Raw genomic sequence first — 143,205 nt, forward strand, 5'->3', positions numbered from 1 at the left:
TTCCAACCAGTGGGCCACCAGGGAAGTCCCTACAACACTTATTTTTAAACATTTTATTGTAGAGAACTTCAAACTTTTTTTTAATTGAATGAATGAACTAAGAGTATCAATTTTGCTAAACTTAATGTCTGATTTTCTTATTCTGTTTACCCACAGATAAGGACCTCTATGAGGGAAGGACTTGTATTTTATGACCCAACCCCTAGGCCTGACACAGATATCCAGAAGGTTTGAGGAATAAATGGACACAGTACATACTTGGTTTCATCTCTCTATTCACGCTCTCCCCCTTCTTTCCTCCTTTCTGGGGAGGGCCTTCCCATCACTGCCTCATTTTTGAGCGTCCAGTGGAGAGGCAGTCACGGGCACTGCTGGCAGGGCTCAGGGCTAAGGCTCACCAGGACACTGTCCTCCGCTGAGACTCGACATGGGCTTTGGGACCACACACACATCCCTGTCTAAATTTTGGATCTTATTTTATGAACACGACAAATGACTGAACATCTCTGAGCTTCAGTTGCCTTATCTGTGAAAACAGAAATTGTTTGCTTTGCAGAGTTATTGTGAGAATGAAGTAAGATACCCAACTGCTTGGCACGTAGTAGGTGTGCAATCAATGCTAGTTTCCTTCCTGTGGGGTTTTATGTTGAATCCAGGGAAATGACTTCACCCTTGGGGAAGAATGGCCGTTATTCATTGTGCAGGTGGAATAGTGACAACAAGGACCTTTGGGAAACATCAGCTTCCCCTGCCTGGCCCAGGAAGCAGATCAGCCTGCCTGTGTTACCCAAGCCCTCTGTATCTGAGCCGGGAGGCCAGGTGGGCGGAGGCAAATGTGCAGGGCAGCGGGGTCTCTGCACGGTGGCCTCCTGTTTGGATTGTCCTTTCTTCCATTCACCTACTCCTTCAGTTGATACTCTATGCTCTCGAGGGGCAAGGTGCTGGGGCTGGCAGTGAACAGGCAGACATGGCCACTGCTCCCGTGGAGCGTGTGGTGTTAGGGGCTGGGTGGAAGGAGAGATAGGTGCATGTTGCAAAGAGGGATAGAGTGAGTGTCAGTTGCTCAGTTGTGTCCGATTCTTTGCAACTCTGTGGACTGTAGCCTGCCAGGCTCCTCTGTTCATGGGGTTCTCCAGGCAAGATTACTGGAGTGGGTTGCCCTTTCCTACTCCAGGGGATCTTCCCAACCCAAGGATCAAAGCTGGGTCTCCTGCACTGAGGCAGATTCTTTACCATCTGAGCCACCAAGAAATAAGGAGTGTGGGCCCTGAGAGGGAACAAAGGAAGATCTAACCTAGTCTGGGGGAGGGGAGAGCTTCCCTGAGGAAGGGACTTGGAAACAGAGACAGAAAGGATGGCTGGGAGTGAACCAGGACAAGTGCGCTCACTCACTCTCCCCATCAGCTTGGGGGACTCCAGGTGGGTACCCCACCCAGAGCTCCCTCTCACAAAGCTCCACCCGAGCCAAGCCCCCCAAACCGCCTAGCCCCGCCCCTGTGGCCCTCATCTCAAGTGGCTGCAGGAACCAGAGGTTCTTTTTCACCAAGGAAGTCTCCCTAAGATGGCAAATGGGAAATGTGTCCATTCAGGGAGCACTTGCCTTCTATTCAAGGATGCGGAGAGAGGACATGTCTTTAAAGAACAGATTCCAAATACTGAGCATCTCAGGCACTTTCTGCCCAGTGTTGGGAAGTCATACATGACTTCCCTCCTTCTCTCTCTCTCTCCATCACTGAACCCTTAACTTCTCCCCGCAAGAGCAACCCACCAGCCCCCGGAGCTTGTCCTTGCTTTGGCACAGCCAGATGCCAGGGCCCTGGGCAGCCCAGGGGATTGGGCAGGGACCTGCAGGTTTTCTGTTGCCAGGCAACATGATCCGGCCCAGCCCAGGGCAAAAAGTAAACTTGACGTCAGCCCAGGGTGGGGCCTGCCAGTGAATGGTCTGTGAGCCTCAAAAGGAAAAGAAGGATCACCAAGAACAGAGCCCAGCTGCTTTCATTTCCTTTTCTTGACAAGATTAGCAGATCAGGGTAACACTGGCACTCCAAGGCACGATCCTGGACACTCTTTGTGGATGGGATGGTAAAGCTGGTCCCAGTCAGACTCCTGCCAGTCATTTAGTCTACATTTCCAACTTGGATAGAGTTGCAGTGGAATAACTGGGATAAATGATGTGGACTTTTTTTTTTTCACTTTTTGTTTATTAAAATTTTTATTTTTAGACAGGAAAATGTATACATGGTAAAAAGTAAAAAAAAAAATCCAGATGGTACAAGAATACACAGTGAGAAGGAGGTCTTTCTGATACTGGGCTCCACAATTTCCCACTCTGAACCAAAATTGCTTTCTTGTGCATGTTTCCAGAGATAATGGGTGTAAACAGCAGTTATGTGTCTGTATAATCCACATTTCTTTAGAAAATGAAAATGGTTATACTACAAGCACATCTTTCCCTTTTTATTGATACGTTAGTGACTGAGCACACATGCAGTATATCTTGGAGACACTTCTCATCCTTGTCACCGCACAGTATTTCTTAAGGATGGACCATAATTTAATAATTTAACTAGTGGGGCTTCCCTAGTGGCTCAGACAGTAAAGAATCTGCCCGAAGTGCAGGAGGCCAGGATTCTGTCCCTGGGTCGGGAAGATCCCCTGGAGAAGGGAATGGCTACCCACTCCAGTATTCCTGCCTGGAGACTTCCATGAACAGAGGAGCCTGGTGGGCTATAGTCTATGGGATCTCAAAGAGTCAGACATAACTGAGCGACTAACAATTTCACTTTTCATGAGGGTTTTAAAGATGTTTGATGCATATAAATGAATCAGCAGAAGTAAGCTCTGGTTTACAACGAGAAGTCCTATAAACCCAGCTAATCAGTGAAACCAGGATTAAAATCCAGATCATCTCAAAGCCATGCTATTTCTGCAAAGATGTTCAAAGACCAACAGCCCTGGAGAGGAGGTCAGTTGTTGGAGAATACCCTCCTCATACCTCCCAGAGAAGATCGGACTTAAAAATACGTGTGAGAAGTAAGGCCCGCTGTTTTTAAAAAAATTGTTAGGATACCAGCCGGATAATTTTATCCTCTATAGCAAATGCTTGCAATGCAGAGTGGAGGGTCCACCCATGGCAGTGTGAAAATGAGCCTGCTCCACCTAAAGATACTCAAATTCAAACACATTATTAACTATGCTGAGCAACATCAGTTTGAGACCTTCATGGTGGCAACAAGATCAAAGCATGCAATACAGAGCAGAAAGAGCAAGCCCTGTGCGCACATGTGGCTGGATCTCTGGTTAGGTGGACAGGACCTCCATCAGAGCCCTGAGGATCTTTTCTGAGACCTAAGTCTTCTTGCAGATCCATTCCGATATGGAACGGAGAGGAAGTAACACTGCTGAAGGCCTTCCCAAAGTGGCAGGGACAGCGGAACGTGGCCTGCAGAGGACCTTTTTGGGGGGACAGAGTTTGTCTTTGTCCCGTGCCCCCTGCAGTGGAAATGAAGAGTCCTAACCATTGGACTACCAAGGAATTCCCAAAACTGCTGTGACTTCTGACAGATTACTTCTTCTTCTTCTTTTTTTTTTTTTTTTTGAGTGTCTATGTTATCCCTTGTCACAAAAGTTTTATCTTCTTCCAAGACATGTTAGAGAGGAGTACTTTAATCTGTGAAGCTGGGGAACCTGGAGAGCAGTAATGTAGACAGAACATCTTTGTTAATATGATTACAAAATATCAAAATGCCTATGACTGGATGAAAAGGTGCATTCAGAGACATCATTCTTAACTCCAAATTCCCTGATATGCTGCTAGAACCAACAACTATTTCTGCCTGAGGGTTAGTATCAAAGTTGCACTGTGAATATGTAAGTCACATCTGCCAGCTCCTTGGGGTTGTACGGAGCCTACAGGTGCTGGGCGGAAGGTCCTGAGCAAGTGTGTACAGGCCCTCCTGCCTTCTCATCTCTGGCCGCCTCTTCCATCCCCAATCCCTCCAGCTCCACGGAGATCAAAGCCGCTCCCTCGACCATACAAAGCCATTGCTGGAAAAGTCACAGTGATGCGGCAGCTCCTTGCTGACTGCGGCTGGGAGTGGTGCCAGGCCAGAGATTTCGGAAGGGAAAGCTTCCAAAGGCTGGATTTAGCCTCTGGAGCAGACGTTGTCTGTGGCTCGCCAGCATTCCGAGAGCTAGACGGGCGGCCGGCATGGATGGGGATTCGGCTAGCTCACAAAACTGTTGAGTAAAGACCTGGAGACTCTGCTCTGAAAGGAGAGGCTGAGGAAGGGTCAGGTGTCAGGGGTTTCCAGGGAAGCCCCGCTCAGAGCCTTAAGAGACTGGCATCGCAGTGACTCATTTCAGACAGGAAGGGCACGGAACAGGCGTTCCCTTGAGTGCCTCCCCAACACCCCGCCCACACGGCACTCCACGGATATCATTCCTTCTTGCAGCTTTACACTCAGCCTCCGCATTTGGAAAAGGGGAACAACTGAATGCCTAAAGTTTGCAAAGGAGTCAGACTCCACAAACCATGGCATAGTTTTGTTTCTTTTTGGCTGTGCTGCGCAAGTGGGATCTTAGTTCCCCGACCAGTGATCGAACCCGCATGCCTATAGTGGAATAGGGGATCACCGCTGGACCACCAAAGAAGTCCCGTAAATCATGGTTTTGTACACAGAACACAGCAGTTCAGACGGAGCTGATCTTGCCCTTTTGAATAGGTGAATGAAGGGCCAGAGAGTTATGCCAACCAGAAGACATCTCTCTCCCCCGGCATGTTCCCATGCCTGAAATCCCATCACTCCCAGTTGGTAGCACTGGGTGGCCGTATCAGGTCAAAGAAGACCCAAAAGGAGAGGCCAGGAGGCCGAAAAAGACACGGTGAAACATACACTTTGCTGACTGCGCAGATCTGCTTAAGGGCAGCTTTGGGACAAAGACACATTATTCCACGTTACACATGACTGAGCAGTTAAACAAAAACAACACAGAACAGATACCAGACTTGGAGTCAGGTACACCACCGTTTGAATCCTGCCTCTGACAATTACTGGCTGGGTGACTTTGAGTCTGTTACTTGACTTCTCTGAGCTCCCCGCCCCCCGCTTTCCCATTTCTAAAGCAGGGAATTGATTCCTACCTCACAGGTTTGCCATGTGACTCCTGCCTCACATATTTGCCATGAACGTGAACATGCCCTTTTACTGAGACCCTGAGCACAGGGTAATTTATCAGTAATTTATCAGTAGTGGTGGTCCGGAACATCGGTGGCACCATCGTGGACGGGATGTTCCATTTGCCTAGTAGATTCTCTGCTGTGATTGCTCTTCTCAGCCCAAATCCCCTGCTTGTTCTTGGGCGGTTCTTTCCAAAGCTGTGATGACCTTCCATGCAAAGCTGTTGAGAGGCTGTTAGAATTTAACTCAAGTTTTCCAAAGGTATTTGCATTTTGAGGCCAATTTCCCTTTGCCATGGTTTTTTGTTTTTTCCCCCCACTTATGTTTGGCCTTGGGGAGAAGGTTTTCGTCTCTGAAGTTAATCTTTGTCTGGAAGAATTTCTTATCACCAAGGAAGATCTAGGCCTGCCCCCTTCAACCCCCCGCATACACACATTTGCAAAGGAGGGCAGGATAGAGGAGGAAGAGGTGGAGAAAAATTGGAGTCAAGTTAGGAAAAGAAATGATGTGAAAGCAGCAGGTAGAGAAGGTGCAGGCAGCTAGAGGGCAGAGGAAGAGGGCCTTGAACCTGGAGGGTCTCTCCCTGAGTAACTGTGGGAGCCAGCAGTCCCTGTGAAAAGGCTTTCTCCCAGCGCCTCCTGTCCCCACCAGAGCAGCCTGCCTCCATGGAGCTTTGCAGGGGCTGCCTGCCTGTAGATTCTAAAATCAACTCCTTGTATGCCCCCAGAGTCTTCTAGCTCTCTCTCTCTCTCACTCTTTTTCCCCCAACTGTAGCACGGGGCATGCCGGATCTTAATTCCCTGACCAGGGATCGAACCCACGCCCCCTGTAGAGGAAGTGCACAATCTTAACCCCTTGCCCACCAGGGAAGTCCCTAGCTCTCCTTTCCACAGGCCTTCCTGCTGCCTTTGAGAGGCCCGTGGGTTCTCCCGGTAACCACTCTCTCCCTAAGCCCCGTTTCCCACACTGCTTATCGCCACCAGTGGAAGGTAGGGTTCCTGGGTGTGCAGCCTGGGGGTTATAACAGGTCCTATGCTCAGAAAGAGCATTAAATCTGCTTTGATGTAATGCTCTTTTTCTGTCTCCATCTTGAAACTTCTACTAATTTAATCTTTGAAATGAATCAGTGTTTTGTAAGTGAAGGCCAGTGACTCGATGGAGCGCACATGAGACAAGACGCCAGGTGGGCAGGCAACGGGAACACAAGGCAATAGGCAATAGGCTTAGTGGTCCTGCAGGGATACGCGTGCCTGGCAAAGTCTGGGGCGCCCCTGGGCCACACCGGGGCCTTGAGGCCCCACACTGGGGCCAGGTTCTGGGCCCATACTGGCGGCAATGACCGTGCTGCCGGCAGGAGCCGCAGGAGGCGGGGGGCTCACAGGAAGGCAGCACCGGATCCACCCCGGAGGCCTGCTTCTGCCCCTGGGGCCCATCCTTGCAGTGTCTGGACAACTCTGGGATCTGAGCTCCCAGAAAAGAATTGCTGGCCTTCAGGCAGTAAATTTTGTCAATAAATTATTACAAAATAAGAGCATATATATAGATATTAGAATTATTAGAATTCTTCAGGGAGTTTAGACTCTTCAAGAACTACTACAAAATTGCAAAGCAAATATTCACAGGCTTGCAAAGAAAAATTAGATTCAACCTGAATTTTTTCACTCAATGGAAAAGAACACTATATTCATATGAAGCTTGGATTAAACCAATTGTTAACAAGCAAGGTAACTTCAAAATTAACTTTTCTTGTCATTTAAGATGCAATGAAAGAATGCATAAATAGGTGTTTTAAATTACATGCCAAAAATGCCACTTTCAGTTTCTTATATGACCTCAAGATACAGAAAAAGTCAGAGGAAACATTAAAGAGGCATGGTGTAAATTTACATTTAAAATCAAATTCAAACTTACATGAAACCGATTTGTATGAAGAATTAAATCTGCCTAGAAAGATTGTTCCATGGGAATCATCAGGTCTAAATGTACCAAATTTATATTTTGAAGTAATTTATCAAAAATGTATTCACAGGCCATGAAATATTCTTAACATCTTCAGTAACAGCTGCATTAGCAGAAAACTCCTTCTCAAATAAAAAATTATTGAAAATATTTGCTATCTTACATTTGCCAAGAACAACTAACTTCACTCTCCATTATACTGACTGAAATTAAAGTTGCTAAAATTATAAATTTTGGTGACCTAATAAATGAACTTGCAGATGAACAAGCCAGAAAATTCTTATGATCAATCAAGATCTTACATTAATGAATTATTATTATATGTTGCATTATATCTAGACAGCATATTAAAAAGCAGAGACATTACTTTGCCAACAAAGGTCTGTCTAGTCAAGGCTATGGTTTTTCCAGTAGTCATGTATGGATGTGAGAGTTGGACTATAAGGAAAGCTGAGCACCAAAGAATTGATGGTTTTGAACTGTGGTGTTGGAGAAGACTCTTGAGAGTCCCTTGGACTGCAAGGAGATCCAACCAGTCCATCGTAAAGGAGATCAGTCCTGAGTGTTCATTGGAAGGACTGATGTTGAAGCTGAAACTCCAATATTTTGGCCACCTGATGCAAAGAACTGACTCATTGGAAAGGACCCTGATGCTGGTAAAGATTGAAGGCAGGAGGAGAAGGGGACGACAGAGGATGAGATGGCTGGATGGCATCACCAACTCAATGGACATGAGTTTGGGTAAACTCTGGGAGTTGGTGATGGACAGGGAGGCCTGGCGTGCTGCAGTCCATGGGGTCGCAAAAAGTCAGACATGACTGAGCAACTGAACGGAACTGAACTGATTGCATTATATAAAATATGACACCAAAAATACTTTTTTACAATTTGTGAGTTTATTTGTTACTTATGTATCTTTATTACCTCTGATAGATTCCATAAGTAATAAAAATATTTGTAAAGGCAAAACTTTTACATTCTAGTACCTTTAGTGGCATGTTTTTCTTGCTTTTTGAACAGGGGCTCCCACATTTTCATTTTGTACTGGGCCCTACAAATTATGCAGTCTTCCCTGCTCAGTACCTTGAAGGCTCTCTAAATTTCAGCAAAGCCCATAGACATATAAACTCCACATTTTAAGAGTTTCTCCAGACTCCAGAGCAGAGGTTCTAAACCAAGAGTGATTTTGTCCCTCCCTCAGGGACGTGTGGCAGTATCTGGAGACACTTTTTTTATCATCACAACTGGGGGAGTGTGGGCTTCCCAGGTGGTGTTAGTGATAAAGAAGTCACCTGCCAGTGCAGGAGACGCAGGTTCGATCCCTGGGTCGGGAAGATCCCCTGGAGGAGGGCATGGCAACCCACTCCAGTATTCTTGCCTGGAGAAACCCATGGACAGAGGGGCCTGGCAGGCTACAATCCATAAGGTCACAAAGAGTTGGACATCCCTGAAGCAACTTAGCGCAGAACACTAGGGGCCTGCTATCAGCAACTGGTGAGTATAGGCCAAGGATGCTGCAATATCCTACAATGTACAGGACCGCTCCCACAGCAAAGAATTATCTGGTCCACAATACCAAGAGTGGGGCAGTTGAGAAACTCCTATATGGGGTCTCCAAGTGTGATTCTGGACCAGCAGAAGAGCATCCCTGGTGGGTTTGAAATGCAACTCTCAGGCTCCACCCCAGACCTGCTAAGTCAGGATCTGCAGTTTTAACAAGCTACCCAGGTGATCTGTGTGCACAGAAAAGTTTGAGAAGCACTGAGCTAGGGGATGTGAATGGTGTATTTTAGACATGTGAGAGGGGCTGAGAAGCTGTCTCTGAACCCTTCAGTCATGCCAGATTAGACCAGCCCTGCAGGGACTCCAAGGACTATGCTGTTCCTGCCGCTTTCTTCTTGCTTATTGTTCATCTCCTGAGCCCCGCGTCCCCAGATGTGTGGTAGACAGTCCCAGGTGCAAGGACCCTGGTCAGTGTCTGACAGCACCTCAGCCCTGGCACTCACTCTGATTTTGAACTCTCTCAAGTCAAGCAAGTATGCAGAGAAAGACAGTAGGCTGGTCTCAGACCTGGGGACTTCCAAGTTCTGGCCTGGCTTCCGACTTGTCCCAGGCCACCCTCTGTTGCAGTGGCCCAAGGACTCTGCCACATGCCTCCATGTCCTAGGACTGGTCCTCAGGAACGCCCCTGCTTCAGAGCACAGCCGCTAAACACACCGTTTCCTTCTCCAGTGAAATGTCCTTTTTCTTTTTCTTTCTCTCTCTCTTTTTGTCTAACTTTTATAGTTAATGATTTATTTTGGGCTGTGCTGGGTCTTCATTGCTGCATATGGGCTTTCTCTAGCAGCAGTGAATAGGGGCTACTCCACGTGGCGATGTTTGGGCTTCTCTAGTTTGTGGAGCACAGGCTCTAGACTTGAGGGCTTCAGTAATTGTGGTGCAAGGGCTCAGCTGCTTCATGGCATGTGGGATCTTCCCAGACCAGGAATAGAACCTGGGTCCTCCTGCATTGGCAGGCAGATTCTTAGCCACTGGACCGCCAGGGAAATCCCTGTCCTTTCCCTCTTTATTTGCCCCCCAACAAGCATTCAAGGTGGCTTCCCAGGTGGTTCAGTGGTAAAGCATCTGCCTGCCAATGCAGGAGATGCAGGAGACGTGGGTTCGATCCCCGGGTCTGAAAGATCCTCTGGAGAAGGAAATGGCAACCCACTCCAGTATTCTTGCCTGGAAAATTCCACAAAGGAGCCTGGCAGGTTACAGTTTGTGGGATCGCAAAGAGTCAGACATGACTAAGCATGCCTGCAACGAGCGTTCAAGACTCACTCACCTGCTTATCCTGGAGACTTTTCATTTTCCTTAGGGTTCCCATAGCTACCAGCAGACAGATCTATGACAGTGGTCCCAAGCTTCAGGGTCCTCGAGACAGGGAAAGTAAATGAAGGCCAGGTAGAGACTGTGGCACATGCAGAGTTCTCAGCCAGGCACACAAAGGCAGGCCCAGTGGGTACAAAGCTTTGGATTTTAGAAGAGAAGCAAAAAGTCTTGCTTTTTATGCAAAATCTCCTTTTCAAATACTAGTAACCAAATTAAAAAATTAAAACAAACCGAAGCGGACCACACTCCTCTACAGGAGGCTAGCATCGCCGATAGACAATTTGCTAGTCTATGTGAACACTTATCTTGTGTTGTCATTATCTGTGGACATCTTTGTCTTCCCACTCAGCCTGGTAGCAACTTGAGGATGAGGCCTGAAACAAGTTGTCTTTAACATATGGTTGGTGAGTAAATGAATGAATGAATGAATGAAAGCTGCTGCTACTTCCTATAAATCGTGGTTATCTGATGGGTTTAAAACCATGGTTCATTATGGGCAGTGTCACCTCCTAGCAGTTGTTTGGACAACTGTGAGGGTATTTTTGGTTGTTATAAGGATTAACAGTACCTTTGGCATTTAATGGGTGGGGGTAGTCAGACTGATATGGATGGATATATGGATGAGAGAGCTGAACCATAAAGAAAGCTGAGTGCCAAAGTATTGATGCTTTCTAACTCTGGTGTTGAAGACTCTTGAGAGTCTCTTGGACTGCAAGGAGATCAAACCAGTCCATCCTAAAGGAGATCAGTCCTGAATATTCATTGGAAGGACTGATGCTGAAGCTGAAACTCCAATACTTTGGCCTCCTGATGCGAAGGACTGACTCATTGGAAAAGACCCAGATGCTGGGAAAGATTGAAGGCAGGAGGAGAAGGGGACGACAGAGGATGACATGGCTGGATGGTATCACCGATTAGATGGACATGAGTTTAAGCAAGCTCCAGAAGATGGTGAAGGACAGGGAAGCCTGGTGTGCTGCAACTCCTTGGGGTCATAAAGAGTCGGACACGACTGAGCGACTGAACAGGAAGTCAAAATGATAAAAATAATATTAAGCACTTATTTTTTTCTCACTGTGTGCCAGGCTTTCTTCCAAGCACTTTATTGAAAGGAACTTATTTGATCTTTACAATAATCTTACAAGGTAGATACTGCCATCATATACCCATTTCAGAGTTGGCAAGGTGGGTGAGGGGATGCTAGTAGGTCAGCAACGGACAGAGCAGCCTTGCATAGTAAGAAATTACAGTTTGTGGTATGCTCCATTGGATGCTTATGCAGGGGGAAAAAAAAAACCTGTTTATAACCATCAGAAATACAACAATCACATAAATGAAGAAAGTTTTATTTTTACTAACTGCTGAAAAGAATTCACCATTTCATAAAAATCAACAGGCAGCAACATTGCTCAAGGCATTTGAGTCTCTAAACCCATATACCTACATCCATCTGTGTTTATAGTTACCAAAGTTATGATGATTCTAGATGCAAGCATTGGATTGATAGATTTTTTTTTTATTAGTAAACTTTGTATTGAACAACTACGAACTTCAAAGAAGTGAATGAATCATAAGTATATACCTTATGAGCTTTTGCAAAATGAACACTTGTGTAACCGGGACTCAGATCAAGAAACAGAACGTTCTTAGCACCCCGTAAGTCCCTTCTAGTCACAATGCACCCTAAAGGTAACTAGCTACCATCCTGACTTCTAACACCTTACATTCATTTTGCCTATATATCTTTGAACTTTATATAAATTAAATCATGTAGTATGTGCTTCTTTAGTGTCTGGCTTCTTTCAGTTAAAATTGTGAGATTCAGCCACATGGTTGTGTGAACTGGAAGTCTGTTCATTCTTGTCATTGTGTAATATTCCTTTGATGGACACACCACATGGCTCTATCCCTTCTGCTATAGGTGGACTTTTGAGTTGTTTCCAGTTTTGAGCTATTGCAAATAATGATACTGTGAATATTCTTTTGATAGCTGTCTTTTGGTAACATATGTATGCATTTAATTTCTGCAAGTATGTGTGTAGGCAGTTTATGGTACCTGTGATTTTCATCTCATAGCAGTTAAGTTGTTATTGTTCAGTCACTAAGTCTTGTCCCACTCTTTGCAACACCATGGACTGCAGCACACCAGGCTCCCCTGTCCTTCACTATCTCCCGGAGTTTGCTGAAACTCATGTCTATTGAGTCGGTGATGCCATCCAGCCATCTCATCCTCTGTCGTCCCCTTCTCCTGCCTTCAGTCTTTCCCAGCATCAGGGTCTTTTCCAGTGAGTTGGCTCTTTGCACCAGGTGGCCAAAGCATTAGCAGTAAGAGGGTGTTACTCACTATCCAAAGGAGGTATAGGTTTGAGGGGGCAGTCGAGACTCTCTGGTTTGAAGCAGAGGCTCTGTCCACGGTCCATTTGCTGTCCCACAGAGATTGTCCCTGTTGTCCTGTGCTTCCTGCTAGGGAGTGCCGTGGCTGAGCTCCAAGGAGGGAGTTTTGAGAATCTTGCCGTAAGACTAAAGGGCCGGGACTTCCCTGGCAGTCCAGTGGTTAGGACTTTGTGCTCCCAATGCAGGGGGCATGGGTTTGGTCCCTTCTGGGAAAGCAAGATGCTGCATGCTACACTCCCCACCAAAATTAAATCAATTAGGAAAAAAAAAAAAGACTGAAGGGCAGCGACCTGCATTCTCACTTCCACCACTAGAGGTCAGGCATTCACAAGGGACAGGGACTGGCCGCCCCTCTTCCATTCAACCTTCCTCTCAGGTTCCTATCCCTTCTTCCCTGGTAATTGGGGATCCAACTCTGCCAGGGGAATTTAAACAAGATCTTCGGAGTGCACCTCAGAGGAGGCAATGAGCCCAACACACTTTGGGGGCATCAAATCTTTTTCACCCAACCTTCCCCGTAAAATGGAGACTCTGGGGGGTCTGGCTGTCTCTTAGGGGTGACCCACATGTTCTCTGTCCTCATTCACTCACTGTCTTTAATGGGGAGTGTATCCAACCCTGGGCCATCTCTCTGCTGGATTAACTGTTCCTACATGGTGACTTCTATACACACACACATGCTGGTAATGTTTACCAACTTGTTCTGGGAGTTGGGGGGTAATTTGTAGTGTTTACTAATTTCTGTGCTCTAAATACTTTCACCATGTCTGATTTCAGTTATTAATGAGATGTCACTGAACCTGGAATTGGGAAGAGATGCTAAATAGCATATTCGTCATCATGCATATGTGCTCAGACATGTCTGACTTTTCGTGACCCCATGTACTGTAGCCCACCAGGCTTCTCTGTCCATGAGATTCTCCAGGCAAGAATACTGGAGTAGGTTGCCATTTCCTCCTCCAGGGGATCTTACTGACCCAGAGATCGAATCCCTGACTCCTGCAGCTCTTGCATTGCAGGCTGATTCTTGACCTGCAGAGCCATTGGGGAAGCCCAAATAGCATAATATGATATAGTGTTTCCAACATACATGCATAATAGATGTAAATAAATTTGAAAGCATAGATAAGAGTACAATGTAGTAAAATTAGGAAGTGATATGTTTTGAGTGTGTATTAGTTTAAAAGTTTTAATTGTTTTAGTGTAGTGTAAATGCCATTATTTACTATTGAGGTATAGCTGATGTACAATATTATATGTTTCAGGTGTACAACAAAGTGATTCATAATTTGTGAAGATTATATTTCGTTTATAGTTATTACAAAATGTTGGCTATATTCCTTGTGCTCGACAAAATATCCTTGTGGCTTATTTATTTTATACATAGTGGTTTGTACCTCTAAACTCTTATCTTGCCACTTCTCCCTTTCCTCTCCCCAGGGGTAACCACTAGTTTGTTTTCCGTATCTGTGAATATGTTTTTGTTGTATTTACTAGATTGTTTTATTTTTTAGATTCCATGGAGGAGGGCATGGCAACCCACTCCAGTATTCTTGCCTGGAGAATCCCCATGGACAGAGGAGCAGGGTGGGCTACAGTCCATGGGGTTGCAAAGAGTCAGACACAACTGAGCAACTGAGCACACACATGCATAAGTGATGTGCAGTCCTTGTCTGTCTCTGACTTACTTCACTAAACATAATACCCTCGGGGTCTATTCGCGGTGTTGCAAAAGGAAAAATTTTGGAAAAAAAAATTTCATTCTTTTTAATGGCTGACTATTCCATGGTACATACCATGGTATATATATACTATGTGGTACATATACACCACATCTTCTTTATCCATTTATCTGTTTATAGACATTTAGGTTGCTTCCATATCTTGGCAACTATAAATACTGCTATTATGAACATTGGAGTGCATTTATCTTTTTAGCGTTTTCACTTTTTTTTTTTTCCCCAGAAAAATACACAGGAGTGGAATTGATGGGTCATATAATAGTTCTATTTTTAGTATTTTGAGAAACCACCTTACTGTTTTCCATAGCAGCTGTACCAATTTACATTCTCCCTAACTTATAATTTATTTCACTTTACATATATAATTTAATTTTTGATAAAGACTGCATTTAACAACTGGCTCACAGAAATCTTGGGAATTTTAGTTGGTTCTTGAGAGACAGATGAATAGGCTCCAGCACAACACTGCAGGTAAAAGGCTCTGGTCTCCCTAGAGAAAATAACTGCAAATGAAACAACTGACAAAGGATTCATCTCCAAAATACACACGCAGTTCATGCATCTCAATATCAAAAAAACCAAACAACCTGATCAAAAAACGGGTGGAAGACCTAAACAGACATATCTCCAAAAAGGACACACAGGTGGCCAACACACACACAAAAAGATGCTCAACATCCCTCATTATTAGAGACATGCAAATCTAAATGACAATTAGGTATCACCTCACACAGGTCAGAATGGCCACCATCAAAAAATCTACAAACAATAAATGCTGGAGAGGCTGTGGAGAAAAGGGAACCCTCTTGAACTGTTGGTGGGAATGTAAATGGATATAGCCACTATGCAGAATAGTATGGAGATTCCTTAAAAAACTAGGAATACAACTACCTTATGACCCAGCAATCTCACTACTGGGCCTATACCCTGAGAAAACTAAATCTGAAAAAGACACATGTACCCCAGTGTTCATTGCAGCACTATTTACAATAGCTAGGGCGTGGAAGCAACCTAGATGGCCAACAGATGAATTGATAAAGAAGTTGTCGTGCATGTATACAATGGAATATTACTCAGCCATAAAAAGGAACACATATGAGTCAGTTCTAGTGAGGTGGATAAACCTAGAACCTGTCATACAGAGTGAAGTAAGTCAGAAAGAGAAAAACAAATATTGTACATTAACACATATATATGGAATCTAGAAAAATGGAATAGAGATGCAGACATGGAGAACAGACTTGTGGGCACGGCAGCCAGGGGAGGGAGCGGGATAAAATGAGACAATGGGTAAGAAAGTTCTTTAAAAAAATATCAAGACATATGTAAAGACCATTTGAATCATTATTTGCTTTTTATTGGGGACAGGAGAAGCGATATGATTTAGCTGAAAAAGTGTGACTTTGGGAACAAACAAGAATGAATTCTGGTTTGGCAATGCTATGTAGTTTTTGATGTCACAAAAATCTTTCAGAGACTGTTTCCTCATGTGTAAAACGGTGTTGACAATACTTAAATTGAGGGTATTGTCAAAATTAGTGGTTACATGTATAAAGTTCCTACCAAGTACCTGGCACACAGTAGGTGCACAATAAATAGTAGGTCTCATTCCTTGTCATACCTTTTCTTCTAAGGTACAAGCATCTTTTAATTTTGTGGCTGTGGTCACTGTCCACAGTGATTTTGGAGCCCAAGAAAATAAAATCTGCCACTATTTCCATTTTTCCCCATCTATTTGCCACAAAGTGATGGGACCGGATGCCATGATCTTCGTTTTTTGAATGTGGAGTTTTAAGGCAGCTTTTTCACTCTCCTCTTTCACCTTCATCAAGAGGCTCTGAGTTCTTTTTCACTTTCTACCAGTAGGGTGGCATCATCTGCATATCTGAAGTTGTAGATATTTCTCCTGGCATTTCTCATGATGTACTCTGCCTACAAGTTAAATAAGCAGGGTGACAATATACAGCCTTGATGTACTCTTTTCCCAATTTGGAACCATTCCATTGTTCCATGTCTCGTTCTAACTGTTGCTTCTGACTTGCATACAGGTTTCTTAGTTCAGTTCAGTTCAGTTGCTCAGTCGTGTCCGACTCTTTGAAAACTCATGTCCATTGAGTTGGCGATACCATCCAGCCATCTCATCCTCTGTCGACCCCTTTTCCTCCTGCCTTCAATCTTTACCAGCATCAGGATCTTTTCAAATGAATCAGTTTGCATCAGGTGGCCAAAGTACTAGAGTTTCAGCTTCAACATCAGTCCTTCGAATGAATATTCAGGACTGATCTCCTTGCAGTCCAAGGGACTCTCAAGAGTCTTCTCCAACACCACAGTTCAAAACCATCAATTCTTTGCTGTTCAGCTTTCTTTATAGTCCAACTCTCACATCCATACACGACTACTGGAAAAACTATAGCTTTGACTAGACGGACCTTTGTTGGCAAAGTAATGCCTCTGCTTTTTAATATACTATCTAGGTTGGTCATAACTTTTCTTCCAAGGAGCAAGGGTCTTTACATCTCTTGGCTGCAGTCACCATCTGCAGTGATTTTGGAGCCCCCCAAATTAAAGTCTGTCACTGTTTCCCCATCTATTTGCCATGAAGTGATGGGACCGGATGCCATGATCTTAGTTTTCTGAATGTTGAGTTTTAAGCCACCTTTTTCACTTTCCTCTTTCACTTTCATCAAGAGGCTCTTTAGTTCTTCCTTGCTTAGTGGTGTCATCTGCATATCTGAGGTTATTGATATTTCTCCTGGCAATCTTGATTCCAGCTTGTGCTTCATCCACCCCAGTGTTTCTCATGATGTACTCTGCATATAAGTTAAATAAGCAGGGTGACAATATACAGCCTTAATGTACTCCTTTCCTTGTTTGGAACTAGTCTGTTGTTTCATGTCCAGTTCTAATTGTTGCTTCCTGACCTGCATACAGATTTCTCAAGAGGCAGGTCAGGTCATCTGGTATTCCCATCTCTTTAAGAATTTTCCACAGTTTGTTGTGGTCCACACAGTCAAAGGCTTTGGCATAGTCAATAAAGCAGAAGTAGATGTTTTTCTGGAACTCTCTTGCTTTTTCGATGATCCAACAGATGCTGGCAATTTGATCTCTGGTTCCTCTGCCTTTTCTAACAGGTTTTTCAGGAGGCAGGTAAGGTGGTCCAGAATTTCCATCTCTTTAAGAATTTTCCAGTTTGTTAGAGGAGGAAATTGAGTAGGGAGGGAGGGTGTCCACCTTCTGCAGTGAGTCTGGATCTATAAAATGTTAAAAAACAAAATTCAACCCAATAACTTTAAAGATCTAATTGACTTTACTCAGTGGTTCAGGAATCAGGGAGAATCCCATCTAGCAACTATAAGGGCATTCAAAGGGGCTTTACAAATTGGAAGGTTTTTTACAGGAAAAAGGGTGGGGCAAGGGACCTATTGTTAAAAGAAAACAAAGGCGGGGAGGGAAGAAGTGCCAAGGGTTTTATTATGTAGATTGTTTCTTCTTCTCTTGGGGAATGGAGAAGGTCCCTGTGACAGATTCTGTGACAGCTCCTCATTGGTGCTAACCAGAAAATTCCAAACTCGTTAAGATTACATTTATGGTGAAGATTGAAACTGCAATTGGGCTTGGTATTAAATCTAGCTTTGGAATCATGGGCTTTAGCACAAGTGACACCATTTTGGGCCTGTGGGTTTTTCTCTTTAACAGAACTCAGGGAGGAAAGAAGGCAGAACAAGGGCAGGCTAATGGAAAAGGGAGCAGCAGCGGTAAAGCAGGGCCCAGAATGGGAGGGTTTCCTTGCTGCTGCTGCTGCTAAGTCACCTCAGTCGTGTCCGACTCTGTGCAACCCCACAGACGGCAGCCCATCAGGCTCCCCCGTCCCTGGGATTCTCCAGGCAAGAGTACTGGAGTGGGTTGCCATTTTCTTCTCCAATGCATGAAAGTGAAAAGTGAAAGTCACTCAGTCGTGTCCCACTCTTCGAGACCCCATGGACTGCAGCCTACCAGGCTCCTCCGTCCATGGGATTTTCCAGGCAAGAGTACTGGAGTGGGGTGTCATTGCCTTCTCCAGGGTTTCCTTGGGATAGGTGTGTATGCTTGGTGGTGGACATTCTGCTTGCTTTGTTTGAACTATCTCAAAAATTTGACTTGTTAATTCACAGCACTTTTCTAGAGAAGCTAGTACAATTGGGCTAGGTGAGAGGCCCTGAGAGGAGAGCCTGCCTGACCCAAGCTGCAGCAGAGGCTCTGGGTCCAAACCCAGACTCTGGCACTGCCTATCAAGTAGGAACGCCTCAACATTAATTGAGCACCTCTGAGACAAGTATTATTCAAGACCCTGGGGCGCAAAGATATAAAATCAAACTTTTTGTCATTAAGGGGTTATTCTCTGGTGGCGCAGTGGTAAAGAATCTGCCTGTGGATAGAGGAGATGCCATTCCATCCCAGGGTTGGGAAGATCTCCTGGAGAAGGAAATGGCAACCCACTTCAGTATTCTTGCCTGGGAAATCCCATGGACAGAGGAACCTGGTGGGCTGCAGTGCATGGGGTTGCAAGAGTGGGACACGACTTAGCTACTAAAACAACAATAAAGCCCTGTAAACACAAGCAGAGGACTTATCTCCTATGACCACAGGGGGACCACCTATATAGAGAGAGATGCTATAACTATAAAGTACTCAAACTGCTTGCATACTGTTATGTTGGAAAATAGCCCTGGGAGACAAAGCTCAGGCTGGGAAATAAAGCCAGGAGTGCGGCGGGGTTCTAGACTCGACTCTGCCAGCCCTCACGCTGAACTTCAGTTTTCTGAACTTTTGAGATCCGTTGCGTGCTTTTAGAATGCCTTTTAGGAAAGCCTGTTAAAATAGATCTTTAACTGGCTTAAAGACTCCAGTCGTAGCCTTTTTGAATCCGAATGGCTGAACTAGGGACCCTAAATCTGCATTTTTACACCACTACCCCCGGGACAATCTGACATTGGTAGGCTTCGCAACAACAAAAACAGCAGCTTAGCGACGGGCCTGAAAGAGGGATTCCTAAGTCCTAAGCTAAGGCAGCAGGAACGAAAGCGCCTAGTCGACCGGAGAGCAAACCAATCCTTTGCAAATAACAGTACTCCAAAAAACCAAATCATAGCCGAATAATACAAATAATAATACAAACAATAAGAGCAGAAGAACTGGAGAAGCTAAGCGCAAAGCCGTCGCAGTCAGTCTGTAACACCTTCTCCCAGTCTATTCCAGCGGAGTCGGCGTGACGGCCCCTTTAAGAACTTCCTTTCTTCCTCCGTCTCGTCTGCCGCGGGGCGTGCGGGCCGGCCGGCGGCGCGTGCGTGCTGGCAGCCGTCTACCGGCCGGGCCTTTTCCCCAACGGGACGATCGCGGCGGCGCGACGCCGGCGCTCGTTACGTGCGCGCGCGTGGCCCCGCCCCTCGCCCGCCCCTTCCCCTCCCCCCTCCGCGGGCCTCCCCCGCCCGCGCCGTACAGCTGGCCCAGTGACGCGAGCACTGCCGCCGCTGCCACTGCTGCCGCCGCCGTGGTGTTCCATTCTCCTCAGCCGGCGACAGCCTCGTCCCCCTGCCACCGGCATCCTCCTCACGCAGCGCCGGCCAGACGACGGCACGCGCGCGGGGGCTGGCTTAGACCCGAGAGGGCTGCGGGCGCGCGCGGGCGGCGGAGCGGATCCCAGAGCCGCGGAAGCTGCGAGCGCCCCCATCCCGGAGGTCGCCGCGCCGTTCCCCCGGTGAGTTGTCACCGCGGCCGGGGGAGCGGCGGCGGGGCCGGGCATTGTGTCACTGGAGCGCCCGACCGGGCCGGCTGTCAGGGACGCGGGGCGGGCGCGCGCCGCCCAGGAGGGGGACGGCTTGGGGACCCCGGGCGGCCGCCCCGAGTCGGCTGCTGTCAGCGCTTCCTGCCCCGGCGCCCCGGGGTGTCACCCAGACTCCCCGGGCGGCGAGCCCCGGTACTTGGCATGGGCCGGGAGGGCTGCTGGGGTGGGCTGTGTGCCGAGGCCGGGAGGAGCCCCGACCGGCAGGCTTACGGCCGGGAGCTTGGTGGCCGGGACCGGGGCGCGATGCCCAGGGGCCTCGCCGGCCGTGCGGGGTCGCGCTCCCGACCGGAGTTCAGGGTGGAGACCTCACTTTGCAGGTCGCAGGAGAGGAGGTAGGCAGAGGCTTTCTTTCCTTTATTACTTGTTAGCCGTTTTCGCGTTAGGGCCAACGAAAGCGGCGGGTCCCGAGCTGGGGCAGGGTCGGCTTAGCGATGGTGGACCTCGCAGGACAACCTTGGAGCCCAGGTGTGCAAGGAGCTTTCTGGAGCTCCCGCGCCTCTGGTCTTTAACCTCAAAAACTTCATTATTATCCGGGCTGAGACGCACCGAAACCACTTCCTGTTTGTGTATGTACACTTTTTTTTTTTTTTAATTTCTGGTTTTTAGAAACTCCAAATATTGGTGTTGGTCTGATCCTCCCACAGGGTTGTGACTGTGGAGGCAGCTGAAGCGGGAAGAGTTACATCGTAAGGGAGGTCAGGAGAAGGAGGTGGTTTGGCGCACCGTGAGACCCAGGAGAAAAGCAGCATCGAAAACAAATCTTTAGTTGGTTCGAGGGAAGTTCAGCAAGGAGGCCTGATACTGCTGTTCCCATAGAATGTCCTCAGGTGGCAGGTACTTCCTCAGGCTATTTCTCAGATCACTTGCATCCTTATCTCTTTCTCCGGGGTACACATTGATGGTATGTTTGCACAACATTCGCTTGTTCATACATTCTTTCTTTTCTTTAGTTTCACGAAAGTATTTGTGATGTAGAATATATGTCAGGCACTGTGTGCTAGGTATTCGGGTTTCTGCAGTGAATAAGACAGAACCCAGCCATTCCTTACAGAGTTCACAGTATTTAAATCAACTTATTTTGGATTATGTTGTTAATTTTCATTGGTGGCCATTGCTGCTTAAGGAAGTTCTGCCCACTGTGTTAATAGGAGACAGTACTGGTACAAGGCCTGATAAATAGAAATCCCTGTCCACAGAGTGGCTTTTTGGATACTGTAGTAGAAGTGTTCTGTGAAACCAAACCTCACCTACAGCTAGATGGGTCAGGTCCCTGATCAGAGTAAGACATCCCAGGGCTCCCCCGTGGCGGCGGCCGCCACCACCAGCCTGCAGTGCTTAAACCCTCAGAGCAAACCCATTGTCAGATGGCAGAGTTCAACTTATTTTTTTGAGGCCTACCTGCTCAAAGGTCAGAATTTGGGCAGATAGAAATGAGAAGAAGAAAGGTAGAATGAGCCATTACAGATGCAGGCTGGCAGACGATGAGCCCTCAGCACTTTGTCTGGTCTCCTGGCAGGTCTCCATCGTGTGCTGGTTGAACTTGTGCTCGCATGTAATGGTCTCTTCATGGGGGATTTCCTCCCTTGTGATGGCCAGGGCAGCAATCTCTGTAGCTCCCCCCCCAACCCCCCCATAACACACACTTATGCACCCTCCAAAGGGAATTATTCACCTGACTTAAAAGTAAGAACGTATTTCAAGTTTATTGCTATTCAGTGTTATGCGTTTCCATCCTCCAGGAAAAAAATTTATCTTATGTTTTAAATCTTTCCTTGTTCTCTTTTTCCACATTCTTAACTCTTCTGATAACCAGATAACTACTGGTATCTGTCTGTGGCTCGGAGAATTATAGTACTGTGTCTTTGAAAAAAATTCGTGAGTCATGTAATCTCCCTCATTTCTGTACCAAAACAATGGAAGTGGGGAGATTGCCTTTAGCAGAGCCTTTTGCAGACCGAGAAGGAGGGCCAGAGAGCAGATGGGCTTGTCTTCCCCTCTAGTTCCCTGTTTACCAAGGGGCGATTCACGGAGAGGGACATGATGCCTGTGTCTAGGCCTGACTTGCCCACTTGGAGGCATGAATGTCTGCAGACCCAGCATGCCCAGTTGTGTAATTGCCATGCAGGAAGCACTTTACTGAGCTCCTGAACTGACATGTGATCTCCTAGTGAAAGCTGACAAGCAGGATTCCTTTTCCCTCTTCCATCCGCCTGGACAGTAGGGAAGTCTTGTCTAGGGGGTATTCCCTCAGGCAGTAGGAGAAACATGAGAAGGGACTAGGAGAGGGAGAAGCCCAGTGCCTTTTTTGTTAACTTCCAAGGCAGTTGTTACTGTGGTGCAGACTTGAGTGCAAACTTGCTTCTTGGGTTAAGAGTAAGCATTGGGACAAATGCTTGTATGTTAATAGAGACTCTTTTTCCTGGCTGAGATGGCTTCAGGCTAGGGTCCACCCACATATCTATCTGACCATGGTGAGGCTTCACTTAATGGAGTGAGTTTTTAAAAAATTAATATTCTTAAGTTACATTGCCACATTGCAAGAAACTTGAAACTAGAGCAGTGAGAAATAAGGCCCGTAAATATGCTGGTGTTGTTTCCTTATTGGTTGGAATGAAGGATGCAATTCAAGACTGGGGCTGGGGGTATGTGATGGGTGTTGGAAGCTGCTAACAGCTATGGATCTGAGACCAAAGAAGCAGTCCCAGGACAGCATGGGGATGACCATTCTTGAGCATCAAGACATGTTCGCTCCTGCCCTGGCTAGGATTCACGGCAGCAGCCGTTGTGCCCATAGTTGGCTGTGAGTTCTGGTGTCTCTTTCTAAAATCTTTATCTGAAAGAGTAGACGTGCTGCGGAAGGAGGCACCTCATGCAAGGGCTAGGTTTTAGCAGCAGAGCCTGTGGGTACCTATGGAGGTTTCCCTTTTCTTGTGCTCACCTGTGTCTGTGATGCTGTCCTTTTTTTTTCCCTCTTAGTTCCTTGGCCTAGAAACCGGCAGGATTCCTCTATTTGCTCTCTCGTCTTCTGGTTCACACCCGAGTGCGGAAGTCCCACTCCTTCGGTAGACCTTGCAGTGGTGCTGAGCTGGGTCACTGCAGCTGTGGAAGGCCACCTGTGCTGCCGTCAGGGCCAGGGGGTGACTGAGTCTCTGAAGGCACTGGCACAGCAGGAGCAGGAAATGCAGCGACCGTGGTGAAAACTAGGTGGGTTTCACGGACTCTGCTGTTGCCTGTGATGTATTCTGCCTCCCTGACTCCTCCATCTCAAAAGAGGAAAATAGCCACCCTTGAAACATCAGAAGCTGCGTGCCAAGAATTCATGCAGTCCTCCAGAAACAGGATATTATTGAAGCATTTTTCTCAAGCAGAAACAGATGTAGTTCCCTGCTAGTGTCGCCAGTGTTAGTGGATCCTTGTAAAATTACCTGCAGCAGAGTGCCCTTAAGTGTACTCCCCGCCCCCACGCATATACAAGTATTATTATTATTTTTTTTTTATTATTTTTGGCAGAGCCTCATTGCTTAATCTGGGGAAAGCTAGGCTTGGATTCCTGATGAAAGTTAGCCTGGGTTTGTAGACGCAGAGGTGGTGACTGACAGTTCCTTATTACTCAAGAGGATCTTCTGTGGTGAAAAATTAGATGACTCAGGATTCTCTTCTCCTGTAGTTGGTGATTGAACACAGAACCTCAGCGAAGAGACACGAATAGGGGTTTTTTCCCCGTTTCCCCTTTCTTTCTGTCCTTTTTTTGTTATGGAACACTTCACGAATTTGCATGTCATCCTTGTGCAGGGGCCATGCTAATCTTCTCTGTATCGTTTCAGTTTTAGTGTATGTGTTGCCGAAGCACTCTTTCTGTCCGTTTTTAAGAAGGGGAAAGTCTAATCTTGCTAAATCCAGCCTCCTGCCAGCAATGACTTGCCTTCATTCACAGAAGTTGAAGAACAGAGCGTAAATTGCCCTATGTGTAAACTCTCCTTGCTGAAATTTTGGCTAGACTAGGCTAATGATGCGAAGAACTGACTCATTGGAAAAGACCCTGATGCTGGGAAAGATTGAAGGCAGGAGGAGAAGGGGCTGACAGAGGATGAAATGGTTCGATGGCATCACTGACTCAATGGACATGTGTTTGAGTAAGCTCTGGGAGTTGGTGATCGACAGGGAATCCTGGCATGCTGCAGTCCATGGAGTCGCAAAGAGTCAGACAAGACTGAGCGACTGGACTGAACTGAGGCCAATGAAACTTGCTTCTGGGAATGGGAAAGAAGGAGTGTTCATCCCTTTCTTCCTTCTTTGGGTTATTCTTAGTTGATCTCAGTAAACTAAGTTGATGGGAGTTTAAAAAAGAGAACTTGAAAAAGAGAACAAGGTGGTTTTGCTTATTTTGCATTTTCGGTTGTAGTCAAGACAAACTGAGGGGAGAGGGGAGACAGGTTTTTTTTTTTTTAATTGTTAATATGCTGGGACAAGATTACAGAAAACTTAGAAAATAGAGGAGGGGAACCACTGTGATTCTACCATCCTAACACAAACATCATTTCCATGTATTCTGTGGTAGTAATGTACATTCAATTTTCTATTTCTTTTTATCATCTAACATTACAGCATAAACATTTTCCTGTAATGACACATAACTTTTATAATTATTTTTAGTGGTTTTATAAAATTCTGTTAACTATCAGCTGTGATTTAAATACCCTTTCTTATATATCTAGATTATTTCTAAGTTGGCTCAAGGAGACTTTTTGGAGGGTGATTTTATTTTGTCATGACATTTTTTAAAAACAACTTAATTGACACATAATTTATATATCATAAAGATCATCCATTTCAAATGTAAAAGCAGTGGATTGTACTATATTTAGCATTGTCCAGTGATCACCATAATCTAGTCTAATTTTAGAACATTTTCATCACCTCCCAAAGCAACTCCGTTAATAATCACTCCCTATTTCTCTACATTTCCTCTAGTTCAGGGGTACCGCTAGTCCACGCTCTGTCTATAGTTTACGTATTAGGACATTTCATTTGAATAGAATCATATATTATGCAGTCTTTAATGATTGCCTTGTTTAATTTAGCATAATGTTGCTGAGGCTTATACATGCTGTAACATATGTCACTACTTCATTCTGCTTTATTGCTGAATAATCTGTTGTATAGATATACCATATTTTGTTTATCCATTCATTAGCGGATGAACATTTGGGTTGGTTCTTTGTTTTGGTGATTATGAACAGTGCTGCTATGAACTCATGGTTTTTGTGCAGGCATACATTTTTTCATTTTTCAGGGAGTTATTTTAAAAGCTGCATCCATTTTTTTATTTCGGATTTAATGTTCTACTTGGTTATGTTGTTTGTTTGGGTGAGAACAGTATAGTGAGATCTCTTGTCATAAGATGTTGAAGGTATTGCCCTGAATTAAGAAGAGGTGCCCTATCTCTCTGTCTATATCATATATTTAAGAAGTTTGAACTCTCCAGTAGCATTGTTTCCAGATCTTTGGTGTAGAACTTTAAACAGTAATGAGAGCTGATAGATGCAATAGTGCCCAAATTTAGTGCACATGTACTTTAAAAAAAAGTGGGGGTGGGGGGGAGCGAGAGGGGGTGGTTTAGCATGAAGCCTCCCAGTTCTAAATCGCATCATCATGTCTTTTGGAGACAGAGTTATCATGAACCCCACAGAGCCTTCCTTATCAATGTAATTTATAGTTCTCAAAAGGTTTTCCTCTCTGTATGAAAAATTGTGTGCAAAGGTTCTGTGCACTTGCTTGAGGCTGCTGCTGGGCTGGGGAGTGGCGTGCGTACTGAGGAGAAAGCCAGCCAGTGGTAAGGGAGGGTGAGGGGCTATGTAAACACAAGTCTAGAAAAAATTTCTTTAGAACAGCTCTTACAGGCAGACCTTAGTTGCACCCAAGGTTTAAAATATAGATCATGCCAGACACAAAGAGGAACAGATGGTGCTGCTGGGAGTGTCATTTCCTCTGCAGAATCTACCCCTGGGTGGTTTTGCATCATAGCAGCCTCAGTACTGAAATAGTGCCATGCCTACTTTCGCCCTTGTCCTAATTGGAACTCCTAGTATTTGTGATCAGTAGCTGGTCTTGCTTCTCCTGATCCTAGGTTCCTACCAGAATGTCTTGAAAGTGTGCATGTATAGGCCACCTAAGGATCAGAGAGTCCAGATAGTTCTACCTCAGAAATATGTGGGACACAGGGCACATGCCCTTTGTCCACAAGCCAGACAAAAACTGGGAAGTTGAGTTATTTTCCCTTGTACCTGTTTCAGTTTCCTGTACCTGTAGCTAAGTTCCAGGACCAGTTCTTCCAGAAAGTTCGTGTGTGTGTGTGTGTGTGTGTGTGTGTGTAAATGTGTATGGGTGCAGCCATAACTTCCCAGCCACTGTTTACTGCCAAAAGTTTTAGATTTGGAGTGGGCTTTGGCTCAGATGGTAAAGAATCTGCCTGCAATACGGGGGACTTGGGTTCAATCCCTGGGTTGGGAAGATTCCCTGGAGAAGGGAATGGCAATTCCCCACTCCAGTATTCTTGCCTGAGAAATCCCATGGAGGAGCCTAATGGGCTACAATCCATGGAGTCACTGAGCAACTGACACTTTCACTTTCACTACGTGTTAATTTAAATTCTGTTCCTAAGTACTAGGAGTCTCAAAAGAGTGAGGAGACAGTATCCAGATGTTACTTGCACAGCACGCCAGGCATGTGACAGAGAGAGCTCGTGAAATGCCGGAGTCGCAAGGATGGGACTTGAGGATGGTCTCATTTCACCACCTCACTTTATAGAAGAGAAAAATGGGATATGGTTGCTCAGAGCTCATTTCCTTGAGTGGTGACAGGGCCAGGGCAGAAGCCAGGGCTCCAGATTCCTAGTCTGGTGCATTTTCTGTCCCAGTGTGATCAGCTTCTCTTCTCTGGGCCTCTTCCAGGAAAGCAGGCTGGAGCCCAAAAGGGTGTGTGGTTCATATCGTTAGGAACAAACTCATATCCCTCTGTGATTGAGGTTTTTGAATCTTTAATAGTGAAATTACAAAAGGGAATGAGCCTCTAAATTCTTCTGAAGAACTTCTCCGAAGTTCTCTTTTTCTTCTGAAGAACTGTTCTTAAAATGGGAGTTGTTGTGTTTAACCTGGCCTGCTTACCTCTTCTATCTTTGTACTGTGCTTCCTTACAATTTAGAAATCACTCCCTGACTCCAGGCTGATGGGATGTGTTTTCTGAGTCATTTTTTCCTTCTGGTCTCACTCACCCAGGTGGGACGGTGGCAGGTGCTGGTGGCATCCTGGATGTAGGAGGACTGCCCTGTATTTGAGAACATGCTGTCTGGGAGAGCTGACCGCCTCTTCCCTCCCACCCTGTTAGCAAACCGAAACCCTTTGCAACTGTGGTTCTGGTTTCCTTGGGTTTATTTTATGTGGGTCAGCCACCCATCCACATGCAGTGTGAACACAGGTCTCTAACTGTGTCTTTAAGCAGCGAGGAAGGAAACAGACTTCTTGGGTTGAATTGTCACATATACTATCTTTCTACAGATAGCCAGTGAGCAGTTTTGTGTTCAGTGGGTGCTGTTCTTTCAGTTGGCATGCTGGGTGCATTTCTAGAGGGTTAGCACACAGTGTGTTGGCGAGTCTACACCTTTATTAATCCTTGATTCTCATCCACCCCCAGGTAGAACCTGTGCCATGGGAAGGCCATCTACCTCCTTGTTTCGGTCCTGTGGGGGATTTTGCTTGTTACACAGCAGGATGGCAAGAAAAACAGGCTCTGGGTTTCATAAGATTTCATTGGTCCATCTTAGTTTTCCCTTTACATGCACCCTCAAGTCCTAATCATTTGTGAGCTGAAAATCTGGTTGGGCTGTGACGTCAGACTGGTGGGAGGTGGGCAGAGGGTTGCTACAGAAACCAAGAGGAAGGAAGTAAGTTAGGTCATTTGTGTGGCAGGTACTTAGTGAATGCCTGTTGTTGTTCAGGCATTGTGAACAAAGAACAAAATGGACACAGCACTTGCCCTCATGAGGTTAACAGTTCGGAGGAATACCCATGGGTTATTTAATGTGAGAGTAGTGCTGGAGGAATCTGTTGTGTAAAGCAGGCGTTTAGCTTGGCTACTCAAAAGGAGTGGCTCTGGCTTTTTCAGGGACATTTGTGCTCCAAACCTACAATCACCTTGGAAAGGAGGAGGGCTTGCAGCATTCTCTTGGAGAATTCTACCTGGCCTCCCTAGCAAGAGGGCAAATTGCCTTTCTCCACAGAGTAAGCTCGGTCTAGGAGTTTGGAGTTTGGACTCTCATTTTCTGACTTTACTTGAGTGCTGCACAGCCTGTGGGATCTTAGTTCCCTGGCCAGGGATCGAACCTGTGCCTCCTGAAATGGAAGTATGGAATCTTAATCACTGGGCTGCCAGGGAAGTCCCAATCAGTTTTTAATGTGTGAATGTTTTCTGACCCTGAAGTATCTAAGTATCTTCCCTTCACACACACACCTACCCCCCACCCCTTTTAGTTTAGAGAGAAAAGCCTGTGTGAGAAATTGGGAGGGAAATAGGATCAGTGGTGTGAATTCCTTAGGGAATCTTTTATTCTCCATTTCCTTTAAGTCTCAGTTTTAAATAATGTTAATTTGCAGTTTCTCTTCCTGTTAGGGGACTTTCCTGGTAGCTCAGCTTGTAAAGAATCCTCCTGCAATGCAGGAGACCCTGGTTCGATCCCTGGGTTGGAAAGATCCTCTGGAGAAGGGAATGGCTACTCACTCCAGTATTCTGGCCTGGAGAATTCCATGGACTACAGTCTACGGGGTCAGAAAGAGTTGGACACGACTGAGTGACTTTCACTTTCACTTCCTGTTATATCAGCTTTATAACCTGCCAGGGGTGGTAAAGGACCCAGTACACTACTGGCACAGATAAGGGTCCCAATATGCACACTTCCCGTGTAGGCTCAGGTTCTTGGCTAAGATTGTAATTTCCCCAAGGTCAGTGATTGTCTCTTTCACTTCTTTATACTCAACTCCTGGATTAACTGGTTGATAAGAATTGAGCAGATGTAGAGGCTTAAAGTGGAGAAGGCAATGGCACCCCACTCCAGTACTCTTGCCTGGAAAATCCCATGGACAAAGGAGCCTGGTAGACTGCAGTCCATGGAGTCGCTAAGAGTCGGACATGACTGAGCGACTTCACTTTCATTTTTCACTTTCATGCATTGGAGAAGGAAATGGCAGCCCACTCCAGTATTCTTGCCTGGAGAATCCCAGGGACAGGGGAGCCTGGTGGGCTGCTCTCTATGGGGTCGCACAGAGTTGGACACAACTGAAGTGACTTAGCAGCAGCAGCAGCAGAGGCTTAAAGTAAAAAGGGTGAGAGGGCTAGGTAACTTTGAGGCCATGAGCCTTGATGACAAGGAATATAAGAATGGCATTATTGATGAAATTCTAAAAAGAAACATTTTGAGGGAGGCCTGGCTTGAGTGGAAAACAAATATAAACAGGGTGATAAGAAGCTGTTAACGTTCACCAAGTTCATTCTGACTGGTGGCTGGAAAAGAAGAGAGCTCAGGAACCATGGAGGGGGAGAGAGGAAGGGAAGGAAAGAGGATATTGATTGTTGTCCAGAATGTTTCAGTGAGGCCAGTCAGAAACAAATTACCCTTATGAATTTTGATCCTAGACCAGAGAATTTCCCCTTCTAATTTTCAGGTGCAGGTCTTTGTTTCTGGAAAACTGTCATTCTTTTAAAAGCCTCAAGAGGTATCAGTCACACCCTTAATCCAATTTACACGTGTGCCTATCTACTTGTTTGACCTTTTTTACAGATACATGGCATCCGCTGGGAATCTGGCTGCAGGCAAGGAAGTGGTTAACACAGGATGACTTGTTTTCTGTTTGTTCTCCCAAACCAAGCTCTTCTGGGTGCATGCTCAGTCACGTCTACCTCTTTGCAACCCCGTGGACTGTAGCCCTCCAGGCTCCTCTGTCCGTGGGATTCTCCAGGCAAGAATACTGGAGTGAGTTGCCATTTCCTCCCCCAGAGGATCTTCCCAACCCAGGGATTGAACCTGTGTCTCCTGCTTTGCAGGAGGATTCTTTACCACTGAGCCACCAGGGAAACCTGAGCTCTTCTGGGTTGGTACTTTTATTCTTGGAATTGTAAAATAGAACTGTGTGGGTCATTTGCTTTGAAGACCTGAGTGTGGTTTGAAAAATCACATCTTTGAAAGAATGGCTGCTGTCTGCAAAATGCTGACTGCTTTTCTTGGGATGTATGTGAGACAGTGTATGAACAGATTTCACAGGCTTTAGTGTTGGTAAAACTTTCTGTGGATGGTAACAAGTAGATGTTTTTCAAGCAGTGCATGGGAACTCATTTATTAATTGGACAAGTATTGAATGCTCTTTCCCATGTAATCATCTCCCCACAGGATCTTTGCAGCGCAGTGTAACAGAGGTTTTGAATCCTTCGTCAGTATTCTGGTTAGTCTTTTCCCCTCGTAGATTTCAAACCCCTGGAGGAGAGAAGGGCTGGTTTAAGTTGCTTCCTCATTTACTTAGGCAGGTTGAGTCTTCATATTAATAGCAATAAAGATCTGTTTACTTTATGGAGTATGTAAGGAATCAGATAATTACTGTGAGGAAAATTTCAGTCCCATTTTACAAATGGGACAGCCAAGGCCTTTGATGACCAGTGGGCATTTAGAATCCACTGTGTTGGTAAATAGGGGTGCTGAATCAGCTGGGGCTGAGGCTGAATCAAACATTGGTATCCTGGGAAACAGGAAAACTCCTGAAATTGCAGGCTTGCTAAACTTTAACTTGTGCATGGAGAATGTAGCAACCCCTTTCCTCATCCCTACGCCTGTGTCAGCGTGGCTGCTCTCAAGATCAGTATGTCAGTATGTTTTTGTGTATCAGTAGGACAGAGATGTGAAAGTATGCCTAATTCAAAAGGGGACATTGCATCTCCTAAGGACAAAGCATTGCTGTATAATCTGAGAAGATTTTACTTTTATTTTTTCAGAGGAGCGGGAAGGCCACAGGGGCGACACCCTGGTATTTAGAAACCTGAGCAGTTTTGGGGTTCATAGAGGGTCCGTTTGGGGATGAGCCAGAGCAGAAATTCCAAGTTCCTAGGACTCTGTGCGGGGATCTTTCGGGCTCTGCAGTGTTACCCTGTATCCGCGTTGTTGCAGTCCTGCTCTTTCTGCAGGTGTGTTCTGACCGGGACACCAGCTGTGGGTCCAGAGCCCCCCTGAGACGCCTCCCACTCGTAAGGGGTCCTGAAGAGTGTCCTTTCCTGCTGAGTGGGGATCCAGGGTCTCCTGCAGGCCTGGCCTGACCTCCTCTTCTCTTCCGCATTGTCCTGCCTCTCTTGCTTTCAGAGGCAGAAGATGAGCCTGTGTGGACAGTAACAGGCTGGAGGGGAAGGTCCTGCCTCAGCCAGGACACCTGAGGTTTGAAAAACACCAAGCCGCACTAATGTTGCTGGGGCAGGGCGTGCTGAGACCACGCTGTCTGGTTTTTCCATTTGGTCAGGAAAGTGGAGGCGTGAGACTGGCTGCGGGCCAGGCAAAGTTTCCCCCTTTCCTATGGCAAATGAAAATGGTCGATTGTTCGGGGGAGTGGGTATGAGTGGGAGGTGGCGGGGCAGGCCTTGCACTCACACTGGCCCTGCTCAGCCACTTCCCAGCTTCATGACCTCGAGCAGGTTTAACCTCTTAGACTCTGAGTTTTTTCACTTGTGAAGTGGAAGTGATAATGTTACCGCTACCTGTCTCTGGTAGCCACCAGAATATTAATAATTACCTGGGGTGGGGAGTTCTGGGGTGATAAAGGGTAACAGGAAACTATAACTTCTTTTTTTTTAACTTATTTTTTAAAAATTGGAGGATAATTGCTTTACAATGGTTAACTCTTTTTTTTTTAACTCTAACTTCTTAAACTTGCTTTTTGTTTGATTTGAATTTTCACTATTGGCATGCATAACTTAAATGATTTAAATAATGTTAAAAAGTAACCCCTCCTAGGATTGTCACAAAAATCAAATAGAATGGGATAGTTAAAACACTCGGTATGGTGTGTGACAATTAAAAGATAACTCATGGCAGTTTACTTGGGGAAAGAAGTGATGTTAAGTAGTAGCTGACCCTTGCTTTTTGTAGGGTTAGGTTTTCTGTCTGGCTTATGTACTTTGGGTGAGTCTTTTTGTTAAGCCCCAGTTTGTCAACTGAAAATGGGGTTAAAGTCAATATCTACTACATACAGGGGTTTGGAGGAGACATGCAAAGCAGCTAGCCCAGTGCCCGGCTCGTAGTCAGCACTCAGTAATTATTGCCTGTTAGCCTGTTATCCTCTCAGTCACCCTGGAAGTGAGAGAGTGATGTCCACCTGAAAGCTTCAGAATGTGAGGCACAGAGTGTAGTTTAGGACAGGGGTCCTGTCTTAAGGTCAAGTGCTGAGTTAGCAGTAGAAATGGTGATACCGATGCTCTTGTGGCCTGTTGGCCCCTTTTGCAAACCAGAGAGGTCTCACCAGCAGGCAGGTGGGAAGTACCAGCCAGGGCCGTGGATGAGAAACACACCACTGGCCTGGACATTGGGGGTTACTGAGGGTCAGTTTGTCCGGGAAGGTGAGAGGCTGGTTTTGGACCACTTCCTTTCTCCACTCTCCAAGGCAGATGGACTGCATCCAGACTGACAGAGAGGAGGGGCTCATTTCCTCTTGCTTTTGTTTCACATCCTCTTGGCTTGTCTCGCGGGGGACTCCTGAACACTACCCTTGTAGTGGGTTCAGTTTTCTCCGCTCCTTCAGTCTAGCCTTCTCTGCTCTCCTGCCCTGCTGCTAGTCCGCGCCGACAGCCTCCCAGGCCTCCTCCTTGTGTCCTGGAAGGCCAGCGCAAGGCCTCTCAGCTTCTCTCCCCACACCCCTTAGGGGCTGCTGGTGACACTCCCCACCTGCTCCTCAGCTAGCTGCCCGTCTGTGCGGCTGACTGGGTGAGCTGAAGCCAGACTTGGTGGGAAATCAGTCTTGAGCTTCCTGTTCTGTGTATTCACACTTTGAGAGGGAAAATAAAAAGACCCTGAGTGATTTCTGCTCAGTCTTGTTTTCCGAGAGTGAGAGGTTCTAGTCTCCAAACCCACTTGTGGGGTCAGAGCTGACTTTGCCCTGGCTTCTCACCTTGCGTTTGTACAGTACACTTCTCACCCTCCCCTTTTCGGTTCTCTTTTTACATCTCAAGCGTTACCACGTTTGCCTTGCTCCTTTCTTCATAGGGGTCACGAAGTCCTTACCCAGAATTGGTGAAAGGTGTAGACACTGCAGTGTTTGCAGTTTTAGCAGCTCAGGTTTGCCTGGTGTACTGGAAGGAAGCATGTGCACACTTGTGCGGAGTCTTGCACTTGATAGTTTTTATCCTGTTACCCTGTGTTTGAATACACCCTTTTCCATTTGCGTTTGATGGTGACTGGTGAGCCTTGTAGTCCATTTTTCCTTGGAGTGTATCCTTGCTGTGGGTGTTGAGTTCACATTTTATGCTTAATTTCCCATCAGGATCTGAACAGTGGGCCTGCTGTGGCGCTACCACCAGCCCAGTCATTGCACCTCGAGCCAAGTATGCCCTGACTCCCAGGCTGCTTTCTTTTCCTTATTTATGGCTGCCTGAAGGCCTCATGAAGCGCATCAAAGTGTTTCTTTTTGGCTTGGCGAAAGGAAGACACTTGGAGGACCTTAAAGGTCTTGTGGAGGGGACCCTCTTACTCTTAGCTAATCACAAGTTAAGACTCTTGAGTGAATAAGCGGCCCTTCCACCCACTTTGTAAAAGTCCCTCTGAAACTCAAGTACTTCTGGCTGTTTGTCATGTTGCTGTAGTATTTATCTGGTTTTTGAAGACAGACTTGCTTAAATTAATCCTGGTTGTAAGGGTGGTGCCTGGAAGTCTTGGAGGAGAAACTTAGGGAAGAATCAAACTCTGGGTTTATTTCAGGCCTAATCAGGAGCTGGCAGCAGTGGCTTTGGGGCTCCGGGAAGGGGGGAATGGCACCCTGCCTTGGAGCTGTCATCTAGGATGCCACCTTTTGGGAACCAGACTGTAGACAGTTCCTGGCCCGTGTGAAGTTGTGCCTGGGCCTTATCAGAAGTGAACCAGATGGTGTTTCTAGCAAAACTGGCAGATGTTCTTGCTGTCAAAATTAATTTGAAAGTTTTACATGTAAATGTGGAATTATGGGAATTTTTCTTTTGGGGTTTTAGTTGTGTGTGGAAGTGCTACCCTTACTTTAACAAGGCCTTTATTTATCTCCTGCCTCTGGCCAGAAGTGACTCCCAACTCCATGTCCTCCCATCCCCTCTGGTTACTTTCCTTCCCAGATGGGTCCTTTGTGGTGGGGAGATAGAGGGTGACCAGGCCTCTCTTGAGTGTAATTTGAAGGTTGCTGATGGGACCGGCTGCCCAGACTGTGTCTCCTCTACAGGTGACATCAGTGACTAAAACGATCGTCATTTGAGTCACTCCTTTGAGTTGAGACCTTTGGATGTAGCAAGTATGATACCTAGAAAGAGTGACTGTATATCAGAGTCACAGAGCCCAGGAGAGAGGGAAGAAGAGAAATCCTGTGAGGACTGGGACAAGGCAGGAAGTCCCGAACGCACGCCCCGTGCCAGGCCCTGTGCTGGGTGCTGTTCCTAGGGGGGCCTGTATCCACTTTACATATCAGAAGATGAAGCTCTGAAAAAGTTAAGTACTGGGTTTCCCTGGTGGCTCAGTGGTGAAGAATCCACCTGCCAATGCAGGAGACACGGGTTCGATCCCTGATCTGGGAAGATCCCACCATGTGCCGTGGAGCAACTAAGCCCGTGCGCAGCAGCTGTTGAGCCCACGAGCCCTTAGAGCCCGTGCTCTGCAACAGGAGAATCCCACGCACCACAATTAGAGAGTAGCCCCTGCTCACCGCAACTAGAGGAAGCCCACGCAGCAGTGAAGACTCCGGCACAGTACCCCCCTCCCCAAGAAAGTAGTGTAAGTAACTGTGTGTACCTTGAACCAAGGTTAAAATGATTCCAAAGTCTTTGTTGTTTTCATGGCAGATAAAAATATCTGATGAAGGAGCTGGGGTGGAGGATGAGGTGGTGAGGGAGACAGGGGGAGCCTGGAGAGACCAGAGTGCTTGGGGGAGCTGCGGTGGAGGTGTTCTGGGGAGTGGATGACCCTGGGTGAAGGATGTGGAAAGGAGAGGCTGGTGAGCAAAAATCATCCGAGCTGGAAAAGAGGGAAAAAGAGTTTTTGGTATCGCTTTGGAGGGGTTGACCATTGGCCGATGGGCAGCTCTAACCTGAAGGACTCGTCTCGGAGTCTGTCTGGGGTCTGGAGAATCAGAGAGCCTTTGTCTTCAGGTTGGTGGCAGTTGGGCCCGGCAGGAAGCCTTTTAATCCCTGGTATTTATAGACTGGCCTGTACTTTACTCTAAAGCAACTCCATTTCGGTTACTGAAGGCAGCGTTACCTTGCCTTTGAAGTGCCACATTTATGGGTCCCCCGTTTGGCCCAGCGGGAGGTGCTGGGTAATGCTGCGTCATGTCCTGATTCCCGGCTGCCTCAGAGGTTGTGCAGGGACAGTTCTGCCTTTTCCCTGAGTGACCTCTGGCTGCCCCCGCTCCTGCAGCTGCTGCTTTTCCTCTGGGGGTGAGGGGGGAGTCAGGACTGGGGAGGTCAGCACTCTTGTCTCTGTCTTCAGCGTAGCCGGGAATTCCCTAAAACAGTGATTCTGATTTGTTCCCCAGCTCCTTGCCATAAGCCTGGGGTTGCTTGGTTTATAGCACGGGCAGCCCTTGCCGTAAACCCTCAGTCCAGCCCAGCCTTGATTTATTGACACCTGCTGGCGTGAGTGTGGGGAGTGTCAACCAAAGATGACGGAGACGGGTCTCTGACCCAGTGCCTGGAACCGATGAACACACAGCTCTCGAGTAAAGATCAGGTCGGTTCCTCTTCCTTATAGCAGGATGTGTCCGTAAACCTTCAGTCCTGTCTATCGTAAATGATTATTGTGAGGGCTGATTGTAGCAATAATGAATTAAGACTGCTTCAGAAGTATAAAACTCTAGATTCACGCAAAACCTTGTTAATATTACAAGGTGGAGTCTTAATAAAAGATGACATGTCTTGAGTGCCTTCTGGGTACTAGGCACTGATGATCTAAGTGACTTACATAGTTTATATAATCTTCACAGCAGCTTCAAAATAGGTTGCTTATATTATACCTGTTTTACAGTTATGAGAATTGATGCCAAAAGAGGATAAAAAACACCTTTCTAGGATGAATGACTGGTAAGTAGCAGTAGAAGCAGACACTCTGAAGTCTTGGCTGCATTGTGTGACCTTTCTGAAAACCCCAAGGAATCATAATGGGGGTGGGTCTCCCTCCTCAAAGGGAGGCGGCAGCCAGGACTTACCCTCAGAGACCAGAAAGGATCAGGGGAAGGTCAGCCCGGTGCCCAGAAGAGCATTAGCATTTCTGTACAACCTTAATCACATTACCGAAAGCAGTCCTGAACTTGGAGCCATCTTTCTTGGATAGTAATGCAATTGACATAGATAATTTAAGCCAAAGAGGAAGGGCAAACTTGGTGAGCTCACATATGTGGATGGACACCTATTAACTCTAAAACATTGAGAGGCAAAACCTTACAGCAAGTGCATCTTTCTTCAGTTTACAAATGAGTGCCAAGACCCAGGCAACATGCCCTGTGTTGGGACTTTAAAAAAAACACACGTTAAAAAATTTTTTTTTCTCCTGTCAGCCTTTTTGTGTTGAAGTTTCTATGAAGGATATCTGAATTTGGCTATTAATATGCAATGTATCAAGTACAGAACAGACTTTTGAACTCTGTGGGAGAAGGTGAGGGTGGGATGTTTCAAAAGAACAGCATGTATATTATCTGTGGTGAAACAGACCACCAGCCCAGGTGGGAGGCATGAGTCAAGTGCTCGGGCCTGGTGGGCTGGGAAGACCCAGAGGGGTCGGGTGGAGAGGGAGGTGGGATGGGGGACCGGGATGGGGAATACGTGTAACTCTATGGCTGATTCACATCAATGTATGACAAAACCCACTGAAAAATAAAAAAAAATTAAAAAAAAATATGCAATGTATCCATCTTTGGCAGTTACTTTTCAAAGGAATCAGGCTCATTTTAGGGGGCAGCTTCTAGCCAGGTTATTTCAATTATGGAAGGTGTGGGGCAGATGGCTTCCTCAGATGCAGGTCTGTAAAGAAAAGAGAGCTTTGGGAATTAAAGTCGCTGAATTCCTGCTTCCCTTCACTCCATTCTGCCAGCAGCATTCTTCACATGGAGCGCCTGTGACTGAAGGTGATGTGTCTCATTGCAGTTCAGGGGAATTAGCCATCAACATCTAATGACCTAGTTCTCAGTTTCTGCAGTGGTTTCAGAACGTTTCCTAGAATACCCCCAAAGCATGTTTCTCAAAGTGTGCTTAGTCAGCTGATCCACCTCTACCTGAGGAATTCTTACCTAGAATCAGTCTGCAAGTTAAAACACTTTGCTCTGCTGAGGTTCTGAAGTAGAGCTGGGAAGCCAAGTCCAAGTCCACTCAAGAGGGTGTAGAGCTGCAAGCTGCAGTGTGAACAATATTCCAAACTTCCTGTTTTTTTCCCCCAGAATGAATGGAAATTTTTCCTCTTATTCCATAATACATCTAGGATAATTTTAATATTTGAAATGAATTACAGTATCTAACATGGAATTGATTTGAACCTCTACCAAGATTATATGCTTTGGTGTCAGACTGGTTCATTTGTAATCTTGCTATCATGAATTGCCATCTCTGTGGCCTTGGGCAAATTATTTAACTTCTCTATACCTTGTCTGGGTAGAGAGTTGCTCTCCAAAGAGTTGCTAGGTCGACACTTTGCAATCCCATGGAGTGTAGCCTACCAGGCTTCTCCATGGAATTCTCCAGGTGAGAACACTGGAGTGGGCTGCCATTCCCTTCTCCAGGGGATCGGATCTTCCCAACCCAGGGATTAAACCCATGTCTCCTACATTGTGGGCAGATTCTTTATCATCTTGAGTCATTAGGGAAGCCTGGAGATAGGAGTAGTACCTTTTAAGGTTCTTATGAGGATTAAATCAGATATTAGATGAAAAATGCTTAGAGTAATGTGCAGTGATTAGGCAGTTAGATTCCAGGTAATAATAATGATGTGTTGTTTTTCTTATCCTGAGGTTCCATGTTCCTGGGAGTATGACCACCCTAGTTACAGAGTCGAGTCCTGCAGGGTAACAAAACATCCCTCTTCCGTTGGTATAGCCGAGTCACGGACTTCTAAAAGGCCTTTTGCTGTCCATAGGGAGCCTAAACCAAATACTAGGAAATGTTTTGTGATAACATATTCTCAGCACCCCAGTTTTAATTCTCCGAGCCCCTGTGTGGAGGGTGTGGATGACTGTTCTCAGGTAGTCAAGATCTGTCACAGGTGGGAGGGATGCACTTGTTTAGAAAATGTCAGGATCCACCAAGTTGTTTTAACCAGCAGCTATTTGTTCTTCATTCAGTCTGCACTCTCTTTTCCCTCTTATTCTTGTTTAATGGTTAGGAAAGAGGGCTCAACTGCGCTTTCCCTTTAATGATGTGCGTGTATTTTGTGTGTGTGTGTGTTAGTTGCTCAGTTGTGTCTGACTGTCTGTGACCTATGAACTATGCTTTAATAATACACATGTTAAATTCATTTCCCCCACCAACTTGTTTTAAAAAAATTTAACAAATCACAAGTTCTGCTTCTTTCTTCTTTTAAATGAGCTTATTAGTGTTGCTTTTTTTTAAATATATGTATTTATTTATTTGACTGTGCCGTGTCTTAGTTGCAGCACACGACATCTTTGGTCTTTGTTGCGACATGTGGAACAAGTGGGATTTAGGTCCCGGACCACTGGTTAAACCCAGGCCCCCTGTATTGGGAGCTTGCCGTCTTAGCCGCTGCATGGCTAGGAAAGTTCCTCTGCTTATTTCTTGAAGAAAGATTAGGAAATACAGGTTACTTGATTCATGGAAGAAGAAAATCACCTGTGATTTCCCTTCCAGAAGTCACCACTGTCCACCTGTTAACTGTGCTACTTCTGTCTAGGATGGTTGGGGACTGCAGTGGCCGGCAGGGTGTCAGGGTTCAGAGGAGCGACCGCCTTTCTGAGAGCTGGGCTGGCCCTCCTGTGGCTCAGAGCCTTACACTGGGCAGCTCTGCTTTGGGACAAGCACTTGGCAAGTCCTCAGGTGTCCTCCCGCCTTGAGAGCAGTTACTTTGGAGGGCCAGCTGCTGGTTTCCATCGATGCCGTGTTCTCAAGCATCTTTGGCTTTGTTCATGTTGATTCTGCCCTCCTGATTGTGCACTCAGTTTTCACATAGCCAGGTGAAGTGGGATCTTGGGCCTCTTTTCTCTATAAGAGCTGGTACTGGCTCAGGGTTGGTGGTGCTCCAAATCTTGCCTCTGCCTTGCTGGATGTCTCTGGGAAGGCTCTGCCTAGGAGGAGAACTCACTAGGTAAGGAGAACACTGCCTCCTGGCTTTTAAAATGTAACGCCTCCTCCCCCTGTTCTCCGGTTCCCAGAATCAGAGCTACCAGTAAAAGTTTAGTGCTGGACTATTGAGATGTATTTATTACTGCGTGGTGGACAAAGGAATTGTCAACTCATCCGTCTCCTTCACCCCCTTGCAAATGGGAATTACAGGAAATCACAACTAGCATAAAAAACTGGGCGAGTGGGAAGGATGGAATGTGTAGCCCTCTTTCCCAAAAATGGGCAGAATGTCGGAGCTGACTGACTTTAACCTTAGGCGGTCAGTGGGCCAAAGCATGGCCTGAAGCTCTCACCATCTGGGAATTGACACCGAATCTTGCTGCCTCCTGACTTTGTGTCATCATGACTCCCCTCTTCTGAGCCCCTCCTGTCTGATCAATAACCAGCTCCTGCCAGTTCTTTGTACTGGAGGCTTCTGTCACCACCACCCTGGCCCAGACCTTATCTTCCTGTCTGGCCTCCCAGGCTGCTTTAGTCTCCCTTGCCAGGTTCATGTCCCCTGAACATTGTTCTTGTCTCAAGTAAGACTAGGTAAGAGAATGCAGCCTTGTGTGTGTGGGAGGTCATACTACCATCCCTTCCCCCGTGCTCCTTGAGGGCGAAGCCTGAGTAGTCTGGGGCCTCTTACATAGTAGGCCTTTAGGAAAAGCTTGTTGAGTTGGGTGAAGTCGTGTTTACTGCTCAGGAACATTCCCTGGTTCCCTGCTACCTGTGGATCCAAAGCTGAGTCTCTCTGCCTGTTTTTCGTAGGTGTACAGTCTGGCCTTACTGTAAGTATTCCGTGGAATACTTAATTTACTTTGTGGAATAACCAGAGTCTGTTAAGTGATAGATAACCAGGGAAACCGTAACAATTGTGCCTTGCCCTGAGGGATCTCAAATGGATTTTTTTTTTTTTTTTTCTGTTCTTCCCTGATTCTTGGCTTCTTTCCCCACTCCTGCCTTCCCAATTTATCATGCTTACTTATGCCTTCCAGCCCCAGAAATTCCCTCTTTCTGTCTTCAATTTAGCTCTCAAGGCTTTCGGGTCTGTTCTCCCTCCTTCCTTTTTGAGGTCCTTTCTCTCTCTTTTTTAATATTTATTTGGCTGTGCTCAGTCTTTGTTGTGGCACAGAGGATCTTTAGTGTCAGCATGCAGGATCTTTTTAATTGAGTGTATGGGATCTGGGCTTTCAAGGTAGCTCCATGGTAAGGAATCCACCTGCAATGTAGGAGATGCGGGTTCTGTCCCTGGGTCGGGAAGATCTTCTGCAGGAGGATATGGCAACCCACTTCAGTATTCTTGCCAGGAAAATCCCATGGACAGAGGAGCCTGATCGGCTGCAGTCCATGGGGTTGCAAAGTCTTACACGACTGAGCGACTGAGCATGCGTGCATGTGGGATCTAGTTCCTTGACCAGGGATTGAATCTGGACCCTTTGCATTGGGAGCTCGGAGTCTTAGCCACTGGATTCCCAGGAAAGTCCCTCTTTAATTGTCTTGGTTCAGGTCCATTTCTCTCTCTCTCTCTCTTTTTCCCATTATTCTGTCCATAACTCACAAGTAGTTGCTGCTTGTTCTTCCTTATTTTCTGAAACTCATACCTCACGATTTCGTGTTTTGTTGCACCCACATAGAATCCTGAAATAGACACTCTTGCCTTATTGTGTGCCTTGATCGTTTGCTGTCAGGGCGGGTAGCTTCTCCGTCTCCACCGAAAGGGGACTGGGGCCTGTGGTGTGTGTGCCTTTTGCAGGCTTTACAGAGGACATGACGCTGCACAGAGCAGACAGAGGTGGAAGGTAGTCTGACCGTGCTCGAGAGTGTGGTTCCTGGCAGGAGTTTGGGTGGCCTGAGGCTGCAAGACCATCAAGGAGTTTTTTTAGGGCTCTGGAAACCAAAACCTGAGAGAAAATGGAAAGATCAGGAAGGGTTCAGCTTGTCCCCCAAGAGTTTTGTCCCGCTCAGAGATTCTCTTGAAACCCAGTTCACATGGAAATGTGTTGTTCTTGGGAATTGTGGGAAGGCCAGGTGCACGTGTGATGAATCCCCTCTAAAGGAGGATGTGAAAGGTGCCTGGCCATAGGGAAGCTTGTAGCTTGAGGGAACAGACCATTAGGGGCAGTGGTGAGCGGATGCAGTTTGATTTGTTTGTAATAGTGGCAAATTGATTCCTCTGGGAAGTTGAGGGATTTAAATATATTCTATAGATACATGTTTTTCTTTGCTTTGTCACTGATGAGGTTTATGGCGTATGTTACATGTTTCCTTCTAATAATAGAATCTTATGTGAAATTAAAAGCAGTATCTTCCTTTTCTGACTCAGACAGAATTATAAGTGTACTGCTGACTCCCTACCCTGCTTTTATTTCTCATATTCAACCAGGACTGTGCAAACAGGTTAGTTACATCTGTGGGCTGAGACTGGTTTCAGCCAGCTAAATTCCCTGTAATCCAGTCTCCATCTGAGAGGCGCATCTAAACTTCCTGGAGTTCTAGGTAGGAAGTGTGGTTACAGAGGCAAAGCCATTTAATTGTAGCTTGTTTGAAAATAAACCCAGCTTGAGTTTTCTTCTCACAAACTTTCTCTGAAACATTTCTTTAGATCTTTTATTTTTGGCAAATGGGTTTTGGGGTGGCAGCCTCATTACTTGTGATGGAGAGGTAAAATAAGCCAGTGGGTGATTTTCTGGAATCCTGAGCCTTTGAACATTGCAGTTCCTTTTGGAAAGTAATAAGTGCAGAAGCCAGGCTGCCTGTCTCAAGCTTTATACCCTCTTCCCATTCTCATCTCAACTAGTAAATACTGTGGCGTCAGTCTACCTAAAAACCTAACGACTTAAATTTGTTTAAATATCTATAGCAGTTTGGTGATGAAGTTTAGCCCTTTAATGATAATGATGATGGTAGTGATGATAGTAATAGACAAGCAGACTGACTGAGTTGTGAATTAGTTCTTTTAAGGTTCCCAGGAAGAAAATCACTAACTCACTTTTCCTGTCAAGGTCTTAGTGTTGAGTAGAGCAGGGAGCAGCCTAGAGAAACCATCTGCCCAAAGGTTACCCTTCAGACAAGACCTTTACAGGAAATTGTGTGTTTTCTGTTTGGAATGGGGTGTGTTCATTCTTTTGAGAAGCCTTTTTACAATAGTGCAGTGGTTCCTCTGGAACTCCTAGCAGTGTTCCTTTTCTGCCCTCTCCTGTATTTACAGCTGCTTTTTCCCTAGGGGAGCATTCATCTGTTTTAAAAAGCTGTGAGAGAAAACAAGAAGTTCTCTCAAACAGTGAGGTTTGGAAATCAAAACCACGTTTGCCCTTCAGGAGGGCAAGTTCTTGAAGGGCTGTTGTTGGGGTGGAAGACAAGAAGTCCGGCTGTAGTGGCCCAATTCCCTGCCCTCACCGCACCCCCGTACCCCACCACCCGCAGGGTGCTTGTGGCAGATGTGAAGGGATTTGAGCACAGGGCCCAAATATGAGCCCTTGGTTGTACTAGATCAAACATTGCTTTTCAGCCCCTGAGTAAGGCAGCTTCTCTGGCAGGCCACTCTCTGGCTGCGCATATCCATGTCCAGGGTCCTGGGCTGATGTTGGCCCTGAAGGGCGGGAGGAGCCTATGGTGATTGCCCTGGAATGTGGAGGCAGCAGCAAAGCCATTAGCGTTTGGGAAAGACCTCTCATCATTAGGATGCTTTCATTATACCGATGCTTCAAGGCCTTGGAGCTGGGGTTTGCCAGGTCTCTAGGTGCAGTTAGTCAATGGACTTCACCCCAGTACTCATTAGCCTCTTTCTGCCCAGTTGTAACCACATAGCTGGTTGTGGATGTGCACCTTTGTTTGATGAGGAGAAGAGGATTTCTGCTTTGCAGTTGAGTAACTGTGCCTTCTATTTAGGTTCTGTAGAGGGTTACATTTGAAAAGCTAATGAGTGTTTTCTTCCACTCTGCGCACACAGTCATCCAGGGTGGCTTGCAGTGCAGGTGCGGTTGAAGGCGGATGTTGAGGTGACAGTGAGGGCAGCTGGTGCCCTGAAGCTCCAGCCGCCTGGCCCCCTGGCTGACAGCCCATCCCCCGGGCCAGGTCAACAGAGAGGGCTTCAGCTTCCCTGAAATGACTGCTTCTTACGGCTAGTGTAAGAAGACCAGCCAGAGGAGGGGGTGGGTTTCCTGGGGAAGAGGGTGGGAGAGTCTTAGCTAAACCAGTCTGGTTTGGCAGTTGGCTCCGACTCGCCTCCCAGTCTGTGTTGGCTGATAATTCCCTTCAGCTCTCAGAACAAGCCTTTTTCGTTTCCAAACACACACCGCCCCCCACCCCGCCAAACCTACAGCCTACCTTGAGTGTTAACTGTGTGTACCTTCTGCTTCCTTTCTGGAAGAGGCAGGTAGCTGCTTGTGAATTTTTTCCCCTGAGCTGCTCTGGCTGCATTGGAGTTCCTGGAGACTCAGCGCTCCCGGACATTCTCAGCTGGCAGAGGCCTGGCCAGGAGCCATTCCTGGAGGGCTCAGAATGGACAGAGCACCGGGAACAGTGCTGGGGCTGGCACTCAGTCTGAGGGGGCTCAGTGGGAGGTGTTTGGGGAGCCTTGCTGAGTGAAGAGTTGGGAGAGCTGAGTTTTGGTTCAGCCACTAACAAGCCCTGTGTTCCTGGGGCAAGCTGTGGTCCCCTCTAGGCCTCAGTTTCCCTCTCTTAACATGGATAGGTTGAACTTTAGGCTATAATGTGTTAGGATCCCAAGACAGACCCCGTGAGTCTGCTCCTGATAAAAGAAGGTGACCAGAGGCAGCAAAGGTGGGTGCAGAAGAACCCTGGATGATGTTAGAGTTTTCCAGGTTCATCTCATGGTGGCAGAGCATTGGGTGACTTTGCCACCCCACCCCCAAGGGTGATCTTTGGAGGTGATGCTTGGGTTGGGCCTGGACTTTGCCCAGCTCCTTCCCATTTCCAGCCCTGGGGAGGGGTGGGCAGGCACGTGCAGATGGCTGTCTCTGCCAGCTGCCTGGGGCTGGGCCATCTGCTGCTTACGCCCGCGGGTGGGGTGAGGGGCGAGCCCCACCCTAATCTCCTCTCCCACACTAGCCGCTCAGCAGAGTCCACCCCCCTCCTCCCCACATTCTGTCCTGAGTTCCAGCGCTCTGTTCGGCTACCCTTCACCGTGGTCTTGCTTTGTTCCAGCTGCCCCCACCCCCAGGAGAACCCTTGCTGCGTTTTTCTTTACTCTGTGTGTGTGCTTTGCCCTTTAGCCTGTGCCCCAAGAATCTTTCTGTAACGTGAGGCAGAGGCGGTAGGAAAACAATGAAACTTTGGACTCCAGTCGGTCTCTGTTCAGATGCAAATGATGAGTCTCTTCCCATCAGAGTTTGTACCTTTGGGTTCACCATCCCTCCTCCTGAGGAGTCTTTGAACGGCAGGGGTGGGCTGAATCAGTCGCTCAGAAAAGCTCAGATTTAGCCTGTGCTTCGAGTCTTGTTTCTTTCCGGCCTTATGTGGATGTAGGCAAGAGGCAAAGAGAAAGGAACTTGTCCTCGTGACTGTTGGTGCCTCTGGGTTTGGAAGTTCTGAACTGGTGTGTGTGTGTTTGTGTGTACATGTGCACAAACTGTGCAAGGAGGTGGAGTTAGGGTAGAATGTGGACAATCTTGAAAGTCATCTTTACAAGTGAGGAGATGACAGAGCAGGGAATAGAAGGGCAGTATACCCTAAACCAGGGCTTCTCAAACTTTTAACTAGTCACCTGGGGAATCTTATTAAAATGCAGATTTTCATTCTGTAGATCAGGGATGAGGGAGAAGGAAAGTGGCAACCCACTCCAGTATTCTTGCCTGAAGAATCCCCTGGACAGAGGAGCCTGGTGGGCTGCTGTTCAAGGGTCACACAGAGTCGGACACGACTGCGGTGACTTAGCATGCATGCATGCATTGGAGAAGGAAATGGTGACCCACTCCAGTATTCTTGCCTGGAGAATCCCAGGGACAGAGGAGCCTGGTGGACTGCCACCAATGGGGTCGCACAGAGTCGGACACGACTGAAGCGACTTAGCAGCGGGTTAGGGATGAAGGCAGAGACTCAGTGTCTCTGATAAGCTCCCACTGTTCTTCAGTGGCCCGAGCCTCCCTCTCCTCCTCTTAACAATGATGAATAAGATTGACCTGAAAAGGCAGAAGGGAGACTTTCCTATGTATTTTAAACCTGAGAACCTGGGTTGGGCTTTAAGCCCGTGTTTGCAGAGCCCTTTCTGGATCACTTGTACCTGAGCTCCTGGCTTCTCCAGAGCTCCCCCTTGGCTGCATTCAGTCTCTACAATAGCAGAACCTCTGTCCTTCAGGGGTGGTTGTGTATGCTCTCGACTAAGCTGGATCCTTTCTCTTTGGCTCATGATAAGGACAGATAGCATTTCAAATAGAATTTTAGAGCTGGAAGAACTCCTCAGTCATCTTTTCCAAGCCTTCTGTTTTACAGAGGAGGAAATGGGCCCAGAAAAGTTTTGTGATATGTAACAGCCAGAATCAACAGCTAGTGGCTGAGATGGGGTGAAAACCCAGACATCTAAACTCTTATTAAATTCCTCTCTCTGAGGCACTGTAAGCCTGAGTTAGGGACAACAGGATCAAAGTGTTGCCTGGAGACAGGTGATAGGAAGAGACTTGCCAGTGGTGGCAGGGAATATATAAGACATGTACAACTTCTGCTGGTACCTGCTCAGCTCCATGCTGATCCACTTGGGCCAGGGTTCTCAACTGCAGCCTTTTTGACATTTGGGGCCAAATTCTTTGTTCTAGGGAGCTGTCCTGTGCATCATGGGATGTTTGCTGGCACCCTGGACCTCTGCCTCTTGGATGCCAATAGCACCCACCAGGTTAAGACCGTCAAAAAGTCCTCCAAATGTTGCTAGAAACCCTGGGACCGGGGTGACATGTAAAACTGCCCCCGTTGAAAACCACTTGTTCAGGCAGTAAGGTATTTTGGGATGAAGAGTCCCTCTTGAGCACCTATACTAGGGTTTTTTGAGAGAGTGATGGTCTCAGAGTTTACAAAGAAATCACAAAAAAACAGATAGAGCTCCAGCCTTCCCAGGACCTTATAGTTTATTAGCTACAGTTTAGTGGAGAAACCAGACCAACCAATGTCGAAAACAGATAAATTGCCATTTTAATGGTCTCTCCAGGGTAGAACCTCAGGCTGGACTCTGAAGAATGGGGTGCCTGCCTAGGGTACTTAATGAGAAGAAGATTATGTTACCCTGGGCTGGGTTGCATAGCTAAGAATTGAGTAACTCTATTTCACTTCTTGAGTTACTTTTACCTACTTCTTAACGAATATTTCTTTCATTCTGAAAAAATATTTTATCTGAATCTGTAAAGGCCCATCAGACACATTAACCAATAGATGTGTACACTTGAGGGAGGGAGGCCTTCAGGCCTAATGCTAGTGAGACTGACTCTTTGCATGATGGGGTGTACTTTTTCTTTCTTCCTTGATTTTCTTCAGCTAAGGGATGGATCCTCTGATAGACCTTTCTTGTCTGTTTTCCAGTGTCTTAAGGAATAATGACTGTATAAGAGCTATAGTTTGCAGTGTTCTGAGTACATGAGTATAAAACATGTCTCTACAAAAGTAAGAAAGGGTCTTTACCCCTTTTGACTCCTCATAGAATACTGTACTTCCAAAGAGCTTCCCTGGTGGCTCAGTGTTAAAAGAATCTGCCTGCCAATGTCGGAGGTGCTGGTTTGATCCCTGGGTCAGGAAGATCCCTTGGAGAAGGAAATGGCAACCCACTGCAGTATTCTTTCTGGGAAATCCCATGGACAGAGGAGCCTGGTGGGCTACAGTTCATGGGGGTCACAAAAAGTTGGCCATGACTTAGTGACTAAACAACAAGTACTTGCAGATGTTTATAAGACCACTGAGTTTACATCTTATGCTCAGCAAAGGCCTCCCTGAAAAATATTACTGCGTAGCACAGAAAATAGTGATGGGAACTCATAGTTCCTGTCAACTTTTCCTTAGGAAATCAGTGTCAAATGATTTTTTTCCCCAGTACTTTGAACATGATGCTCCATTGCCTCCTGGGTTCCATTGTTTATAATAGTAGACTTGCTGTAATTCTGTTTCTCTGGGTGCATTGTCTCTCCTCCTACCCCCTCATGGCTGCTTTTAATATTTTCTCTTTAATGATCATTTTCATCATTTTGATTGCAGTGTACCATGCTGTGTTTTCTTGTTAAGGTACTTCTTCTTGTGGTTTGATGAGTTTCTTGAATCTGTGAGTTTATAGTTTACATCAAAAAAAGTTTTTTGTGTGTACCCATGTGCTCTCCCCACACCCCAGTTATGCACATGTTAGGCTGCTTGATACAGTTGTACTTCTGACTTATGTTCTGTGTATATCTCTTTGGATAGTTTCTATTGCTGTGTTTTCAAGTTCATTGATTTTTTTCTTCTGCAGTGTCTAATCTGTTAATTTCATCCTGTATATTTTTCATTTCAGGTATTTATATTTTTCCCTCTAGAAGTTTAGTTTGAGTCTTTGTCTTTCCTCACCATGCTCCTGCCTTCCTGTTTTCTCTTGAGCACACAGAGTATATTTGTAATAGAGATTTGAACATCCTTGTACACAGTTCTATCATCTGTGTCATTTCTAGGTCTATTTCTATTCGTTTATTCTCCTCCTGTGACCATAGGTCATGGTCATAATTTTCTGCCTCTTTGCATGTCTGCTCAGTTTTGATTTGAAACTAGACATAGTGAGTTGTATGTTGTTAGGTGCTGAAACTTTCTGTATTCCTTTAAAAACTTTTTGGCTTTGTTCTCAGAAGCAATTCAGTTAGACTTGGTTTGATCCTTTCAAGGCTTGGTTCTCAGCCTTTATTTATTTATTTATTTTTGTCTCTCTCTTTTTTTTTTTTTTGCAGACAGCCTTTAGTCTAGGGCTAGGATGGTCCCATTACTGAGGCCAAACACTTGTGAAGATTCCTTCCAGTGCCCTGTGAACCAGGAGATTTTTTTCCCCACTTTGGCCCATGGGAACGTGTAAACTTCTGGCTCTGTGTGAGCGCCAGGGGTTAGTTCTTTCCTTGGGTTCTTTTCTCAGCCTTGCTGCTTTCCTCTAACACGTGCACAGATCAGCACTCTGCACATCGTTAGTTTTTTCTCTTTGAGCTCCCTCCCCTCAGTTACTTTGCCCCGCACATTCTAGCCTCCTTGGCATCCCCAAATTCCCAGCTGTCTCTTTAACTCAGTGAAATCATTGAACTCTTTCAGGCTTTTATTTGCCTGCTCTGTGGTCTGAAGACTCCTTTAGGGGGTTAGCTGGGGCACCAGCAGGACTCTGCATTTCTTTCCCCTTTTTCAAGGATCACTGCACTGTGCTACCTATTTTTGAATGTCTGAAAACCATTATTATCTGATTTTCTAGTTGTTTAAGGGAAAAGTAAATCTAGTCTCTGTTATTCCATTATGACTTCTGTGTCCCTCAGGCTAATTTTTAAGTATCTTTTGCCTCCTGTGTTCACTTGTTGAAAAATGAATCCAGTGAGACAGATTTCATTGGGAATTCAACCAGATTCAGGTCATGTCACTGTACCAAACATTTACTGAACACCTACCATATTCAAAGAAATAGCATGGTGTAGTATCATGCAGTATGTGGTGTATAATCTGAAACTTAACCTGTATTGTGATGCCATACTTCCGAGCAGAACACTGAGTGTGTACTTCAGGTTTATCCTGGCGTGAACATACACATACATACACTCTGAGCCTCATTCGTGTACCTCCTGACCATAGTCCCATTCAGCCTGGGTGACTGATTGAACTAAGAGGACAGTTGTGCAGGTGTTCAGCTGTCTGTCCATGAGTGAGGCTCCGGACAGCTCTGTGCAGACGCAGGGGCTCTGAATTCCTCTGTGCAGTGGCCCTTCCATCTTCCCTAGTCTCTCTGCCAAATCCTGTTCTAAACTCTTCAGAAATGTGTGAATTATAGACTCTTCACAATTCTGTGAGCTAGGTATTGCTACCCCAACTTCATATATGATGAAACAGGCTCACAGCAGGTAACGCAGGACACCTAGTACCTCTAAAAAACAAGAGGCAGAGTCAGGATTGAATTCCTGTGACTTTAAAATCCATGTTGTGATTAATTCTTTAATTGACTGTTTCATTTCCTTCTGCTGGCTCCACCTTATTTCCCTGTTTTCTCTTTGGCACTTTGGCTATATATCTCCCACGGGTTTTCACATTTTACCTTATTGTAGTTATTTGTGTGTGTCTTACCTCCCCTGTAAACTCTTTAAAGGTATGACCTTTCCCCCACTTTTGTACCTTTTGTGGAATCCAATATAAGTAGGTGCTCTTTGTATGTATTGAATGAAGTCAGTAAGATATGTGTTAAGATGGGGGAGCTATCAGATTCCCTCATCAAATTACGATGCTTTTCTTATCTGCTGAGTTTTATTACAGTCCCTCTTAACATCATCTTAGATGATACATGGACTTTATGAGGTTCTTCATTTGATACCTCTGCCTGAATTTTGACTAATTTGAAATAAGTTTTGAGTCTGTATTTAGAGATTTAAAGGAATATTCCTTCTTGTGTGTTAATCAGATCCTTTCTTGTCAGGTCCTGACTTTGAACTCCGTATCGAGAGAACTAGAGGCATGGTTGGAGCTAGACCTAGAGCATGCAGGCCTTGGTGGATGGCTCTGTACTGTAAGAGGGTCATGTCAGGGCAGAGGTGGTGCTGGGGCGTGGGACTAATCATAGGGGAAGGAACAGTAGGCAAGTTCCTCCTTCTCCTTCTTGCTTGGGGCCTCACAGTCCAACCTTGTCAACTTACAGGAAGTTTGGGTAATTTGTGAGGAGGAGGACGGGAAGAGGCATGGTTTGCTTATAAATTAGGAGGCTTCTTGGAAGTTACACAAGATGAAGAACATTTGGACTAGAAGACAGTGTCTTGATTGGTCTAAATGTATACCTCACCAGGTATACATTTAACAGTAAGCTTCAGTCAGTGGAGGTGAAGAACATGTTCTTGGAATCCTGAACCTGAATCTCAGGGGCAAATCCTCAGCTGACATTTCAATGTAAAGGAGGAAAGTGGCAGAAACTGAGATCATATTTACAGAGAATCTTAAGACCTGAGAAACACTAGGAGAGGCCAGTTTTCTAGCCCTGCCACTAGATTGACTGTTCCTTCTCACTCATGAATCCTACAGAAGAGGTAGCAGTTTTGGAAGAGGGGTGATGGGTTAGAGAGGCTTCTGCTGCTGTTGAACAGAAGGAAGCAGGCCAGTCTTAAACATTCATCCCCAGCGTCTCCCTAGCTTTGGCACTCACAGTGTGTGGGTGTCATTTCAGAAGGACTCTCGATTGGGGTGGGGGTGGGGGGAATGTCTCAGAGCTGCAGTTCCAGAAGCTTTAACTGAAAACCTTAGATAACTGAAAAGGTACAACTCGTAGTACACGAATTCTCTCTAACTATTGTCCCATCTTTGATCTGCCTTCTTTTCCAGTTCCGCCACCCTTCACCCCAGTAGTTTTGCCCTTATTGTGTGTGCTTTCTCACTTTGAACTCATGATCTTCCCTCATGACTCTAATAAATCTGCTCTTGAGGAGGTCACTAGTGATAACCTCATGATCAGTTCCAATGGATGTCTTTTAGGCTTCATTTATGGGACCTTTGTTGCGTCTGCCACTCACCCTCACATTCTCCTTGAATCACTGTGTCCCTCCCATGACAGCTTTGATGCACTGGCTCCTGGTTTCCTTGTACTTTTGGGAGGGTCTTTCATGATCTCTCTTTCCTTCAAATGCTGCTTTAAAAAGTTAGTGTTCCCCCGAGGATCCTGTCTTGACTCTCTTCTCACTCAGCTCTCTTACCAGGATGAGTTCTCATTTCTTTTGCATGCTTTCAGCCATCACTTTCAAGCTGATCACTCCAGGGCTATATCCTGAGTTCGGAGCACTTTGCAGAGTTTCATACTCATTTCTAATTTGCCTGCTAGACCTTTCTACCTCGATATTCTCCAAGTACCTATAGTTCAGTCCTTTCAAACACAACTTGAGCTACATTCATCACATGCTTCACCAGCACCTGCTTGTCCACATGTATTCTTTCCTCCTGTGGTAGCTTCTACCATTCACCCAGTCACAGGCCAGAAACCTCGGTGTCATCCTTTATGGTTCTCATTCATCGCATCCTATTAGTTTTTGGCATCCTCTATAGTCTCCGTCTGGTCAAGGCTATGGTTTTTCCAGTGGTCATGTATGGATGTGAGAGTTGGACTGTGAAGAAAGCTGAGTGCTGAAGAATTGATGCTTTTGAACTGTGGTGTTGAAGAAGACTCTTGAGAGTCCCTTGGACTGCAAGGAGATCCAACCAGTCCATCCTGAAGGAGATCAGTCCTGGGTGTTCATTGGAAGGACTGATGCTGAAGCTGAAACTCCAGTACTTTGGCCACCTCATGCTAAGAGTTGACTTATTGGAAAAGACCCTTATGCTGGGAGGGGTTGGGGGCAGGAGGAGAAGGGGGTGACAGAGGATGAGATGGCTGGATGGCATCACCGACTCAATGGGCATGAGTTTGAGTAAGCTCCGGGAGCTGGTGATGGACAGGGAGGCCTGACTTGCTGCAATTCATGGGCTCGCAAATAGTCGGACACGACTGAGCGACTGAACTGAACTGATAGTCTTTAGCATGTTATGAATGCTGAGTGAATGAAAGAAAATCCCTATTAATTTCATCTGAATTTAATTTCAGTCTAGCACTTCGGTCTTGTTACTATACTCTGATTACACTCTTAACTTTTGGGGAAGGGCGTTAAATTTTTTACCACATTCAAATTATATTAAGGAGAAGGTACTTTTTTGTTTAAAACAGGACTGCTTTGCAGGGGGGGTCAGTCATGACTGGAAGTGGGTTGATTGGCCACGTGCTGTCTTTCAGGACTCTCCTAGGAGCTGTGCACAGGTAGAGATGGGTGGGTGAAGTTGCGCTGTGCTGGCCCTGGAGGGTGTTGTGCTTCATGAACGAGGGCGTGGAGGCAGCACTTGTGCCCATGCTGTGGCTTCAGTGTGAGCCACAGCTAAGACTCTCCCCAGGGAGCCGAGCATGCCCCCTCCAGCTCTTGATGAATTTCATTAGTTGTGTTGTAGTGTTTCTAACATAAACATTGAGGATCTGTTGATAACTGTCATGCTTCTCCAAGTTGATCTCCCTTCCTTTCCATCTGACCGCCTGAAAAGAAAAAAAAAGAAGGGACTTATCTGGCGATCCAGTGGTTAAGACTGTGCCTTCCAATGCAGGGGTGCGGGTTCAATCCCTGGCCCTGGTCGGGGAGCTAGGCTCCCACATGCCTTGAGGCCCAAAGACCAGAACATAAAACAGAAGCAATACTGTAACAGATTCAGTGAAGACTTTTAAAATGGTCCACATCAAAAAAGAAAAGAGAAAAAGGAGAAGGTGACTTAAAGAGCCCAGAGGATTTTGGAGCCAGAGAAGCTCTTCAAGTGGTGATCATCTAGCTCAGCCTTTTACATTTTCAGATTATGATGACAATAATAGATGGTGAAAACTAGAACACCTATTTTTTTTTTTTTTTTTTTTTTTTTTAATATTATTTTATTAGTTGGAGGCCAATCACTTTACAACATTTCAGTGGGTTTTGTCATACATTGACATGAATCAGCCATATAGTTACATGTATTCCCCATCCCGATCCCCCCTCCCACCTCCCTCCCCACCCGACTCCTCAGGGTCCTCCCAGTGCACCAGGCCCGAGCACCTGACTCATGTATCCCACCTGGGCTGGTGGTCCGTTTCACCATAGATAATATACATGCTGTAGAACACCTATTTTTGACGACTTATTGAATACAAGCAATGTGCTGAGTGCTTTACATGTAATTCCCATGTGATACTTATACCACATGATATACTTACACTGTACTCATACTATATGATACCATGTGATACATAATATGATACCTACAAGGTAGCTATTGTTAGTGCTAGCTTATAGATAAGGATAATGGAGGTCCAAAAAGATTGGATAACTATATTGGGGTTAATGCTGAAGCGGCTGTTGCGCAGAGAGGTGAAACATCATGATTTTTCAAGGTCAGGTTTTTCAGTTAGAGGCAGAACATGAGTAGAATCCAAATCTCCTGACCTTGAACTCAATAAGCGTGTATTTTCGTTTTCACCTGAGAATCCATTCTCTGTGGTCATTTTAGTCTCATTTCTCGTTCAACCCCTTTTAATTTCAGTGAAATCAAATGAAGCAAAGTAAAGAGTGGTTTAGAGTTGGGGGTTTGGGTGAGTTTTTACAGTTTATTTTTAAATAGGCAGCATTCCCAGACTGACTGGGAATGTAGCAGAAGGCCTGAGAACCAGGAAGTGACACAGACCTGTTTATACCCTCCCACTTGAGAGCCTTGGAAAGCGATCCACAGAGATGGTAAAAAGTAAACACTACTGCTTCAGCCAGTTCTCTTGGGTTTGCTATTTTTGACCTGGAGGAGGTGTTTTCCTGCACAGCCATGAGTATGTACTTAGAAGACCAAAATCTAGCACCTAAACATCCCCTTGAGTGAAGATATATAGATATGTTTATTTCCTGTTGCCAGATAGCAGCAGTCAGCAACTCTTGGCAGAAAGAATTATCACTGTTTATTTTTCCTCTCTCTCTCTCTCTGCCATCCTATTGGTGAATTGTTCTTCTGTTTCTTTTTCTTTCTTTAAAATTAGACCTGTGGATGCAGAACAGGCCAGAGAGCTCACTAAATCTGTGCATGATTGTCAAGGCCCAGCTCAAAGCTTCCCCTTTCACCTCCCCCTACTCCCAACCAGAATCCTTTGTTCTTATGGCCTCTGTGTTCTCATGGCACTTTTTTTAATTTAAAAAAAAAAAAAAAACAACCCTAGTAACAGATTCACAGTGCTATATGGATAAACATATAATTCCTCTCATGGAGATTGTGAATTCCTTGAGAGTAAGAACTATGCCCCACGTCATCTCGGTGACCACCCAGGCCTTGCACTGAAGACAGCCAGTAAATATTTGCCGAATTGCAGTATAGTTACTGCAAACACAGAGCCCTAAGAAATCAGATTTATCAAATCAGCTTCCCAGCCTTTATTTGCCAAGTGAGTATTGAAACCTGCTCTGCTCAGCTCTGACGGAAACCAAGCAGAGTGCTGTGATGACACGTAGATGCGTCTTTGGGTCTAGGAACCAATTGCAGCCATGTCTGTCAAGCATCTGTTTCCCTGCCTGGCAAAACTTCCAGGATTTATCTACCCTTCTCCCTTCCTGTTTTATATCTGCTGCTCTTTTGCCATCTTGTATTTCCTACACACATTATGGGGTTTGGGGTTTATCTTTTTTTTCCCCTTCTGTGAACATATAAATGTTGAACACTCTGGGGCACAGAAAGAGGCAGCTGGTGGGCTCTGCAGGAGTTTACCACCTACAGTAAATGTAGTATACAACAGTTAAGTAACTGTGAGCGGTCCACAGGGAAGGTTATGGTTGGTTCTCCCACTGTTCATGCAGTGATGCTGTGGGTTCAGAAGAGCTGCCCCATGCTGTGGGCTTAGTCCATGAGTTTTCCCAGAGGAGATGCAAATAAACTTGACCTTGTATTGGGAAAAAAGAGCTGGGAGCCCTCTGCAGTGTGAAAGCAGGAGGAAGAAAGACTTCTAGGCCCCTTCAGTTGCATTTATCTGTAAACTAATGGCACAGTGGCACCTATATAATGAGGTAATGAGTGTGTGTGTGTGTGTGTGTGTGTGTGTGTGTGTGTGTATCTTGGTCATGTAAACTCTGCCCTTTTCCTGTCCTACAGCATATTTGGGCTGTAGAACATATTTAGGGAAAACCTCTTTGGTCCCTCTAGACACATATCACTTCAGGATGCTCATGTACATGATTATATAATTTGGAGGGAGGGATGTTCAGTTCCTTAAAGATATGTATTTTTAGAACTTCATGGAAGAGACCTCTGGAGGTTTACTTGTTTAACCTCGGGGCTCTTCTTTCTTCTAAACTAACTGTGTTTTGAGCCTTGTCTCAGGACAACAGTGCCCTTTGGGAGTTTCATGTGTGCTCAGTCACAGCCTGTTAGAGCAGGAAGGGGCCTCCAGCAGCGCTAATTTGAGGGCCCAGTATTCCAGACGCTGTTCTGATCCTTCATGTTGATTCCATTTCCACCTCCCAACAGCCCAATGAGGGGGGTATTATTTACCCATTTTGTAGATGGAAACTGAAAATAACTTGCCCTGGACCACCTAACAAACAATATCCACGCAGACCAGAGGTTCTTATCCAGTCTGCTGGAATCTTTCCACTGGATCCAGCCTCTCTGAGTGAGAAGAACATGAAACTGTTTCTGTTTTACTGATGAGGAAACAGAGTCATCGGGAGGCAAAGGATTTGTCCTAGTTCAGGCCATCAGTCTAGAGAAGAGATACTTTCCTGCCTTCAGGGTTGGAAATACCTGAGCCAAGTTCCTGCTCACAGGCACTCTGCCTTGTCTCTCCTTTTTCCTGTCCCAAGTCTGTCTGTCTTTGTTCTTTTCCGTCCTTCTCTCTTGCATTTTTCTGTTTCTCTCTGGGCCCTTACAGCCGTGGTGACCCTTGCCTGTTCGTGTGTGGAGGCTAGGTGTTTTGTTGTTGTTGTTAGTTGTTATTTTTGGAAAGCACTTTAGGAGCGCTGGGACGGATGGCCTACACAAATGTGATGGATTGATTAAGCTCTAGATGTAAAAGCGGAATCTCCTGAGTTTGTTGCAGTGTGGAGGGAGGTAGATGCTAGGATATGTCTGCTCTGGGGAATAAAGAGGAAGGATTTAACATTTCTTCCTTCTAGTTAGAACTTTTGTTGACTTCTGTTTCAGAGGAAATACTTCGGGGCTCCTCCTTTTCCCTAGAAGACATTCCAGATCCCTTAAAACTGAAAGGACACTGGGGGATCATCCAGGCCCATACCCTGACTCGTCTGAGGCCCAGCCACTGTTGGTTGGTGGTGCTAGGACTTGAGAGCTGTCTCCTGCACGCAGGTCCATGCTGCAGTCATCCTACTGCTGGGTTCTAGAAAGTAGTCATTAGAGATGATTACAGGGAAGGTTCCTTGTGTCTGCTGGTGTTCCTGTTGTCTGAAGCTTGAGGAACAGGGTAGAGAGAACAAAACAGCAAGAGGCTGTAGTGAGCAGTTCTGGGAAGAAAGACAAGAATACAGGGATATCAGAGCAATTCAGAAAAGCCTCCAGTACCTGCTTTACCCTGGCTTCAGTGGTTTCGAGAAAGTGAAAGTGTTAGTCACTCTTTTGTGTCTGACTCTGCGACCCCATGGACTGTAGCCCGCCAGGCTCCTCTGTCCATGGAATCCTCCAGGCAAGAATACTGGTGTGGGTTGCCATGCCCTCCACCAGGGGATCTTCCTGACCCAGGAATCGAACCTGGGTCTCCTGCATTGTAGGTGGACTCTTTACCATCTGAGCCAACAGGGAAGCACCAGGAAGTTTTTCTGAGAAAAACTGAGAGTTATTTTTGTGATTTGTAGGAGGTAAATTTTAGCAAGACTCTGATGTTTGTGTCCTTTGGGCTTTGGGACTGGAGATGAAAAGGAAATGGATAAAGTAAACATTATGACTCTCAAGGATCTCAAAGTCCAAAAGACAACTTCGTGCCTATTGAAGTACTCAGCTGTTGGTGGCATAAAAGAAAGGGGAAGATATAGAGGTTAGCAAGATTGGAAGGAGCCATTTATCCCCAGGGAGGAAAAAAGTGAACTGAAGACATCTAGAAGTAGTGTAGTTTTGTCATTTTATGGGGGAGGAGTGGGAGGAATTTAGATATGATAAATATATAGGTATCTTTTGCTGCTTTGGCCCAGCCAAATCAGGATGAGTGAGAGTGAAGAGGGGAGATGCCACTGGGAGAAAGGGAGAGGTAAAGAGGACCCCACGGCACATTCCCTGTTCTTATCACACCCTTTGAGGAACTCTGAACTCCACAGAGCTAGCACTTATTTTCTGTACAGTCTGAAATGTAAAGGTTAAATTCTGTTCTGACTTCATGAACTGTTGTCTTCCCCCCATCACATGGTAGTATGGGGGTTGGTGAAGATGTTTAATCAAAGGAACAAACTTATTCTAGATTCTCCATCACCACCATCCCCTTTCCAGACTAGTCTGAAGCAAGGAAAGGATCTCTGTTGGTCTTACCTGTTCACTTAGCTCTTATAACTAATGGAGAGATGGCCATGACTTAGGAAATAATCTGTCCTGAGTCTGAGTTGTAGAGAAACCCAGGTAGCCTCTGGGAGGCAGATGGTGCTGAGTCAGGACCCTTAGCCTCCATAGAGGAGGGCTCAGTAGAGTGTGACCTGACCGTGCCACCAGCAGGACTGTGACATCCGCGACCTGAGGAGCAGGGAGAACAGGGCATTGTGCGCAGGAATGGGCCTCAGTTACAGGGGCTACAGGGAGCTGGGCCCTGGGTGCCCTGGCTGTTCCAAGGTTCCCCCTGACCCCTGCTGCTGCCTGTCTAGGCTGTGAACCATTTTTCAAGGTGACTCTTAGGATACCTTTAATCTTAGCAGGCTCTTTGGTTCATCTGGAAGCATCTATGGCAACAACAAGTAAGCAAACTTTGTGAACTCAGAGCTCATGTTACAGGCTGTCCTCAGCCCCAGAGGCGTGCCACGCTTATTGTCATTGTTCTTATGAGCAGTTTTCTCAGGTCACCTTCTGCTGTCTTGGCTTAGAGGCTGAGACTGTGAATAGAAGGCCTGAGTCTTACCAGTTCACAGAGCAAGCAGTCCCTTCCATTTTGTCCCTTTTGAGCCTTAACTAGAAACTAGTGAGATCACTCAAGCGTGCTTTTCACAGACGAGGAGGCAGAGGCAGAGCTGAGGGCAGTGTCCTTCCTCTTGGCTCTGGACAGGAGATGAGCGCTCACGACCGTCACACTCGGCAGGGCACAGTCGCTCAGGCTGTTGGTGCTTTGGGTTCACGGAGGTGGGAGCGGCCAGGTGGCGGTCTCAGTCACGGTGGCCTCCTTTTCCACAGGCTCTAGGGGTGGCAGCAAGAATCCCAAGAAGGAAAATCAGAAGGGTGAACGTAGGTTTTTCCATGACTCTTCCTCACTTCATGTTTTGGAAGGGAATGCTGGCTGCTGGAGGAAGAAATGAGTTGTACAAAGAGAAGCATGGATGCGCTCTGGAGGATTCTGTGTCTGAGAGAGACTTTAGAGCCGTTTTTAGGTGTGAAAACAGAAGCCAGAGAGCGTTCCTGACCAGCAAGCTGGTTGGTGGCAACTGGTCCCCCAGGTCCTCTCCTCTCTCCCCATGTCCGGTTTAGATGCTACATGCCTTTTAAGGATGGGTGTGACATATATATGGAATTTAGAAAGATGGTAACGATAACCCTATATGCAAACCAGAAAAAAAGACACAGAAGTACAGAACAGACTTTTGAACTCTGTGGGAGAAGGTGAGGGTGGGATGTTTCGAAAGAACAGCATGTATATTATCTATGGTGAAACAGATCACCAGCCCAGGTAGGATGCATGAGACAAGTGCTCGGGCCTGGTGCACTGGGAGGACCCAGAGGAGTCAGGTGGAGAGGGAGGTGGGAGGGGGGATCGGGATGGGGAATACGTGTAACTCTGGCTGATTCATGTCAATGTATGACAAAACCCACTGAAATGTTGTGAAGTAATTAGCCTCCAACTAATAAAAAAATTAAAAAAAAAAAAAGAAAAGAAAAAAAGGATGGATGTGAGTGCAGGTTTTGGAAGTAGGCATGATTAGTTCCCAGTTCCTCTTAATCATAATTTTTTCCCAGTTTTTTTTTTTTTTTTACTATGGTAAAACACACATAAAATAAAATTGACTATCTTAACCATTTTGAAGAGTGGTATTAAGTGCATTCATAATGTTGAACAACCATCTGTCTGTCTCTATAACTCTCTTCATCTGACAAAACCTTAAACAGTAACTCCCCATTCCTTCCTCCCCCCAGCCCATGACAACCACCATTCTACTTTCTTTCTCTAAATCATAATTTTTTAAATCAGGGGAAGTGGTCACTAAAACACTACCCGCCCCTCCCCTGCAAAAAAAATACTGTAGTGAAATGAATTCTTTTTTTTTCCCTCGAGTTTTCACTTATAGGTTTTTTTGGGGGATTGTAATGAATACTCAATCTTAATTTCTTTTCAGTGTTTTTCTTTTCACCTTGTCTAAAGCCACACTTCAAGGACAGTTTTTTAAAATTCTGCATTCAAAGCAGATCCTTTCTTAAAATGATTAGATGTAGTGTGAGCCTTTCTCTGTAATAGCTGAGTTTTCCCATTTTGGGATACTCTGGGGCTGTGGGGACTCACTTTTCTCCGAGTTATTTCTAAAGCACTACCTTTGGCTCAGCCTTGTGTGTGAACATTCCTTGACTCTCCTCTGTTCATCTTTTCTCTTTGCAGAGCCCGAATTTCCATCACCCCATTTGTTCTGCACTTGATCAGGTCTTTGACTCATGGTGGAATTAGTCCCTTGGCCCTGATAGCTGCTTAACAGTAAGGGAGGAACCAGCTGTTTCTTCAAAACAAAACATGAGCTTATATGTATGCATATTTTCCCCAGTTCCATACTTGCTTCTCCCCATAGTATTCATGAGTTTGGCAGGCATTTACTGCCTGCCTGTGGTGCCAGGCCCTGTGATGGCTTTTGAAAATTCCATGTTGAGTAATTCACAGTCCCTGCCTTCAGGAACTTTGAGCCTGGTGAGGTAAGACAGATAAACAGATGTAATCACCTGATAGAGGTACAGTCAGAGTAGGGTGCTCAGGGCACTTTGGGAGTAAGAAGAGGGTTATTTCTACTGGAGGTGGGTGTGATGTGTCAGAAAAGAATTCCTCCAGGAGATGACCCTTGTGCTGAGCCCTACAACTGACTTCCTGGCAGAGATAATCAGATTTACTGGAGTGTCCATTAATTTGTTCAGGAAGGAGACAGGTGGCCTATGGGAAGGCCTTGCTGCATTAATTTTATTTTGTATTCTATCTATTTGATTAGGTAATATACAAGGTACAACACTCAAGGAGATGAAAAGGGAATACATTCAGTGAACAGTGAGTCTTCTCCCCTCTTCACCCCTAGTTCCCCCCGATAGCACTTGGTAGCTACCAGTTTCTTGTGCATCAATTCCAGAGAGACTTTCAGTGCATACAAGAGTATGTGTATGTATGTGTGTATGCACATATGTGTATGTGTGCATGTGCACACGTGTGTTTCCTTTAAAAACACATGCACACATGCACATGGTTTTCTTCACGTACTAACTTTGGAAGTCATTCCATATTAGTACAGACTGAACTGCTGAGTTCTTTTTAAACCACTGCATGTATTCTGTTATGTAACTTATTTAACTAGTCCCCTTCAGTCTTGTGCCAGTATAAATAATGCACTGAATATCCTGCATATATATCATTGCCCACAAGTGGTTTCTGAGGACAGATTATAGAAGTAGAATGGATAAGTCAGAGAATATGTGCATTTGAGGGCTAGATATTGTCACTTGGTTCTCCAGAAAGCTCTACTTTAATTGTTTAGTTGCTAAGTCACGTCCAGCTCTTTGCAACCTCGTGGCCTGTAGCCCACCAGGCTCCTCTGTCCATGGTATTTCCTAGGCAAGAGTCCTGGAGTGGTTTGCCATTTCCTCCTCTATGGGATCTTCTCGACCCAGGGATTGAACCCAGGTCTCCTTCTTGGCAGGCAGATTCTTTACCACTGAGCCAATGGGGAATCCCCTACATTAATTATACAGTGCTAAATGTAAGATTCTTTACCACTTGGTAACCCTGCTCTTACCAAGTTACCCTCACCCTTGGTAACCAGTCCTCTAAAATCTGTGCCACAGTGATCTTCCTGAAGGAATTTGCTGTTAGAACTTCCCTGTGTACAATCCTTATAAGCTCCACATGGTCTTCAATGATAAATTGAATGTTTATTCAATTTTTTGAATAAAGATTTTTATTTTTAAAATTTTTTTATTTTTATTTTTTAATCTATTTTTATTTATTTGACTGCACCAGGTCTTAGTTGTGGCGTGGGGGATCTAGTTCCCTGACCACGGGTGGACCCAGGCCCCTGCATGGGAGCATAGAGTTATAGCCACTGGACCACCAGGGAAGTTCTGGTCTTCAGGATCGATTTTAAATTTAGCATACTCCCTGCCTCCAGCATCTCCCGGGAGTGTAGGGTTCCATTGCTCCCAGCCGCTTGTACTTGATGTGTTCCTTCTCCACTGGACACATCATTTAGTAGTCTGTCTAGCATCCCCTCTTCTGTGTTGTCTTTCCTGATTCCCTCCAGTCCTGCACGGAACAGTGAGCACCACCCTGATCTGGCCTCGTCCATTCTCTGCAGAAGTTCTTGTGCACGTGCTGTCATGGGCACGAATAGGTGTCCTTCTCCATGATCCACTGGTTCTTGCCTCTTGGGGTGGTGAGTGCCTGCCCAGGTTACCCGCTGTGGCTGCATGTACAGTGGCAGCACCAGGGATCCATTGCTAACTGGCTGGCGGCCTGGGCATAACCTTTAACTCTCTGAACCTTAGTTTTGACTTCTTTCAGAAGAGGAGATGAAGCCTGATGACCTCTAAGGTCTCCTCTGATGCTCAGATCTTATTAATAATTATGACAGCAACAGGTGCCATTGTTTACTGAGGACTTGCAAAGTGCCAGGCACTGTTTTGAGCACTTTGTCTGATCCTAATGCTTACATCAACCTTATGAAGATGTTGGTATGGTTACTGTCTCCATTTTACAGATGAAAAAACTGAGGCTCAGAGAGTAAATTGGCCACAAGTCATAGCAGAGGAAAGAGATTTGAATTCTGGCATTCTGACTCTACCATTCTTAGCTACATAACTGTTTTTACACATTTACACACAGGTGGTTTTGTGTACCCTTTTGGGTCACTAGCAGACTCCATCCCTAGACCTCTCCATGAACCATTCCTGTTCTACAGCTGTGAAGGCCCAAGTTGGAGTCTGGGTAAAAGCTGGGGACAGAGGACTCTGCAGTCTCAACCATTTGAGGGTGGTGAATGAAGACCCAGTGGCTACCTCTCTTCTTGAGCCCCTTGGTCATGCTCATTGAAGACCCTCATAGCTGCTTTTCCTTTAGACTAAGACAGTTCATATTGCTGTCTGCAGTACCTCTCTTTAGAAGGGCTGTGTAGGCCTGAGCAAAAGGCTTCATACATGGATTAAAGTCAGGTCTGGGTGATATCCCTCAGGGACATCCTTTATTACGATTGTAGATGGCAGGCTCGCTTATCTGTTTACATAAAGCTTTACTGGAGAAAGAGGGGTGTATGGCATTTAAGAAGGAAGTGTAACCTTATATTTGGAATATCTTTTATAAACTAGGATGAATGATATCAAATGAGTTAAGTAAACTATAATAGATCTATATCAAAATGTATGATCAACCCTTCTGCTTTCCTGAAAGCAAGTGGGAAAAAACCCTTAGAAGTCTTGATCCCTGATTTTTTCTTTCTCTTTCAAAGATACTGGTTCCTATTCTTCTTAAGTCTTTGAGCCAGAGTGGATGGTCGGGCTAGTCAACAGTTATGAGTTGTTCTCCCTTCAGTCATTGTCACGTAAAGCCAACAGATGCGGCCTCTGGGGTCACAGGTGTGTTGGGTGAGCCTTGATTAATTAGTCCATTTTTGAGATTCGTGTTGGGAGCCAGGTCCCCAGGGGCTTTTCAAGCCTCTGGTGGTTGAGCAGGCTGAGCCAGGGGCTCTTGGCGCTGGCTGTGGCATTCCTTCTCTAGGCGGTGCATTTCTCCCTCTTAGACACTGTTCTCTGTTTGTTTGTTTGTTTTCTGGATAGTTGAACTTGCTCTGAGTTCAGTGGCAAAGGCAGAGGCAAACTCTGGTGCAACACTCTCCACGTGAACAACCATCTCTTTCCTCCTTTCTGCCGGAGTCCCCAGGGCAGGCAGGCAGCAGAGCAGTGTTTGAAAGCTTTGCCCAGCTTGACGGATCCCCAGGTGAGCCAGCGCTGGTCTCCTTGTCCTGTCACAAGGATCTGGCTCCCAGGTGGTGACCACGCCTGTGGCAGCTTGCTGTGGGCCTTGGCATTTCCCCAGGGAGGAGTTGAAAAGCCACTTACATGCTTGTCTCTTCTCCTGGCGGTAGGGATTCAGTTGCTAGAATTCTTTCAACTTTTTGTATGTGACCATGGCTTCCTTATCATAAAGGAAGGCCTATTGTAACTAACGTATGGCTAAAGCTTTCACTTATGTCCTTGTTTTTTTTTTTTTTAAAATAGGTGAATCTACCCGAAGCTGACTTCAGAGTTCTTCCTTCTTGCTTTTACATTTTTCCTTTTAAAAATAACTTGGACGGATAAAAGATGTGCCATGGCAGGATAGCACCAAAGAGCACCTCAGCGTTTGCCGTGGCCTCCACGGGACATGGAGTATTCCTTCCCCTGGTGATTCTTAGCACCCTCCTTGGAGACGGACTTGCCTCAGGTAAGTGCCAGCCTGCTGCCTGTGTGTGCGAAGGAAAAGACTCAATACCATTGTTTTCCCAAAGGCTGGGAGAGGGGATCCTTTGCTTCTGGAGCAGTTAATGGGAGAGGAAAGGGTGGCGGCTTTGGTGCTGGTGCTGCGATACAGCCGGGAGCTAGTCCTGGGGGGCAGGGGGGCTCTAGGGGACCTAGGGAGCCAGCCGGAAGTGGGGGTGTAGGAGCCTGCCAGGGGTGACTTGACCATCCCCCTCCCCTAGCCGTAGTCACGTGTGGGACCGAGGTGTAGGATTCAGAGTGTGATGTGCAGGTAAGGATGCGCGCTTTGCAATCCTCTGCCTGTGTTCAGGGCCCAGTCCTGCTGCTCACTAGTTCTGTGACCCAGAGCGAGTCTCTGCTTCTGTAAGCCTCAGGTTTCTCACCTGTGCTATAATGACAGAGTTGGGTAATTGTGACATAGACCATGTAGTCCCCAAAGCCTGAAATATTTACACTTTAAGATATTTGGTCCTTTATGGAGGAGGTTTGCCACCTTACCCCCAGCCCAGAACAAGTGATGCTCACTAAGAATGTGTATGAATGGAGTGGCTGTCAGAGTAAGAAGAAAGAAGGGACTGGGCAGAGCTAGGACGGACCTCAGAGGCTGTGCGCTGGCCCAGGGTCGTGCTCATGGCAGCCCTGGGACCAGAGCCTTGCACAGTGTCTGGTGCACCAGCACGCTCTCCTCTTCCCCAGCTCCTCTGGGGAGGCGTCCCGGCATGTTACATGGCCGTGTGAGGGCAGAGCTTCTGCCTTCGGCCTTTTTAGCTTCATCGGGCCATTGCTGGTACCCCCTACTTTCTTGTATGGGCTTCCCCCCACCCTCCCATTCCACACCCCATTTTCCAGCTACCCACACCTTCCCAACTTTCCATTCAGGGTCTGAAATCAATTATCAGGGACTGATGTTCCCAGACTGGCTGGATAAAGGGATTATTCTTCTCCAGTATGGAAAAACATAAGTCTGTAGTGTGGGCTCAGATCGGGATGGGAAAATTGGCTTTGTTGTTTTCTTTCCCTCCCCCATTTTCAAAGAATTCTTCCTCCCCTGCCATCCCACCCCCTCCGCCCAGTCTTTTTATTCCCCATAAAACCTATATACTGGCGCTGAACAGGGTGCAGACAGGGGAAGGGGTTTCACCGTTGCTTCGTTCTAGTGCACCAAGTTGCGATATTTTTTCCTCTCTGGAGTGACTTTTGGTGGAAAGAGGTGCCCACAGCTTGGCCTGAAACCTAGAGCACACCTGTATGGCTGAGCTTGCCATGAGTGGCATGCTAGGCAAGCTTGCCAAGAAACCAAGACTCTCAGATAATCTGAAGTTGAGGAAAGGCAATCAGGTCAGAAGAGGTCTCCTCTTCCTGCATTTCTTACCTTTTCCTATAGCTGCTCTTAAACACCCATTCCAGAGGCATTATAAATGAGATGCTTGGTACCCAGGGAGCTTTTATAGATATGTTCATGTGTCCTGGCACAAACATGACTGCAAGAGTCTCACTGGACAGAGGTCAGCAGGCATCCTCTGGAGGTGATTTGTCTGTGTAGTCTGTGGTTGTAAATACCATGTGCATGCCTAGTATTGGTCGTGATTGCTCAGATTTAGAAGAAAAGCATCATGAAGAGGCACTTGAGAGTTCTGGGGTAAAGTTCTGGGTAAAATGATGTATGTCATGTCCCTAGTTCAGTTTTCTGTCCTGGTTTCTCTTATCTGCAGCCCTTGATTTGGAGTTATAATGGAGACAGGGTTTCAGAGGATTGGGTTCAGCTTACCCCTTGGTCATATGTTTAGCAGAGACGGAGAGAGTTACTGAAAGTTCCCTTTTTCAGAGTGGCTAAAGGAAGCATATCTTACTCTTCACACCTGGGCACAGTCTGCAGGGGAAGACCAAGTCTAAAAATAAGGCCTGTGCTCATGTTACCCAACTTGCCTTTCTTGGGCTGGAGAGGAATTAGGATCCCTGCTGTGTAGCAGCCTCTCCCAGGTCTCTTTGCTTGTGACTTCAAGAAATTTGCTGTATGTATGACCTCAGGTAAATCACTTGACCTCTTGGTGTCACCTATAAAACAGAAATACAACACTTGAGGATGTTAGGTGGGTGTTGTGTAGACTAATAAAAATGATTGAAAGGCGCTTGACGTGTAAAGTGCTCTGTGTAATTTTAAATAATAACAACAGCAGATTTGGTATGTGACCTCCTGTTGAGTCACTCTGGGCGGGAGACTTCATGTGGATGACGTCCTCTTCTGTCTTTAAAAAACAAACCTGGAGAGACTTCCCAGGGGGTCTAATGGTCATGCTTCCAGTGCAGGGGGCCTGGGTTCGACCCCTAGTCAGGGAACTAGATCCCACATGCCACAACTAAAGATTCCTCATGCCACAACTAAGACCTGGAGCAGCCAAATAAAGTAAATAAATATTTAAAGAGCAAAACAAAACTGGAGATGTAGAGTCATTTCTTGGGTTGAGGATAAGTGGTTGGTAGGAAGTGTCAAACCTGACCAGTTAAGGAAGGATTGATTACGTCCGGAATCCCTTTCGCCTTCCATGTTTGCATAGTTGGATGGTCCCAAGCCAACTGCCTTGCTGACTCATATAAAAAAGCCTTTAATTTCCATTTTCTCCCTGTTCTGAGCAATTTTATTGAAAAAGCTCAGTATTTTATTTGTTTTGTTTTTTTTCCCCTTTAAGATGTTACCATGACACTTAGTGGCTGTGTTCAAAAAAGCACCTAAAGCCCGGAAGGCAGAGTGAGAAAGCCGAGTGCTTAGTGTTCGCTGAAGATGGAGATGCTGAGAGCTCGGCTCTCGGGGGGATGGTGTGGCTTTGGCCCTTAGCATCACTCTGGCAGAGAGATGTTAGCAGGTGGCCCTGGCTCACCTCACCATCTCTGAAGGGACTTGGAGTCCGAGGTAACATACTGAGTTGGGAAGAGAGGACAGGTGGGGAAGTGATGTGTATGGAGCATCATTTGTGTATCAGGTTCTGTGTTACATATAAAAGTTCTCAGAATGCCCGTGATCTACGTGGTCCTGTAACGATTTTACAGATGAGAAACCGAGGCCGAGGGAGTTCAGGTAGCTTGCACAGAGGCAGACAGTTGTAGGTGGGGAAGCTGGCTGGGATTTGTACCCAGTCTATCTGACTCTTGCCCATGCTCTTGCTGAGAACCACACCACCTCTGCTGAGTGGCTGGCTTCTCTGAGACCTGTTTCTTGTACTGCTCTCTGTTGGAACACTCAGATCAGCATCCTTCAGAGGATAATTTTGACAGAGGAAGAGAGACACCGTCTGTTCTCTTTCCTGGATGAAAGAAGCAGGAGTCATCTCTGGGTTACCTGGTCTACCTCTGTGGTTGTTTCTGTTCTTCTCTGCAATGACCCTTGGTTGTTTGGGTCCCAGTTCAGGCACAGGGTTCGCCAGGGCAGTTCTATTTTTGGAAAGGAACAGTAGGGACCACAGCAAATTGTTTGCTAAATGAAGTCCCCAAAACATCCGCAGAGCATCTTCCTGTCAGCTGCCGACCATGCTGAGGATGTGATGTAATCTCTCCATGGTGTAATTACCTGTGACTATAAAAAGACTTGGGGATTGTGGTAGGAGGCTGGATGGGTCATTATAGAGCTGGCTGAACCCTGGCGTCATGAAAAGACATTGAGAAATTGCCCTCTGCTTGCTGACTGCTGTGCCAGCACACGGTATGAGCTTTGCACTGTAACTTTCGAACAAAAGAAGGCAGAAGTCTACCGGGCTGAGCACCTCAGTGGTTCTCCTCTGGGTTAAAGTCTCATTAAACACAAATTCCACCTACCAGACAAAGGTGCCCCGCTACCCTGGTCCTTAATTACAAGCCTACAGGTTATCCTTACCCACCTCTCTCTGTAAAAGAGGGTCACAGGGTGCTTTAAAAAAAAAAAAAAACCTCAGTGACTGCTCACAGTCTTTAATTGTTCTAGGTAGGTTTGTAGATGAATTCTTTCACCACCTCTCACCAACTGGGAGATTCCTTTCTCCCTCGTCACCTCAGCGGCATGAGCCTACAACGGTGTGAGCAGTCCTCCCATCCCAGGCGGCTGATACTGGTGTAGCCAGCTGCCTGGACTGTGGCCAGATCAGGAGTGACCTTGGCTGCCTGTGTGCAGCTTTGGGGCCTCGAGGAACGGCAGTGTTTAGCGACAGCTCTTCCATGGTGCGGTGTGACTGAGAGGGATGCCTGCTGCTGGATCTCCCTGATCTGTTTACCCACCTCACCTTAAGCCAACCTACAGTTTGAGCTCTTCATGAAAAGGATGAATACTGCCTCAGTGCCTCACTGCCTGTATTACCTTGGATAATCTTGCTGACCTCATTGTCGGTGTTCGCTAGAATAGGGAAGACAGTAGATGATCTTACTTCATACGACTGTTGTGAGGATTAAATAAGATAGTACATATGAAGCACTTAAGGACATTGGCGTACAGAGAAGTAATTGCCAGGTGTGAGGACCAGACTCTAGCCCCAGTTGATAGCAGTCTATACTTCTGACACCACAGCTGATTAGCTCCGTTGGAAGGTGCTCCTTGTTTCTTCCGTGTATCTTGGATTCTTTCGGATTCAAGTCAGTGCATCTTGAGTATATTTAGACACATACGGATGAGTTCTTCCCAGTCCGCATGCCCCTGATTCTCAAATGCCACATGTTGGCATCTCACACATGCAGAAAAGAGCAGCAGTGGCCCTTTGTAGTGCCGGGCCTGAGGGTCAGCCAGGTCATCTCACAGTCAGTCCTTCCCGTCAGTGAGGCTTCTTGTTGGCATCTCGGAGCTGGGATTCCCTCAAAGCTGCTGGTTGTTAGGAATGTCCAGAGGTTTTTTGAAACCTTAACAAAATTGATAATGCAGAGGTCTGTTTTTTTTTTTTTTTTTGGATTGTGCTGGGTCGTCATTGTGGTACGTGGGCTTTCTCTCGTTGTGGCGCACCGGCTTCTTGTTGCAGAGCACAGGCTCTGTAGAGTGCGTGGGCTGTTTAGGTGTGGTGCGTGGGTTCAGTCATTGTGGCTCACGGGCTGTAGTTGCCCCACAGCATGTGGGAATCTTAGTTCCCGGACCAGGGATCGAACCGCATCCCTTGCATTGCAAGGTGGATTCTCAGCCACTGGACCACCAGGAAGGTCCCCCAAGGGTCTGCTCTTTAAAGAGGTATTTCATCAGCCCAGTGATGAGAATGAAGGGTTACATTCTACAGAGTTTGTAAACACATCTAGGAGAACACAAGATAGAATTAAAAAATAAGAACTTTCTCCTTGTCTCTCCATTTTGATAGTGCTTTTGCCTCCTCCTCCTCTCCTTAGCCGTGTTTGACAGCATTTCTTTTTGTGAGGTTCCTTCCTTACGAAGGTTCACTTGTTTCCCTAGAGACAAGGTTTTCCCCCTGTGTTAACTGCCATAACTTGTTAGCTTTGCCAGTAGCCAAATCTTTTAAAAGTACAACTGTTTAATCATTCAGAATTCTGGGAAGTACTGCAGAGAAGATAAACAGATTCTCTTCAAGGTTTATTCTTTGCACAGCGTTTTTTCTTTTCAAATTCACTAAAACTATTTTAGCTGTCTAAACCAAGGAGGGGAAATGTGTTTCAGGAAGTTATTGCCAAGAACTCCTGCAGGATTATAAAATAACTCTGCTCTGGCCTTTGTTACTCTGAGTAGCCAGCGAGTGACACTTTATATAATACAAATGTCCTGACTATCAGTTCTTCACATGCAGTGGATACAGGTCTCCCTGGGAGAAGGCGGGACCTGTGTATTTATTATCAGTGGCTTGAGTTCCAACAGCTCAGCCTTGTTGACTGTGGCAGTGGGCAGCTCAAGAGAATGTCGTTGGGATTGTCACGCACCAGACAGGGACAAACGGGGCGTGGGGAGCCGCCTGTCAATATCTGCCGAGCACCGATCTCGACACTTCAAGTTGCGGGGCCGACAGGAGCGGAGCCTTGGATGTTTCTGCTTCCCAGCTGGTCTCATTACTTTGGAGGCCAGATTGCAGAGGACTCAGTGCAGTCACACTCAGGCTCCTAATGACGATGCACGCTTGCTCCAAATTGCTGACTCATGGCCTGGGAAGCTGACATCAGTGGACTCTGTGACCCTCTGATTTGTGCCCATCATGCAGTGGAACTTGATCTTAGTCCATGTTCTTTCTTCTTGGCTTTATAAAAGTTTGCACATAAGCTCCTTGAAGGCAGAAACAGTGTCCTTTGTACTTTGTTATAACTAGGCCAGGGGTTGTCCCGGGGAGGTGGTGGTGGGAGGGGTCACCCCTGGTAGGACTGTGCAGGGTCATGGTCCATCCTGTGTATGAGGACAGGCAGGACGAGTCCCTGGCCCTGTGAGCAGCAGCAGCCTAATCAGTGGTTCCCCATAAGACCCTGTGCCCATCCTTCTTGGGAGTGGAGAAGGATGTGGAAGTATCTTCGTGCTTTAGAGGGTGAATGTGGTCGGGGCGCTCTTTTGAGGGGGAGTGGGGCTGGGTAGGCTGCCCAGACAAGTTCATCACCCAGTGTGTTAAATTTCAGCTTGAGCGAGAGTCTTTGAACCCAGTGAGGGTTCCCTTGGGTGATGAGGAGGGAGGAGAGGTAGGCTTTCATTACATGTAGGGAGTGAAGTCGTGTGGAATAATGCATGTGCGAACCGTGCTGGCTCTAAACTTATCCTGACGCTGGAGAGGGAGACGGCTGCTTGACGGGTTTGGCTTCCCTTCCCCGCCCACAGGTCGCTCTACCTCTGTCCTTAAAGTCAAGGCTGAGGGGACTCCTTATTCCCCTTTCCTTGAGCACTAGAACCTTCAAGCCTGTCTTTACACTGTTCTTTCAGTGACTAGATTTCCTGTAGCTAGAAGTCTGCTGTCTCCCCTCCCCCCCCTTATCCCTTCACCTCATCCTTTAAGATTCAGTTCAAAGTCACCTCCTCTGAGACAGCACCCATCCCCTTACCACTAGAATGAATAAGGTCTGAGGGAAGGAGAGTTAGGCTACGTGTGTTATTTGCTGAGTGGAGTAAGCAGGAGCTCTTGGTCTCAGCCCATTCTCTTGGGAGGATGTCAGAGAGTTTTTCCTATGAACAGGATTCTGATTCCGAGAGTCTTGACTGTCTTTGATTATTGAAGGGACTGGAAAGCTCATTAAGGCTTCTGGGAATTCCTGCTTTGGGGAACCTGAACCCTTTGTCCTAAGATCATGATACACAAACCCTGTGGACTTGTTTCAGACCTTAACACCCAGGGTTGCCGTGGAACAGATTGGGTTTCGTGTCTTCATAAGCGACATCAACTCGTTGAGCAAGTGTGTGTTGATGATATAAGGCTGGCCACGGGTGGGGTGGGGCAGCTGAAGATAGGTAATGGCATGGAGGACCTTCAGGAACTGGGTACTGGACTGGCTCATGTTGGGAGCTGTCGCATGTAGTCGGTCCTCACGGTCAGCCCGTGAGAGGTGGGTGGCGGCAGCCAGGAACAGCACTCTATGCCAGGAGGAATGCAGACGGGCCGGTTTAGTCTCTGCTATGTCCACTGTTTCTTGTTGAGCTCCTGCCAGGGGTTGCGACGGTGCCGGCTCCAGTTCTGTGAGATACTCCCCGTGGTCGCTATTGCTGCCCTGGAACACTCACAGGCAGCGCTCTGGACTCAGGTGCAGATGGTTGTGGAAGGCCTCTCTGAGGGAGAGGAGTCTACCCAAGACCTGAGGCAAGTAGGGGAGACAGAATGGCAGAGTCAGGTTAAGAATGTAGTCTCTTGGGCCAGGTGGGCTGCTTGGAATCCTAGTTCTGCCACTCACATGTTGTATGATTTTCAAGAAGTTTCTCAGCATCCCTCAGTCTTCCTACATGTGAGATGACGTACATACCATGTGGGGTTGTGGTGTGACCGTCATCACTGTTATGTGATACCTCAGCCAGCCTGTTGGGGCCAGTCTGGAGGGAGGAAAGGTAGAGAGAGAGTGAGTTTCGTGTCTGCTGGGTTCACCTGGGCTCTTCCTTCCTTTGGAACTTGCAGCATTACTTCTGTTGAAACTTTGGAAGTCCAGTATACTCTGTCCTCTAAACTAGTTGGCTGATTACCCTGCTGGTTGAATGAGTGGTCTCTTCTATTTTGGTGGAGTATGTTTGGAAGCCAGGGTTTCAAAAAAGAAAAGAAGCGTAGCCTTAGCCTAAGAGTTCAGAGATTGGGCTGAACATCACCAACAGCACAGTTTGGGGAAGCACCCAGAGGGGTAAGATGCTGCTGGTGGAGGCAGGTAGGTGCTCTTCCTAGCTGAGTTGTCAGAGCAGTGGAGGAGGGAGAGGGAGGAGGAATAAGCTTTGTGTTAAAGGTCAAAAGGTTAGGAAAAAAACAAACACCAGTTAGTTAATGGATTAAGGGTTGAATGAGTCTAAACAAGGAAATAAGGAGGACTGGAAAAGGGTGTTGCTTTTGGTACAAGTCCGTGGAGAAGATAGGGAGGAGAATGGACTCTTCTTTGCCTGTGGGGCCTAGAAGGGACTGGCTGAGTGAGGCCGCCTCTCCAGGCCGGCCCCTCATCTTAAGCATCCACCCAGCCAGCCCGTGGGAGGCGTGCCTGACAAGAATGACTTATTTCAGCCAGTCTGACACACTGCACAGGGTCCCACATCAGGAATTCCATGGGGAAGCTTCCTCATGCTCAAGAAGGGAAGGGAAGGAGCAGCTGGCCATGGGCATGCAAGTGTATCCAGAACCGGTCAGCTGGGGTTGGGCCAGTGCCTGGAGCTGTTGGGCTGAGGACTCTCCTGTGATTTGATGTGTGCAGGTACAGGGAAGCGTTGTGCCTTCTAGCAGAGATGTGTTTCCGGTTCGGCCACACGGCATTCAGGATCTTTAGTTCCTTGACCAGGGATTGAACCCCTGCCCTCTGCACTGGAGGAGCAGAGTCTTAATCCCTGGATTACCAGGAACGTCCCAGTGTCTCAGATTTCTTACGAGAGACTTGCAGCAGAGGAACCCGTTTTTTACGCTGTTGCTTTCAGCACCTCTTCGTCAGGCACTTGAGAAGCTCTGTGGCCCCTCTTGTTCAGAAATTCTGTTACTGGTAACAGCAAACCCTGGCCCTGCAGGAATAATTAAGATTGTGAATGATGGGTTTAGGTGAGTTAGTACCTGTGAAAGTTCTGGGTAAACCTTAAAAATCTATTCCAGTGGAAAAGATTGTTGTAATGCTTTTTTTTTTCCTTTTACTTTAGAGAGCATCTCTTCTCTGAATTGCTCGAAGCACTTGGTTAACACTAACTGGTTAATCCTTCATCTGTCCCTGGGCAGAAGGCTGTCTTTTAAATAGCCCACTTTGTATAGATCAAACTAAAGTTTCTAACAGAGCCCCAAATCTTGAGTCTAAGGCCCAAATCTCTGGAGTCTAAAGTTTGGATCTCCGAGTGTGAGACTGCCTCACTCCTGGGAATAAAGAGTGTGAGATAAGAAATGGAGGGATCCTTTAAAAAAATATATTTTTTTAAATTTCCACTGACATGGTCATGTGAGACAAGGTAGCTGTAGTCAGCGTTTTGAGAAGCCTAGAAATCTTCCTCTTGGAAAGGTCCATGTTCTTCTTGGAAAGCCCCAGAGTCCTGTTGGGAGTGAGGGCCTGGTGTCAGCTAGGGAAGCAGAAGGCTAACCCTGGACACAGACTTCTGTTTAGGCTGCGGTTGGTGGTACCTGGGGTGCCAGATTCTGTACCATAGTGCCAGCCCCCCTCCCCCAGCACATCCCCGTGGAAACCCACTTGCCACCCCGACGTGTCCCAGGATGTGTCAGGGCACCCACCGCTGGTGCCTGTTGCCATGGCAAGGCCCCAGGGAGGTAGGGTCAGGCACCTCCCTGAGTGTCTGGCCCAGGGCAGTTTTCCTGCAGAACAAATATTGTAGCCTCCACTGGGCAAGATGGCATCTGGGCAGATCAGAGTCATGACAGCTCTCTAGTCAGGAAGAGGCCTGGCCTGTTTGACCCACCGTTGTCCCTTCTGACGTCTGGTCTCAGCAGCGTAGAGCTGGCGAAGGGAGGTTTTATTCTGTTATTGTTAGGTAAGGCCCTCCAGGACCATCCAGATGTTTCTTCCCAGGCTCGTGCTTTCCAGCCTCTGGTCACAGCTTCAAGGGCAGTTAATGTACTTTCTTGCACAAGGTCTTGAACCTAGAAGTGAGGGAAGAGGGGCTGAGTTGGAAAGCTCCTCCTTCCTCCAGCGGCAGCTCCGTGGCTTCTAGCTCAAAGTTCAGGTCATTCAGCTATGCCAACTAAGAGTCACCGACTTGTGAGAGAAGCAGCAGATTGACCCTTGTAGATTATATGCACCATTGGGTCTCAAATTTGAGTGTGTGTTCGAATCCTTTGGGGGCCTGGATTGCTCGGCCTCACCTCCAGAGTTTCTGATTCGCCAGGTCTGGGGTGAGGCCTGAGAGTCTCTGTTTCTATTAAATTCTTACGGGCTGCTGCTGAGGGTCTGGGGACCATACTCTGAGAACCATCGGTTTGCACTTGGACTGAAAAAGCCCACTTCACCTTTGCAGAGCAAATTTGATAAGATGTGAACAGATGGTTGGAGAGGTCACGAACTGCTGGGATAGAGGAAGGTCAGAAATAGGATGCTGCAGGTGGACCAGCCTAATTTGAAAACTGAGAAGAAGTTAAATGATTAAGGGAGGTGCTGGCTGGTCTCTTACCTTCACCAGTCCAGTTCTGGTCCTTGCCAGCTATCTGAGAAAGGGAGGGGCCAGGCCTGGGGAGCCCAGTGACCTCACTTTGGGCATCTCCTCCCTCCACTTCCTATTCTGCCCTCTTAGGCAGTGGTGAGCTCCGAAAGTCTGTGTTTTAAGTCTTTCGACAGCTTGAGTTCCGTGGTACGGAGAACAGGGTGCCGAGCTGGAGACCCAGGCATCGGCCCCTGTACCACCTCTCACGAGCAGAAACTGAAGGCTGCTTCTTCATGGCAAATAGATGGGGAAGCAGTGGCTGACTTTATTTTTGGGGCTCCAAAAATCACTGCAGATGGTGACTGCAGCCATGAAATAAAAAGACGCTTACTCCCTGGATGGAAAGTTATGACCTACCTAGGCAGCATATTAAAAAGCAGAGACATTACTTTGCCAACAAAGGTTCGTCTAGTCAAGGCTATGGTTTTTCCTGTAGTCATGTATGAATGTGAGAGTTGGACAACAAAGAAAGCTGAGTGCCAAAGAATTGATGGTTTTGAACTGTGGTGTTGGAGAAGTCTCTTGTGAGTCCCTTGGACTGCAAGGAGATCCAACCAGTTCATCCTAAAGGAGATCAGTCCTGGGTGTTCATTGGAAGGACTGATGTTGAAGCTGAAACTCCAATATTTCGGCCACCTGATGCAAAGAGCTGACTCATTGGAAAAGACCCTGATGCTGGTAAAGATTGAAGGCAGGAGGAGAAGGGGACGACAGAGGATGAGATGGTTGGATGGCATCACCAACTCAATGGACATGGGTTTGGGTGGACTTCGGGAGTTGGTGATGGACAGGGAGGCCTGGTGTGCTGCAGTCCATGGGTCGCAAAGAATCGGACACAACTGAGCAACTGAACTGAATGAACACACTGCTCAGGGGCGAGCGCTCTCCAGGGCCCTTCAAGCTTGTGTACCCAGCATTCTTTTCCCTTTTTTTGGTTGCGCTGGGTCTTCGTTGCTTACATGTGGGCTTTCTCTATCTGCACTGAGCTGGGGCCACTCTCTAGTTGTGGTGCATGGGCTTCTTGTTGCGGTGGCTTCTCGTTGCAGAGTACAGGCTCTAGGCACGTGGGCTTCAGTAGTTGGAGCTCATGGATTTAGCTGCAGCGCATGGATTTAGTTGCTCTGCTGCCTGTGGGTCTTCCCAGCCTAGAGATCGAGCCTGCGTTCCCTGCTTTGGCAGGCAGATTCCTACCCACAGTACCACCAGGGAAATCCTACCTGGCATTCTTTAGTGCCTCCTCTCATGGCTTCTTCATCAGGGCGAGAAACTTCTTGTTATTTGCTTGTTATTTGTTTTTTTATTCTTTAATGTATGTGAAAACTTCTGTTCATACTGAACCAGAATCCCATCAAGGGACTGACTGTCTGAAAGTGAAACCAGAGAAGTTCAGAAATTGGAGTAACTACTTTTTAGAGTCTCTGGCCTCTGCAGTTATGCTGTTCCATAAAACTGTCCACAGAGGGGTGACTTAGCATCATTGTCAGGTGCCAGTCCCTGTACCCCAGATCATCACACTCTTTGCCAGCAGTGTCTCCCAGGATGGCTGAGTTCTCATTTCCAGGTGCTCAGAGAGGTTGGCCTCCCTTCCCCACTGCCCGGCACAGTGCTCATGGGAGGCCTGAGGAAGTATTAGCTGGTGCATGGAATAGAGGGATGTAGCCAAGCGCCTCTTCTGCTTTGACTTAAACCTTTTGTTAATTGCCCTCCTTGCCCCTTCTCTCTCCCCCCTCTCTGCTCGTCTTACTTACTCTGTGTTCCGGCACAGCTGGCCGCCAGCGTTTGTGCACCATGCGTGGAGGGGCTGGGGTGTGCCTGCGGAGTTCCCAGGGGTCCTACCCTAGCCATCTCTGTGAGGAGCACATCCAAGCTCCCCAGTCTTTCCGCTGTTCCCTTCTGTCTTCTGCCCACTTTAAGCAGAAGAGTAACTCATTCCGTGAGCTACAGAATGTTTTCGCCATCCTAGGGGAGGTTGCTGCTCTTCAGGTTGAATTGGACCCCATTTGCAGTCTTTATTCCCTGCCCCCGGTATTGGCAAGCTGGAGGACTCCTGGCCCGCCTGCCTCAGAACCGTCTTCTGGCTCGTCTCCCCAGCCTCCGTCTGAAGGGGCAAACCAGAGATTTCCCAGCCTTGGCTGACTGTCACTTAGCTGCTCTGCTACCGCCTGGGTGGCTTTCAGGCAGCTCAAGCAGTGACTAGCCTGAGGTCTCCCTGGAAACAGGGGAAGATTGAGGCTGATTTAATTCATTTTAAGTGAAATCACTAGCCTTTTGATGATTCCATTAATTTCCTCCCTTCTGAACACACTCATGCTAGCAGTAATTGGAAATCCTGACTCTGTTTCTCATTTCCCCCCACTCCTCTGCTTTAATCTGAGGCAGCTGGATATTGTGCTCTGCTTTTTCATTTACTGGAAGAGCAGTTTGAGGATGGTTTTAATGACCAGCTTTGACAGTACTTCCAGAAGCCGAGACTGTTGCTGTTCTTCAGTTCACACCACTTGGGGGCCTCTGGCTCACTCACCTTGCTCCTATAAAACTCTGCTTTGCTCTCCGTTTGCAGGTGGGAAGGGGGCCCTGTGAGAATGCTCTCTTGTCCCAGGTAGTGTGTGCAGGCTTTTCATCACTCAACATTTGCAGACCTACGAGGTGTGCCGGGCACGGTCTAGTTACTGAGCGTTTCCCTGCCCTCTCTTCCCTGACCTGGTGGAAGCACAGAGGCTTGAACCTGTGAGGTTCTAGCAGAACTTGTGACTACAGACCTTGGGAATTGTCTCTAAGGCTTTCTCTGTGTGTCTCTATGATAGTGATGCCTATTTCAGTTTTTCCTTTCTTGGCTCTAAAGAGAGATAAATAATATGAACCACCTCCCAAGATCAGAGAAATAATGGTTGCTTGCTGCCCTTGGCAGTTGACAAAATATTAAGCGCTTTCTTGTGTATCATGTCATACTGGTGTCCTCATAATGACTTACAACAGCCAGTAAAGAATAAAGCTGGTTTTGAACCCAGGTCCTCCCTATTCAAGTGAAATACTTTTTGTACTACATTGTACGTGTGAGTGTGTGTGTGTGTTTAACGCTGACTTTCCAATGTCATTGTCTGTAGCATATCAACCACTTAAGTGTTAAACTATTATGTATGCACTGGGCCTTCTGCCAGAAGCTGAAGTCCTCACAGTCTAATTGGGGGGAAAGATAAGATAGAATGCATCTTCATTCCCTTGAGCGGTTCAGGTACTGAGTGCTATTAGAAGGAAGAGAATTAAGCCTGACATCATCCAGGAAGGCTTCCAGAGAGCTGAGACTTAACGCTAGGCCTGGTGGGAAGGCAGGATCCAACCAGGGAGAGCTGGAAAGGGGAGTTTGGCATTTGGCCGCCTAAGACTCTGGGATACAGAAATGGTGATGAGGTTTTAGTCCTTCATCAGACTGAGAAAACTAACATCCTCTGGGTGATGCTTTCCCAGCTTTCCTGTGCTTTTAAAATCAGGTTCACACACCCCATGCCCACAAAGAACCATTCAGTTGGTCTGGTGTGCAGCCCAGCAATCTGCATTCTTTAAAAGTTTTTTAAAAATAATATCAAACAATCTCCCCTCCCTTCAGTTCTCTTTCCTGAACAGAAGAAAACTAGGGTGCAGGTTTCATTTGTTCCAGAGGCAGAACCTATTCAACACACTGTTTCAGGTGGTGAGGGTGGCCGCACTTTGAGAAACACTGTACCCTAAGCAAATGCCCTCTCTACTGCTGGAAGCATTAGGGGTTAAGAATCTGCGTTTTGACACCATAGAAGCCCCACTCCTAAGGACTAAGTGTTTAGGATAACTAAGGAGGAAAGGAAGGTATGGTATTAACTGATATAAGTTTAAGGTGACTCTGATAGCCACTGGGTTAGTCGGGGTGCTCTCTTGAAGGCAGGTAGGTGGTGGGGGCATTGAGGCTGAAGACCTTTAAACAGTTCATGCTCTGGAGTTAACTGCATGTGCCTCTGACTCTTAAGCATTTTTATAGATGCTGTGTGGTAGCTTAGCTTTCAGGTGGAAGTTGGGGGTAGAAGCAGCCAGGGATCAGTCAGTGGGTGGGTGGAAGGTGGTCTAGGATTCAGGGTTGTTTACATTGAGAGCCCTGGAAAAGGTAACGCTGTGTCTTCCATAGGAGTTGGCAGTCTTGGTGAATCTTACGATTTTTCTGTCAGTATTTTGGCACCAGATGGGACCTAGGGTGGCTGTGAAGATTAGAAAATTTACCAAGTTACTAAACACCCTGTTAGGAATTAACATGTCTTGGGATTTTCTTGATGGTCCAGTGGTTAAGACTCTGCGCTTCCATTGTAGGGGGGCTAGGTTCCATCCTTGGTTGGGAAACTAAGATCCCACATGCCTGGGGGTGTGGCCAAAAAAAATGATATGTCTTAGTTTTGGGGTGTTGTAAAATACCTATAGTAAATGTGCGATATATTTCAACTAATAGCCACTTTAAATCTATTATCCCATTCTTAGTCAATGAAAATTTTCAAATACTAAAAAAATACAGAGACTAATATACCTGGATACTTGCCCCCAGATTTCATGTTTTGCCTCATTTGCTTCACATGTTTTTCTGCAGAGATAAAGCCAGTATCCTAAATCGATATGTATACTTCTAACCGTGCCTCTTGTATTTTTACATACTTACATGTGCATTTACATCTAGTTTTTTAAAGGGCCCTCAATCTGTGGAAGTCGGATTTCATTTATTTATTTTTTTGCATTTTGTATATTACAAGTTTTACATATTTACTCATGCATTCCTAAGTGATATAGAATATTGTTTTGTGTTTTAAAGTGTGTGTAATCTTCTGTAGCTTCCTTTTTTCACTCAACATTGCCTTAGAGGTTTATCCATGTTGATAGATTTGTTTTACCTATGGTATAGCATTCCATTTTTAGTTGGAATTCTGGTATACTGTTAATATACCAGAATATTTATAACCATTCTCTCATTAATGGATATATAGGTGACAAGTTTTTCATTGTTTAAAACAATACTGCAAGGAACATCCTTGTACATGTGCTCTAGACATGTATATAAGGTTTCTCTGACATACACACCTAGCAATAGAGTTGCTGGATTGTTAGAAGTGTTCAGCTTTCTGTGTATTACCAAGTAGCTTTCCAAAGTAGTTGTTTGAGTTTTCACCACTAGTGATGCATATGAAAATTCATAGCTCTGCCCTGGTGGCTCAGACGATAAAGAATCCGCCCGCAATGTGGGAGACCTGGGTTCAGTGCCTGGGTTGGCAAGAGCCCCTGGAGGAGGGCATGGCAACCCACTCCAGTGTTCTTGCCTGGAGAATCCCATGGACAGAGGAGCCTGGCGGGCTACAGTCCATGGGGTTGCAGAGAGTCAGACACGACTGAGCGACTAAGCGCAGCACCATGTGCTTTGCCACAGCTGGTCTTGTTAGATATTAATTTTTGCCAATCTGATGGACATAAAATGGGATCTCTTGAGTTTTGTGTTTCTTTGACTATCTTCTAGTTTGCAGATTATTTTAACTTTTATCTATGGCAGTGGTTCTGAAGGGTCATTGGGGTCTTTTCAGGTGATTGACAAGGTTAAAAGAGTTTTCGTATTACTACTAAGATACTGTTTGCGTTTTTTGCGCTCATTCTTTCACAGGTGTGTAGTGGAGTTTCAGAGACTACATGATATGTGTTGATGCCATCACTGTGACTTTATTATTTTTAAATGAATTTATAAATTAGTAATCAAATTGGTTTTATTTTCAACAGTGGTGTGTGTTGATAGATGTAACACAGAGACAACTTTGAGGGTTCTCAGTAATTTTTGATAGTGTAAGGGGGACTTGAGAACAGAGTTGAGAACCGCTGCTTCTTTATTCATACTTTTTTTCTTTCTGAAATGTGTTTTCTTTGATTTTCTTAAGAAATCCTCTTCAAATTTCATAAAAGATGGGCTCATATTTTCTTGTAAAAGTTTATTTTTTTAAAATTTCTTTCCTTATGGCTGCGCTAGGTCTTCCTTGCAGTGCGCAGGCCTTCTCTAGTTGCGGAAAGCGGGGGCTCCTCTCTAGTTGCGGTGCACAGGCTCATTGCGGTGGAGCAGGCGCTCTAGGGTATGACCTCAGTAGTTGTGGCACATGGGCTTAGTTGCCCCGCAGCATGTGGAATCTTCGGGGACCAGGGATTAAACTGGCGTCTGCTGCTTTGGCAGGTGGATTCACTACTGGACCACCACGGAAGTCTTTCTTCTAGAAGTTTACTAGTGTACTTTTGTGGATGCTGTCTGCCATTTCCCAGGCCCTTCAGCCACTTAATTTTACACTTTCTCAGAACATTTGTAGAGCCTTAGTAGAATGTTTTCCATGCCTCTTTTTATAGCAGAATTTTTTTTTTAATAGCAGAATTTTTTGGAGCTTTTTCGGGGTAGTGGGTAGTGTGGATGGAAGGATAGGCAGGGATTTAGTCACCTTTTCCAGCTCCTTTGTTCAAGAGAGGGTCCTAGCATTCTGCAGGTTATTGCCGTGTCTCCTTGAGATGCTGGTACACTCTGATTTTGGATCCTTGTGTTCATTAGTTCATCACAACTTGCTGTCCAAGGACCAGAACTCACCAGTGACAGGGATTCTGGAAGCGCCTCCCCTCGAAACGCAATTCTGGAAGGCCTCCCCTCTCTAAAGCCCCCATTTTCCACTGGACATTTGAGTTCCTTTTAGAGAAGGAACCAGGAAGATCTCTTCTTCCTGGTTGTATCTGGGCTGGCTGGCTGGGCAGGGGGTGGAGGCATTGGGCAGGCAGGCAGCTACCAGGTTAACTACAATTGGGGGCATAAATGGTAGCCCCCTTTAAGAAAAAAAAAAAGAAAAGCACCGCTAATGTCCAAAGCCTCATCTTTCAGTAGACTCTTACTGGTTTCTCTGTTTCCGGTATATTCCTTACCTCCCTCCCCTCAAATCTAACTTCTACCCTGCTGCCAGCATAACTCAAACTCTCAGACTTAGCATGATTCTTCTCCCCTTAAAACAGAAGCAAACTCAAAGCTTCCTGTGAGGCTGCTTTTAAGGTCTGTACCCTCACCTGTGCAATCTCTCCAGCCACTTCCCTAGCCTATGCTTCCTCCAGGAAACGCCACCATGCATTTATCCCCATGACACACCATCTCGTGTGCCCCCAGTGAGGCGCCTCGCTGATGCTGTTCCCTCCACTTCAGATGCTGCTTTGACTGCCAACCTTTTTCAGTAAAGCAACATCATAAATTTTATTATTTACCCCTTGGTTATGTTCTAGAAGTGTTTGTATGCTCCCCATGTGTTAGGGGAGAGCTTGTTTGACTCTCAGGCAGGCCCCACAAAACTCAAATACAAATTCTAAGAAGATGATCCCTTTCCTCTTTCATCCCCACTAACTCAGCCTTTCCAATTAAAGTGAAGACTTGGAGTTGATTTCTTTTTAGTCTTTGTTTCACTTGTGGCTTTTCTAGGGGACAGCCGCTCTTATCTCCTTCCCTTCCCACAAGTTCCTTCCCCATAAATTGTTTACTGCATTGACTCCTGTCACTTTGCACCCTGGTTCTTTAGTAACCGCAAGCGAAGGGGATTTCTTCTTTGTGGTTAAGGAGCTGATGTAGGCATCCTAATAAATTGTCTTCCAGCATGTCTTACTTGCAAGGGAGGGAGTATGCTAAACAGTTGAATGAAAGCACCTAGTCCCTCACAGATATTGCTTGTTTTATTTCAAATTGACTAGCGTATTTTAAAAGTGATGCGTGAGTTGTATGTATGCGATAATGCTGCCAGCAGAAAGGCCTGCTCAGGGAAGGAATTCTGGATGGTGTTGTGTTTCCCATTTAGCCACACCCAGACTCCTGCCTCCCCTTCAGCAGCTTAAAAAAAGAAAATTTTACAAACTCTGGAAATCTGTTAGAGATGCAGATTAGGTAGATTAACTTCTTTTCTGAAAGAGCTTTGTAGTAGGAATCCGCATGGTTCTAGAGAAAGGGGGCTCCCGCATGAAAGCCTGCAGGCCTGTATGCTTGCTGTAGGAGGTTGGGGTGGGGACCTGAGAAGAGGCTGCAGGTCAGAGACTCTGAGCTTGCAGGAGCCTTCCTGACATCATTATTTTGTCTGAAAAGCTTGACTTTCTTTGACAGCTTGTTTGTGGCCCTTTCCTTGGCTCTTGAGAATGGCCACTAGGTAGGTTGGGAAAGTGAGAAGCAGAGGGGACGAGTTGTTCCTTGCTTGTGTTGCTGATAAGGGCAAAGCTAGGATTGATCTGTTGCACGCTGCCTCCTGGTTCATGCAAACAGGCCACGTGGGCATGAATTCTCAAGTTCAGGGAGCCTTAAGGGGCTTATGCCAAGGTGAGGTCTGAACACACAGATGCCGGTTACTGGGTATGAAAACATTAGGCCTTTATATGGACATGGGACCTGAGTGGTTTCCTTGGCAGGTGATGCTTTTCTTTCTTATTTGAAGAGTACTGCTAATGATGTTGTACTGTTTGATTAGCAGTAGTTAATAAAGATGAAAGATGAGGAGTAGTTCGGTAAGCCTTGCAGATCAAGCAAAATGATGCGAATTTTCTCCTTCTAACCCAGTTTGCTCATGCTCCCTCCCCTGAAATGCAGACACTCTGGAATACGTGAGAAAATATCCTTATAATCAAACCTAATGTATAAAATACAAAACATACAGACCGCCCCATTAAAAAAAAGAAGAATGCAGTTATTGCAAAAGGATTTTACCATCCTCCAAAGGAAATGGCAACCCATTCCAGTATTCTTGCCGGGAAAATTCCATGGACGGAGGAGCCCGGCAGGCTGTAGTCCATGGGGTTGCAAGGAGTCAGACACGACTTAGTGACTAAGCAACTCCTCCAAAAGAGTTACCGTAGTTGTTTTGTGTGGTGCGGCTTGTGGGATCTTAGTTCCCTGACTAGGGATCCAACCTGAACCCTGTCAGTGAAAGCACCCAGTCCTAACCACTGGACCACCAGCGAATTCCCTGTGCAGTTGATTTTAAGTAGAAGTATCCCTGGTGGGTGTGAAATACTGCATTAGCACCCAGCTTGACAGGGTCACATCTGCTGTTGAAGGAGTCCAGTAAGAGAAGGAGGAAATGGGGAGCTCCTATGGCACCTTGGCAGAATGAAATGAGGCATTAGGTAGGGCCGCCAACTCTGAGAACCGCTGCGCTCTGTGTCTGGCCGTGAGGATTTGCCTCCTTCTTCCCCCTGTGGTTTGTCTCTCCTGCTCCTGCACACAGCAGGCTTCTTTGCCAAGGATGAAGAGCCTGGATGTCAAATTCTTTCTCTCTGCCCTTGGCAAGGCAGGCTGTTACATTTGTTTTTTAAAGAAGCCTTTTTGCACTTGGGGAATTTTTTTCTTTTCTCTTATGGGAAATTGCTTCATCATTTCCCAAAAATATACCGCACCTCTTGTTTAAACAGGGTGCCCTTGGAGAGCTTTGGAGCCTGAAGCGGGATGGGGGTGTTGTGAAATCTTTTGTTTGACGCTTTGATGCGAGCTGGAATGCTGGCTGTCCGCAGGCAGAAGTCTCAGGATTTGCCAGGACTGGGTCCAGGAGTGGGGTGTTGCGGGGGAGAGACTCCTTGAGATGCAAGAACTGGGGTCTTTTAAAGCATTAAACAGTCCATGTTGTCAGAGGTATCAGCCCTTCCGGACACAGATGCCATCACGTTTTTGTCCAGCGCCTTCAGTGTGCCCAGGCTGGTGACCGTGGATTTGTTGTTATTCTGAGATGCTCACGGTGCCCTGGAGAGGCAAGACCAACTCACGCAACGGTGAATTGCAACGGTGAACAAACGGTAGTAACTGTGGGCTAAATTTCAGAGAAAGGAAATTCCTGTAGAAGAGAGCATTGAGACCAGGCCTTGCACTGTGGGAGGGGTTTAAGCTGATGGAGGGTAAGAAAGGATGTTGAGAGGGAAAGAAGGAGCTGAGAAGAGCCAGCAGCCTGATCTGAGGCCATGAACATAGGTGAGTTAAGCCCAGTGGTGGGGGTAGCCTAGCGGGACTTGACGTTGGAGAAACAGGACAGACCAAATTGTGGAGAGCCTGGCATATCCAGGAGAAACATTTAGACTTACAGAAAGAAATGGGCAGCCTTTCTCAGATTCTGAGAAGAGAGCAACAGCGTTAGGAAAAATGTGGCTTTGGGAATATTAGCTGACCCCAGAGTAAGCTAGAATATGCCTTCAGGTGGGCAGGAGGAGAACCCCAGTTCCGTCCACAGCTCTTGGGAGGAAGTCGTACTTGGGTCGTGGGAGAGAGGGATGGCCTGGTACCCGGCTTCTGTCGTGGATGAGTGTGGTCGCACAGTGCCCATGGCCTGTGGCCCCCTGCAACTCCCCTGGCAGGGCACAGCAACTCAGGCCACGAGGTTAGTGCTGGCTGGGTAGGATCAGGTGTTAGGTGCCAGCTCGAGCTAAGCTTTGACCAGGGCCCCTGTGGAGGTGCTGTGCCCATCTGGGCCCAGTGGAACCAGGCACGAGGTGCAGTGGGTTCCATGCTGCTAGTCTGGGGATGGGATTGACCAGGGATGATTGCTCAGATCCAGATGACATGGGTCACCTTGTGCCTAATCAGAAGTCAGGGTGCAGTGTGCAGAATACTTGCCCATGCTGAGTACTGTGCCCTCGACCCATGCCCTCCACCCCTTCACAATTGTAAATGAGGACTTTGGGCAGCTTTGGACTATAAATAGTACCAAAGAGGATCAGTCAGAAAGTATTCTTCTTAATAGACTACTAGTAGCTGCTGTTTATAGAAAATGAAAATAGAGAAAATAAATTATCGTTGAGGGAGATTGCGTCAGTGGGGACAAACACATCATCACAAGATCTATTGAGTTCCAATAGAAGAGGGAAGAGTAAATGATTGCCAAGGGAAGTACTGCCCAGTTTGCCTAAGTCAGGAACGTAGTGACAGTTTCCATACCAGCCGCTGGGCCTGGGCGGGGCCTGCCCCTCCCAGCTGACCCGCCCCAAGCTTCCTGGCACGGACCCAGAGCATGTATGTCCAGGGCAGGCATCAGGTTTGGAACCCTGGGAAGTGAGCGGCTTCTCTTTGGGGATCATCCCAGCCTGTCGCCAGGGCAGGATGTAGGCCAGCAGAGACTCAGCTGCCACTGGGGGTTTGGACCCTGGTGCAGGAGAGGGACAAGGCTTAGCCTGAAGCCTTGAGACTTCAGTTTTGACCTCATGTTGCTGCTTTTAAAGACCAGTTCTTCCCCCCCTCCCCGCCCTTTTTCTGTGTGTGAAAACTAAGGCCCCAGACACCCTGTTCAGATTGCTGGTGGATAAACGCTAAAACCATTCTGGAATCACTTTTTTTTTTTAAGTTGAGTAACAAGTGAAAGTGAAGTTGCTCAGTTGTGTCCAACTCTTTGGTTCAACCCCATGAACTGTAGCCTACCAGGCTCCTCTGTCCATGGGATTTTCCAGGCAATAGTACTGGAGTGGATTGCCATTTCTTGCTCCAGGGGATCTTCCAAACCCAGGGATCGAACCTGGGTCTCCCACATTGTAGACAGATGCTTTACCATCTGAGCCACCAGGGAGATCCTGAGTAACGAGAGTAGTCCGCAAAACAAGGTTTGACTTTAATTTAATGGCCCAGCCCACATTTGCAGAAGGCCCAGCTGCCTTTGGGCTTCCCAGGTGGCACTAGTGGTAAAGAACCCTCTCCTGCTAATGCAGGAGACCTAAGAGATGCGGGTTTAATCCCTGACTTGGGAAAATGCCCTGGAGGAGGGCATGGCAACCCACTCCAGTGTTCTTGCCTGGAGAATCCCATGGACAGAGGAGCCTGGTGGGCTATAGTCCATAGGGTTGCAAAGAGTCAAATATGACTGAAGCAACTTAACATCCACACACAGCTCTCTGCTCTTTATTATCTCTGTCCCTCAGAGGGGTGAGGCTGGCTGGGAAAATTGAGAGGACTGTGAGAGAAAGCAGCAGACCCACAGTTCAGAATCCGTTGCTCTGCAACTTCTCTGCCATCTTGGAGTGTATGGTTTCATTTGGTTTTGCACATGGGCTGCAAGTACAGATAGACTAGCCCCAGAGGATTGCCCACCCACTCATGTGGAGTCTATGAAGCACATGGATCTCTTTCCTGTAGGCCTAGTTACTCCCAGCAGCTGGGGTGGGGTGGGGAGGGAGAAACTATTGTTCTGCTCACATTATTCCACTGCGAGAAGCACCTGCGAAGACTGAGGATCGCTGATTGCACATGTAACAAGCCTTTTCCATCAACAAGGCAGAGAGAATCGGAAACCCAGGAAGAGTAACAGGCCTGTGGCGTGCGCCGACTAGCTTGGCTTCCCTTGGTACCATGCAAACCTCTGCGCCCTGGCTGCAGTCCTGGCTTCTTTGTGAAGTGCAGGTGTGTGTGTGTTGCTGATACCTCGTGAGGTGGTTCTGAAGCAGTGCTGAGCAGTCAGCTTTTAAATGTTCATCTTAGGAACAACCTGTACTTTGGTACATTGTAAATTGTCACCCCAGTTGCCTTTTGGGTAGTGAGTTTGGACTTTGGTGCAGCAGCTGAGGAAGAAACCTCATGGCCGGTGGGTCTGGGGTGTGGCTGCCTGCCAGCCTGCAGCACGCTCTGAGCAGCCTCGCGGACTCCATCTGTGCAGCCATGTATGTTGCAGCAGTAACTTGGATTTGGGGCCCTTTATTCTCTACGGATGAGTTGAAAATGGGAAAGTGACATTGCTGATGGTAGTTATAAGAAGGGCAGGTCTTCTAAAGCTGACAATAATTGAGAAGATTTTGAAACTCAGCATGCCAAGAGCCAGGAACCATTAGTGTCAGTTGAACGTTTGCTGACTCTTAGGTCAGCGGCCCTCCTCAGTGATGAAGAGGAAGAACACAGTTAAAGAATAGTATAAAAAAAAAAATGCCTGAGTTATGCTATCCAGGAGTATAAAAGCCAAAGCATAATTAGGCATTTTACCATCTTGTTTGACTTCCTGAGACCCCATCTCCATTATAATATATAAATCTATCATTTGACTTCGGGGGACTCTCTCTGGAGAAATGGGAAGACTGTAACCAGGTTCCCTGTGATCAAGAATTGTGCAAAAACAAAACCCTGTTTGTAAGGGTGCAAGGCCCTTCTGGGGCTGAATCTGTCCCTTGGAACACAATCCATACTGACCCACTCTCAAGGCCTTTCCCCTGGCAGTGTACGCATTTATATGCTAATTTCTGTCATCTTTTTTCTATTTAGATACTTTTAACCTATGATTTTAAGCTGTCAGATGGGCTGTATTTATTTAAAAGGCTAGGCTGCTCAAACACTGCTGGCTTTCTCTAACTGGGAAAGCCCCAGGTTTGGGGAGGTAAGAGAAAACCAAGCACCAAAAATAAACTAGAAACTAGTGCCTGGACTGTGAACTTTTTTGTATACTCCAGTCTCAGTCCTTGACTTTGTGAGTTTAAAGTTTTATTATATATGTGCTTTAAACAACTAAGTTTTTAAGTAAAAACCACTGACATCCCACACCAGGGTATCATTATAATGAAAAGAGAAAAATCTGTTTAATTATGGCAGTGTTGCAGCCTTCTCCCATGCCTGGCTGGCCAAGGCATAGAGTTGATAAGCATGCAGTGTCTTTCATACTTGCCATTACAACATGTTAATTAAGAGAATTCAGCTGTGGCACCAGCTGGGGATGTCTGGCTTTGTGGAAGATTGCAATTAGATGCTTTATTTTCTATTTTCTTTTTCCCCTTTCAACTTTGGTGGAATGCCTTTGAGTGGGGGGCTTTTAGTCTCAGCAGTATAAATACTTTAATGTGCCTAATTATGTAATCATAGACTTACACTCCTCTGTGTACACACACATCATTTTATGGATTTTCATCCCCTTTTCCAGTACATGGGGCATCTCGCCTGCTTTTTGGTTTGGTTGGTATTCTGTGCCATGGGCAGGAATAAGAGGAGGGCCAGAGACAGTTTGGGGTTTTCCTCTGATTATGATCTGTCCCTCTGCTCCCTACCCCCTCCACCCTCCTTTATCTCTCAAATAGTTAGCATCTCAATAGTTTCCTAGCAAAGTCAAGGTAATTTAAATGAAATTGGACTTTATAATACTATATCTTTCCATGAATTTGCAAGTGCAGTCTTCCAAAGTGTATAGCTTTATTTCTCTCAGTCCTCAATTCCAGGCAGGCCTAGGGCATGAGCCTGGACATGAGAGCTCAGGCACAATGGAACCCATTGATTTCTGGCATTCAGCTTGCGCGGAGAGGTCCTGTGACCCCAGCTGTTAGACTGGGATCTGGGAGCAGCTGTTTTCCGAGATTCAGTCCTCCAGGGATGGGCCATCTGCTGCCGTGTGAGAGAACCCTGGGAAAGAAATCGACCGCAGGATATCTCTGTACTCCTTTTCTCTGCTCTAGTCCCTGCAGTTTTTCCCGGACCCCCTCACCTGGGCACACTTAAAACACATGATGCATCTGCACCAGAGAACTCACATGGTTTCCTTTCGGTTCTTCTGCACCCCCAGCTCCACTGAAAACTAGTTGCCAGCATCGGCAGGGAGATTCAGATGGCTTCTTCAGCTGGATTAGAAACATAGAGCAGGCTTTCATTTTATTAGTAATAACATTTCCAGTTCCTAAAATGCAAAGGAACATTTGCATTTTAGGAACTGGAAAGATCCTTAAAATCTTGTTATAGGGAAAAAGAACCCAAGATTTTTTTCATTCTTCAGATTTGTATTTGGGGCCCTCCTTGATTTTCTAAATTTCCCTCTATCTCCTGCTACACACCAAGATTTTTTCATTCTTCAGATTTGTATTTGGGGCTTTCCTTGATTTTCTAAATTTCCAGCTATCTTCTGCTACACACACACACACACACACACCCTCACACCCTCTTCTTGCTCCTCTGCTTATGTCCTTATCTCCCCTTTGCATGTTCTTCCCCCTCCTTTATGCAAGTCACAATCCCCTAGTCATAGTCTCTCATCCCATGTCACAGTCCTATTTACCTCTAGATTTGGAGTTTTGGTATCACTTCTTTCTTCCTTTCTGATCTCTTCCCCCATTGAATTAACCCTTCTTTAGAACCTCCTAGTGTAGCCCAGATTGATTTCTCACGTGTGTCTCCTGTGGTTATTTATTAGACCATAAGCTCCCAGAGGATATCTTTGCCACCTTCCCAACCCTCCTTCCCCATTGCCTGCCACAGTGCCTTAGTGCTTAGTTAAACCTGTTGAAAGAATGGATGGACACATTCAATCCTTAGGTGAACTCTGGGAGATAAACAGAGTAGATATTACTATTATTGTAACCTACCTGGGGCTCCTCACCTGTACCCTCAAAGAGCCTGAAGTCTCCTCAGGGACAGTGAAAGTCACTCAGTTGTGTCTGCCTCTTTGTAACCCTGTGGAATGTAACCTGCCAGGCTCTTCTGTCCATGGAATTCTCCAGGCAAGAATGTTGGACTGGGCAGCCATTCCCTTCTCCAGGGGATCTTCCCAACCCAGGGGTCGAACCCAGGTTTCCCGCATTGCAGGTAGACTCTCTACCGTCCGAGTCACCATTGCTCTTGAAGTTCTAGCACCAACCTGGCACACTGGTTGGGGCTCAGAGATATGAATTTGTTATGTTGAGAAAGCATTCCTATTAGTAGAGTGAAATCCAGAGGGAATAAGAATCAAGGCTTGCAAGTGTTTTTTAACTCTCTTCTGGGTGAAAGTCATTAAGCCATTCTTTGGAAGACAAAAGATTAAAGGATATTTTCTGTTCACCTGTGTGACGTTTGAACACAGGTATCTACTGACACACAGATGATCGAGGCTGCAACAGACAGTGTCTTCTGACCAGGAGTCTTGACTGGTCAGTCACAAGTGGCCTATCAGGCGCAGGGGTCCACAGACCTGAGAGAGGCGGGGGAGGCAACAGGAGGGCGGGCCTCAGAGGGACAAATAAAAGCACAGTGGAGACTGTCCCTAAAGCTCACTAATCTGGTTTGCATTTGCTCTGTTTAATGATCAAGTGATCTTGACAGTCTGTCAGAGCCAGGCTAATAAATACTCAGGCTAAAATCAAAGGGGAAGCAGGTCCCAGACATGTGAGAAAGCGCTTGAGGGCAGGGGCCCTGCCATGGACCTCACAGCAGGTCTGATGTGAGTGAATTCACAGGAGGTGATAGGGACTCCGGCCTTCCCTGCTGCCTGGGAGGAGGAAAGGTATCTGCCAGGAGTCCTCTGGCTCCGTCTGGCCCAGAACTTTAGAAAAACCCACAAGCTAAAAGTTCAGTTCAGTTCAGTCGCTCTGTCGTGTCCAACTCTTTGCGACCCCATGGACTGCAGCACACCAGGCCTCCCTGTCCATCACCAGTTTCCAGAGCTTGCTCAAACTCATGTCCATCGAGTCAGTGGTGCCATCCAACCATCTCATCCTCTGTCGTCCCCTTCTCCTCCCACCTTCAATCTTTCCCAGCATCAGGGTCTTTTCCATTGAGTCAGTTTTTCACATCAGGTGGCCAAAGTATTGGAGTTTCAGCTTCAGCATCCATCAGTCCTTCCAATGAATATTCAAGACTGATTGCTTTTAGGACTGACTGGTAATAGAGAAGAATAAAACTCCTCTGGGGAGACTTCTCACTGCCCTTGATCAGCTGATGACAGCAGAGGGTGGGAAGTTCCCCTTCTAGGAAGTGTAGAGGAAACCAAGAAGGCCGGACAAGCTCCTTTTCCTGTGGTGGCTGTATGAACAGTGTGGTTAAACTGATGAGGCGTTTAACTAAGAGACTCTCCTTCCTCACGAGATGGAGGAAGACTCTCCAGATGAGTAGATTTTGTAACTTTTGACTCTGTCTTCCCATGGCCCATTGGTCACAGTGTTCCTCATATTTGTTGGCTCAGAGGTGATTAAGGCAACGACTCCTGGCTCTTGCCGCTTCATTGCCCATGCCACGCACCCCCGCACCACCAAAGAACCACCTTGTCTTTTCACTTTTATATCTCCTAGTCTCGTGGTAGGGTCAGGCCTGACACAAGCCCCCACGGAATGTGCAGGGCTCACGTTATGGCCGGCCTTCAACCCGTAGTCTGTTATTTACACCTTGTCTGTCACAGCAAGACCCAGTCATATCTCTTTCTTCAGAAAAGATTATTCAGTCCTTTACCCCTCAATTACTGGGTGAGTGTTTTTCCAAGAAGTGTGGCGCTTGCCAGTTGTAGGTCACCCCCATCGCTGATTTCTGCCCCCTCAGCTGATTTCTGCCACCCTCTGTGGCTGGAGTTTTCCAGCTACTCCCTTTCATTCTTTGCAGTTGTGTGGGCCTGAGTAAGCAGCAGTGGCTTATTGAGCACCCGGCATAAGCAAGGTGCTGCCTGCCTCCCTGTTCGGAGGTAGGCAGCAGAGGCAGTTTATTCTGGGCCTTGACAGAGCTGCCCTGGTGGGCCTCTGTGTTCTAGGCGGCGGGCAGGAGGGCAGCCCTCTGTCCCCACGTGGCCCCCACCCCTGCGCTGCACTTAGTGGCAGCCTTCCTGTCGTGTACCCTGTGGCAGGCGTGTGTCCCCAGCTGAAAACGCCCCATGCCCTCTGCCACCTGCAGCTCTGGGCTCCGTGCTCCTTAAATAGCGCCGTTGTTTGTAATGCTCAGACATCACTAAAGGAAACCGTCTTGCCTTTCCCCCACCTCTCTGGAAAAATGTGGCCCCACTTGAGATATGAGCTGAGTTCTCTGGGCACAGGTAAACTCACCAGTCCACATTCTTCTCCAAACAGGAATTACTGCAACTTTTCGTCAGGTGGACCCCACCCCCATGCCACACTTTTGTAGGTCTTGGGGTAACTTTTCTGGTGGCATCTGTAGTCAAGGAACTGGAGAAAGGCGCCAGAGCTTAACTCCAGACTCTACTATCCGGTGGCTTTCAACCTCAGGCCACTACTGAATTGCTCAGAGCATCACTTTCTTCATCTGAACAAATTGAGTATGACACCACTTCCCTCACAGGATGGAAGAGTTAAATAGATCGGTAACTTTAAAGTGCCTCGCATAGCGCCTGGTGATAAATGTTAATTCTCTTCATCACTTCTACCCTGTTGGACAGCAGAGATCTTTAAGTTTGTTTTAAATTTAAATTTGTGTTTCTCAAAGGCCTATTGTGTGTGCCTGACACCGGACTTGGCATCAGGGATTTCCGTCAGGTGGTAGAACTGGGAATGAAACCACAAGTCTGAGCTTTGTACCTGAGAGTCCAGCCCTGTCATAAACTCCTAGCCAGACTCGAAAGTCAGTTATCACTTGCTCATCAGTTCTCCTTCTGAGGTTGGTCAGTGCCTTAAGCACCTGACTGGGGCCTTCCTGCAGAGGACCAGCCTGCATCCTCCTAGAGGTGGGGAATTCTGAGGGTGAGAGCAGATACTTGGGCAGCTTCTTAAATGATAGGATGAAGGAGATGAGACCAGGAAGTAGGAATCGCTGATGAGAAAAAATTAACATCTGTTTTCTCTTAACCCTTTACTGCTCTCAGGGGAACGTAGTATCATTTGTTAATGCACATGGAATGGCCTGGCTCCTTAGCTCTGCTGGCATCCCACCGTCCTGGGGTGGGGGCGGTGGAAAATTGTGGGTGCTGCTCTCTGAAGTCACTACAGTGAGTGGGAGGGCTTTTGATACTGTGAGGCCCAGGCCTGGAGCAGCAGCAGGAGGATGGTCGTCCCGCCTGCTCGTCTCTTCGCAGTCGTGCAGTGTAGGGTGGGCTGAGGCTGTAACCCCAGGTGGCACCATGTCTCTAAGTCCCTGAGCGGTGAGAAAAGGGGTGAAAGGGTAACAGGCCATACGGAGGCCGTTCATCTTCCCTGGTGACTCAGAGGGTAAAGTGTCTGCCAGCAGTGCTGGAGACCGGGGTTCAATTCCCAGGTCAGGAAGATGCCCCAGAGAAGGAAATGGCAACCCACTCCAGTACTCTTGCCTGGAAGATTCCATGGACGGAGGAGCCTGGTAGGCTATAGTCCATGGGATCACAAAGAGTCAGACACGACTGAGCAGCTTCACTTCTCTGTCAGCCAAGAGCAGCTCAGGCTCTGCCGAGAACATAAGTGGGGCAGAGGGCTTGCATGTCCCTGAGCTGGAAGAGGGGCGCCGGGCAAGCCAGAGTGTTCACCCTGCTCTGCTCACTGCCTGTCCCTCTCCAGATATCCAGAAGTTTCTGAAGCAATCCTTTTTCTTTGCCAGAGTCTTTGCCTTGCCCTATTCCAAAAACCAGAGGTAAGAAATTAGCTTACATTTACACAAATGAGTTTACATTTACAAATCACATTTACAATGTGAATAATAAATGTACAGAATTTAAAGAAAGTGCCTACTATGTGCCAGGCATGATGCAAGACACTTTGAGGTACACCTTTTCATCTGTCCCCTCAAGCACTTCCTGAAGGTGAGTATTAGCTGTTAGGGAGTATTGCTCAGGCAAGGGCAGGCCCCCAAGTCAAGCCCTGATTCGCCATCAGACCACGCTGTGACCCTGCATGGCCCTGATTCTGGTGGCTGGGAGTATATTTTCACAGGGAGTGCCACTTTAGAGAACATGAGATGTACCGTGCCGAGGGAGTCTCTTTGCTAGAAACCGTGCAGCTCAGGTTAGGATGGAGCCCAGGGTCTTTTAACTGAGATCACACATCTGGCCTCAGGACTTAATGAAGCAGCACAGGTTCTTGATGTCTGATTGCAGAAAGAATTCAATAAGAGACAGAGTGATAGGTAAGAAGTAGCTTTATTTACAGAGAAACACAGTCCACAGACAAGAGTGTGGGCCATCTCAGAAAGCGAGACTCCGAAATATGGTGTGGTTATACTTTTTATGGATTGGGTAATTTCATAGGCTAATAAGCGGGAGGGTTATTCCAACTGTCTTGGGGAAGAGGGCAGGGATTTCCAGGAACTGGGCCGCCACCCACTTTCCGACTTTTTATGGTTGGCCTCAGAATGGTCCTGGCCCCAGTAGGTGTGTCGTTTAGCTACTGCATTACAATGAGTGTATAAAGAGGCTCAGAGTCTCCTGGGAGGTTCATCTTCCACCATCTTGGACCTTGTTAGTTCTAACCAGTTTTTTGTCATGTCCTACGAATTTGTCATTCTAAAAATTGTGCCCTGCCTGGCCCCTTCCCTCCTGTTTCAGCTGTTATCCGCTCCTGATTAATCTCAAATCAGAAACCATATGACCCTTTGCATTTAAAAAGACAGTGCCTTGAAATGTGGGCAAAATTTTGTAGGTGAAGTCAGTTTTTGCCAGTTTCTGTACCAAGATCTGGGAATACAAAAAGCAGAACAAATGCTTGCCCTACAGCTTGGGTATGTGAGTGGGTTAGTGGAGAGGTGGGGATGGACCGACCTGTGAGAAAATAATTACAGAGACAACAATACAGCCAGTGATTTATGGGGAGGCATGAAGATGTTTGGAGAAAACAGAGGAGGGGTAATAGAGCTGCTGTTTATTGAACGCTTGGTGTGTGACAGGCTGTTTACTGGGTCCTCGACCTGCATGATTGTGATGAATCGGCACAGCACCCATGAGGTACACACCTCTACTCTCCCCCTCTTACAGGTGAGGGAACTGAGGAATAGGCAGACCTGCCCGAGCCCACACGGTGGGGACGTGTCCTAACTCACCTGGCTGCTCACTGTAGGCCGAGGGGTAAGCTCTGCCCCGTGCCGCTTAGGTCTCTTTGGGACGGTGTCCTGGGGCAGGCGACCTGGGAACTGAGTCTTGAAAGATGGGTGGGGTTCCAGCTGACGCTGTGTACTTTCAGGTCAGGGTTTTTAGGCCAAGGAGCAGCACTTCTTCTTTCAGAATGACTTTGATGGTCGCTTTCAGATGACAAGAGGTTTCATGTTTGGGGCAAGGTGCCATAAAAGTTCTTCCTTCTTGTTGGCTCTGACCTGCCGGCTGGCATGTTCCCTCTCCTGTGAGGTTGGGGGAGTGAGGGACAGCCTCTGAAGTTGGACCTGCTTATGAGCCTGTTAGTCCCCTGGAGTGGGGCTTGGGCCGGGCCCTTCTGAGAGGGCAGCCTGAGCCATGGTGGCTTCTGCCACTGCTCACCCACCCTCGCTCTGGGGCCACACCCTGGGAAAGGCTGGAGCTCCGGCAGCTGGCCCTCCCCCGCGTGTGGGAAGTTCTCATGAGAAAAGGGATCCTGGCTGGACAATGGGCTTCCTGTCTGACCGCTGGGAAGGTTTGTCTCAGAGGAGAGGAAGGTTGCAAATGGCATGAGAAATCGTCTCTTCCCTCTCGCTGCATGCGGCCTGTTTTAGACTTGTGACTGTTCAACGAGAGGGTCAGGAAGGCAGAGAGCTGGGGAAAGCGATGGGCAGAAGTAGCCCCTTGTTCAGCCCCTCGTTCTCTCTGGAGCAACCAACCTCCTCTGGCCTGGTTCTCCGCCCCCACCGTGCGCCCGAGGTGGGACTCTGCCCTGACATGGCTGTGGGCACTTCTGCACAGACGGGATGCTTCTCCTGGAGCCTCCCACACGGTGCTCAGTTCATAACTGGAGTGGCTGTGGGACTCACAGGAGAGGAATCTCGGGTCGGTGAGGCTGGCCATCCCCCCAACTTGACACAGGTTTGCAGATGGCACACGAGACCTCAGAGGCCTTCTGGTTTAGCGCCTTCACGTATGGAAATTGAGGCCGGGAGAGACCAGTGTCCACAGGCAGCACCCAGGTGGTCTCTGTCACTGGGCTCCCCTCCCCGTGGCTCCCTTCCTAAGGTGGACTGTGAGAGGAGAAGCTGGGCGCAGAGCCCTTGTCACTGCCCAGTGCCGTGGAGTGGAAGCCAGCCTTCCTGGGTTCAGATCTTTACTCGCCGGGTGTCTGTGACCAAGTTTCTTAACCTCTCTCACTCCATTTGCTCATCTATATAATGTTATAACAATAAATTTCTTACAGGATTTTTGTGAAGTTTGAGTGTGTTAAGCCATGTAAAGTGCTTAGATCGATACTTGGCATATAGTAAGTAGGTGGTCAGTGAATAGGAGCTGTTATTACTGAGATTTCTAAGGGAGGCCTTAGAAGAAACCCCTTATATCACAGTGAGATGTGGTGACCCACCCACTACCACCACCCCCACCCCAGCCCCTTGCTTGTCTGTAATACCCAGTTCCAACTTCCTTGAGAGGCTTTCTTGAGGAAAATCACCTCTCCGTTGAACTAGCGAGCTCACACCTTTCCCAGAGCAGCGAGAAGTTCCAGAGGCCCAGGCCTAGTCCATCGGGAGATGGACTGGTACCCTCGCCTCCTCTGCAGGTCTGCCTGGGCTTTGAGGTCAAACCTGCAGCTCAGGAGCCAAATGCCTGTTGAGTCATTTAGAGATGAGCGGCTCGGAGGAAATTACTCAACTCAGCTAAGGCTCATTGTTTTTAATCGGCAAAATGGAAAAAAATATTAAACCTCATTGTTTTTAATCTGTAAAATGGAAAAAAATATAGTACTTGCTTCGTGTAAAGAGAGAGCTCAGAAGAGTGCCTGGCACAGGTAATAATGCTTTTTGCAGTAATTATTATTTTCCTAGTCTTATGTCCAAAAAGAAATTTGCACATTTGAATACCTTCCCCCCCCCCGCCATTTTTGCCTTGCCTTTTCTCTGGCTCTCTCTGTTCCTAACAAAGCCTTGAGGGCTAGAAATAGAAATTAAACCTTCGTGTATCAAGAAAGGGTTTTGAAAGCAAGCACGTAAACAGTGCTTTAAAGAACAACCTGAAGGGACTCTGAGTGCTCCATGGCGTCTTCATCTGCTGTTTACCCTCCTGTCTCACACCCAGTGGTGTGGTCTGAACCCTTCCTTCTGTTCTCAGACCCCATCATCTGTGCCATCAGTACAGTGGCCGCTAGCCTCGAGTGACTGTTGAGAACTTGAAATGTGATTTGTCTGACCTGAAATGTGCCATAAGTGTAGAAAAGAATATTATCAAATATCTCATTAATAAATTTTTATATTATGTGTTGATATCAAACGTGTATTTTGCATATATTGGTTAAGTAAAATATATCATTAAGATTATGTGACTAAGAAAATCTAAAATCACCTCTGTGGCCGCATCGTGTTTCTGGGGGACAGTACTGTGCTCGGTGTGTGCTTCCCTTCCATTCCTTCCTCCCCTTTCTGTTTTTTTGCACCTGCTGCTTTTTGCCTGGGCCCTCACCTTCCTCTGGTTGCCAGCGGTTCTCAGATGAATCCTCTGGTTGCCAGCAGTTCTCAGATGAACAGGAAAGATGTCCCTGCTCACACCCAGGGCCAATAGAAGAACTCACCTTTGAACACTTTGCTTCTTTCACTTAGATGAGAGTTAGCCATGCGTGTCTGTGTCCTGTCGACGGTAGCCTTTCTGAGGGTTTGGTCCTGTCACACTTAGCTCTGTGGCTCTGCTAGAGCATCTTATGAGGAGAGGCGCTCTGATTGTTTGATGGAGTTACAACCACCTAGGGGCACGTGTGATGCCGCCTCAGCTGTGTCCCCTGTAACCACAGCTGCTGTGTTGATGTGCTGGGTTTGGGGGAACCACTTTCTCCTCTGAATTCCCAGGAAGGTTTTCTCTGGCCATCCTTTCTTTCAGCACCTTCACTCAGCACCTAGTTCTCTGTGCCCAGTCGTGTTCTAAATGCCACTACACTGGTTTTAGTATAAAACGACATTATTTCAAACCTGCGGGTGGACACCAACAGTTTCTTAAGCCCAGGCACTTAAAGCCGCAAAGAATCGGACATGACTGAGCCGACGGCGCACACGCAGCCTGTGAGGGAGTTGGGGGGTGTTTCGTGTTTTGTTGGGGTACAGGTGCTTTACAATGTTGTGTTTCTGCTGTACAGTGAGGTGAGTCGACTATATGTATACACACATCCCGTCTTTTTTTAAATCTCCTTCCCGTTTAGGTCACCACAGAGCATTAAGTAGCGTTCCCTGGGCTATACAGCGGGTTCTCATCATCTATTTTATACATATTAATGTGTGGGAGTTCAGGGTTTTCTTGATGACTGACATCAGATGGAAATCTTTTCTGTTGACTCTTTTTAACTGCTCTAGGTATTTGTATTCTACTTCCTGGCAACACACTCCAGTATTCTTGCCTGGAGAATCCCATGAACGGAGGAGCCTGGTGGGCTACAGTCCACGGGGTCGCAAAGAGTCGGACATGACTGAGCGACTTTACTTCACTCACTTCCCTTCCTCAAGCTGATCTTCACCCTCCCTGCCCTCCACACCTCATTTTAAAAGGGGCTCAGTGTGTTAAACTGAACACTTTGACTCCAAGGCCATTCCTGGAGCTTGTTTTGATTCCTTTGTTATGGAATCTTAGAATTTGTTTTGTCTCTGATTCCTCTCTTCCGCTTAAAAGTCTGGTCCCCAGAACAGCAGAAGAAAATCACATTATCTGAGGGCTGATTGGGGGTTCTTATTGGTTTCTGCTCTTGGTTTAGGCTCAGAGGTGGGAGTACCAGCCAGATCACTCTGCCTCCCCACCTTCTGCTCCCTCCCCATCTGGTCTGGTGCCTTCTGCTTCATGACAGCTGTGCCCTGGACACTCCACAGGTCCCCTGAAGAATTACCTCGCTGCTTCCTGTGCTCATGGGAGGCCAAAAAAAAGTGGCTGTAAGAGATAATGGGAAGCAGAGAAGGAAGCTAAAGAGAGCTAATTGATTTTTTTTTTTTCTGTAAAATATCAATCTTCTGGCTTTCTCCCTCTTTTTAAAATTATGCAACTTTGCCAAATCAGATGAGTTCATTGTCTTCTTGGGGCTAAGAACAGATCTTGAAACTCCCTCTGCGGACCTGGGTTGTCAGAGAGAACAAGCCTGACGCACAGATTAAGTCAGCCTCTTGCCCAGAACAGTGGCTCCTGGAAGTCACTGAGTGATTTATTTGCTCCTCCTCATGTTCTTTCCAGTCCTTTGACGCTTAAGTATCGCTGAGGGTCCTCTCCCAACGCCTACTCCTTGCCAAGACGCTCCCACTCTGCTTTCTGATTGGGCAGGAGGGCCGTATTTTTTCCTTACGTTCTCAGCATCTTAAAACAATCCTGCCTTTTTGTGATTTTTCCTTCGGAGACCTCCTTATTTCTTCCTTTGACTTGGAGCAGTCCCTTCGTGATGCTGAGTCTGCTGTACCCTAGTTTGTTTCTTTTGTATGATCCTCATAGAACTTTTTAAGCCAGTTTATTTCCCCATGTGAGGGTTGCTCTACTGCTGACCTTCTCCAGAGGTTTTCTCCTCCTCTGTTCGTCTTACATCAAAGTCAGCTCCTCTTGTGGTTTCAGCCATTGAATATGGTATGAACACCTCCTGTTGCTGCCAAGGCCCTTCTGCAAGATGGTTTCTTCACAATATTATTGCTACTACTACTATCATCATCATTTATTTATTTGGACAAATTTTCTTATGCAGTCAAGCTAACCTAGGCTACCCGATGTTCTCTGGGCTTAATCTACACTTTGCTACTTTGGAGCATTTGATTCAAGCCACCACCTCCTTTCCTGCTGAAATCAAGCCCCATTGAAAATGCCGCTTCCTCCAGGAGCCATTCCTGGCCTTCCCCACACAAGAATGATCTCTCCTGCTCTGAACTCCCCCTGTTGCAGCGCTAATCCCTTTCTTTGACATGTATAGGGTAAAATTTGTGTGCAGTATATCTGGGGAGAAGCACTGAGTGGCTGGGACAGAGGGCTTGCTTTTCTGTGCTCACCCTCTTACTTTTTTTCCCAGGTATATATTTCCTATGATTATTTTTTCCTATTATTATTTTTTTCCCCACCCAAAGGTATTATTTACATAACAAAGACCCAGTCTGTTAAACTTGAGAAGAAAATATTGGAGAGTACGTTTAGAAAAGTGTCCTAAACATACTCTCCAAAATGTGTCACGACATAAAACTCAGAAGCCATGAAGAAAAAAGCTTTTAAAATACACGTGTGGACTTATTTGTCATACCCCTGTTTGGCTACAAGTAACCGAAGTGCTTGGGCTTCCCTGACGGCTCAGTGGCAAAGAATCTGCCTGCAATGCAGGAGATGCAGGTTTGATCCCTGGGTTAGGAAGATCCCCTGGAGGCGGGCATGGCAACCCACTCCACTGTTCTTTCCTGGAGAATCCCATGGACAGAGGAGCCAGGTGGGCTACAGTCCATAGGGTCGCCAGGAGTCAGATACGACTGAGCAGCTGAGCACACATGCACCTGAAGTGCTTATTATCTTTTCATTCCTTTTCAGAGCATAGCACAGTGATCCCTACCCAGTCATCAGTAAATATTAGGTGAATTGAAATGAATTGTAAGTAGCGTCTTTGTAGACCTCACTTTTTGTACTGATATAATGAGTGCCAGGTGATGTCCAGGGCCCTCTCAGGGATTCCAGGATGTGGGCTTTATGGGCAGAAGTACCCAGCAGAGCCGGAATGACTTGAGAATCAGCAGCCCTTCCCCTGGGACTGTCCTCCCCCGCACGCTGGACCTGTGTGAGTCCTGCTTGCTTTTGGGAGCTGCTGTGGGATGCTCAGCATTAATTACACTGAGGAAATGAACCGATTAGACACAATCTGGAGAGAGCCAGGCGATCTCTGGCAGGCTTGTTGCCCTGAACGAAAGAGGGAGTGTGTACAAGGTAAAGCAGATTGCTGAGCTTCCTCTGGAAATCCAGCGGGCCAGCTCTCTGAACGGCTTGGCCAGAGTTTAGAGAGGCACCAGGAGAGGGGTGATGCCTGTGTCTGCCTCCTGTTCTAGACTTTGGGCGAGGTGGGTGACGTGGGAAGAGTCTAGAGATGACGGTGTGTCCTTAGAGGGCGCTGAGTGGGCTTATTTGGGCTCTCCTACTAGTTTCAGAGAGGACGTTCAGACTTCTCTGATACCTGTGGACCTACCTCATTATTTTAATAGGTTAAGTAATGGAGTCTTTTCTCCAAATCTCAGTGATAAGTGGCCTGAGGGCAGGGAACCATCATCTCTTTTTTTACTTCATATCCCCCCCCTCTCCTGACTGGCAGTCATCTTACATAAGAGCAGTTAACAGGCTGAAGGAAAGTGGTATTTGGTTGAGAGAGTGGTGGGCAGTCCCATGAAGGGAAAGTACCTTATCTCAGACAGTCAGAAACTCTGGGTCTATTAGAGGAAGTGAAAACCAGAAACCCAGCAGGTTTTATTTTCATATTGACATCCTTGTGATATCTTGATGGGGACAGGGTGTTTGTCAGCAAAATCTAAAGTCCTTTGGAGACTTTCATCTTTCCTGTGTTAGTAAGGCTTGGGCTAAGCTGAATTTTATGAGTGCCTGGCCACCTGCCAGCGTATCTTCTTCCAAACAATGATCCCTGAGTGCCCCTGTTGTCCCCTTCCCATTTTTTCGAGGCACACCCCTCAATCTATTGCCTGGGGACTTCGGTTCTGCAGTGCCCATCCAGGCGCTTCACGTCCTCCCCAGGCTTTGGAATCGGAGGCCACCTTCTCCCTGGGCCGCTCCAGGGAGCTTGTCACCACAGCTTGTCTCCATCCGAGTTCCCCCCGCACTTAGGTACCGTTTGCCATCTCCCTTGTTCAGAGGGGAGGTAGCCTTGACATACACAGTCCTTAAAGGCCCACTCACTCCTGGGGTGGAAGCAGTGTCTGCTGGTGGGAAGAGCACAGGTTTGAATCAGGAGACCCGGCTGTGTTTTCCGGTCTGCCCTTGACTCTCTCTGCCTCACACTTGGCTCAGTCATTTAACTTTTGTGGACCAGTGTCCTCATCGTCAAAGGGGAGGCATGATGACTACGTCACAGAGTTGTCAGAACAAATAAATAAGATAGGAGATGAATGAAGGTGCTTTTAAAACTGAGCAGACCTACCTCAATGAAAAATACAGGCTTTACTGTGGGATGGAGTCGAGTGATGCCAGCGACCATGCAGGTCAGGGAATGCGTGGTGCGGGGGGATTGGGAAGCCTCCCAGGAAACACATCAGAAATCCCCTCTGGAGCCAAGAAGGCACGTTTTATCACACAAAGGAGTCCTTTCTGATCCTGATCTGGAAACAAGGCTAACATTTCCGCCGTGAAGGTTACTGGTGTTTTACCACCTGTCACTTGGTTTTGTTGTGTTCCAGTAGGTTTTATTAAAACCATATTGCACACGAGGTCTCTGTGAATCTGGCTTGGTCAGAGTCTACTGTTGAGTGAAGGATGCGGTTCTCTGCAGGCAGTGGGGGGGGGGGGGGGGCGAGGGGACGTGGTGTTGGCAGCCCGGCTTCCCATGTTGCCAGGGCACCTCCCTCTGTCTTTGGCAACCTGAGCTTCCAGCGTTGGGCAGCAGCCTTTCCAAGGGACTGGCACTCTGCTCCTGGGGGGTTTCCTGCCGAGGCCTTCAGCACTGCCCCTCTCTGTGTTGCTGACAGTGCTCCCGCTGGAAAACCTCACCACGGTACCTCCTCTCTCTCCATCTCTGCAGTGTGTTCCCTGCCACCGGAGCCAGAGAATGGTGGCTACATCTGCCACCCCCGGCCCTGCAGAGACCCCCTGAACTCTGGCAGCGTCATTGAGTACCTGTGTGCCGAAGGCTACATGTTGAAGGGTGACTACAAATACCTGACGTGTAAGAATGGCGAGTGGAAACCAGCCATGGAGATCAGCTGCCGTCTCAACGAGGGTCAGTTTGGCAGGCGAGAGTGGGGTACTTGCTGCTGGGCTCCTTCTTCCCCTCCAGCTCCCAGGAAGTGGCGTGCACTTGCTCCAGAGGGCCCTGTGCTGTGGGGGGCAGCGTGGGCCCTCTGACACCCGGCAGCCTCCCTTCCTTTGGGGTTTCACCTCTTGTTTAGACATTTGGACTGCTGGTGTGTCCCGTGGCGTTTCAGCCGAGCCACTGAGGCATCTGCTGTGCTGTGCAAAGTCCCTTTGATGCCATAGCCCAGTGCTGGTGACCTCTGACCGTGTTCTGCTAACACACGGGCACAATGCGAGCACCTTCTGTAGTGTCTCTGGTATATTATTTTTCCCTGAATGGAAGGGCACTGTTTTGTTACGGAGCCGCGGTCCAGCTGGACAGAAGCACGCTCCCCCTCGGCCTCCTTCTGTCATACATGATATGAGGTCTAGCCTCCTGGGGAAAGTGTGTGTCATGCAGCCGTCTCTGGGCTTTTCACTCCAGTTTCAGGACCATGACACCCCAGAGAAGGGTGAGGACCAGCTTTAGATATACAGCTAAAGATGCAGGACCTTAGAACAGAGGGTTATTACAGCCCTGTTTTTATAAAATTTCCTGCCACATGGGTGGAACTTTAGATGGTGGAAAGATGTGTGCATTTAAATGGTTCATGTCTTTCAACCTGCTGTTGAGGACAGGATCAGCTGGGGTTTATAAAGGTAAGATCTCTAGGGGTAAGTGAATTTAGGTGTTAGATGGTCCTCAGCGGTCCAAGGTGAAGGGAACTTTAGTTTCAGGAACACAATAGGGAAATGTCCGTTTTCCTTGACATAAAAACCACTCTGCACCGTTGCTCCAAAGGCGACCCTGGCCATACCTAGCATGTCTCATGTCACATGCTAGCGTGACACCAAGCAGGGGGCCTTTGAAGGTCAGCCATGGGGCTCACATTCCTTGTATCTGGGTACAAAACACTGCTGATGATGGCTTGTTTCCGTAGACAAAGACACCCACACGTCGCTCGGGGTCCCCACGTTGTCCATCGTGGCTTCCACTGCCAGCTCCGTGGCACTCATTCTCCTGCTCGTGGTGCTGTTTGTGCTGCTGCAGCCAAAGCTGAAGTCTTTCCATCACAGCCGGTGAGCCCAGTGGCGGGGGCAGTAGGCGTCACTGGGGGGGCCGGCCCTGGACTAGCAGAGGGGTGCTGATGGGCCTGCTGGCCTCTGCTGGTCTGTGTGTGCCCAGGGAAAGGGGAGGGCCCTGCGTGTGTTAAACTTCCAGGTGTACCAGGGAATGTGCTTTTGCTTTGCATTCATCATCATAATCCTCACAGGATCATTGCAGATTAGGAAACTGAGGCTCAGAGAGGTCAAGTCAGAGAGGGTCATCCCTCAAGGTCAGCCCCCCCAACCCCGGCCTCTGGGCCACAGACCAGTAGCTTCTGTCAGGTCAGTGGCAGTGTTAGATTAGAGATAAGGTGCACAGTAAAAGTAATGCACTTGAATCTTCCCCAAACCACCCCCTGACACACTCCTGTCTGTGGAAAATTATCTTCTGCGACATCAGTTTCTGGTGCCAAAAAGGTTGGGTACCGCTGCTCTAGGTGAGATTTAAACCCCAGTCTGTCCCACTCCAGTGCTGTGTTACTTCCGCTCTGTCAGTGGTTCTCACATGTGGTCCCCGCAGCAGCAGCACCACCACCTGGGAACCTGTTAGGAATGCGCATTCTCAGGCCCCACCCAGCCTGACCGAATGAGAGGCTCTGCCTTTCATCAGCACCCCGGAGGATTCTGAGGCAGGCTCATGTGTGCAAGCCGCTGCCCCGTCTCCCGAGTCCCCACTCCTGGGTGCACAGAGAGGCCCCAGTGGGGAACTAAAAGCAAGCGCCAGCACCTGGGCCTCAATCCCCAGATTGATTTGGTTTGGGGCGGGAGCCTGTGTATAAAAGTGATACAGAAAAAAGGCATTTGCACGGCTAAATCTCCCAAACATGATGTTGAGTAAAATACAAAACCAGACACACCTATTCACACACAAACACACACGTTTATTATCTATCTCATTCATAAAGGTCACAGAATTTCAAAACTAAACGATGTTGGAGAATTCATGCTTAGGCATTAAAGTTACTAAAATAAAAGTCAGAGGAATGATTTTAATGTAAGTTAGGATAGTGGTTACTTTTGGTGGTGAGGTGATAGGAATGGTCATGGGGTGCTGGGGCTTGGGTGCTGGCAGGGTTCTATTTCTTGACCCAGATAGAGGTTACGCACTAGCATTATTGTTGTTTAGTTGCTCAGTCATTACTGACTCTTTGAAACCCCCTGGACCACCAGGCTCCTCTCTCCGTGGGATTTTCCAGGCAAGATTTTTGGAGTGATTTACCATTTCCTTCTCCAGGGGATCTTCCTGACCTAGGGATCGAATCCGCTTCTCTGTATCTCCAACATCGCAAGCAGATTCTTTACTGCTGAGCCACTAGGGAAGCCCATACACTAGTATTACCTTTGGAATACATCAGCTATACGTTTTTCTGTGTTTGTCAGACATTTGTGTTATAATCCACAGGCTTTTTTTTAAGTTTACAAAATTTAAAAAATAAAAGGCAAGTAAAGTGCCTTGAGTCAAAAGAACAGAATTCTTCCTTCAGTTTTTGAGTCCAGTGTCCCATTTCAAGATCACGGTGTTTCTTTTCCTTCTCCTCTTTTTCAAAGGAGCTCTACGGAGATGTAATTTGCTTCCCTGGTGGCTCAGCAGTGAAGAATCCGCCTGCCAATGCAGGAGACGCGGATTCATTCCCTGGGTTAAGATCCTGGAGGAGGAAATGGCAGCCCACTCCAGTATTCTTGCCTGGGAAATCCCATGGACAGAGGAGACTGGAGGGCTCCAGTCCATGGGGTGGCAGGAGGGTCGGACACGACTTAGCAACTAAACAGCAACGAATTTACATGCCATGCAGTGTGCCCGCTGGAAGTGTACAGGCGGGGCATGTTCACAAGGACGTGCAGCCACCGTGCTCCCGCTTGCTGACTTAGCTGTGCTGCACCAGTGGCTATGTTTCTGAGTCTCGAGCTTCCTAGTTTTTACACAGGACCAGAGGGCCAGGTACCTGTGTACCTAGAGGTTAGTAACATAGTCTCTGGAAGCAGGTGGAATGGATGCACATCCTAGCTTCCTCCCTTACCAGCTATGTGCCTGGGCAGGTTACTTAACTCCTTGGAGCCTCATCCGCATTCTTAGTGAAGGACTCAGGAGAGGATGCCAGGGGATGAATTGTATAAAGCCCTTAGTGCCGTACCTTGGTGTTGTTGGTATCGTGATACCCACTTGTGTGTGTATTCTGATTCTTCCTTTGTCCTTTCCTTCTGCGGTGCAGGCGTGACCAGGGAGTGTCCGGAGACCAGGTCTCCATCATGGTGGACGGAGTCCAGGTTGCGCTCCCGTCATATGAGGAGGCTGTATACGGCAGTTCCGGTCACTGCGTGCCGCCCGCGGACCCCAGAGTGCAGATTGTGCTGTCAGAAGGGTCTGGGCCCAGTGGGAGAAGCGGGCCGAGGGAGCCGCACCTGCAGGACCAGGGGGCCTGTTCTTCTGCAGGCAGCGAGGAAGAGGCCCCTGGCCAGTCTGGACTGTGTGAAGCCTGGGGCTCTCGGGGCTCAGAGACTGTGATGGTGCACCAGGCAACCACCTCTTCCTGGGTGGCCGGCTCAGGGAACAGCCGAGCAGCACACAAAGAAGCCCCAGATTCGGAGAACAGTGACATCCAAAGCCTCACGTCAGAGGACTACACAGATGGTAGGTGGGCTGTGCTGACCCTCAGTTATTATCTGCCCGGGGCCTTTGCTGTGAGTGAGGAAAGTGTGTGAGCCTTCCTGATAATTGGTGTGCTTGGGGGCAAAGAAAGATAATACCTAGGGGATTATCTTACAAAATAGGATTTTACCCTAGGTGGGCCCTTGGGTTCTGTGTTGGGAGACTTTTCGCTATTGTCTGAATCTTAATAGGTTTGGAGTCTCTGCAACTATTCATGGCCTCAGGGAAATGCTAAATCAAAGGGTAGACAGCCAGTTGGTGGTGGAAGTGGGGCCTGTCCTCTTGTTATAATTTTTATGTTCCTGAAAGGACAGGAATGACAAGGACGTGTGGGGTCTTCGGAAAACTGGAGCCTCTCTCCCCCCCAGAGCATTCAGCTGCTCCATTTCAAACAGGAGTATGTCAGCTCCTGTGCTATTTGGTTTTCTTGCACTTCCTCAGTCAGACCTTACGGTGATCCTGAGAAGTAGGTATTTTTACCAACCCCATTTTACAGATAGGGAAACTGAGGCTCCAAGAGGGTAGGTCATTTGCCCATTGATAAATGACTGAGTTGGGGTTTGAAGCCAGATGGATCTGCTCCCAGCCTGTATCATAATCCATGGTGCCATGCTGCCTCCCAGGTAACCCCGGGGCCTTTGTGGTAAAGCTGTCAGAGGATGAAACTGCTGCCTCCTGAAACCTCTGCCTTTACCAGAGCTGGAGCATCAAATGCTGGGATTGACTCTTGTCACTTTAAAAGCCATCTTTACATGAAATCCCACTGTGGTTCAGGATGCAGAATAAACCTAGATGTTTCCCTTTAGAAAAGTCAGGACTTCCATGCTTACCAATCCACCCCGTCCCCCAGCCCTCTGCCAAAAGCACTTGAGAGCGCTCTGCTTCCTGGGAGTCCAGGGCACAGTTAGTGTCTAAGGTTTAGAATATCTGAAAGCCAAGAAGTAGGAAATTTTTAAGTGCAGATCAGGTTTAGGATTTCCTGAGTATCAGCAGTATGCCTCCTATTTTCTTGGTGGAATGTAGAGCTAGGAAGGGGCCATTAAATACTTGGGCCAGATTTAAAGTTGGAAGCCAGTGACCCCCGGGGCATCCGGCTGTACTTGCTGTGTGTCGGCATGTATTGACATAGACCTCAGCCCCTGACCTTCCTAAGGAGCCCTGGGGTGCCAGCTCTTCTCCCCTCTCCTCCTTGTCCCCTGGCTTTGTTCCACGTGTTGAACAAGCATTATTCAGACAGAGCCCATCTTGTGCCTGGTGCTGGATTAGGTTTCAGGTGCGATGGAAAGACTCACGAAACATGCTGTCTGCATGCATGGACTGTCAGTCAGTTGGGAAGATGGAGCATATACCTGAGGAAAAAAATGGAGCCAGAAATGGTAGAGTCCATGTCAGAATGTTGTTGTTCGGTTGCTGTCGTGTCCAACTGTTTGCCACCCCAGGGACTACAGCAGGCCAGGGTCCTCTGTCTTCCATATCTCCCAGAGTTTGCTCACATTCATGTCAGTTGAATAGGTATGTCAGAATGAGAGGTGCACAAAACCAGACACATTGGTTATTGAGTTGGTTGCAGGCTAAGCCCGAATTATCCGGGGCAGACAGTTCTGAAGGAAACCAGGCCCTTTAGGTATCAGTCTAACCCAGGTAACGTGTGAGATGACTTGAGACCCAGAGAAGGGGAGTGATTTACTCAGAATCACGCAGCTGGAGGATGGCTTTACGAAGGAGGTGAGACTTACCAGGGCTTAGTAGCCTCACAGGATGAGAATAAGGGTAGAAAGAGAAGCAGCTAAACCAGCAGCATCAAAGCAGAGAAGAGGGTGCCGGGTGGCAGGACCAGAAAGGGTTTGAATACCGGACTGACTCTTCAGCTTTTGTCACACAGACAAACGGAGAGATGAGCAAGGAAGGCCTGGAGAAGGGGTGAGGGGTTTAGACTACCTAGAAGTGTGTGAGGGGTCCCCGCAGTGGGGTCAGCTGTGCTGCCGTCACCCACATGGGGTAACCACTGTGCTTTCCATCTTCCTCTGCCCGCAGATATCCCACTGTTGAAAGAAGCATGACGGCTGCCACGGGCTTCGCTCCTCTCTGCCCTTCTTCCTCTCCCTGTGGGTTTGAGCGCCATGTCCTCCAGCTGCCCTGCCCAGAGACCCGAGCTGCCCACCTGTGTGTCTGTGTTTCTCCGCACCTCCGAGGGCCCACAGGCCCACTTCACCAGAAACTCCAGGAAGAGTGTCGCCATCTGCCTGCTGGAAGGCTGGAGGAGCTGGCTCCCTGCCCGGCCCCACCTTCCCACCTGTGTCGGGGACACTATCTGAACGTGCTGGGTTGGACCCTTCCCTCCTGGAGCCCTCCGGGTCCCCTCCAGCCAGCTCATGGGCGGCAGCCCCGCCAGCCCGTGTGGGCCCGAGCGCGCCGTGTTAACTTGTGCCTTCCCCCCAGCCCGTCCGGTTTCCCGGTCACGCAGGCTAGTTGCTGTCCTACGAGCCTTCATGGCTGCACTGCTGCCCCGCCAGGGGCCCAGGCCTGGGTCTGGCCCATTCACTCTGAAGGCTGGCACCACTGCCCTTAGCAGGAGCAGATCCAAAGGTGGCTTCAGCTGGGGCCAGAGTGTGGGGCCCTGGGCCTGCCTTGGCCGACAGCGGTGGCTCATTGCCTCGGCTGAGGACCGAGGCTGTGAGGAGTCGCCCCTCGGCCCAGCCGTCTAGCTCGCATGTGGCGGCTCCTGGCTCTGGTGAGTTCCTGAGAAGCGTCCAGAAGATCCCAAGGGAGGGGAGGAAGGTGGCTGTTAATGATTTGTCTTCCTAATATGCAAGTCCTCACTTCCTACTTCCAGCATCTGGCCTTCCTGGCCTCGGTTTTTTTCCTCTTTCCCTGGAGCTTAAGGGGAAGGTGCCTGCTGCCTCCTGGGTGTGACGCCACGCGGCCCTGGCTTCCTTGCCAGCCAAGGCTGGTGGCGTCCCCCGTGGGACTTGAGAGTTCTGAGATGCCGTGGGATGCCCCCCTGGTCACTGGCATCAGGGCCAGTGGCCTCGTCCTGGGTTCGTGGTGATGGAAGGGGGCCTGAGGGGCCGACCAAGCCCCCAGGCAGCTGCAGGCAGCTCCGGCCCGGCCCTGAGGGTCCTCGTCACCGCAGTCACGTGCCTTAGTAACTGTGCCCGGGAAGCGTGCTGCCGCTTGCTCACTGCTGCTGCTCCTCCTCCTCCCGCCCTCCCCTGCCACCTTCCACTGCTGACAGACGCCCCCCGGACCTCCCCGGCTCCAGGGGAGGGCCCCGGAGACAGCAGCACACACCCCCACCCCCCGCGCGCGCTGGCTGGCGGGGTCGGTTTGGGAGCAGCCTGGCTCCAGGGCCCTGGTGTGGAAGGAGTGGCTCCCTCTGCCCGGGGCGACGGCAGGGCCCAGAAGGGCTGCTACCTCTTCACGAGATGTGGCAGTAAGGAGTGCTTGTTACTGTTTCTGTTCCTGAAGCACTGCGCCTCCACTCCTCCCCCAGCCTGAGGAGACTGGAGTCCAGTGTGTTTTCAGTTCCTGACTAACAGGGTAGCTCCGGTGGCCTTGGACAGGAGGGGCACGCAGGGCCTTCTCTCAGCCTCCCGCCCCCTCGCTCAACACTTGCACTTTATTCCTGCTCATCCCGGCCTCTCGCCCCCTGTCGTCTTCCTTCCTCTCAGGTAAGGGCAGTGCTTGCCAAGCGTCTTTCTCTCTGTCCTCACCACCCGGCGCCCACAGCCCTGGCCCGCGAGGAGGAGGTGCCCGAGGGAAAGTGCAGAACGGAGCAGGCCTGCCCTTGGCCTCCAAAGAGGCCGTGTCCAGAGACGCGCCTGCCAGCCTTGGCTGGCCCGGGGCCCGTCTGGAGGCAGGGTCCCCACGACCCCAGTCACTTCAGCCAGCACAGGTTCTGCGCCACCCGTGGTGCCCTTGTCTTCCTCCAGAAGGGAGCAAGGCCCTGTGGCAGCTGGGGGGCCTCCAGAGTCTCACTGCTGAGCCTGCAGCTTTCATTTCCCCATCTTCCAGCACCTGAACACGAGTCTAGAATATTTTTTTAAACAGAGCTCTTACCCTTTTTTATAGAAGTACTCTGGGGGTTTTCCCCATGAGATTGCACTTTTTGTTTGCGGTTTATCCAGTCACAGAGATGATCCGCCTGGCGCTTGAAAAAAATGAAAAAGCCTGCCTTCTGAACCCTTCTTCCACCTTGCCCACCCACCCCGGGGATCACAAGCCCAGACTTGCCACCTGGGAGGGAGGAGAGAAAAGTTGGGAGGCTCCCCTCCCCTGCTCCCCTGTCCCTGGCTTTGATGAGGCCTACCTCCTGAAGGCCCCTGGCCTGCGGGTGCCGGGCCAGCCTCACCTCCCTGCTTACTCCTGTGACGGCTTCCTGCAGTTAGTTCTCGTCTCCCACATCAGCCATGAACTGCTGTTTCTGGAGTGTCTGGCCCTTGTTTCTTGTGAAGGATCAGGGCCTCCACGGCGGCCTTGGGTGGGGCCTGGCTGAGAGACCAGGTGGTGTTGGGGGCCTGGAGCAGTGGGGAAAGCTGCCCCGGTCTGGCTTCCCCCGGCTCACCTCTAGGGGAGCCCAGCAGAGGACTTGTACAGGAGGAATGGTCGGCACCAAAGGACTTTTAAGAAGCGGTTTTTTCTTTTTATTTGCGTACACGGGCTGACTCAGTGCAGGTTTTATATCTTGGCAACTTGCAGTCATATTCCAGTGACTTTCAAGGGCCAGTATATGATAAAAAAAATCACTTAAAATTTCTAACATTTTCAATGCCTTAGTTCAGCAGGTAGGCTATCTTTTGCCAGTTTTGAGTTTTGCGTGCTGTGTTCCCATTTCACTGGGTGTGAACTGTGAAATGGGCCAAGTCTTGGCCACTTTGTGAGCTCTTTTGGTTTTATAAGGCATTTCAACGTACATCCTCCCAACACTCCATTTGCAAACAGAACTTAGCTCATGTCTCATCCGCATTCTTCCTGCCTGCCGCCTCCTCCCCTCCCCCAGCCGTGGAGCTTCGTGGAGAAGCTGATGGCCAGACAAAGGTATACTTTTCCTGCTAAGTCAGTGGTGGCACAGGAACCCTAGCACTCAACCTTTCCCCTCCCCACCCCCATGGAGCTCAAACCACTCGCTTCACACATAACAATGTCACTTCCATTCCCAGGGAGCATCCCTACATAGAGAATGGAAAATGCTGCAGACGTTTCTAGATCCTTGCCTGTTTGTTTGTCCCCCCCTCCCCCCGCCCCCCCGCCCCTTGAAAATAAAGGGCCCAGGAGGGAAAGGACACAGGCTTGACAGCTTCATTCCAGATGTGCTTGCTGAGGAGAGTCCAGGAGCTTCCCTGAAGCCCGCCGGGGCTCCTGGCCTTCAGCACCGGGCCTGTTGTTACTGGAGTCCAGTGAGCGGGCTCGGAGAGGCTTTCGTGTGGCAGGTTCTTGGACCGAGTGGTAGAGTAGCCGGTTCCCTGGAGAGGGAAAGGCAGGCTCAGCTTTCCTGGGAAGCAACTCCTCTTAACCGCCAGTTGAAAATCTAGTAGAATTTTGAACGAGAACCCCAGGGTTGAGCCCTGTGCTAGGAGCTGGGGGGATGTGTCTGGGCAAAGCACTTGGGTCTCCAGGCAGGGAGAAGAGAGGGTGGAGGGTGGCCTGGCGGCTCGTCACACCACTATGGAATCTCAGCAATTGTTTCACATGACACACGCATCATTGGCTGTGCAGGATGTCACTCAGTCAGTTTGGGTTTGCTTTATTTTATTTTATATATGTATTTTTTGGTATCCTGTACATTGCAGTGGGTGTGAAGATAGTATTTTAATATTTGTACAAAGTTTAATTTAATTTTAATTGTTCTCTGTATATAACTGCATTTCTAAATAATAATAATAAAAAAAAGTTCTTACGAAGGCAGTTGTGAGAGATGTGATCCTTCCAGAAAGTTTTTGCAGAAACCCTCCGAGGGGCAGGAGCTCATGAAGGGGATGAAAACACCAGCTCTGAGGGGGAGAGGTACCTGATAAGAGGAGATGGGACAGGGAGGTAGGTGGTCTATGGAGCAAGGAGGAGAGACCACAAACACAAGTGAAAACATGTCAGTCCTCTTTTTAGAGCTCTCAGCATGCCAACCACTGTGCTCAGACCAGGATTCAGCAGTGAGCAAGACGGTGAATTGGGGGCCTGCATGGAATTCCTAACATGTCAGGAAGGAAAACAGAGTGGCATCCAGTGATGGCTGTGGTGACAGAAGTTACGTTGAGGGCACAGTCAGAAACACCTTAAGGGTGAAATGCCATGTAACTGAGAAGAGAGAAGCCAGAACAGTGAGACTGCGGGGCAGGACCCAGCGTCTGCGTGGACAGCAGAAAAGCACTTGCAGTTTGAGAAACCAGAAAGAGTCTATGGTCGCTGCAGGGGGGGGAGGGCAGAGGGCTCAGGGGGCGCTGAGGGAGGCAGACGGAGGCTAATGGTAGGAGACCCTCGCCAGCCACAGTGGGACGTTTCACTTCCTAAGGGCAACAGGAAGTGCCTTCATGGTTTTAATTAGTAGAATGAGTTAGCTCCAATATTTTCTTTGTCTTTAGAAGCTCTCTCTGTCTCTTAAGAAGAATGAATTTACGGGGATAAAAACATACGTAAAACAGAGACCATGTAAGAAGTTGTTGGTCCTGTGGGGAGTAAGGTAGTTTGAGCAGCTAGGTGAATAGCAACACCGTTCTCTGAGGGGGAGAGGAAGTGCTGGAGACTTAGAGCTGAAAGAGCAGGCGGTGTAGAGGTGAAAAGAGGTCATCGCCAGGTAGGAGAGGCCAACAGTACTCAACAGGCAGTAAGGGAATGAGTAGAAAGAGGTATCAGGTACTTTGGGATAAAAATTCAGGCCACCCTTAGGTTTGTCCCCCTGGGAAATGGTCAGGATGTGTTGACACACAGTGTCATGTGGAAAATCATTCTAGGGGTATCTGTGCCCAACACCCAGTCTCAGGCTCAGAACACCCGTCTTCAGTAGGGTCTGCCCAAGCAACTCTGCCATAACTGCAAGGGGGTGGAGAGATGAGTGTTCCAACTTTGAAGAGTGATGGTGATAGTGGCGGTGAAGTGAAAGGCACTCACTCAGTTGTGTCCAACTCTTTGCAACCCCATGGACTGTAGCCCGCTAGGCTCCTCTGTCCATGGAATTCTCCAGGCAAGAAGACTGGAGTGGGTTGCCATTCCCTTCTCCAGGGGACCTTCCCAATCCAGAGATGGAACTTGGGTCTCCTACATTGCGGGAAGATTCTTTACCATCTGAGCCACCAGGAAAGCCCGATGGTGGTAATGGCTAGTCCTTAAAAAGCACTTAGTCTGTACCAGGCAGGGTTCTAAGAGCTCGGTATATATCAACTCATGGAACGCATGCAGCAGCTCTACATGGCAGGTATCAATAGCTTCCCTGCCCAGAGCTCTGAATCACATAGAATGGAAGTGACGCCTAAAGAAGTGAACTGACTTGCTTAAGGTAGAGCCAGAATTGAATTCAAACCCAGAAAGCCCTGAAGGAGTGATCCCCTCCCCAGCCCACTTCCCACCCCTCCAGATTCTGCCTGCCTCTCAAGGCCCTCATCCCCTTCCTACTGCCTTTCAGAGTCTCTGTTCTCCATCAGTGAGCTTCAGATAGAGGAAGAACTCTTAATTTCAGAGCAGGAAAATGGCATACAGTCATGAGGACGATACAGTACCCTCATCTCAGAGGATTGGGATGTGCCCATCGTGGTGTCGAGGGAGGAGGCATTTAAGCTATGCAGAATGTGATGAAAAATAAATTCACCAAGCAGCAAGAGTTGTTCCTCCACAGGGAAAAAAAAAACCCAGAAAGACAAGACCGCTTGTTTCAATGAGAGGTAAGTCGTCTCTCTCATTGAAATACAGGAGAGAAGCATATCCCATCAGGTAAGGAATGCTGGGGAAGGGAGTTTTGTCAAAACGGGGTCAACCATAGTTTGGCAGCCCTTCTCTTGACAGATGAGGGGAACAAAAGAAACAGCCCACAAAACCTGCAGAACTGCTGGGGGAAGGGCTGTCTTTGGAGTGATTGGCCCAGATTGGAAAGGAGATGGAAGGGGAGAGAAGAAATTTTCTACCCTGCTACTGAACCCCCATCTCCCAATTTGGAAAGCTGAGACTCCTAGTCAAGGACAAAAGTAACAATCTCCAGGGCAGGTCTTTCTCAGACTATTTAAAATATCTTTAAATATGCCAAAGTAACACAAAATCATGTCAGAAAATTTAGAAAGAAAATTAAAATCACCCATAATTCCACCTTCTACTGACAATGTTCTAATCATAAGATTTCATCGACACCATTTTTAACAGTTGCATAGACTCTATCATATTGGTAATGTGGACTTTTAGGTTGTCAAAAATTTTTTTTAATTCTTATAACCAATGGTTTGATGGTATTTTAAATTACTTCTCTGGGATAAACTGCTGGAAATGGAATGGCAAGATCAGAAGAAGCACATTTTAGAGGCTTCTGGGAAATAGATGGGGAAACAGTGGGAACAGTGTCAGACTTTATTTTTCTGGGCTCCAAAATCACTGCAGATGGTGACTGCAGCCATGAAATTAAAAGATGCTTACTCCTTGGAAGGAAAGGTATGACCAACCTAGATAGCATATTAAAAAGCAGAGACATTACTTTGCCAACAAAGGTCTGTCTAGTCAAGGCTATGGTTTTTCCAGTGGTCATGTATGGATGTGAGAGTTGGACTGTGAAGAAAACTGAGCACCGAAGATTTGATGCTTTTGAACTGTGGTGTTGGAGAAGACTCTTGAGAGTCCCTTGGACTGCAAGGAGATCCAACCAGTCCATCCTAAAGGAGATCAGTCCTGGGTGTTCATTGGAAGGACTGATGTTGAAGCTGAAACTCCAATACTTTGGCCACCTCATGTGAAGAGTTGATTCATTGGAAAAGACCCGGATGCTGGGAGGGATTGGGGGCAGGAAGAGAAGGGGATGACAGAGGAAGAGATGGCTGGATGGCATCACTGACTCGATGGACATGAGTTTGAGTAAATTCCAGGAGTTGGTGATGGACAGGGAGGCCTGGCGTGCTGTGATTCATGGGGTCACAAAGAGTTGGACACAACTGAGTGACTGAACTGAACTGAACTGATACAGCTCAAATTGCCCACCAAGAAAGTTACTCCAAATTACAATCTCATTGGCAGTGTTCATTTTCCCAACAACCTCACCAGCCAGCATGGGTTATTTTGTTTTTGTTTTTTGATTTATTGGCTGCACTGGATCTTCATTGCTGCACGGGGACTTTCTCTAGTTGCCACTAGCAGGGGCTACTCTAGTTTTGGGGTGCAGGCTTCTCATTGCAGTGGCTTCTTTTGTTTCTGTTGCGGAGCATGGACCCTAGGGCTCGTGGGTTCAGTAGTTGTTGCCCCTAGGCACGTTGAATCTTCCCAGACGAGGGATCAAACTCATGTCCCTTGTATTGGCAGGTGGATTCTTAACCACTTGGACCACCAGGGAAGTCCAGCATGAGGTATTACCTTTTTTAAAAAAAAATAAGCCAGTTGAAAGAAAATGGCATTTTGATCCACAGTTGTTTCATTATTCCTGAAGTTGAATTTTAAAATAAATTGAAAACTGTCCAAGTTGGAGGTCCAAGACATCCAGGTTTGGGAGAGAGTGAGAAGTTCCTGAGGCAAGAAATGAATCTGTACCTGGGTAGACACGACACATTCCCACCAAGACAGGCCCGGGTTGTTGCTCTAAGCTCTGTGGAGGTAGGGGAGCATCACAGGGCTTGGGGACTGTCCCATCCTACGCCCAGAGGTGAACAGCTGTTTAGAATTTCAGATTTCCCATGATGCCCCAGGGCCACCAGAAAAGGAAATTTCATAACAGGAATGTCCTGAGCAGCCCATCTGGGGCAACTTGAACTGTTACCGAGTCTGGGGTGGCTGATGACTCTCAACTTGGCAGAAAACTGGGGAGGCTTTGCAAGTGTGGACTTCCCCACCGTGGAGCTCCCTGGGGAAGCGGGTTGTCCAGCCTCCAGCAAAAGGCCACATGCTTGCGGGTTCAGCCTGCTGACCTGGGCTGAGCATCAGAGGTGATCTTGGGTGTGTGGAGGAAGGATTTCGTCTCCACACAAACACACCAAGGATGGGGGCTGCTGCTGTGACTTCTGGCGTGGTCTCAAAGCCCTTGAACATCGAGCTCTGAAGACTTTTACAGAATTTGGTGCTGTAGCCTTTTTATGAGATGGCCATTCCCACTCCTGTTCTAGTCATTCATTCATTTGCCAATTTAGTCAACAGCATTTTTTTTTTTTTTTTTTTTTTTTAAGTTTCCCTGGTGGCTCAGATGGTAAAGCGTGTGCCTGCAATGTGGAAGACCCAGGTTCAATCCTTGGGTTGGGAAGATTCCCTGGAGAAGGAAATGGCAACCCACTCCAGTATTCTTGCCTGGAAAATTCCCATGGACAGAGGAGCCTGGTAGGCTATAGTTCATGGTGTCACAAAGAGTCGGACACAACTGAGCAACTTCACTTTCACTTTCTGTCTTTTTTTTTTTTTAGAGTTAGCTTTATACAAAATCTGGTACTAACTAGGTCCCAGGAGTACAGCAGTGAGTAAGAGTCAGTTTTTGTCCTCAAGGAATTTGCAGACTAATAGGGGAGAAAGATTAAACAGCTGCCAAAAATTTAAGGCAGGACTTAAAGGAAGCTATTGGAGCACCCGCAAAGTGCCTGGGGAGTGAAGAGTTCATTTCCTGGGCGATGAGCAAAGATTCCCCAGGGAAGGTGCCATTTGCTTTACGTCATAAAGGATGAATTTTATTTTAATACTCTAGGTAGAAGTGTAAGTCAACAAGTAGCTATAGGGTGGGAAGTGTGAAGAAGCAGTCCCTTCAGACTGTGTGTATGCGTGTATTCAGTTGGGTCCTACTCTTTGTGACCCTATGGACTGCCTCCCACCAGGCTCCTCTGTCCATGGAATTTTTCAGTCAAGAATACTGGGATGAATTGCCATTTCCTACTCCAGGGATCAAGTCCGAGTTTCTTGTATCTTGTGCATTGGCAGGCAGATTCTTTACCACTGAACCACATGGAAAACCCATTCTTCAGGCTGCAGAGACCTATAGGAGCAAAGCACCAGCACATAAAATGAGGAGTCATCTGAAATTGCCACTTCTGCAGGTTAATTACAAAAGGTCAGTATGAACAAGTTCAACCTAAAACTTAAGATCTGCCAAAATTAGAAATGCCTTTCTCCTCTGGATTGATTAAACTTTAATTATTTTAATCACAAGAAAGAAATCCAGGGTACCCATAGACAAGTGTCTGAGACTTCCTGTCCCCGAGTCTGTTCCCTACAAAAATACAGCACTGAGCATAGCTGACTTGGTGCCAACCTGCCAGCTCCTGCTTCTGCCTGCAGGGGGCATCTTCAGAGCTAGCGCGAACGGGTCCAAGTCTCCAGTACAGGGCCAATTCACTTGCTCTTTGGGGACAGAAGGGACACCCAGTGCTTGCAACCAAGTTTCTGCCAGCAGCAGCCAGCCAGCCATTTCAATGTTAAGAGGTGTTTTTGCCCTTTCTGTCATTTCCTTAAAGCGGAATTAAGGGACAGTGGTTACATCCAGCTACAATACTCTTTCCTTGTAACATTTCTCTCTTTTTCATTAGAAACATTGAAAAATAAGCTGTCTTATAATGAGTGATGCATGTTAAAACATCGGAAGTAATATTTTTTTCACCTATCAATTTGGCAAAAGGAAAAGCTTAAAAATATCTAGTGGGAGTATAAATTGGTACATTCTCTATGGAGAGTAATTTGGCAACAACCATTAAATTACAATGCAGTCCCTCTTCCCTTCCTTTACTGAACAATTCAATTCTAATACCATTAAGTGGGGGCAGAATTACACAATCAGGAAAAGAAACAGAACAAACACAATGAACCCTGCAATGTCAGATTGGAATGGTAAGATTTCACGGTTTCAATCTATATAAATATAGAAATATAAATAAACTAATGCATGCTCGCAGGTACACACACACACACACCCAGTAGAGCTAGATATTCCCAAGCTCTTTCCAGAGGGTTTGAGATCAGTGACACTTCAACAGTAGCGAGCACACCTAAAGTTTGGATCTTGGCTTTTAAAGACTGTTTTCCACTAAAAGGAACCTGGGCTCCTTGGAGAAATGGCTGATTCCAGAGCCCCAGCAGCAAGATTACTAGATGAACTTTCAATATTTTGTTGTATCAGAAAGTAAAAAAAAAAAAAAAGTGCTAAAAAAAGTGATGGGTACATGTCCAAAGTACTCCTACCTGAACCGGCATCTACTGACCAAATCAGGAACAACATGAGCATCAAAATAATGATAATAGATTATAATCTATTGCATAAAATAGGAGGCCACAAATCCATATAGGTAAACTGAAATCCATATAGGTAAACCTGGTAGACATTACTTCATTCAGGGGGACAAATCAAAAATCATATACCACTTGACAGAATGCATCATGTCCAAACATGTCCCCAAAACTCATGAAATCTAATCTAATATAAATCTAATCATGAAAAAATGATACAAACCCAGACTGAGTGATTTTTTACAAAAACTGGCATATAGTCCTCAAAATGCCAAGTTCACACAGAAAAAAAAAACACTGAGGAATTGTTCCAGAGAAATGCAAGGTGTGATTCTGAATTGAATCCTTTGACATAAAAGACGTTATTGGGACAACCAGTGAAACTTGAGTTCAGTGTGAGGATTTAGTTGGTAGTAATGTATCTGTGTGGTAGTTTGAGCATTCTTTGGCATTGCCTTTCTTTGGGATTGGAATGAAAACTGAACTTTTCCAGTCCTGTGGCCACTGCTGAGTTTTCCAAATTTGCTGGCATATTGAGTGCAGCACTTTCACAGCATCATCTTTCAGGATTTGAAATAGCTCAACTGGAATTCCATAACCTCCACTAGCTTTGTTCGTAGTGATGCTTTCTAAGGCCCACCTGACTTCACATTCCAGGATATCTGGCTCTAGGTAAGCAATCACACCATTGTGATTATCTGGGTCATGAAGATCTTTTTTGTACAGTTCTTCTGTGTATTCTTGCCACCTCTTCTTAATATCTTCTGCTTCTGTTAGATCCATACCATTTCTGTCCTTTATCGAACCCATCTTTGCATGAAATGTTCCCTTGGTATCTCTAATTTTCTTGAAGAGATCACTTGTCTTTCCTATTCTGTTGTTTTCCTCTATTTCTTTGCATTGATCACTGAGGAAGGCTTTCTTATCTCTCCTGGCTATTCTTTGGAACTCTGCATTCAAATGGGAATATCTTTCCTTTTCTCCTTTGCTTTTTGCTTCTCAGCTTTTCATAGCTATTTTTAAGGCCTCCTCAGACAACCATTTTGCCTTTTTGCATTTCTTTTCCATGGGGATGGTCTTGATCCACTCATCTCATATGCTAGTAAAGTAATGCTCAAAATTCTCCAAGCCAGGCTTCAGCAATATGTGAACCGTTAACTTCCAGATGTTCAAGCTGGTTTAGAAAAGGTGGAGGAACCATAGATCAAATTACCAACATCCGCTGGATCACTCAAGAAGCAAGAGGGTTCCAGAAAAACATCTATTTCTGCTTTATTGACTATGCCAAAGCCTTTGACTGTGTGGATCACAATAAACTGTGGAAAATCCTGAAAGAGATGGGCATACCAGACCACCTGACCTGTCTCTTGAGAAACCTATATGCAGGTCAAGAAGCAACAGTTAGAACTGGACATGGAACAACAGACTGGTTCCCAGTAGGAAAAGGAGTACTTCAAGGCTGTATATTGTCACCCTGCTTATTTAACTTATATGCAGAGTACATCATGAGAAACGCTGGGCTGGAAGAAGCACAAGCTGGAATCAAGATTGCCAGGAGAAATATCAATAACCTCAGATATGCAGATGACACCACCCTTATGGCAGAAAGTGCAGAGGACCTAAAAAGCCTCTTGATGAAAGTGAAAGAGGAGAGTGAAGAAGTTGGCTTAAAGCTCAACATTCAGAAAACTAAGATCATGGCATCTGGTCCCATCACTTCATGGGAAATGGATGGGGAGACAGTGGAAACAGTGTCAGACTTTATTTTGTTGGGCTCCAAAATCATTGCAGATGGTGATTGCAGCCATGAAATTAAAAAACGCTTACTCCTTGGAAGGAAAGTTATGACCAACCTAGATAGCATATTAAAAAGCAGAGACATTACTTTGCCAACAAAGGTCCGCCTGGTCAAGGCTATGGTTTTTCCAGTGGTCATGTATGGATGTGAGAGTTGGACTGTGAAGAAAGCTAAGCACCGAAGAATTGAAGCTTTTGAACTGTGGTGGTGGAGAAGACTCTTGCGAGTCCCTTGGACTGTAAGGAGATCCAACCAGTCCATCCTAAAGGAGATCAGTTCTGGGTGTTCATTGGAAGGACTGATGCTGAAGCTGAAACTCTAGTACTTTGGCCACCTGATGCAAAGAGTTGATTCATTGAAAAAGACCCAGATGCTGGGAGGGATTGGGGGCAGGAGGAGAAGGGGACGACAGAGGATGAGATGGCTGGATGGCATCACCGCCTCGATGGGCATGAAGCTTGAGTAGACTCCGGGAGTTGGTGATGGACAGGGAGGCCTGGTGTGCTGTGGTTCATGGGGTCGCAAAGAGTCAGACTCGACTGAACAACTGAACTGAACTGAATGTATCTGTGTTAATTTCTTGTTCTGTTGGTTATATTGAGGTTATTTAGGGCCATATCCTTGTTTGTAAAGAATACATGTTAAAGGGGATCCAACAACATACTCCCCCAAATGATTCAGGAAACTTTCTATAAATTTGTTTCTAAATAAAATTATTTACTTAAATTAAAAAATATTACAATGTACTCTTTGACCAAGAAATTCTCCTTTCAAGAATTTTTTTCTGAAAGATGTTCTTGCATAAAAATATCAAATGTAAAAAAAAAAATATCAAATGTATACAAGCTATTCATTGCAGTTGTCTAATAAAGCCAAAAGTTCAAAATAACCTAAATGATCATCAACACAAGCTAGATACATATGATACATCAAACATTAAATGAATACGGTGGAGGAGGCAGGGGAAGAGAATAAAACAGCTCTGGACTATTCTGCAGAATACATTGTTATTAAAAAAAAAAAAAACAGGCACAGAAGAGGGTGTTGGAACACTATCATTTGTATACCAAAAAAAGATCTTTTAAATGTGTCAATGTGCAGCCTTTTCTTTGCACAGAGAGTCACTCCAGATATGGGCAACATTGGGTGCCTCTTGAGGGGAGAGATTGACTTGGGAGGAAGGGTCACTTTCTATATCTTTTGCACTTTTGAATTTTGTAGCAAGTGAATATATTACCTCTTCAATAAATTATTCCTTAAAAAAGTAAAATGCTACAAGCAATAAATGCTGGAGAGGGTGTGGAGAAAAGGGAACCCTCTTACACTGTTGGTGGGAATGCAAACTAGTACGGCCGTTATGGAGAACAGTGTGGAGATTTCTTAAAAAACTGGAAATAGAACTGCCATATGACCCAGCAATACCACTTCTGGGTATACACACCAAGGAAACCAGATCTGAAAGACACGTGCACCCCAATGCTCATCGCAGCACTGTTTATAATAGCCAGGACGTGGAAGCAACCTAGATGTCCATCAGCAGACGAATGGATAAGGAAGCTGTGGTACATATACACCATGGAATATTACTCAGCCATTAAAAAGAATTCATTTGAATCAGTTCTAATGAGATGGATGAAACTGGAGCCCATCATACAGAGTGAAGTAAGCCAGAAAGATAAAGACCAATACAGTATACTAACACATATATGTGGAATTTAGAAAGATGGTAACGATAACCCTATATGCTAAACAGAAAAAGAGACACAGATGTAAGGGACAGACTTTTGGACTCTGTGGGAGAAGGCGAGGGTGGGATGTTTCGAGAGAACAGCATCGAAACATGTATATTATCTAGGGTGAGACAGATCACCAGCCCAGGTTGGATGCATGAGACAAGTGCTCGGGCCTGGTGCACTGGGAAGACCCAGAGGGATCGGGTGGAGAGGGAGGTGGGAGGGGGGATCGGGATGGGGAATACATGTAAATCCATGGCTGATTCATGTCAATGTATGACAAAAACCACTACAATATTGTAAACTAATTAGCCTCCAACTAATAAAAATAAAAGGAAAAAAACAAAAAACAAAAAAAAGCAAAAGAAGGGAAAAAAGAAAAAAAAAAAAAGAAAAATGCCTGATACCTGGGCACACAGAAAATATACTCAAAGAATGTTGAAAATGTATCTGATCTTTTCATTTGTTACAAATTAGTAATCTGTCTTCTGGGAAGGGACACACAAAGAACTTTGCTTAAGAACTAATAAATCATATTCATTGCCTGTTATTTCCACCTGCCTTTCTGAAGAAAATAAAACTGTTTACTAGAATCTTTAGTGTTATGAACTGAATCGTGTCCATACCCCCCCCCCAACAAATGCATATGTTGAAGTCTTAATTCCCAGTATCTTAGAATGTGACTGAAATTGGAGACAGCATCTTTAAAGGCGTAATTAGGTTAAAATGAGGTCATTAGAGTGGGTTATAATCCAATATGATTGGTGTCCTCATAAGAAGAGGGAATTTGAATACATATATACAGAAGGAGGGGCCTCCCTGGTACCTTGGACTGTAAAACATCTGCCTACAATGTGGGAGACCCGGGTTCGATCCCTGGGTCGGGAAGATTCCCCTGGAGAAGGAAATGGCAACCCATTCCAGTATTCATGCCTGGAAAATCCCATGGACGGAGGGGCCTGGTGGGCTACAGTCCATGCGGTCGCAAAGAATTGGACATGACTGAGCGACTGCTCTTCTTCTTCTTCATACAGAAGGAAGAGGGCTTCCCTGATGGCTCAGTGGTAAAGAATCTGCCTGCCAGTGCAGGAGACATAAGAGATGCAAGTTCGATCCCTGGATTGGGAAGATGCCCTGGAGGGCAACCCACTCCAGTGTTCTTGCCTGGAGAATCCCATGAACAGAGGAGCCTGGTGGGCTGCAGTCCATGGGATTGCAAAGAGTCGGACACGACTGAGCGACTAACTTTCACTTTCCCTTAGGAAAGTGGGAGCCATCAAAGGATTCTGGAGAGCAGGAGAGGCTCTGAGTATATTAGAAAAGAACTTGGCGGACAATGAATCAGAATCGAAACCCACCCAGGAGACCACTGCAAGCACCCTGGGAGGGAAGGAAAATTCAGTCGTCAGATGATTAGAATAGAAGGTGTGGAAGAAATGAGATCATTGCCCAAGATCGTTCAGGTTAGGAGATCTGAGGTTTGTGTGGCTGACTGTACTGGGTGGAGAGGAATAAGAGACAGAAAGGTCAAAATGACAGTACAGGTGACCCTGGAATAACATGACTGTGAACTGCATTCGTCCACTTATATATGGATATTTTCCAGTTGTAAATACTACGAGCAGACTCATTGGAAAAGACCCTGATGCTGGGAAAGAGTGAGGACAGGAGGAGAAGGGAATGATAGAGGATAAGATAATTGGATGGCATCGTTGATTCAACGGACATGAGTTTGAACAAGCTCTGGGAGACGGTAAAGGATAGGGAAGACTGGTGTGCTGCAGTCCATGGGGTCGCAAAGAATTGGATATGACTTAGAGACTAAACAACAACAGATACCATGGTGAATAGTACAGAAGGAAGAACTGATGCTGAAGCTGAATCTTCAGTACTTCAGCCACCTGATGCAAAGAGCTGATTCATTGGAAAAGACCCTGATGCTGGGAAAGATTGGAGGCAGAAGAAGGGGATGACGGAGGATGAGATGGTTGGATGGCATCACCGATCCCACATGTCAATGACATGTGTTAGAGCAAACTCTAGGAGATGGTGAAGGACAGGGAAGCCTGGTGTGCAGCAGTCCACAGGGTCGCAAAGTCGGACATGAATGAGCGACTGAACAACAATAAATAGAACAGGATCTGAGGTTGGTTGTAACCACAGATGGGGAGCCTTGGATATGGAGGGCAGACTGTAAAATTATGCTCAGATTTTCCACTTCTGAGCGTGGGCACCCCTAACCCCCATGTTGTTGAAGAATCAACCGCATAAAATCTCTATGTTAAGGAGGAGAAAAAGAGGAAGGACAGAGAAATACACAAAAGGCTTTGATTGGAAAGAGAGTGTGTAAGGAGTCTTGCAGAGGGTTCAGGAGTGAGAGGCTGAGGGTCCCGGACTCAGGGAAGGGTCATCACACTTGTTCAGGGAAGGAACTAAAGCCTGTCCTAGGAAATTGCTTCTGGGGTGAAAAAAGAACTGGTTGGCCTCCCACAGGAAGATGTAGGGGAAATCCAAAGGATCAGAGCACCCAACCTGGGAAGGCACAATCTGGAGTGTAGGGTGGGGGGTATCGTGGGGGCATGGGGTCAGTAATTTGGTTCCTCTTATTTCTCCTTCCAGAGACTCAGACTGAGGCTGGGAAGGATGATTTACAGGCAGAAGGATCTGATTTCCTCTCTCTGATAGAACAAAAGCCAGTTCTTGGGGAAGACCTTGAAGTAGTTGATGCCTGGTCCTTGTCTTGGCCTCTGAAGATCAGCCCACAGTTGGGGGTAGTTGGGATGGCTCAGCCTGCTGGCGCCACCTAGTGTCCAACTAGTGAGAGTTGGACTACAAAGAAAGCTGAGTGAAAGAATTGATGCTTTTGAACTGTGGTGTTGGAGAAGATTCTTGAGCGTTCCTTGGACTGCAAGGAGATCCAACCAGTCCATCCTAAAAGAAATCAGTCCTGAATATTCATTGGAAGGACTGATGCTGAAGCTGAAACTCCAATACTTTGGCCACCTGATGAGAACTGACTCATTGGAAAAGACCCTGATGCTGGGAAAGATTGAAGGCAGGAGGAAAAGGGGACGACAGACGAGGAGATGGTTGGATGGCATCACTTACTCAATGCACATGAATTTGAGCAAGCTCTGGGAGTTGGTGATGGACAGGGAAGGCTGGTGTGCTGCAATCCATGGGGTTGCAAAGAGTCAGACTGACTGAGCGACTGAACTGAACTGAACTGAGACACTCGTCCTCTGCCTGTCAGAGGGGAGGCTTAGGCTAGGCCGATGGGATAATCTGGAATATTGGGGTCCAGACTGCAGCGGAGTTTTGGGCAGCTGTGGCCTCCAGGGGTGATGGAGAGGGAATGTGGCCAAGAGTTCACAGGCAATGAGCCTGGGACTCTATTAATTTCCTGCATTCCCTCTACCTCCACCAGTCATCGGATTCGGATCCACCTGATCCAGTATGACCTCATCTAAAGAGGAGGACATCTGCGAATCCCTGTTTCCAAGTAAGGTCACGTTCACAGGTCCTGGTGGTTAGGACTTAAACCTACCATAGTGGAAAATGCAATTCAACCTACAACAGACTCCTTTCATCCAACAGTGTGTCTGCAAAGTGCCAGGCCTGTGCCAGGGCTGGGCTTGTGGAGCTGAAGGTGTGGACGCTGCTGGGGTGTTGAGGCTCCTTCAGAGTCTTGTCAGTGATCTGTGGCTTCCTGGTTCACTCTTGACTCCTCAGAGCCCAGCAGGGCAGGTCCTGAGACTCAGTGTTTCACTGAAGTAGGAAAGGAGGATGGAGGAGGGGCAGGAGAGAGGAAGGAGGGGCTGCAGGAAGGATGAGGGGGGAGATGACACACGGGAAAACGGGGAAGGGGCTGCAGGATCACTGGCTAGAGCTTTTGCAGAGCCGGTAACCTTAAGCTGGGACTTGAGTTTGCCCAGCAGAAAGGAGATGAGCAGAAGAGAGGCCTTCTGGGCTGAGCTAAAAGTCTGAGCAGTGACCTAGAAGCCTGAAAGAGCCTTGTGACATTGAGGGGTTTGGTGTGGCTGGAAGGGAGGGTGTGTGTGTGACAGGGGATACACTGCTGTGTGCTGCGCTCTATGGTGAAGGCTTTAAATACTACCTCTAGGTGGACAGACACCTTAGGAGGTTTTAAAGCCAGCCCTAGGTGTCAAAATTACCAGGGATAGAGACTGAAGCAGGGTTTCCCTGGTAGCTAAGATGGTAAAGAATCTGCCTGCAATGCAGGAGACCAGGGTTTGATCCCTGGGTCAGGTAGATCCCCTGGAGAAGAGAATGGCAACCCACTCCAGTATTCTTGCCTGGAGAATCCCATGGACAGAGGAGCCTGGTGGGCTACAGTCTATGGGGTTGTAAAGAGTTGGACACGACTGAGCGTCTAACACACACACACACACACACAGACTGAAGTAGGCAGAGACTCATGGAAAAGGGGTTCAGAGAGTGTCCTGGATAAAAATGAAAATATCCCATCTCAGAATTGCCCCCATTTTCTGAGAGCATCTCGTGCAGAATGAAACCACACTGCCTTGAAACTTACCCCAACTACTTAACACATGCTTCCAAAACAAGCCCTTGGTAGTGTGCAAGCTCCTTCATGGCAGCAAATACCAAGAAATCCAATCTGTGTGACTTCAGGTGTGTTCCCTATAGGCTGTGGTTGTGGGCATCAATGTAGCTAAGTAAGTGCCATTTAATTTCTAGTTTGCCGATTGTTGTTAATTATGAGCGTTTGACTTCATGGAATACTTTTCTGATAGAATAGATAAGATGTAACATAGTTTTCTTTAATCCATTAATGTAACTCATTATATTGAGTAGTAATAGAATTGATTGCTATTAAACCATCCTTATATTCTTGTTAAATCCAACTTGATTAGGATAAAAGAATGTGTGTGCTTGTGTGTTTTAAAATACACTGCTGTTTTTGTTTAATTGGCACCTACTGCCAATTAAAAGTTGCTGATCACCATCTGGTTTTGCAAGAATGAAGCCACCGTTGCCTGCCTTTGCAGACCCTCCACACACCCCAGAAGGAGTTCAGGGCCAAAGATCAGGAATGAGGCCCTCTGTGCTCTGGGAAAATCTGGCAGAACAAGCCTTCAGATATTTGGATATTTTCAGGAGAAGATGTTATGAGCTCAATTTCTCACATCTTCTCATAGCTAGAAAAAGATTAAAATTCTTAATAGACGCATCTGCGCCTCGTGACCAGCAGCAATCTTCTGCCAAAAATGTGTGACTGCTTGTATGTATCCCCCCTTTACCTTGTGGCTCAGCTGGTAAAGAATCTGCCTGCAATGTGGAAGACCTGGGTTCAACCCCTGGGTTGGGAAGATCCCCTAGAGAAGGGAAAGACTACCCACTTCAGTATTCTGACCTGGAGAATTTCATGGACTGTATAGTCCATGGGGTCTCAAAGAGTTGGATATGACTGAATTGGATATGACTGAGCGACTTTCTCTTACTTACTTACTTCACTAAAATCATATATATACTGTGACTGCCCACCCCTGCCCTGCCTTCAGAGTGGGTCCTCAGCCCTTTCTGAGCGGAAGTCTCCCAGGCTATAATTCTCATTTGACCCCAAATAAAATTTCACTCACAGCTGTCATGTTCTGCATTTTTTGAAAATTTCTTTTCTTGTCCTTGTTTGCTACAGAGCTATAGTAACCCCATGTAACAGTATTTTGTGACTTCCCTCTTTTTAATTTTTGGAAGCTTATTGGTTCCTTAACAGTCAGATGAAAATGACCTATAAAACCATATGTGCTATTCCCTGAATGATTATTGATTGAATTAGGTTTTCCATTTTATTGAAATAATTTTGGTGATTTTTTTTCTATAAAGTTATCTATTTCAATGTATGTTTTTTAAATTTGTTGGCACAGAGCATTTTGATTTTTAAAACTTTATATCTGTAATCATACCGCTTTAATATTTCTCAATTTCTAAAATTGTTTACTTGTTGTGACTTTCACTTTTTCTTGAGCAATCTCACCAAGGTATTTTTTTTTTTTTTTTTGAAGAGTTCAAGAGCTGTTTACCGGAGTCTTATCTTTAGCTTCATTTGTTTTAGTCGGGTTTATTAACAGCTACTTTTTTTTTTTTTTTTTTTGGTCAGAAGGTGCTTTATTGGGGGGTGGGGGCTCCGGCGTGTCTCGGCAGCTACAACTGGATCTCTCGGAACGCCCGCTTCTCCACCAGTTTCACTTTGTACTTGCGCTTGAACTTGGCTCGCTCCCGAGGAACAGCTACTTTTATACAGTAAAATTTACACTTTTTCATTTTTAGTTTTGACACTAATACAATCACGTAATCACCACTAAAATTAAAACTATTCCATCACCCTCTAAGATTTCTTTGTATTCCCGTGTAACCACCCCTCCCCAATTCTAGCCCGAGGCAAACACCGATTTGTGTCATGTCTTCATAAAATTTCTGCTTTTACAGAATATCATATAAATAGAATCATACATTATGTAGCCTTCTGAGTCTGGTTTCTTTTACTTAGCATAATGCGTATGATTTTTGTCCATGTTTTACATGTATCAATAAGTTCTTCCTTTTTATTGTCGAATAGCATCCTCTTGTACAGAGGTACCAGGGTCTTGTTTGTTTGTTTTGTTTCAACAAAGTTTGGTAATCAGCTTTTTAAAAAACTGATGTATCTTTTTTTTTAAACTTTTTATTTTATACTGGAGCAGAGTTTGTCTTGCTGGCTCACACAGTAAGGACTCCTCCTGTAATGCAGGAGACCCGGGTTCAGTCTCTGGGTTGGGAAGACCCCTGGAGAAGGGAATGGCTACCCAGTCCAGCATTCTTGCCTGGAGAATTCCACGGACAGACGAGCCTGGCGGATCACAGTCCATGGGGTTGCAAAGAGTCAGACACAACTGAGTGACTAACACTTTCACTTGTTTCATAGTTGATTGACAATGTTGTGTTAGTTTCAGGGGTACATCAGTGATTCAGGACAGTGATTCCGTTATACATACACATGTATCCTTCTTCAAATTATTTTCCCGTTTCAGTTATTAGATGATACCGAGCAGAGTCCCTCTGTGTTATGCAGTAGATCCTTGTCTGTTATCACCTTTAAATAAAGCAATGTGTACGTGTCAATCCCAAGCTCCCTAACTATCCCTCCCCTCTGCACCTCCCCACTGGTAACCAGAAGTTCCTTCTCTAAGTCTGAGTCTGTTTCTGTTTTATGAATAAGTTCATTTGCATCACTTCTTTTTAGATCCTGAGTATAAGGGATATAATACAGTATTTCTCGTTCTCTGACTTGTTTCTTAGTATGACAGTCTCTAGGCCCTGGATGCAGAGTTGCTTTAGTTGTCCGTATTTTGTGTTTATTTATTTGACTGTGCTTGGTTTTCCTTGCTGTACGCGGACTTTCTCTAGTTGCTATGAGCCGGGGCTACTCTTCGTTGAGGTATTTGGGCTTCCCATTGCGGTGGCTTCTCTTGCTGTGGATCACAGGCTCTAAAGCACACGGGCTTCGGTAGTTGTGGCACGTTGGCGTAGTTGCCCCTTGGCATGTGGGATCTTCCCAGACTGAAGATTCCTCCCCACACAGGGATTGAACCTGTGTCTCCTGCATTGGCAGGCTGATTCTTTACCTCTGAGCCACTAGGAAAGCTCAGAAGTTTCCAATTTAAATGAAGTTCATAAGTTTAAAAAAAAAATATGATGAGATTGGGGGTTTGTCAGTTCCTCTCTATTGTTTTTTTTTCTTGTTGCTTTCTATTGCTATTGTATCACTTAAAAAGTTCCTTCTTTGGTCTTCAGTTCAGTTCAGTAGTTCAGCCCCTCAGTCCTGTCCAACTCTTTGCAACCCCATGGACTGCAGCACGCCAGGCCTCCCTGTCCGTCACCAACTCCCGAAGCTTGCTCAAACTCATGTCCATCAAGTCGGTGATGCCATCCAACCATCTCATCCTCTGTCGTCCCCTTCTCCTCCTGCCTTCAATCTTTCCCAGCATCAGGGTCTCTTCCAATGAGTCATATCTTCGCATCAGGTGGCCAAAGTATTGCAGCTTCAGCTTCAGCATCAGTCCTTCCAATGAACATTCAGAGTTAATTTCCTTTAGGATTGACTTGTTTGATCTCTTTCCTGTCCAAAGAGCTCTAAAGAGTCTTCTCCAACACTACAGTTCAAAAGTATCAATTCTTTGGTGCTCAGATTGCTTTATGGTCCAACTCTCGCATCCATATATAACTACAGGAAAAACTACAGCTTTGACTATATGGACCTTTGTTGGCAAAGTAATGTCTCTGCTTTTTAATAGGCTGTCTAGGTTGGTCGTAGCTTTTCTCCCAAGGAGCAAGTGTCTTTTAATTTCACAGCTGCAGTCACCATCTGCAGTGATTTTGGAGCCCAAGAAAATAAAGTCTGTCACAGTTTCCATTGTTCTGCATCTATTTGCCATGAAGTGATGAGACTGGATGCCATGATCTTAGCTTTTTGAATGTTGAGTTTTAAGCCAGTTTTTTTACTTTCCTCTTTCACTTGCATCAAAAGGCTCTTTAGTTCCTCTTCGCTTTCTGCCATTAAGTTGGTATCATCTGCATATCTGAGGTAATTGATATTTCTCTTTGGTCCTAATGTAGGTTTATTAAGTATTTCTGTTTGGCTCCATTTGTTGAGTATAATTTATTTATTTTAACTTGATTTTCAGGAAATGCATTTAAAGCTACCAATTTCCCTCTAAATACTACTGTAACTGCATTTTGAAAAATTTGATTAGTAGTATTTCCATTGTTCAATTCTAAATAAATGTCATTTCTCCTTTAAGATGAGTTATCTGAAAATAAAAATTTTAAGTTTTCAAATATGAATTAAAAACACTTTGTTTTAGTTATTGGTTTTAAATTTAATAGGATTGTACCTCTTAGAGACAGTGACTAGTATAACAGATTGCTTGAACTATCTTGAGATTTTCTTTGTGACCTTATAGCTGGTCAACATTTGTGGCAGTTTTTTCACACTTAATATAATATATGCCTCTATTTCTTGGTGCAAAGTTCTGTATTCAAGCAAAATACTTGGATGGTGCCAGGCATATAAGTTCTCAACTGTTAGCTAATAATATTGTTTTTTATTTTGTAATTTTTTCTTCATGATCTATTGATTTATATGATAGAGGCTGTTAGGTCCTCCCACCAGGCCTTGTGATTTGTCAATTTCTTTTTATAATTATATTAGTTTTTGCTTTCTGCATGGGCTTTCCAGGTGGCTCAGACTGTAAAGAATCTGCCTGCAACACAGGAGACCTGGGTTCGATCCCTGGGTCGGGAAGATCCCCTGGAGGAGGGAATGGCTACCCACTCCAGTATTGTTGCCTGGAGAGTTCCATGGACAGAGGAGACTGGAGGGCTACAGTCCATGGAGTCGCAAAGAGTCAGAGAAAACTGAACAACTAGCTCTTTGCTTTCTATAATTTAAGAGCGTCTTGTGTTTTGAAAGTTATTTATTTATTTTTGGCTGTGCCAGGTCTTCATTGCTGCAAGGCCTTTTCTCTACTTGCGGAGAGTGGGGGCTACTTTCTAGTTGTCCTGGGCAGGCTTCTCACTGGGTTGGTTTCTCCTGTTGCAGAGCACGGGCTGTAGGTACTCAGGCTTCCATAGTTGCAGCACGCGAGCTCAGCAGTTGCGGCTCTCACTTAGCTGCTCCTCTGCCTGCGGGATCTTTCTAGACCAGGGATCGAACTCATGTACCCTGCATTGGCAGGCAGATTCTTCACCACTGAGCCACCAGGGAAGCCCAAGTTCATCTTATTAGTTACCTGCTACTGTTAACAAAATGCCCCCTGGATTTAATGGCTTAAAGCAGCAATACACATTTACAGTCTCGTGGTTTTTGAGTCTGGGATTCATACATGGCTTCACTTGGCAGTTCTGGCTTGGGGTCTCTCATGAGTTTGCCGTTGGTGGCAGGAGTCACTGTTCTCTAGAGGTGAGCACAGGTCTGGGGACCAGCTTCCAAGCTCACTCACGTGGTGGGCAAGTTGGGGCATCAGTCTTCCCCCACGCAGACCTCTCTGGGACTGTGGGAGTGTCCACTGACATGGCAGCTGGCCTTCCCCAGGGCAAGTGATTCAAGAATGTACATACACACCAAGGAAACAAGAACTGAAAGAGACACGTGTACCCCAATGTGCATCGCAGCACTGTTTACAATAGCTAGGACATGGAAGCAACCTAGATATCCATTGGCAGATGAATGGATAAGAAAGCTGTGGTACATATACACCATGGAATATTACTCAGCTATTAAAAAGAATGCATTTGAATCAGTTGAATCTAATGAGGTGGATGAAACTGAAGCCTAATATACAGAGTGAAGTAAGCCAGAAAGAAAAACACCAATACAGTATATTAATGCATATATATGGAATTTGGAAAGATGGTAACAATGACCCTATATTTGAGACAGCAAAAGAGACACAGATGTAAAGAACAGACTTTTGGACTCTGTGGGAGAATGCGAGGGTGGGATGATGTGAGAGAATAGCATTGAAACATGTATATTACCATATGTGAAACAGATCTCTAGTCCAGGTTCGATGCATGAGACAGGGTGCTCAGGGCTGGTGCACTGGGATGACCCTGAGGGATGGGATGGGGAGGGAGGGGCGAGGGGGGCTCAGGATGGGGAACACATGTACACACATGGCTGATTCATATGAATGTATGGCAAAAACCACTACAATATTGTAAAGTAATTAGCCTCCAATTTAAATAAATTAATTTACAAAAAAAAAAAGAATGTACAATGAAGAAGCCGTGATGTCTTTTATGATGTGGTTTTGGGAACCACATACTTCACCATATTCTACTCATCAGAAATGAATCGCTAAGCTCAGCCCATATTAAGGCAGGGGAGTTAGGCTCCACCTTTTGAAGGAAAGAGGGTTAAAGCATTTTCGTGCATACTTAAAAATAATTCAGCTGCTCTTTAATCTATCCAGGCTTATGATGTCCTCTTTTCTTAATGGAGTATTTCTTTATTATGTACTTTTCCTCTTTATGCCCTATTGATTTTTTTTAAATTTAACACCACCTAGTTTATTTATTTGCCTATGTTAGGTTGCTAAGCCAGCTTTTCACCCCTTTATTTTCAAATATTCTTTCTGGTTTTGTTGTTAGGTCTCTGTCATGAGTAGCATATTACTGGATTTGTAGGATTTTAATCTGATAAATTATTTTAATATCTGAATTTATTATGTTTATCTTCCTTATAATTATTAATATATTTGAACTTACATCTATTAGTTTGTATTACCCTCTAATTGTTCTTCATTTTACTTTTCCTGCTTTCTTTTGGATTGAAAATATTGTTAATTTTCTATAATCTCTGTTTTACACTTCTCCATCTGGCAAGCCATAATATTGTATTTCCATTCTTAGAGGTCACCAAAGTTTTTTGAAAAAAATGAAGTTATTATTTCCATCCACCAATGTTTCACAAACCTTTGCCTGTCTTGAGATTATAAAAAAACAACTACTTTTGTTATACATTTCTAATTTTATTGCTTTGTCATCAAAGAGTACAGTCTGAATGATAAGGATCTTTTGGAATTTGTAGAGGTTCCTTTTGTAGCTTACTGTTTTAAAGGGTTTCCCTTGTGGGTCAGCGGTAATGTCTATACCTGCAACGTAGGAGACATGCGTTCGATCCCTGAGTTGGGAAGATCTCTTGGAGGAGGGCATGGCAACCCACTCCAGTGTGCTTGCCTGGAGAATCCCATGGACAGAGGAGCCTGTTGGGCTACAGTCCATGGGGTCACAGAGAATCGGACACAACTGAGCACACACACACACGTACTGTTTTAAAGGTTGCATATCTCAAAAAAATGTATGTATTCCTTCTTTTTCCCCCAGTTCAGAGTGCTGTATTTAGCTCATAACTCAGTCTATTAAGTGTATTGCTTGACCATGCAGGAGTGTGGCAATATTTCAAACTGCAATATTATTATTTTGTCATGTGTTGCTTGCCTTGTGACAAGAGGCTCTCCCGCACTGTCACAGACACAAGCCACATTGGTTTTTCAGTGCATTTATTGAACTTTAATGCCAAGCTCTATTCTTATTTGCTCCGTTTGGACAGTTTATTGTCCAGGCACATGATCCTTCTTCAAATTAAAATAAAAACCCTGGTGAAGGTTAGAAATGGGTTTAAGTCAGTACTCTGTGACAACTTAGAGGGGTGGGATGGGGTGAGAGGTGGGAGGGAGGCTCAAGAGGGAGGGGACATGTGTATATCTATGGCTGATTCATGATGATGTATGGCAGAAACCAACACATTATCGTAGAAAGTGGAGCCCGAAGAATTGATGCTTTTGAACTGTGGTGTTGGAGAAGACTCTTGAGAGTCCCTTGGACTGCAAGGAGATCCAATCAGTCCATCCTAAAGGAAATCAGTCCTGGGTGTTCATAGGAAGGACTGATGTTGAAGCTGAAACTCCAATACTTTGGCCACCTGATGCAAAGAGCTGACTCATTTGAAAAGATCTTGATGCTGGGAAACATTGAAGGCAGGAGGAAAAAGGGACGACAGAGGATGAGATGGTTGGATGGCATCACCAACTCAATGGACATGAGTTTGTGTAAACTCTGGGAGTTGGTGATGGACAGGGAGGTCTGGCGTGCTGCAGTCCATGGGGTCGCAAAGAGTCAGACATGACTGACTGACTGAACTGAACTGAACTGAACACATTATTGTAAAGCAATTATCTTTCAATTAGAAATAAAATTTTTAAAATTTATTTTTATTAGTTGGAGGCTAATTTCTTTACAATATTGTAGTGGTTTTTGTCATACATTGACATGAATCAGCCATGGATTTACATGTATTCCCCATCCCGATCCCCCCTCCCACCTCCCTCTCCACCCGATCCCTCTAGGTCTTCCCAGTGCACCAGGCCCGAGCACTTGTCTCATGCATCCCACCTGGGCTGGTGATCTGTCTCACCCTAGATAATATACATGTTTCGATGCTGTTCTCTTGAAACATCCCACCCTCGCCTTCTCCCACAGTCCAAAAGTCTGTTCTGTACATCTGTGTCTCTTTTCCTGTTTTCCATATAGGGTTATCATTTTCAAAAATAAATATGTTCAAGTTACTAGAGTAATGGTCAGATACTGAAAATGGATTTGGTAATGAGAGATAAACCTGTTTCCCAACATTTATAGAGCTTTCCAGCATCTGTGACTTCATGTCAACTCCAGGGAGGCAGCGTGAAATGCAATTTGCCCACCAGGTGGCGCACGAAGCACATAGTCTATTCTGAGACGATAAAACGATCCCAGTAAGAAATTTAAGGAAGGAACGGGAGGTTTTCCAATGAAAGATCAGGACTCCACAGCCAATTGTGTGTGTGTGTGTGGTGTGTACTAGACCAGGAACTTACAATAACAGAATCTAGGGTCTGGATCCTCAGCATCTTCCTTAACCCTCTTTCCCGGAAGAGATAATCAATGCAAAGGATGAAACCAATGGTTTGATTCATAACTAACGTAAATGTAGTTAAGGTGTATTATCCACTACTTCTTTCTATAATGCAATATTTGTTTTATTTTAAATTTTTAACAGGGATGATTTTATATTTCCACTACTGAGAAATGTGATGCGTTGCTTTAGCTATTGAAACAAACACAGGAAAACTCACTGAGGACTTCCTTGGTGATCCAGTGGTTAAGAATCTGTCTTGCAGTGCAGGGGACACAGGTTCAATCCCTGGTCTAGGAAGATCTCACATGCCATGGGGCAACTAATCTCGTGTACCACGGCTACTGAGCCATTGCTCTGGAGCCAGCAGACGGCAACTACTGCGCGCATCTGCCTAGAGCCTGTGCTTCGCAGCAAGAGAAGCCACTGCAATAAGCCCGGGCACCACAGCTAAGATCCGGGGCAGCCAGCAGATTAATTAATTTCTAAAAAATCCCACTGAGTTGTTATATTTACATTATCACCACCCCCTCCACTGTTGTTCACTTAGGACACCTCTAATTTTTTCCATACAGGCACTTTGAACCACAATTATAAAGCTTCTGTTGCCACATTGAGAATGCTTATAGTATGACAGGCAACAGAAAAGGAGGCATAAAGTAGATTTGCAGTCATTACAGCCATGATTATACAGTGGAAATGAGAAATAGATTTAAGGGACTAGATCTGATAGACAGAATGCCTGATGAACTACGGACAGACGTTCGTGACATTGTACAGGAGACAGGGATCAAGACCATCCCCATGGAAAAGAAATGCAAAAAGGCAAAATGGCTATCTGAGGAGGCCTTAAAAATAGCTATGAAAAGAAGAGAAGTGAAAAGCAAAGGAGAAAAGGAAAGATATTCCCATTTGAGTGCAGAGTTCAAAGAATAGCAAGGAGAGATAAGAAAGCCTTCCTCAGTGATCAATGCAAAGAAATAGAGGAAAACAACAGAATGGGAAAGACAAGTGATCTCTTCAAGAAAATTAGAGGTACCAAGGCAACACTTCATGCAAAGATGGGTTCGATGAAGGACAGAAATGGTATGGACCTAACAGAAGCAGAAGATATTAAGAAGAGGTGGCAAGAATACACAGAAGAACTATACAAAAATATCTTCACGACCCAGCTAATCACGATGGTGTGATCACTCACCTAGAGGCAGATATCCTGGAATGTGAAGTCAGGTGGGCCTTAGAAAGCATCACTAGAACAAAGCTAGTGGAAGTGATGGAATTCCAGTTGAGTTATTTCAAATCCTGAAAGATGATGCTGTGAAAGTGCTGCACTCAATATGCCAGCAAATTTGGAAAACTCAGCAGTGGCCACAGAACTGGAAAAGGTCAGTTTTCTTTCCAGTCCCAAAGAAAGGCAATGCCAAAGAATGCTCAAACTACCACACAATTGCACTCATCTCACACGTTAGTAAAGTGATGCTTAAAGTTCTCCAAGCCAGGCTTCAGCAATACGTGAACTGTGAACTTCCAGATATTCAAGCTGGTTTTAGAAAAGGCAGAGGAACCAGAAATCCAATTGCCAACATCTGCTGCATCATCAAAAAAGCAAGAGAGTTCCAGAAAAACATCTATTTCTGCTTTATTGACTATGCCAAAGCCTTTGACTGTGTGGATCACAATAAACTGTGGAAAATCCTGAGAAAGATGGGAATACCAGACCACCTGACCTGTCTCTTGAGAAACCTATATGCAGGTCAAGAAGCAACAGTTAGAACTGGACATGGAACAACAAACTGGTTCCCAATAGGAAAAGGTGTACTTCAAGGCTGTATATTGTCACCCTGCTTATTTAACTTATATGCAGAGTACATCATGAGAAACGCTGGGCTGGAAGAAGCACAAGCTGGAATCAAGATTGCCAGGAGAAATATCAATAACTTCAGATATGCAGATGACACCACCCTTATGGCAGAAAGTGCAGAGGACCTAAAAAGCCTCTTGATGAAAGTGAAAGAGGAGAGTGAAAAAGTTGGCTTAAAACTCAACATTCAGAAAACTAAGATCATGGCATCCGGTCCCATCACTTCATGGGAAATGGATGGGGAGACAGTGGAAACAGTGTCAGACTTTATTTTTTTGGGCTCCAAAATCACTGCAGATGGTGATTGCAGCCATGAAATAAAAAGATGCTTACTCCTTGGAAGGAAAGTTATGACCAACCTAGATAACATATTAAAAAGCAGAGATATTACTTTGCCAACAAAGGTCTGTCTAGTCAAGGCTATGGTTTTTCCAGTGGTCATGTATGGATGTGAGAGTTGGACTGTGAAGAAAGCTGAGCGCCGAAGAATTGATGCTTTTGAACTGTGGTGTTGGAGAAGACTCTTGCGAGTCCCTTGGACTGCAAGGAGATCTAACCAGTCCATCCTAAAGGAGATCAGTCCTGGGTGTTCATTGGAAGGACTGATGCTGAGGCTGAAACTCCAATACTTTGGCCACCTCATGCGAAGAGTTGACTCATTGGAAAAGACCCTGATGCTAGGAGGGACTGGGGGCAGGAGGAGAAGGGGAAGACAGAGGATGAGATGGCTGGATGGCATCACTGACTCGATGCACATGAATTTGGGTGACCTCCGGGAGTTGGTGATGGACAGGGAGGCCTGACATGCTGCGCTTCATGGGGTCGCAAAGAGTTGGACACGACTGAACGACTGAACTGAACTGTAAAACATGTGCTCAAATGGATGTAGGTTGAAAGTGGACCATAGAGAAATAAGCATGTAGTTTTTTTAGGGAACTGAAATTGTGTGTTCTTCTTCCTCTATTACAAATCATACATCGTTGCTATAATAAATTGATAAGGAATAAAAAAGTGAAGCCAAATATATATATGCTTTGACATACAAAGCTTAACGTGAGAAATACAAGACAAACTTCATTGTGGTCATTTCCCCCCCCCCTCCCTGGCAATTCTTATGATTGGTTTCATTCCATGATTCTTGATGAAAATAATTTTGTTGTATAGAAGAGGATGGTGTTCAAAAATGATCTACTTTAGTAGTCAAACATACCGGGTCTGCCCCTGTTGGCGGTGAAGATCCTCTGGAGAGGAGGAAATGGCAACCCACACCAGTATTCTTGCCTGGGAAATCCCATGAGCAGAGGAGCCTGGCGGACCACAGTCCACGGGGTCTTGAAGAGTCGGACACAACCGAGCACCCTCACACTGCTGTCGGCAGTCTGTGTCTCCTCTGCCTCTTGGGGAAAAGAACAGGACTGTGTGAGGGTTAAGTGATCTGCATCACTTAGTTGAAAGAATCGCTTTACATTTATTCAAACTTAACTGCATGAAGCTAAGAAAGCCTTGTTGAAGGAGAGGGGCTTGTCTCCCCAGACTTTTCCCCGGAGGGCACCCCGTGGTGGAAGCCACCTGCAGGAGTGGGAACAAGCGGGGCTTTTCTGCTGGTGTCAGGGGGATGGGGGTCGGGGGCCTCCAGGTCGCCCTCCTTGGCCCTCCCTGCAGCTGTCACAGCAAAGGTGCTGGTTTTCCTGCCACCTCGGGGCTGGAGTCCACAGAAGAACCGAGTCAGTTCAGCTTGGGAGTCAAGCTCAGGAAGAAGGAGAAAGGCGAAGGCCTTAGAGGACGGGAGTCTCAGGTGAGCCTCTCCCTTCTGGACAGACAGACTGGGTGGGTGGGGGCTCTGCCAGCCTTGGCCAGGTGGGCGGGGAGGGGCCTGGGGGTCTCCCGTGTGTCTGGCTTTGAGAGAGAAGAGGGCAGGGCACAACCTTCAAAATAATGACATGGTTATAGGTCGCAACATAAACTGATTAGAACCAGCTAGGTCCAAGATGGCAGACTCAACTTCCACTTGACTTGGACCCTCAGTATACACTCAGTGTGGGGGTTTCCCAGGTAGCACTAGTTGTAAAGAACCCACCTGCCAATGCAAGAGACATAAGAGACGCAGGTTTGATCCCTGGGGTGAAGATCCCCTGGAGAAGGGCATGGCTACCCACTACAATATTCCTGCCTGGAGAATTTCATGGACAGAGGAGCCTGGTGGGCTACAGTCCAGGGGATCACAAAGAGTTGGACAGAACTAAATGACTTAGCATGTAACATACGTAAAACTTGGTTCATTGTAACATACCCCAGGTGCCATGGCCATAAAGGCCAAAAAGTGGACAGTGGCCCAACTCCTGGAAATCCCCATGCCTTCCCCAAAATAGCTGGAACACTCCTCCCACTCACGAGCTATGAAACTACCCACCCCTATAAAAACTGACAACTCCATACCCTTGGACATATCCTCTGTTGGTAGAGGGTGTTTCCTCCCTGAGTAAATTTTCTTTCACTTTCCTATGGCTTCCCTTGAGTTCTTTCCTGTGTGAAGCCAAGAACCCACACTTGATGGCTACTCCAGGGACTCAGACGCAACCTGGGAAATGACCATCCTCTCGTGCACCACTCTCTTTCCTGAAGCAGCTTCATTGCCCGAGGTGCCCTCTCCATAGGTCCAAGGCTTTTCCTGGGGGGCCAGCACGGGGTCCTGCTCCCAGGACTTCTCTCCTTGCCAGTCTCACCTTCTTAGATCGCTCTTCAGGCCTGTGCACTCAACCCAAATATCTGCACTGTGTCCTCCCCACCCTGAGGATGGAGAAAACCCATTTTACAGATAAGGAAACTGAGGTGGGGCCTCTACCGTCTTCAGGATAGCGGAATTCCCTCAACCAGCCAAGAGGCTCCTTTCCTTGGTGCAAATACCATCTTGTTCTGGGAAAACACAAACAGTACAGGCCTCGTTGGATCTTGAGGAGCCAGAGTCTTGGTCTGAAGAGGGAAAACTCAGTGTGATCAGTGGTTAGACTGTGAGCTCCCTAAGGAGGGAGACTGGTTAAGTCATCTCTGTCCCCAGTGCTGCTCAGATGCTCAGTCATGTCCGACTCTGAGACCCCATGGACTGTACCCTGCCAGGCTCCTCTGTCCATGGAATTCTCTGGGCAAGAATAATGGAGTGGGTTGCCATTCCCTTCTCCAGGGGGTCTTCCCAACCCAGAGATTGAACCTAGGTCTCCCACATTGCAGTCAGACTCTTTATTGCCTGAGCCAGCAGGGAGATGAGCTATGGACTGTAACCCGCCCTAGCTGGGAATTAATCAGTGATAGGAACCACTGTTACATCAGAATAAGTACATTTTCATCTTACTAATTCCAGTACCATTGTATTTGAAAGCAAGAAGTACCACCAAAAAAAAAAATAAAGAAAGGACTTTCCTGCAGTCCAGTGGTTAAGATTCCTCACTCACACTGCAGACGGCATGGGTTTCATCCCTGATCAGGGAACTAAGATCCTGCTTGCTGTGTGATGTGGCAAAAAAAAAAAACAAAAACCAAAAAAACCACCAACTGGCCAAGGGGTTCTACATTCAGAGAAAGAAGGTCAAGAACTGGGAGAACCAGTCTGAAAACTACCTCATTTCGTCATGTGTGAACGAGCATAGAGGTGGGGGATCCAGGCGTGGGCATTGTATAAAAAAACAAAACACCCCACAGAACCTCGGGAGATACTGGACATGGCGTGTGTGTGGGTGGGGGACACTTTGGACACGTAGCCCTGACCTGGCGCAGCAGGGTTGGAAGGAAGCCTTGGCTCCTGATAAAACAAGTTTCTCTTCAAAGAGCCTTTATATGATTTGTGCATGAGAAATGCAACAAAGTCCAGAAGTAAAGCCCCGACAGAGGAAAGAGAGCAGAAGTCTTAGGTAAGGCAGTGTTCGCCTATCACTGGTAAAAAAAGAAAAAAAAAAGAACTCATGACTCTGGGCAGAGTTAGACCCTCCCAGACTAGGAGCCTCTGTGGTGCTTCTATGGGGAGGAATCCCGTGTGGTCTGAAATTTAAAGAAAGTTGTCCAACTTTTAACTGGATGCAGCCCATGCAGCAGAAGGAAAGAATGACTTTACAGGAAACCTAGGTTAAAAACACTAATGGTAACAATGTTCCTACCACTAGTAAGAGCATCTGCCATTTATTTATTGAGTCCTTATTATGTACTTTGCATATATCATCTCATCTAACTCTTGTTACCACTATGAACTATAAAATTGTGTGATTTAACATTAATGACATAGGGCTGAGAACTCTGTTCTCTAAAGTCCATGGACCATGAGAAGCTTTACTACTTGAACTCTTTTCCATAACAATGGAACATTCCAGAGTTCTGAGCCATGCAGGTCACTATAACACATAGAGACTGTGATTTCCATCCTAGGTGCAGAGCTTGGGTTAAAGGGTTTGGGGATGCGACCTTTCATGTGCAGCTTCATTTTGTGAAATGGAAACCAGATCCTGAGTTCACTTCCTAGTCCTGATGGTAGTCAGATAAAGTTTCTACCAACACCTAAAACAATGTTGCTGAGGACTTCTCTGGTGGGCCAGTGGCTAAGACCTTAACCTCCACCTCAGGGGGTATGGGTTTGATCCCTGGTTGGGGAGCTAAGATCTCACATACCTCCTGGCCAAAAAGCCAAGACAAA

The 143,205-nt window shown here is 46.7% G+C and overlaps 1 protein-coding gene and 1 non-coding gene across 6 annotated transcripts; one reads left to right on the forward strand and one right to left on the reverse strand.

Annotated features, from left to right (window-relative positions):
• Positions 1 to 19,625: 19,625 nt before the first annotated feature.
• Positions 19,626 to 113,195, forward strand: SUSD6 (sushi domain containing 6). Of its 5 annotated transcripts, XM_065940868.1 has the most exons (8): positions 19,626 to 19,883; positions 20,615 to 20,804; positions 22,947 to 23,174; positions 63,882 to 64,086; positions 103,291 to 103,488; positions 104,483 to 104,621; positions 106,859 to 107,277; positions 109,330 to 113,195. In XM_065940868.1, the coding sequence occupies exons 4-8, from the start codon at positions 63,966 to 63,968 to the stop codon at positions 109,353 to 109,355; spliced, it is 903 nt and encodes a 300-aa protein (XP_065796940.1). In that variant the 5' UTR covers positions 19,626 to 19,883; positions 20,615 to 20,804; positions 22,947 to 23,174; positions 63,882 to 63,965; the 3' UTR covers positions 109,356 to 113,195. The 5 variants fall into 5 exon arrangements, with proteins under 5 accessions (XP_065796940.1, XP_065796941.1, XP_065796942.1 ...); XM_065940869.1 differs by lacking the exon at positions 22,947 to 23,174; XM_065940870.1 differs by lacking the exon at positions 20,615 to 20,804.
• On the reverse strand, positions 23,718 to 23,820 carry LOC136172727 (U6 spliceosomal RNA). The gene has a single exon (XR_010664077.1). It is a non-coding gene; the product is annotated as a U6 spliceosomal RNA (small nuclear RNA).
• Positions 113,196 to 143,205: the final 30,010 nt, after the last annotated feature.

Source organism: Muntiacus reevesi, chromosome 7 (assembly GCF_963930625.1).
Source record: "Muntiacus reevesi chromosome 7, mMunRee1.1, whole genome shotgun sequence".
Taxonomy (NCBI): Eukaryota; Metazoa; Chordata; class Mammalia; order Artiodactyla; family Cervidae; genus Muntiacus; species Muntiacus reevesi.

What these genes read in the sequence shown, in the direction of transcription:
- SUSD6 (XM_065940868.1), top strand. Translation starts at nt 63,966, where the DNA reads ATGTGCCATGGCAGGATAGCACCAAAGAGCACCTCAGCGTTTGCCGTG. An exon ending in TGGAGACGGACTTGCCTCAG is followed by an intron (nt 64,087 to 103,290) that starts GTAAGTGCCAGC and finishes CCATCTCTGCAG; the next exon opens with TGTGTTCCCTGCCACCGGAG. An exon ending in GTCAGAGGACTACACAGATG is followed by an intron (nt 107,278 to 109,329) that starts GTAGGTGGGCTG and finishes CTCTGCCCGCAG; the next exon opens with ATATCCCACTGTTGAAAGAA.